This window comes from Camelina sativa, chromosome 7 (genome assembly GCF_030686135.1).
Source record: "Camelina sativa cultivar CO46 ecotype springtype chromosome 7, ASM3068613v1".
In the NCBI taxonomy this organism is placed as follows: domain Eukaryota; kingdom Viridiplantae; phylum Streptophyta; class Magnoliopsida; order Brassicales; family Brassicaceae; genus Camelina; species Camelina sativa.
In genome coordinates this window covers 20,428,678-20,567,812 of record NC_141886.1, presented here as the reverse complement: position 1 = coordinate 20,567,812, position 139,135 = coordinate 20,428,678, and the positions used below count along the sequence as shown (strand labels likewise).

General features: G+C 36.4%; 17 protein-coding genes, 1 non-coding gene and 6 pseudogenes across 30 annotated transcripts; 12 read left to right on the top strand and 12 right to left on the bottom strand.

Moving 5' to 3' along the window:
• Nucleotides 1–1,092: 1,092 nt before the first annotated feature.
• LOC147941503 (small nucleolar RNA R71) lies at nt 1,093–1,199 on the bottom strand. The gene has a single exon (XR_015562938.1). It is a non-coding gene; the product is annotated as a small nucleolar RNA R71 (small nucleolar RNA).
• An 18,176-nt stretch (nt 1,200–19,375) lies between these two features.
• LOC147941502 (microtubule-associated protein 70-1-like) lies at nt 19,376–20,821 on the bottom strand (annotated as a pseudogene).
• A 777-nt stretch (nt 20,822–21,598) lies between these two features.
• LOC104704726 (E3 ubiquitin protein ligase RIE1) lies at nt 21,599–23,533 on the bottom strand. The gene is made up of 5 exons (XM_087458975.1): nt 22,900–23,533; nt 22,537–22,653; nt 22,309–22,441; nt 22,061–22,219; nt 21,599–21,964 (listed from the first exon to the last, which is right to left on the bottom strand). Exons 1-5 carry the CDS (start codon nt 23,376–23,378, stop codon nt 21,803–21,805), a joined length of 1,050 nt encoding a protein of 349 aa, XP_087315101.1. The 5' UTR covers nt 23,379–23,533; the 3' UTR covers nt 21,599–21,802.
• A 635-nt stretch (nt 23,534–24,168) lies between these two features.
• Nucleotides 24,169–26,226, top strand: LOC104701419 (uncharacterized). Of its 5 annotated transcripts, none has more exons than XR_015562166.1 (8): nt 24,169–24,316; nt 24,441–24,567; nt 24,680–24,755; nt 24,852–24,924; nt 25,009–25,104; nt 25,188–25,238; nt 25,322–25,668; nt 25,770–26,226. XR_015562166.1 is itself a non-coding variant. In XM_087458973.1 (8 exons), the coding sequence occupies exons 1-8, from the start codon at nt 24,254–24,256 to the stop codon at nt 26,088–26,090; spliced, it is 1,161 nt and encodes a 386-aa protein (XP_087315099.1). In that variant the 5' UTR covers nt 24,169–24,253; the 3' UTR covers nt 26,091–26,226. The 5 variants fall into 5 exon arrangements, 3 of the variants coding, with proteins under 3 accessions (XP_087315099.1, XP_087315098.1, XP_087315100.1); XM_087458973.1 differs by having other exon boundaries at nt 25,315–25,668; XR_015562165.1 differs by having other exon boundaries at nt 24,171–24,316; nt 24,438–24,567.
• Nucleotides 26,169–27,937, bottom strand: LOC147941501 (annexin D5). Its single transcript, XM_087458976.1, has 6 exons — nt 27,556–27,937; nt 27,318–27,463; nt 27,016–27,234; nt 26,728–26,943; nt 26,559–26,648; nt 26,169–26,489 (listed from the first exon to the last, which is right to left on the bottom strand). Exons 1-6 carry the CDS (start codon nt 27,629–27,631, stop codon nt 26,286–26,288), a joined length of 951 nt encoding a protein of 316 aa, XP_087315102.1. The 5' UTR covers nt 27,632–27,937; the 3' UTR covers nt 26,169–26,285.
• A 71-nt stretch (nt 27,938–28,008) lies between these two features.
• Nucleotides 28,009–30,847, top strand: LOC104701418 (IAA-alanine resistance protein 1). 2 transcript variants are annotated; one of them, XM_010417106.3, is made up of 11 exons: nt 28,009–28,590; nt 28,687–28,770; nt 28,894–28,943; nt 29,129–29,180; nt 29,273–29,395; nt 29,485–29,714; nt 29,796–29,915; nt 30,016–30,123; nt 30,206–30,307; nt 30,400–30,444; nt 30,546–30,847. In XM_010417106.3, exons 1-11 carry the CDS (start codon nt 28,296–28,298, stop codon nt 30,699–30,701), a joined length of 1,365 nt encoding a protein of 454 aa, XP_010415408.2. In that variant the 5' UTR covers nt 28,009–28,295; the 3' UTR covers nt 30,702–30,847. The 2 variants fall into 2 exon arrangements, 1 of the variants encoding a protein (XP_010415408.2); XR_015562164.1 differs by having other exon boundaries at nt 28,019–28,590; nt 29,796–29,919.
• Nucleotides 30,848–31,256: 409 nt separating this feature from the next.
• On the top strand, nt 31,257–32,156 carry LOC104704725 (E3 ubiquitin-protein ligase SINA-like 2 pseudogene; annotated as a pseudogene).
• An 11,327-nt stretch (nt 32,157–43,483) lies between these two features.
• On the top strand, nt 43,484–44,829 carry LOC104704724 (putative clathrin assembly protein At1g68110 pseudogene; annotated as a pseudogene). The gene has a single exon (XR_015562815.1). The product of XR_015562815.1 is annotated as a putative clathrin assembly protein At1g68110 pseudogene (transcript).
• On the bottom strand, nt 44,804–46,218 carry LOC104701417 (protein BASIC PENTACYSTEINE3 pseudogene; annotated as a pseudogene). The gene is made up of 2 exons (XR_015562816.1): nt 46,173–46,218; nt 44,804–45,799 (listed from the first exon to the last, which is right to left on the bottom strand). The product of XR_015562816.1 is annotated as a protein BASIC PENTACYSTEINE3 pseudogene (transcript).
• Nucleotides 46,219–54,159: 7,941 nt separating this feature from the next.
• On the top strand, nt 54,160–56,805 carry LOC104701416 (protein indeterminate-domain 14). 2 transcript variants are annotated; one of them, XM_010417103.3, is made up of 4 exons: nt 54,160–54,268; nt 54,623–54,850; nt 54,944–55,346; nt 55,825–56,805. In XM_010417103.3, exons 2-4 carry the CDS (start codon nt 54,700–54,702, stop codon nt 56,537–56,539), a joined length of 1,269 nt encoding a protein of 422 aa, XP_010415405.1. In that variant the 5' UTR covers nt 54,160–54,268; nt 54,623–54,699; the 3' UTR covers nt 56,540–56,805. The 2 variants fall into 2 exon arrangements, with proteins under 2 accessions (XP_010415405.1, XP_010415404.1); XM_010417102.3 differs by lacking the exon at nt 54,160–54,268 and having other exon boundaries at nt 54,427–54,850.
• A 4,786-nt stretch (nt 56,806–61,591) lies between these two features.
• LOC104701415 (uncharacterized) lies at nt 61,592–64,468 on the bottom strand. 2 transcript variants are annotated; one of them, XM_010417099.3, is made up of 2 exons: nt 64,221–64,468; nt 61,592–63,023 (listed from the first exon to the last, which is right to left on the bottom strand). In XM_010417099.3, the coding sequence occupies exon 2, from the start codon at nt 63,005–63,007 to the stop codon at nt 62,003–62,005; it is 1,005 nt and encodes a 334-aa protein (XP_010415401.1). In that variant the 5' UTR covers nt 63,008–63,023; nt 64,221–64,468; the 3' UTR covers nt 61,592–62,002. The 2 variants fall into 2 exon arrangements, with proteins under 2 accessions (XP_010415401.1, XP_087315096.1); XM_087458970.1 differs by having other exon boundaries at nt 63,524–64,338.
• Nucleotides 64,469–69,350: 4,882 nt separating this feature from the next.
• Nucleotides 69,351–71,181, top strand: LOC104701414 (putative WRKY transcription factor 9). The gene is made up of 5 exons (XM_019227691.2): nt 69,351–69,702; nt 69,791–69,925; nt 70,014–70,301; nt 70,380–70,493; nt 70,715–71,181. Exons 1-5 carry the CDS (start codon nt 69,496–69,498, stop codon nt 71,024–71,026), a joined length of 1,056 nt encoding a protein of 351 aa, XP_019083236.1. The 5' UTR covers nt 69,351–69,495; the 3' UTR covers nt 71,027–71,181.
• A 122-nt stretch (nt 71,182–71,303) lies between these two features.
• On the bottom strand, nt 71,304–74,665 carry LOC104701413 (uncharacterized). The gene is made up of 8 exons (XM_087458959.1): nt 73,529–74,665; nt 73,313–73,412; nt 72,884–72,940; nt 72,631–72,748; nt 72,291–72,373; nt 72,145–72,206; nt 72,015–72,072; nt 71,304–71,670 (listed from the first exon to the last, which is right to left on the bottom strand). Exons 1-8 carry the CDS (start codon nt 73,789–73,791, stop codon nt 71,608–71,610), a joined length of 804 nt encoding a protein of 267 aa, XP_087315085.1. The 5' UTR covers nt 73,792–74,665; the 3' UTR covers nt 71,304–71,607.
• Nucleotides 74,666–79,767: 5,102 nt separating this feature from the next.
• LOC104701411 (conserved oligomeric Golgi complex subunit 5) lies at nt 79,768–83,673 on the top strand. The gene is made up of 3 exons (XM_087458957.1): nt 79,768–81,351; nt 81,671–82,144; nt 82,486–83,673. Exons 1-3 carry the CDS (start codon nt 80,257–80,259, stop codon nt 83,404–83,406), a joined length of 2,490 nt encoding a protein of 829 aa, XP_087315083.1. The 5' UTR covers nt 79,768–80,256; the 3' UTR covers nt 83,407–83,673.
• Nucleotides 83,674–83,908: 235 nt separating this feature from the next.
• On the bottom strand, nt 83,909–84,426 carry LOC109133128 (uncharacterized). The gene has a single exon (XM_087458958.1). It carries the CDS (start codon nt 84,282–84,284, stop codon nt 84,081–84,083), a length of 204 nt encoding a protein of 67 aa, XP_087315084.1. The 5' UTR covers nt 84,285–84,426; the 3' UTR covers nt 83,909–84,080.
• A 1,643-nt stretch (nt 84,427–86,069) lies between these two features.
• Nucleotides 86,070–87,975, top strand: LOC104701410 (uncharacterized). The gene is made up of 2 exons (XM_087458969.1): nt 86,070–86,228; nt 87,595–87,975. Exon 2 carries the CDS (start codon nt 87,608–87,610, stop codon nt 87,866–87,868), a length of 261 nt encoding a protein of 86 aa, XP_087315095.1. The 5' UTR covers nt 86,070–86,228; nt 87,595–87,607; the 3' UTR covers nt 87,869–87,975.
• Nucleotides 87,976–89,553: 1,578 nt separating this feature from the next.
• On the bottom strand, nt 89,554–95,237 carry LOC104701409 (BTB/POZ domain-containing protein At1g67900). Of its 3 annotated transcripts, none has more exons than XM_087458966.1 (5): nt 94,882–95,237; nt 91,789–91,978; nt 91,634–91,703; nt 90,283–91,527; nt 89,554–90,198 (listed from the first exon to the last, which is right to left on the bottom strand). In XM_087458966.1, exons 2-5 carry the CDS (start codon nt 91,845–91,847, stop codon nt 89,680–89,682), a joined length of 1,893 nt encoding a protein of 630 aa, XP_087315092.1. In that variant the 5' UTR covers nt 91,848–91,978; nt 94,882–95,237; the 3' UTR covers nt 89,554–89,679. The 3 variants fall into 3 exon arrangements, with proteins under 3 accessions (XP_087315092.1, XP_087315093.1, XP_087315094.1); XM_087458967.1 differs by lacking the exon at nt 94,882–95,237 and adding an exon at nt 92,460–92,638; XM_087458968.1 differs by lacking the exon at nt 94,882–95,237 and adding an exon at nt 92,370–92,606.
• A 1,242-nt stretch (nt 95,238–96,479) lies between these two features.
• LOC104704722 (putative zinc finger protein At1g68190) lies at nt 96,480–98,598 on the top strand. Its single transcript, XM_087458542.1, has 6 exons — nt 96,480–96,550; nt 97,296–97,569; nt 97,737–98,003; nt 98,065–98,268; nt 98,352–98,434; nt 98,532–98,598. The coding sequence occupies exons 1-6, from the start codon at nt 96,480–96,482 to the stop codon at nt 98,596–98,598; spliced, it is 966 nt and encodes a 321-aa protein (XP_087314668.1).
• A 164-nt stretch (nt 98,599–98,762) lies between these two features.
• Nucleotides 98,763–100,568, bottom strand: LOC104704721 (agamous-like MADS-box protein AGL103 pseudogene; annotated as a pseudogene). Its single transcript, XR_015561995.1, has 2 exons — nt 100,421–100,568; nt 98,763–99,808 (listed from the first exon to the last, which is right to left on the bottom strand). The product of XR_015561995.1 is annotated as an agamous-like MADS-box protein AGL103 pseudogene (transcript).
• On the bottom strand, nt 100,243–106,136 carry LOC147941500 (uncharacterized). The gene is made up of 13 exons (XM_087458956.1): nt 105,477–106,136; nt 104,777–105,227; nt 104,070–104,688; nt 103,891–103,931; nt 103,697–103,765; nt 103,346–103,446; nt 103,159–103,237; nt 102,928–103,026; nt 102,395–102,460; nt 102,246–102,295; nt 102,067–102,148; nt 101,496–101,590; nt 100,243–100,722 (listed from the first exon to the last, which is right to left on the bottom strand). Exons 1-13 carry the CDS (start codon nt 105,866–105,868, stop codon nt 100,593–100,595), a joined length of 2,274 nt encoding a protein of 757 aa, XP_087315082.1. The 5' UTR covers nt 105,869–106,136; the 3' UTR covers nt 100,243–100,592.
• Nucleotides 106,137–108,859: 2,723 nt separating this feature from the next.
• LOC147941499 (uncharacterized) lies at nt 108,860–114,169 on the top strand (annotated as a pseudogene).
• Nucleotides 114,170–114,251: 82 nt separating this feature from the next.
• LOC104704720 (putative two-component response regulator ARR21) lies at nt 114,252–117,272 on the bottom strand. The gene is made up of 8 exons (XM_010420757.2): nt 117,090–117,272; nt 116,664–116,843; nt 116,106–116,564; nt 115,894–115,970; nt 115,028–115,642; nt 114,817–114,930; nt 114,653–114,703; nt 114,252–114,545 (listed from the first exon to the last, which is right to left on the bottom strand). The coding sequence occupies exons 1-8, from the start codon at nt 117,214–117,216 to the stop codon at nt 114,492–114,494; spliced, it is 1,677 nt and encodes a 558-aa protein (XP_010419059.1). The 5' UTR covers nt 117,217–117,272; the 3' UTR covers nt 114,252–114,491.
• Nucleotides 117,273–119,510: 2,238 nt separating this feature from the next.
• Nucleotides 119,511–122,396, top strand: LOC104701407 (uncharacterized). The gene is made up of 2 exons (XM_010417087.3): nt 119,511–120,262; nt 120,433–122,396. The coding sequence occupies exon 2, from the start codon at nt 120,544–120,546 to the stop codon at nt 121,387–121,389; it is 846 nt and encodes a 281-aa protein (XP_010415389.2). The 5' UTR covers nt 119,511–120,262; nt 120,433–120,543; the 3' UTR covers nt 121,390–122,396.
• A 733-nt stretch (nt 122,397–123,129) lies between these two features.
• Nucleotides 123,130–125,717, top strand: LOC147941498 (uncharacterized). The gene is made up of 3 exons (XM_087458541.1): nt 123,130–124,074; nt 124,639–124,843; nt 125,122–125,717. Exons 1-3 carry the CDS (start codon nt 123,130–123,132, stop codon nt 125,715–125,717), a joined length of 1,746 nt encoding a protein of 581 aa, XP_087314667.1.
• Nucleotides 125,718–139,135: the final 13,418 nt, after the last annotated feature.

Genomic DNA, 139,135 nt, shown 5'->3' with positions numbered 1-139,135 from the left:
AAGTGATGTTCATTGTTTAGGGATGGTTTGCTTGTGGCATGTTAAATACTCTATGGACTAGGATACTCCACCGACATCAATTACTCCCATCTTTAGGACCTATTTCTTTCTGATTTTTATTACATTCCTGAGACTGTTTCGTTTCTTTCTTTTTTAGTTCATGCTTAGACTCGTCTATGTTTTTATTCATTTTCGCTTCTTGTCATGCATTCTCGTTTCTAGTTTTGTGACTCATTATCGTTTTGTATTGTCATCATTCTAGGACTGTTAGACAAACACTCTCTTTGAATTGGCTTGACTTGTGATTTCTTGATTGCATCTTAATTGTTAGTAAAGTTTCCCAACTGGATTGACACCTTAAGTATTACAACTGCATAAGGTTAATTGAACCTGCTAGGATAGAGACACAAAAATCTTAGTATCAATTTGGCGCCGTTGCCATTTGGGAATCGTTTTGCTACATTTACGATTTCAAGTTTTGCAAGATTAAGTTCTTTTACACTCATCATTCTGAGTATTGATTTGTTTTGGTTGTCTGCTTGTTTGTTTTGCATCTGAGGAACCTGTTGATTGCAACCTTGCATGCACACCAGATCAAGAGGGCGCCAAAATCTTCTTCTTGTTATCGACGACATCAATCGGTTACAACGACCACAACAAGCTCGTCAACTCACTGATCATTTCGCACCAGTCACTATGGAACAACAGAATGAGCCAAATCCAAAACCGCGAAACATTGGTGTTGGGGATGCACCGAACACTCAGACTCTGCGTGCTGGAATCGTCCCTCCCGCTGAGCAGAACAATAACTTCTAGATCAAAAGCGGTCTGATCTTGATGATCCAAGGGAACAAGTTTCATGGGTTGCCTATGGAGGATCCGCTGGACCATTTGGACGAGTTCGACCGTTTGTGCAGTCTCACCAAGATCAACGGCGTGAGTGAGGACGGTTACAAGTTGCACCTCTTCCCATTCTCCCTGGGAGACAAAGCTCATTAATGGGAGAAAAACCTTCCCAAGGGATCAATCACCACTTGGGACGCCTGCAAGAAAGCCTTCTTGGCCAAGTTTTTCTCCAACTCCAGAACAACACGTCTCAGGAATGACATTTCTAGCTTTACTCAGAAAAGCTCCGAATCATTCTGTGAAGCCTGGGAGTGTTTCAAGGGTTACCACAGCCAGTGTCCACACCATGGTTTCAGCAACGAGTCACTGCTCAGCACTCTATACCGTGGTGTACTTCCAAAAATTTGCATGCTGCTTGACACTGCTTCTAACGGTAATTTTCTCAACAAAGATGTTGATGAAGGATGGCAACTGGTTGAGAATCTCGCCCAGTCTGATGGTAACTACAAGGAGTTCCAGACGTCACTAAGGACAGCGAGGAATTAGATGGGGAGGATTTTGTTCAAGATGAAGCTCAGATCAAGGATCCGGTCGAAACTGTCAAAGACCCAATCGAGCTAGTGAAGCAGTCCGAACCTAAAGCAGTTAAGGAACCTGTTGTTTCTGATGACAAACCTGCGAGGTTCATACCTCCACCATACAAGCCTCCTCTACCATTTCCAGTGAGGTTCAAAAAGCAGCTTACTGAGAAGTACAAATCCTTGTTCGAAAAACAAGTCAAGGAGATTGAGTTAAGGATGCCATTGTTGGATGCATTCGCACTTGTTCCTCACTACCAGAAATTCCTCAAGGACTTAGTGACGGAGAGATCAAAAGAAGTTCAAGGCATGGTGGTACTAAGTCTTGAGTGTTGTGCAATCATCCAGAAGAAGATTGTACCCAAGAAGCTTAAAGATCCTGGATCATTCACTCTACCTTGCTCCCTTGGACCTATGTCTTTTGACAGGTGCCTATGTGATCCTTGCGCTTCAGTTAATCTGATGCCACTCTCTGTTGCTACGAGGTTGGGTTTTACAAGTTTCAAGGGTTGTGACATCTCTCTCATCCTTGCAGACAGATCAGTGAGACTTCCAAATGGTATTTTAGAAGACTTACCCGTCAGGATCAGAGACGTGGAAGTGCCAACCGACTTTGTGGTCCTGGAGATGGATGAAGAATCAAAAGATCCGCTGATCTTAGGAAGACCGTTCCTGGCGACTGTTGGAGCCATCATTGATGTCAGAAATGGCAAGATTGATCTTAATCTGGGCGACGACTTCATCATGAAGTTTGACATCAAGGATACTTTGAAGAAGCCGACAATAGGAGGACAAGTCTTCTACATTGAAGAGATGGATAAGTTGGCTGATGAGTTGTTGGAGGAACTAGCTAAGGAGGATAATCTCAAAACTGCTCTAACCAAGGATGGAGAAGAAGGGTTCCTGCATGAGGAGACCACTTGTTACAAGAATCTGCTAGAATCCCAAAGAGAAACGGATGGACCAGAGGAATTCGAGTAGCTATCTAACACAGAGGAGGTATGTGCAGTTGAGACAGAGAGTTCAGAACGTGATATCTCCGACTCGACCAACGTCAAGACCCGACTCGAGACACCGATGTCCCGCTCGATCGAGCCGCACCCCTCCCACTCGACTGTGATCACTCCAGACTCTCATGCTGACGACTGGTCGGAACCGAAAGCTCCAAAGGTAGAACTCAAAACTCTCCCTTCCGGACTCAGGTACGTTTTTATGGGAACCAATTCTACTTATCCTGTCATAGTGAATGCTAGGTTGAGTGATGATGAATGGAATTTGCTTGTAACTGAGCTTAAGAAGTATAGAAGAGCCATAGGTTATTTTTTAGATGATATCAAGGGAATCTCACCTAGTCTTTGCACACATAGGATCAATCTTGAAAATGAGTCTTATACTAGTATTGAACCCCAAAGGAGATTGAATCCTAACCTGAAGGAAGTAGTGAAGAAAGAAATCTTAAAACTGCTTGATGCTGGAGTTATCTATCCTATCTATGATAGTACTTGGGTATCTCCAGTGCACTGTGTACCTAAGAAGGGAGGCATAACTGTGATCAAAAATGAAAAAAATGAGTTAATCCCAACTAGAACCATCACAGGACATAGGATGTGCATTGATTATAGGAAGTTGAATGCCGTTTCTAGGAAGGATCATTTTCCTCTGCCCTTCATTGATCAAATATTGGAGAGATTAGCCAGTCATCCCTACTACTGTTTCCTTGATGGGTATAGTGGATTCTTCCAAATCCCTATCCACCCAAATGATCAGGAAAAGACAACATTTACTTGTCCTTATGGCACTTTTGCCTACAGACGTATGCCATTTGGTTTGTGTAATGCTCCTGCTACCTTTCAAAGGTGCATGACATCGATTTTCTCGGATTTGATTAAGGAGTTAGTGGAAGTGTTTATGGACGATTTCTCTGTATACGGTTCCACATTCTCCTCCTGTTTGTTAAATCTGAGCAGGGTATTGACGCGATGTGAGGAGACGAACCTGGTGCTGAACTGGGAAAAGTGCCACTTCATGGTTGAAGAAGGGATCGTTCTGGGACACAAGATTTCTGAGAAAGGAATTGAGGTTGACAAAGCTAAGATTGAGGTCATGGTTCAGCTTCAACCGCCTAAGCCAGTGAAGGACATCAGAAGCTTTCTGGGACATGCTGGGTTTTACAAGAGGTTCATTAAGGACTTCTCAAAAATTGCAAGACCTTTGACAAGGTTGCTGTGCAAGGAGATTGAGTTCGAATTTGATGCAGCATGCTTGGAAGCTTTCAGCAAGATCAAGGAGGCCTTGGTTTCGGCACCCATAGTACAAGCTCCGAATTGGGATCATCCGTTTGAGATTATGTGTGATACTTCAGACTTCGCAGTTGGAGCAGTTCTGGGACAGCGTATTGACAAGAAGCTCCATGTCATCTACTACTCAAGTCGCACCTTAGACGAGACCCAAGGAAGGTATGCAACCACAGAGAAGGAACTCCTAGCAGTTGTGTGTGCATTCGAAAAATTTAGGATTTATCTTGTGGGTTCGAAGGTCATTGTGTATACCGATCATGCTGCTCTGAGACACATATACTCGAAGAAGGATACCAAGCCAAGACTGTTGAGATGGATTCTGCTTCTTCAGGAGTTTGACATGGAGATAGTTGACAAGAAAGGCATAGAAAACGGAGTAACAGATCATTTGTCAAGAATGAGGATTGAAGATGCTGTTCTCATAGATGATTCGATGCCTGAAGAACAACTTCTTGTCGCCCAGACTTGTGAGCAGATGCATGACTCACGGGTTGAGAACCTCAGAATCATATGCATGGCGATCACTTCTGAGACAGCACCATGGTATGTAGATGTCATGAATTACAAGGTTTGTGGAGAAATTCCTGATGACATGGATCCCTACAGGAAGAAAAAGTTTTTCAGGGAGGTTAACCACTACTTCTGGGATGAGCCCTACCTGTACAAAAGAGGTTCTGACGGTATGTTCAGGAGATGCATAGGGGAAGTGCAGGGAGATACTTCGCCACATTCAAGACAGCTCAGAAGGTTCTTCAAGCAGGTCTCTGGTGGCCAACCTTGTTCAAGGACGCTCACAGTTTCATCACCAAGTGTGATGCTTGTCAGAGGATGGGCAACATCACAAGGAGGAACGAGATGCCCCAGAATCCGATCCTAGAAGTGGGGATATTTGATGTTTGGGGTATAGACTTCATGGGACCTTTCAACACTCCATCAAATGGTAATGTCTATATTCTAGTGGCAGTTGATTATGTATCTAAGTGGGTCGAAGCCATTGCCAGTCCTACCAATGATCACAAGGTTGTTCTGAAGCTGTTCAAAAGTATAATTTTTCCAAGGTATGGGATACCCAGAGCGGTGATCAGCAATGTTCAAGAAAGCGCTAGGCGGTAACCTAGCGCCTAGCGCCTAGAACGCCTAGTCGGGGTTTAAGCGTTTTTAGGCGGTTTGGACGTTTACAATATGAAACATTATATATATGATATTATATATAAAATTATGTAAGAATATATGTTAGAAGAAATAAATAATAATAAATTATAAACTAAACTTAGAACAAATACATTTATTTAATTTAGATTAATAATATATGAACATTTATAAATATGTATATGAATATAATACTTAAAATTTTAAATATATGCAGTTAAAAATAAAATATATATACTAAAATAATATTATGTGATTTGAGGGGATCTAAGCGGTCGTCTAGGCGTCTGCAGAGCGCCTAGACAGCGCCTAGGCGGCCGCCTAGACCGCTTTCTTGAACACTGCTGATCAGTGATGATGGAACTCACTTCATCAACAAGGTGTTTGAGAGTATGCTGAGAAAGTATGGGGTCAAGTACAAGGTGTCTACTGTGTATCACCCTCAGACCAGCGGACAAGTTGAAGTCTCGAATAAGCAGATCAAGGGTATCCTATCAAGGATTGTTAGAGTTTCGAAGAAAGATTGGTCTGTCAAGTTGGATGAGACTCTCTGGGCGTACAGAACAGCATTCAAGACGCTAATAGGCAGAACACCATTTCAGTTGGTATATGGTAAAACATGTCATTTCCCTGTAGAGGTTGAGTACAAGGCGCTTTGGGCTATCAATTTGCTGAACTTAGATATTGATACAGCTCAGGCTAAGAGGACTCTTGATCTACATGAGTTGGAAGAAATCAGACTTGATGCCTATGAGAGCTCAAAGATCTATAAAGAAAGAACCAAGAATTTTCATGATAAGAAAATTGCTGTTAAGGAGCTCAAGGCTGGAGATCAGGTTTTGCTTTTCAACTCCAAACTTAAGTTATTTCCTGGAAAACTTAAGTCTAAGTGGTCTCGACCTTTTGACGTTAAGGAAGTTCTGCCATTCGGAGCCATAACTCTTCTGAACAAGGATGGTAGTGAGTTCACTATAAATGGTCAGAGAGTCAAGAAATATTTAGCTGATCAAGTCCGCCCAGAGGGGTCTTCTGTGCTCCTCTATGAACCCCCAAAAGCCTAAAAAGCTGAAAAGTCAAGCTAGGGACTTTAAACAAGCTCACTTGGGAGGAAGTCCCAAAGGTATCACTGTAAATATTTTTTTTTAGGATCCTTGTGTTTTTAATTTTTGTTTTTGGTTTTCTTGTGTTCAGGAATCTACAGAAGGGAGTCTAAGCAACAGAAAAAAAATGCAGTTAAAAGAGTGAGTTCAGAGTAAAAACTGAGTATGGTGGTTTCTACAGAAGAGATAGACGATAAAAAGAAATTAATAGAATGAGTCAGAGTGTGTTGGTTTTAAGTGGGAATAAAAAGAAATATAGGAGAGGGAATCTTCATTATTGTTTTTTCACCCTACTCCCACGTGATATCTCTCCCATCACCTCACCCTCTCCCCTCCTTGCTCCCTCTGACCAGACACATCACCTTTGTGTCCTATCTTCCCACATCTCCCCACTTTCACTCTCTCTTTCTTCCCCCACTTGCACGACATCTTCACCATCCCTATTATTTAATCAACACTCTCCTCACTCTTTACTTCCACCAACCAAACACAATTCTCTCTCATTTAAACAACCCTTCACACCAACACCTCACCCTCTATATCTTTGTTTAATTTTCAAGACATCCTCACGAAAAGCAAAGGCATTGCGTCTGCACCCATAGAGTTCAACCACCGCCGTCCTCACAGTCCCAACCGACGACTCGACCGGCGAAGCTGCGTCCCTCGAGCCAACATCCTCTCACTCGACCACCACCGCAGCATCACGCTCGCTTCAACACTGCCATTCGTCTCTCCGTTCATCACCGCCGTCTCACCTCGCACTTCCGAACTCGTCAATCGAGCCCTTACTCGAGCCCTCAATCGAGCGGTGTGATCCCGCTGCTTGCCGTGAGAGAGTGTGAGATCAAGCAGACCTGCCAATCCGCTCACTAAGAGCAAAAGTCGCGGGAAGAGACCGACACAAACTTCTAACTCAAGAGAGGAAGGCAGTGATTACGAACAGGAGGAACATGAGTTGCGCTCATAACAAGCTCCCAGGAAATCTGTAAGACGGAGATCTACCAAAACGAAGTTGACTCCCAAGGAGTATTACAAGCTGTTCCAACAGTGTGAATTTAGTGGAACGAGATATCTGCATCCTGAGACGATGGAGCTATTAGGGATTGGGGAGGATGTTCAGTACCTATATAGGCGATTCCATTTGGAGCGACTCATGAACACCCCTAAGAATGGATACAAAGAGGAGACTATCCAGTTCCTCTCTACTTTGGAGATGCACTTATACGCGGATGAGTCAGGCATGATGTCTGATGGAGGGCTGGGTACATTACATTCCGTGTACATGATCAGTTCTACACCCTTACTTTCAGAATCATCGAAGAGATCTGTGGATTTCCCGGCGGAACGGGGACTACGCCGCATTTTGACAGGAACGAAATATCAGCTTTCTGGGCGACGAATGAAAGCACGCCTACATTCACTTCATCGAAAACGAAAGAGATGAACCTAAGAAGCCCAGTGTTGCGTTACTTCCAGAAGGCAGTGGCCAATGCATTCTACGCCAAGGAGATTAAGGGATACATCACGAACGGCGAGCTCGAGATGATTGATCCAGCACTCAAGGGACTCTCATTCACGGCAATGGATGGAACCGAGCTGCAAGGTGACACGTCCAACACTTCCGTCTTGCTCTACCTCTTCAACTACAGGATGTCAAACAAGACTTGGGTCTCGAGACTCAACAACAACAACTCTCCCGGAGTGATGTGTATGGGCGGCGAAGCGACTTGGTTTCTTGAGGCAGCTGGCGTTCCATTACTATCCGAGCCACACTCACCACGCTGGATCGACGCGAACAACCTGCGGCTGTTGCGCACTCTAGAGCGGGGTTTGAGGCAGGGACGGTTGATTTACAAGTTTGTGCATCCGGAGGTCGGTCCCTCGAGATTACTCCTGCCTTGCGTCAAACTGACTACTATCTTGAGGGGTGAACATGTAGAGTTCATACCTCCCACGGACACTCTGTACGAATCTGGGGATGAGCTGCAGCGAGTAGAGATTGCAGAAGCAAGAGCAGACCCAATGGAGGAGGACGAAGTTGAGTACCGCCCAGAGCAGTTTCACTTTGAAGAGTACTCAGACCCGAGAATGGCTAAGGGAGTCAGAGCAGCTCATGAACGCCTCAACAAGCTTCAGCGATGGGGGAAAACTAGAGACAAGGCGTTCAGCAGCTTCACCAAGACAATGAAAAACTTCATGCGTAAGTTTAACTGCTCGACTTCCACTACCGCCGTCCCTAGGTCAATCCCCGAGGACACCAGACCCATGCCGGGACGCGCCTCCATGACACTCGAGCCAATTTGTCAGAGAACACTCTCTCCAGTTCCCTCCCCAGCAAGTCAATCTTCATATGTGCTTCGGGAGCGTCAACCCTCACCCGCTCCTTCTCGCCACTCGTCACACGAGTCTAGGGAGAGACAGAGATGCGGTTCGCGAGGTTCTAGAGCGTCTTCTAGTCGTTGATCTGCGCGTCGTTCTGCAGCTCGAGATGAGCATGAGGTTGAGGTTGAGCAACCGATCGAACATCAAGGTGATTATCAGCCTACGGAAGTTGTTGTGTTGGTATCGGACCATGGTGAGTCAAGAGTCGATGTCATGCAGTGTGACGAGCAGCCGAACATGTATCAGAACACGCAAGCGTCGACCAACCAGCTGAGGACAGAGCCAGTATCACGCACCAACTCCTTGGGCGAGCTCCGACTCCTTCTTCTACTATTGAGGTACTCCTACCTTCCCTTTTATATACCATTTCATTCCTGCATTGTTTCTGTTGTGATTCTTAAATCCTCCTGCAAATTTTTCTTACACAGGAGACTGTGTAATTTAAGTTTGGGGGAGGGTTTCAGATGATGTATCTGATGTTGTTTTTTGTGATTCTTATTTCAAATTTTTGCATCATATCTTCTTTGAGTCTGCATCATAACAGGATAAAAATTTGAAAAACAATTTTGAAAATTTCCACAAAAACAGAGTGTTCATGTAGTTGGCACTTGCATATTAGGATTGAGTCTAGTGTCATTTATATAGGGTTGTTGCACTTAGCATAGGGGTTGATGATGATTCTAACCTTGTTAGTATGTTGGATTCAATAGGATAGGATCAAGGCCCTTGTTATTAGTTCTTTGATGCTTGTTGATTGAACTTGAAATTGTAAGATTGAAGCATGTTTCGAATTGATATCATTTCCTATCTACATGAACCTAATTTTGACTTGCAATTACCCTGTTATGCATTGAAATTGAACTCATGGATACCACATACATACTTGGATTATATTTCTCCTTTTTACCACCCTTGTTAATCCAAGTAGTCGATTCCCATCTTTGGAACAGTTCCCCGCACCTTTAACCAACCCTTCTTTCAAGCCAATTGTATTCTTGAGTGTCAGGTCTTTTTCCGAGTTAAGCTTGTTAGAAAGTGTTAGGTTCTAACCGACAAGAGTAGGATCTTGTGTAGTTCTAGTTCGCGTTATTCGGACTAGTAGGACTAGGTGAGAACTCGATTTTGGGCATTGGGTATGGATTTGTGCAGAAAAGTGAAGAGTAAAAAGAAAGTAAAAGGTAGAAAGTCTTTAAGAGGGGGATGTGTTTTCAAAGTTTACAAGTCTAGTAAAGGATTTGGGTTAAGCAAAATAATGAGTTAATGGTTCTTGGCATAAAATGAAAAGATTAGACCCAAAAAAAAAAAAAAAAAAAAGTAAAATGTTTAAGATGTCTAGAGTCCTTAGAAGAAAAGAAAAAAAGAACCTTACTGATAATAAAGATTTTCCAATCCGCTAGAATGATAAGAAGTGAACTCCTCCTAAGACCAAGTCTAAAGAATGAAAGAATGGGTTTGAGATGAAGTTTCTGATGAAGGATAGAGATAGGACCAACTTCGGTTTGGAATGTTCTTTAGGTAGACAGGGCGCTGCTCTTGTATGTATCAGTTGGTTTCAATCTTTAGCCTTCTCTTAAGCTCAACTCCTTTTCGTGAGAGAACCTTGTTCTGTATTGATAAAACAACTTGAGAAGGAGACCATCTATGTCTCTGACCTTTTACCCTAACCAAATGAGTTCAATGACATTTCTTGGCTTGATTCACGGTTCTCTGTTAATAAATGTTAAAAGGAATGATTGATAGGATTGCATGTGTAGATTAAAGAAATAAAATTCTTTCACCATGCATCGTAGAACTAAAAACAAGGACCTTGATTCTAACTACTCTATTCAGCATATTTTAGGTTCTGAGACCCCATCTTCACACCTCTCTTTCATACTCTGTTCTTGATTTTTTGCTTGAGGGCAAGCAAAGAATAAGTTTAGGGGAGTTGATATGTCTATATTTTGCATCTCCTTAGCATGCATTTGTCATACATTTAGCTAGGATAACTAGTCGTTTTGCATCATTTTAGAACCTCTTTTATACACTTTGCATGTTTAGGAAGTTTTTGTATTATCCTGGCATCCATTGTGCATTTCGGAGTATTTCAGGTGTCTAGGAGACGTCGGAAACGCGGAAGATCAAGCACGCAATCGAGCCACTCTCCGCCAAGCAATTGAGCCACTCTCTGCCAAGCAATCGAGCCACTCTCCGCCAAGCAATCGAGCCACTCTTAGCCACGCAATTGAGCCACCTTCACTTACTCAATCGAGCCACTGTCGCCCACTCCGACTCGATGCACATGTCAGGAAGACGTTCCGTCTTACACGCTTCAGGAGATTCCCAAACCGACGCTTCACCTTGTCGTTTTAAGTTTTAGGGATTTACATGTTTTTACTATAAATAAGTTTTGGTAAGTCTTGGCTGGGGACATCTTATCTTTTATCTCGTTTTCTTTTCTAAGTTTAACCAAGCCACAAAATACGTTCTGAGACTTTGTATTCCGATTTCGTTGAGATTATTCAGTTTTTGCATTGGATTCCTTCTACAAAGTTGTTCATCTTATTTTTATCTACCTAAGAATGCTCGTTTCAATGTTTTCTATGTTTGCATCCTTGATGATGATTTTCGGATCTGAGTAGTGTGGTAGTTCTTGAGGATGGGATAGATTAGGTGGAGGATCTTAGGATGTAGAGTGTTTAAGCTTTGATTTGTATGATTCCCTTCTGGACTAAAGTTAGAAATACTTGTTTCTCTCTAATCAATTGGAACTAGGTTTTAGACATTTCCGCACCCAAAAGGTGTTCGATGAAATGTCTGACCAACTAGTGCCAGAGACTTACGTTCCTAGCCTAAGAGATTAGTTGTCTAGGATGTTTGTTGACGTGAATAAACTTGTTTTTTCATGTCATGCTTGATCATGTTTCTCTTGCTAGAGCTAGGTTTCGAAGTGGTTGAGTTTGAGTAGCTTATGTCAAGAGATTGGATTAGCTAAGAAGTGATGTTCATTGTTTAGGGATGGTTTGCTTGTGGCATGTTAAATACTCTATCGACTAGGATACTCCACCGACATCAATTACTCCCATCTTTAGGACCTATTTCTTTCTGATTTTTATTACATTCCTGAGACTGTTTCGTTTCTTTTTTTTTTAGTTCATGCTTAGACTCGTCTATGTTTTTATTCATTTTCGCTTCTTGTCATGCATTCTCGTTTCTAGTTTTGTGACTCATTATCGTTTTGTATTGTCATCATTCTAGGACTGTTAGACAAACACTCTCTTTGAATTGGCTTGACTTGTGATTTCTTGATTGCATCTTAATTGTTAGTAAAGTTTCCCAACTGGATTGACACCTTAAGTATTACAACTTCATAAGGTTAATTGAACCTACTAGGATAGAGACACAAAAATCTTAGTATCAACGTTCTCCGGGATCCCCTCTGATTCCCGCACTCTCTGCACACTCCGGCGTAATGAAGCTATGAGAAGCTCTATAATCAAACATAACATGGGACTTAAACCCGCCCACCAACAAGGTCCCTACACAAGCCTCATGTGTTGAGAACCTAACACTTTATCACATGAAAACATAAAATCTGAACCTACTGAAAATCACAAAGTTTAAGTACCAGAAATTACTTGTGATTGCTCCGACATTGGTTCCACCAGGCTCGACCGTCGTGTACACCCGTGGCGCCTGCTCAATCCACGGCACCTGCTGCACTCCAGGCTACACCACATGTTGCACCGCTGCCACTTCCATCTGCTGCAACTTAGGAAACCTGGGCCTGATGTGCCTGGGCTCCCTACAATGATAGCATACACGAACCGCTGCCGTCGGAGCACTCCTCTAGGGACAGCTAGCTACCTTGTGATCCATGCTCCCACAACCAAAGCACCCTGCACCTCTCCGTCTATGCATAGCCTCCCACTTCCTCTTGGTTCCCTATGCAGGCTTGCCACCCTTGCCAGAACCTCCCTGATGATGAGCCTTCCTAGGCTGCACCGCTGGACTAACTGACACTGTCTGTGCCTGAATATCCTCCTCAATCTTCGCTGTAGTCTCAACCAGCTCTGCACGCGTAGCATAACTCCGTCCTCTACAATGGACCCACAAGTTATCACGAAGAGCCCTCATAATCCTCCTGATCTGGGCCTCCTCAGACTCCATAGCCCGACCCCCATAACATAGAAGTCGACTGAACTCCAAGTCCAGCTCCCGCACTGACTGCGTCCCTTGAGATAACTGAAGGAACTGCACCTCCAACCGGTCCAATGCCTCCCTTAGAAAGTACTTGCGGTTGAACTCCTCCACGAAGTCAGCCCAAGTCATCTCCCTCTGCACTCTCCTAGCAGCCACTGATCTCCACCACACTTGAGCATCACCAATCAAATTGTGGACCCCAATATCCACCCAAAACTCCTCAGGACATCTCAGAGTATGGAAGTTACGTTCCACACTCGTCCTACACGCATCTGCAGCAGTAGGATCTATACCACCCGAACACCGTGCAGTCTCAATACTACCCATCTCCTTGAGCATGGACAAATAACGACCATGTGTTTCCACATACGCAGCCACTAGCTGCCGCTCTTCCGACACCACTGGTGGCACTACCTGAGCCTGAGCCGGTACCATTGCTGGCAACCGCTCCAAAACCTGTGCTAGCAAAGCCGCAAAATCAACCCCAAGGACTCCACCTGCTGGAACTCTCACACTTGGAACCCTAGCATCACCGGCCACTCGAGCACTAACACCGCCCCCTTCGACCACACATGAAATCCTCCTGGACACCCTGCGACTCGCCAACACCCTCAGCTGTCACACTCTGGTCCACAGTATCACTAACTGTTGGGCCTCTGCCCCTACCACGACCACGTCTGCGTCCACGACCACGTCCGCGTTCACGACCATGACCAGCAACAGCATCACCTCTAGCCATCTTCACTACCATGAACAGAAGACTAAGCAAACAACTGTACAAAACACAGAAACAACATAACTCACTGTGGAATCACACAGTAGCCTCGAAGAGGATGTTCTAGGACTCCATGCCACACACAACTGACTAACTCACATAATCAATCAAAGCATGCAAATCCCAAACATCTACAGCACAAAGCCTAGTGAACCCAAACCTAGAACCGTAAAGGCTCTGATACCAAACTAAAACGACCCGACCCATTTTTTTTTTTAATAAATAATAAATATAAATAGTAATAATCTAAGCTAGTGCTCCCATACCCACTAGCCCTAACCACAACCACACCAAACAGCGGAAATAAATAATACCAATAAATAACCAATAACCAATATCAAACAACAGTATTAATTTCAAAACCATAAAACTAGTGATCCAATCAACGTAAAGCAGCAAACCAGAAATCCTAACAACATTCTAGGACTCAACTCTAGCAACCTAACAGAATCCAGACAACAACCAATCGAGCCACTAGAACATCCTCCTCTTTATCGCCTTGATTCCACGATCACACTTTGTCTTTACCTGCACCACAAATACAAATTGCAATGCATGAGTATTTTATAAACACTCAGTAAGGCAATCTTCCCATCTACTGGGCTATACAAACAAGCAATAGAGACATCTCTAACCATCAACCAACAATCAACATTCAACAATAACAAACCAGGACTCTGCATCGACCGACACCAAGCAAGCATCGACCGACACTAGTTGGGGTTGCATCGACCGACACAAGCTTGCATCGACCGACATGCACACTGCATCGACTGACGCATGCTCGACATAGCACGAAAACCCTAGGTTTTACGCGCCGTCCTCGCCCTTGCATCGACCAACACACAAAGTGCATCGACCGATGCACATGCTGAGCATCGTTTTTCCCCGAAGCTTCTCGCCGGATCTTTGTTCCTACAACCACAAAACTCGACCCCAAGTCACAAGAAAGCTTCCTAACGTCCCAAATAACATTCTAACAAGCCAAACAACACATAAACAAGTAGATCAGAGAAATCTCCAGCTTAGATAAGCCATGGTCATGCACTTACCTTTGCCAAGACGAATCTGAACCTCAAACAAGCAAGAAAACACTTTCAGGAAGCTCCTACAACGATCCCAACTACAGATCTCCACAGGAACAGCCACAAACTCCCAAAATCTCACCAAGAACACTTAGAACTCTTTTCCTCTCTTCTTTTCTCTCAGAAACGGCTAAACTCGTTGAATGAGACAAAACACTCGAGTTAAGGGTTTTTCCTAACCCAAAACGCAGCGTTGAACTTAAACTCGTCCGCACTAAACCGGTTTTGCATCGACCGATGCAATCCCTAAACCGGGATTTTGGTTCGCGGATGTTACACTACCATCCCACATCTGAGATCGCTGGTAGTTCTGTCGCCCAAAACATCGCCTCCCCGCTCTTGGCTGAGGCTTCTGCTCTCCTTCTCGCAATCCACTAGGCCCTAGAGATTGGCATCACGAGAATCACTTTTGCTTCAAATTCACATCAGTTGATCAAAGCACTTCACTCAGAGTTTTCCTCGAAGGAACTCTACGGGATTCAACACGACATCCTTCAGTTATCTCTCAAATTTGATCTTTGTTCTTTTACTTTTATTCGAAGAGAGTTTAATCAAAAAGCCGATAGGATAGCTAAATCGGCATTGATTTCCTCTACCCACTGTACCGATATTTAATTAATGATACTGGTTTGGGTTTTGACAAAAAGAAATAATAAATAAATAAATAAGGACATTCTCCAATGCTGCAAAAGGATAGATAAGATAGATCTATATAAATTTCATGAGAGCTTTGAAGCAACTTGACACATATGAGACCACGGTTAATCGAAAGATCATCGTCGAAGAAATCAAAGACAAAAAGGTGGTCACAATCAAAAGATTTTGCGACAATGATGAAAGATCCAAAGCTAGAATTTTCGTTGGTGTGAAAATAACTACACAAAATAGTGTAGTAGCTGAGATTCTTAAGCAAGTCTAGATATAATTGACGCACATAATATAATGGATATGTCTCATGACCAGCGTATAGAAAAACATTTCCCCATAAATCTGATTAACAAAGTCGCGCAAACTATATTCACGAGGATATGGCGCCACGATCATGCCAGCAATGGGAGACGCCGTATTTGGGTTAGAGTTCTTCGAAAACCTCAAATTGTCTGATCTGTTCAATCTCCCTGGTGAAAATTTCCTGATAAATCCGGAAATTTATAGCTGCGTTTGTGAAGGGAACAAAGAATGTCTGGAAAAGAAAAGTTGTTGAGAAGTCATGGTGCATTATATCTGAATTTCCATGCCTTTTATTGGATCCAAACTCCGATGATCAGCTTCCCCTTCATGTGGCAGCTCATGTCGTTCTCAAGGACAGATATGGATATAATCCTTTGCACTTGGCCATTGAAGGACAAAATATACTGACGGCTAGCTATCTTATAAACGCTGACTATGGTGCTTGTTTTCTTGAAAATAATGAGGGAGTATCTTCCTTGTTTATGACGGTAGAGGCTGGACACAGGGGCGGAGCCAGTAAGATAGGAGTGGGGTCAGCGGACCCCATTAAAAAAAAATTTGGTATATTTTTACTAAAATGACTTCCACAAATTTTGTATTTTGACCTTATTAAATTTAAAACTTTCATCTTAACCCCAACAAATTTTACATTTTGACCCTATTAAAATAAAATTTATACTTTGATCCTTCAAAAAATTTGCATTTTTACCCTAAAAAAAATAAAATTTTATTTTGACCTTATAAATTTCACATTTTTATCTTACTAAGAAAAAAAAAATTTCTTCTGACCCCTCTCAACTTTTGGTCTGGCTCTGCCACTGGCTGGACATGTACAACTTATACATATGAATCTAATTGAAGTAAATAATAAAATACACCAAATTCAATTATTTATCGGTGAAAATTTATGTAATGCATTGTAAAATGATATTCAAATTACTGTAGCTTTAATTTATACATATATCTTTATTTTTTGTTTATACATATTTTTATTATCTTACAAAAACTACTATTTTTAGAAATATATACTTTATTCTAATGAGAAGTAATTATCTTTTTAAAAAACTAAATTATTGAAGAAAAAAATCTGATTACATTTAATTATTCATGAAATCCAACTTAATTAACACGAATGTTTTGAGGAGAAACCATAGGCCAATACCCACCAAAACAAAAATCACCATGGCGGCTAGGACAAGAACTCTTTTTCTACCCACCCCTATCACCATACATAGTCAAATCCAATGGAATGAATTAGGAAATGAATGTAATGGTGTCCTTAGTGTTGAAGGGGTCCAAATTCTAGATTTTCATTCATTCCATAATAACTCTTTTTATTTGTTTCTTGTTATGGAAAATGAATTATAGAATGAATGAAAGATAAAACTTATTATTTATATATATATTTCTAAGATTTTATATAATTTATCTTTTGCAAATGGTAGTCTCAAATTTTAGAATAAATATATATACTAAAACTTCTAAAATCATTTATATTATTAGTTCTTAAGAATATTTCTTTTATTTATTTTGGTCATAAATATAAAAAAGTTAAAGATTAAAAAGACTACTTTGCAAATAAAATAGTTTAACTCTATTTATAGAGTTTCTCTATATATAGAGAAAAATATAACAATATCTAGTATAAAGGTGGAAATAGATGTAGATTGGAGAAAAATTCACTCCATAATAGAGTTTAGAGGCAAAAATATAGGTGAATTGGAGATGCTCGTATACTAATCACGTTAAAGCACATGCACTACAAAAACAACATTTATATTGTTTTGCTTAATTAGCAAGATTTTGTATCATTTTTCATTCTGAACTTCAATTTTGGATTACCAAAATTTACGTGACAAATAAAAAACATCTAAATTTTTGGTGTAAAATACAGCAATATTACCAAAATATATTCAAAATATTAAAAGGATTATTTTCATAACTCTATCTTATAAATAACTTGAAAATTTTATAAATAGATGGATCGAATTTCCAAATTAATATTTATCATTTAAAAATATCTCATAAAATTTACCCAACTTTTCAGATTTAAAGAATATTTCTGAAAATAAACAGTTGAAGTATTTTTAGAAAATAAAAACAAACAAAAAAAAGTATTTTTCATAAATTTTCATAGTTTTGTAGTAACAGAAATGTCTATATATACATATATTTTTGATGGTATTAAAACCGTATAGAATATATATCTTTGTTCTTCCAATTCTGATCAATTCTTGCTCCAAATTTTATATTTGGTGTAAAACCATCTCCAATGATATTCTATATCTTGCTTCAAATATAGAGAAATGAATTACTGTTCATTTTTCTATTTGTGGAGCAAATCTTTTTTATTTACAAAATACTCCTCAATTTTGATATTTTATCATTTTATACATTAAATAATTATCTAAATTTTTTTATACTGATGATGGTGTTTAAATAAATATGTATTAATCATTGTATCTTTTATTTATGTTTTGTAATGAAATTTTATTTTTAATAATATCATAGTTTTATTAGATATGAATTTAGAATAAACTAAATGGGTTGGTTTTGTAAGTTTTAAAATTAGAAGACTATAGTAGAAGTAAAAATAAAATATTTAATCAAATATAGTCAAACATTTATATTCTCGTCCCTCCTTCATTTCATTGTTTACTCCTCGTTAACCCACTTCGGGCTGCAGCTCTGCAGAAAATTCAGAAAAATCAAGCTTAATGTGATTGCAAAAATGCAACTTGATCATAAATGCACTAGATATTCGACATTGCTAGATACCTTGCTGCAAGAATCTGGGCGGTGTTAGATGAGGGCTTGGTGTTTGAAGACCTTTTAGCTCTGTTATCCCGATCTTTATCAACACGCATTTACAACAATCTCTTTGATGAGCTCAAATTGTAATACCTTACATAGAACGTGGGAGTCGAATCCACGGAGACTCTAGACTCACACAAAAGATTGTATCATTATTTAATTACACTAACCAGAATTGTTTGTATTTAAATACTAAATGCAAAAATAACTTAAAGTTTTGTAAACACGATTAATTAATTAAATAGGATTCAATAATTAAAACTGTTCTTGATCTCTAAACATGATTGTAAAATAAATCAGTTCTCACTGCATATATTATCTAAGTTTAAAACCAGAAATCCAAATCTCTTTGTAAAATCCAATAATTAAACCAGATTTGAAGTCAAGTTTAGTTTGTTCACAAAATTTCAAAATCAAATCTTTTTGTAAAAAATAATTTTGCTCATCAAAAAGTTTTGTCAGGAAATCAATCAAACTCTCGTTTTAAATTAATTATCATAAGATATTAATTATAAGTGATCAATCAAGAATTAATGTAAGAACAACCTAAAATGAAAAAACAACAAGATAAAGAATCTAAATCAATAATCAATTTAACAAGCCATGAAATCCCTAAGAAAATTGGTTAGAAATATCCTTTTTCAAAAATCTCATTTTTTGTACATTTTCAGTTTTACTCTCTTTTACACAATTACAGTATGTTAAATTCATTTTTAGAATTTTTTTTAGGTTTGGGTTCTCTATTTTACATTTATGATACAGTTTTGAAGGGGTAGGGTTTAGTATTATGAGCTTAGGGCTTAGAATTTAGTCATTTTATACATAGAAAATGGGTATTTCTGAAAATGAACAACATGAAAATGTATTTTTGAAAATCCTCCAATCCCTAATGAGTATTCCTAAACCTAACAAGAGATTCTAAGACATCATTGTAGGAACACAAATCATAATAGATTAATAAAGGAGTTTGAAATCTTCTCTCTACAAAGGTGGCAGCAAAATAAAGCATCTCATGTTTCTAAAACCTAAAAGATAATTAAATATCTCTAATACATGTTAGGGACTAATATTGCAATAAAGGAGAACTTGGGGCAGCTTTGTAAAACTTCAGACTTGAGAAACTCGCCCCTCTTCGTTCGTGGACATCGGTGTTGATCAAAACCAATACTGAGCCTTGACTCCAGCTTGATCGCCTTGGCTTTATTTGCTCCTAAAATCTCCCAAATGCTTCATTATGCTCTCATCCATGCCAAATGTTTTCTAGTCTTACAAAGACTGAAAAAGACCCTAAAAAGCAAATTCAAAGATTCTAAAAGCATACTTTATCATGGTTAAAAACCGTAAAAACTATGATATATCACTCTTTCTCCATTGCAACACTTCCCTTCTCATGTTTTTCTTCAACCTCCATTGCCTTTGTTAAAAGTTTCAACTTTTTTTGCTAACAACTACACGAAAATATCAATAGTTCCATTACAAACACGTCATTTAGCAATATTTATAAATGGCACATTCGGAAGTTTACCTTTATGGCGTCATCCTTATCTTTAAGGCTTTGATCTTTTTCATGTGATCTACTACTTCTTTATGAAGTAAATCATACAAAACACCTGGGACATTGTCTTCAGTATTTGGTGTGTGGTGGCTTCTCCTTTGAATCTTCATTCCAGGTAGTAGGTGATTATGCTTCTTTGGATTCGTCACAAGCCTTGTTGAATGAATAAATCTCAAGTCCATTTAAGAGTGCTTTACCTCTATCTAATTATCCTGTGCCTCCATCAAATGACTTAGATGTTTCTTTAGCATTCTTCAATACCGAGGTGGAATTAAAGGAATTTCCCATCAGTGTTTTCTTTGACAAAAAAGCCATTTGATGCAAATTTTTGTAAATTATCTGATCCACCAAGTGACTGCCTATGAGAGGGTCCATTACTCATGCTTCTTCCCTCGGGTTTGTTCCTAAAACTGCTACTTGAGGTGCCTTGCAGCGTCTCTTCAAGCACTTTCAGTCGTAGTTGAAACTCGTCCTTGAAATCATACAAAGAAATAATTTTACTTTAGCTCAGTTAAACAAGAACCAATAGAAGATGCCTAATGCATGAAGAAAATGAATATTTTTAGTTGTGCTTCAGATTTAGTAGCTTGATCTGAAATGGCAAGTTTATCACGAAGTTGCTGCATTTCTCCTTGCAAGAAGAGAGTTAAAGAGTTGAGAATGTAGGGTTGTGCATTTACCAGTGCAAAGAATCTTCAATCCTAGAATTTAGGAGAAAGACAATCATATCAAAGTGAACCTATAGAAACCTTCTTTCTTCAAGCCATTACTTCACAGACTTCACTTTATAATTACCATCTTTTCATTCATTTGCAACCATCGTCGCAACTCTGTTTGTTGTAACCTTTGCACGTGCAAGTTCACGGTCAAGAGTTTTTCGTTCTTCCTGGAAAGAGGAGCAAGAAATATTCCTTAATCAGTTAGGTTAATATTCAATTCTTTTTTTCCGGTCATCGTACGAAGTGTATTTACTAACGTTCATCTCTTAGAACTTTCGCTTGTAATCCCTCACGACATTTGCAGCAGCGCCACCAGCAAGAACAACCTCTTCCAGCTCCCGTACAATCTGAGTAAGCTTTTCCACTCAGCAACCTTTTGCCTGTGCATGCGGTCTAGAATTTTTTTTTTTCTTCCTAAAGCACCAAATAGATAATAGATAGTTAACAAACTATGAGTGATAAGTAGAAGATAAACACAAGCATCAGAAGAAGATCTTAGCATCCTTCCCAAGTACAGGTTTCAGAGGATGATAGAGATTATACCACTCAGATTGATTGTAACCTAGAGAGAGAAAGAGGAGGGAAAAAATTAGGAAATTATAGAAATTAGTGATTATTATAGAGATTTTAGGTGGATAGTTAATTATTCTGGTTAGTAGTAATGATATGATTAGTGATAAAAGGTGTGATTAGTCAAAGAGATGCTTTCCGCGTGAGAAGAGGGAACGTCTAATATGTCCTTCTTTGTTTAGTTTTTGCTGTTTAATTAAATACGTGTACAAATGTCCAATGAGTTGAGATCTCTTTGTTTTCCTTTTTTTTTGGATTGACAATCAATAATGTGTGTGTGTTTTTTTTTTTTTTTTTTTTTAAATCAAATCAAGTCTTATTCAAAAACAAAAAAAGAATAAGAATTTGCATATATGGTGGAAGCAATTTTAATATTGGTATGCAATTTTGGGTACCAATTACAAACGTGACACGCAACGTCGTTTTTTGAAGTGGTCGATGAAAACTATCCCGATCTCCCGAACAACCGTCAAAACCAAACCGCTGCTTGTGTTTGTCTTTGTTGGACAGTTAGACCTATGCAATTTTTTAATCATGGACCAAAACCGTCAAAGATCCTCGGATCTTGGGTCTTGATTTGTTTCAAAGATATATCTACATTATACGAAAACTTTTATTAAAAATAAAGGGAATGACAACAAATTATTTTGTCTTATGACTTACAAAACGATACAAATCATTTTCATTTTCCTTTTTTTTCTCTTCCTCTAATCTCTCTCTATACAACAAGAAGAAGAACATAACATAAAAAAAAAAAAAAAAAAAAGATGAAATGTTTCCCTCTATATATTTAATTACTTCATTCCTGTTCATTACCTTTGAGAATATTGAACTTGCAAAGTGGACATGTCGCATTCATTTTCAGCCATTTCGCGATGCAAGTCGAATGAAAGTGGTGGTTGCAAGGAAGTGACACCAGCTCTGCTCCATCTTCATATGAACTCAGACATATACAGCAGTCCTACACACAAAAAAAAAAAAAAAAAAAAAAAAAATCTCTGAATCTCAATTCCATCTCAAATATCTTATACAAACATCCACCAAAATCACCACTTACAGCATCTTCAGAAAGAAGCACACGTTCGTTTCCCAAATTCTCACTGCCTGCCTCAACGGGTATCATTTTCCCACCACCGTCACTTTCCTTTTCATCATTATTCATCCTCTGAAACCTGTACTTGGGAAGGATGCTGAGATCTGCTTCTGATGCACCCTCCTGAACACATCACAAACGGTGTTTATTGCTTTCATTTCTTCCAAAGGTAAGTCTGATATTCAAAAGGGTTGCTGTTTCTAAGCTCATACCTGTCCAGCAACTGCGTAAAGAAGAGCAATAATACAAGGAAGGCAGCAACAGAGTGCGATTCCGATAAGACAAGCCAGCACAACACAAAAGATGGCAAAGAACACATCAAATGCCAGGAAAACAAAGGTTAACCTGCAAGCATTCAATGTCATTACCATTCAGCTTGAAAAGAAAAAGAAACAATAGAGTTTTTAGGTAACAAAAGATTCAGCCAGATCAACCCTTACCAGTACAAATGGGATGCATTTTCAAGAAGTATCTCACCACCAGATACAAGCCAGTAGAAGCCAACGATCCACCAGACAAATGATATAATGGTGTTCATTGATTCACAAGTCTTAGTACTGAAAAAAAAGAATTGATTTCTGAAATAATTAGTAACTTTCTCCCCACTAGTATAGCTTCCTTGATCACACACATTCTATAGTTCCATCATTGATGATACAAAGTTCAGAATTTGAATCTGCCTTTTTCGAATTACGCAGAGATTAATAGCAAGTAAACGATTCTAAGACCAAGAGAACACAAGAACGCAATCAAAACCCTCAATCACAACTTCAAGAAATCAAGAAATCAAGAACCAAACTAACCTCAGGATGCTCTCATCGCTATCCTCATCCTCACTATCCTGATTCGTATCTTGTTGAGCAGCAGCAGCTTCCAAATCCCCAGGTCGGCTTCGAGCGTTCCTCTTCCTAAACTCAAGCCAAACAAGGACAACATGAACAAGACACTGAATCGCGTACCCACAGATCCAAATCCTAATCGGCACATTCGGCTTCTCGTCTTTAAAAACCAAAAGCATCGCGACAGCAACAACGACGAAAGCAGTGTTCCAAAGCATATCCAAAGCAACAACAGGCTTCGAGTAACCCCAATCAGCTCGTCGCTCCTCAAGCTCCTGAGCAGCCGTCTCTCTAACAACCATCGAAGCTCCACCTCGTCTCCCTGAAGCTCGGCCTAACAGAACCGCGATTACAGGCTGACGCCGTGGTGATGAAGATTGCCGTGAACGGAGAAGCGGTGTGGATGAGCCGGAACCGGTGGGTGAGTGAGGTGAAGAAGACATCGTTGATTTGATGATTCCTCCGTTGAAAGAAAAGTGAGGTTAAAATCTAGGGTTTGTGTTTCTCTGGTACCTACCTACCAGTATTTAGATTAGAGAGTTCTCAAAATATAAAGTCAAAATAGACAAGAGAGAGTTAAAGTACTTACTAGTACTTTGGTCTTGGTGTTATCGGTGTGATCATTAATGTGCTGATTTTTCAAAAAAAAATAATTGCCTATTTAATTAAAAAAATAATAATAATTGGTGTTTGGAATTGGATCAACTGAGTTAGTGGAACATTTGATTTAGTCAATAATTTGGACTAGTTGGTAAGGAAGTTAGATCCGCCTGAACGTTTCGGATAATTTGGTTTAGTTCTGGATAAATAAGTTTCGAGAATTTATTCAGATATTCAGTTTAGTTTTTTTTTTTTTGACAACAATAGAACAGCTCATGAGAGCCAATTGGAAGACAAACAAAGATGTGAAAATATACGCGGCTTCTCGTATGCCAAAAATTTTGCACTTATATTAATATTTCTTGAAATTAAAGATAATATAAAAGAAAAAAACTTCTCTCTAACTATTTTAATATCGTCTAGATATGTCTTGAAGGCTAGTCAGTCCTAACTATCTTAATATCGTCCAGGTATGTTTTAAAAGCTGGTCACTCCTAAAAAAAGACACTATTTTCACAACTCTAAATAATTTGTATAAAAATTTTAAATATGACAAAAATCTACATTTAAAGTATATTAATTAATAATAACTGAAATCTTAAAAATTGTAATTTTGGGTAATTGGTGAGAATTCCTAAACCGGTGGTAAATTCCCAAAGTAAGAAAGTGATCAATTAGAAAAACCCTAAACAAACCAATTCGAATAGAGAGGAAAGAGATGTCGGAAGGAGAGCATCCGAGGCTGATTCTACACAATTTCTTGTCGCCGGCAGAGTGCAAGGTAAGGTTGTCCCTCTTTTTTTTTTTTTTTTTTTTGCTTAAATTTTGTGTCTTTAAGATTTGGGCTAATCATGTGGTTTGGTTACAATTTGCCGTTAATAAAAAAAAAAAAAAAAAAAAAGCAGGAGCTTGAGTTCATACACAAGAGTTGCAGTACAATTGGGTACAGACCAAATGTCTTCTCCACTACTCTTTCTCACCTCATTGCCACCAATTCACCTCACCTCATCATCCCTTTCGTCTCCATTCGAGGTCAGCCGCCTATCTTTCTTTACAACTCCCAAGATTCATTCTTTTAATCTCTCTCTCTCTCTGTTTTTAGCTTTAAAGTGATGATCTTTTGTTTGTGTTTTATGAGTAACAGAAAGGTTGAAAGAGAAGATAGAGGAAACATTTCGTTGTGAGTTTGAGCTTTTTATTGAATTCACTGGTTTGATCAGGTTAGTCAGCTTTTTTTTCTCTCTCTCTCTCTCCCTACAGAACAAGCCAGGAACAAAGAAATGATTCCTTTATGTTCTCTTTGGTATTTGAATCAGTTGGTGCAGAGGAGCGAGTATTGGTTGGCATAGTGATGATAACAGACCGTATCTGAAACAAAGGGATTTCGCGGTTCGTAGTGCAGTCTTCTATAGACGTTATTGTTGATATGAGGTTTATGTGTTTATATGACTTTGGTTTTTAGTTGGTTTGAAGGCAGTTTGTTACTTGAATAGTTACGGGAAAGACTTCAAAGGCGGGCTTTTTCATTTTCAGAGTGGCGAACCAGCAACTGTTGCTCCCTCTGCTGGAGTATGTATTGTTCTTTTTTCAGTTGGTTCAACAGTTACTACTCAAAATTTAATAATAATGTGTTTGTGTCTTGTCTTGACCAGGATGTTATCTTCTACACAGCTGATGACCGGAATATTCATTCGGTTGATGAGGTTCGCCTCATTTATATAGCCTCTTAGTTTGTTTGTTTGTATGCCCCTTAGTAAGTTACTAATGGAAACTTAACAGGTAACAGATGGAGAAAGATTGACTCTTGCACTTTGGTTTAGCCGGGACTCATCCCATGACGAAGATTCTAAGCTTCTTTCCCGTATTTCCCAATGCACATTACATAGATTTTGCCTCCCTTTGCCTGCATCCACTAACATGTACTGGTTCTGTCCTCATCAAGATGCTTCGAATCAAAACATTGGTTTCGATATCTGCTTTGCGAGGTTGCACCTTCTTGGTTTCGGTTTACATAGCTTACAAGGTGAAGATCATTCTACGGATGCCTCAGAACAACTCATGGGAACACTACAAATAGCTAAAGGAGGAGAGTTACTCTCCCGAAAATTTGCCAACGTTCTTCATGCTCTTCAGGTACTTTCTCTTAGACCTTAAGGCTTTGAGTGATTAGTTTCGCTGGACCTCAGTTTCAATCATTTAACTGGCTCTTTTTGTTTCCATTTTCTGGATAATAGGTTGTTCAGTTCTACAATTGGAAAGCTTCTGAACTCAAAACTTCTAATGTCGAAAATGACACGGTAGAAGCTATGTCCCAGCCTCAGTTGGAAACTGTCAACGCTCTGAAATCAGTTTTCCTACCAGATGAGAAGCTTGTAACCACAACTTTTGGATATTCAGGCTCTAATGAGGATCTGAAGGAATCACTCGACTTAACGGGTGTATCTCTTGCGGTTACCTTTTGGGAAGAATATACCTCAAAGTTACTCAAGGTGCTATTACTATCCTTGCCTCAGTGGAAAACTTTTCAAACTATACACAAAGTCGAATTTGATTAGATATTATATTATGTGTTGATGATGAATTTTAAGTAGCTTCTCAGTTTCTCTCTTTTGCCAGTTTGAATTGCTCCCTTATTTGTTTAGACTTACATATAAACATATTTTAATATCCCTTCAAGATTGTTGCAAGAAATGTTGTAAGATACAGAGACTGAAAAGTGAAATGTTGGAGTGGATAGATATAGAAAGAGATCAAACGTTAGGGCCTAAAAGTGAGAGGAGAAAAGTTCTGTAATGACCAGTTGTATCAGAATGAACAGCGTTGTGTAAAGTCTTCTTGTATCTCTTTCGGTATTCCGAGATGATGAACTGCATATCCACCTCTGCTCTTGTCACTATCACTCTTATCAACGCTGTGTCATCTGTTCCCAACCCTTTCATCGACTTTCTCAGCGCCTGCGCTTTTCAGTTTTTTTTTTGTTTGTAAACTTTGTGATATAAGAAAAACATCAAAGTTACGTTTACCTTTGCGAAATAGAAACAAGAGTTTTCAGCACATTGTAGGATCGTCAGAAGGACATGCTCAAAGTTCCCGCGGGTCTCATCTCTTATGGCCTATCAAGATTGGAAAAAGAGAAGTTGAAGATTTTTCTGAAAACTCTTTCGAGTCAAGTTTCTGATTTCTTGATCTTACCTTTCCAAGCTCTTTGCCGAACATGGAACGGTAAGTAGATCTAACAGCGACCAGATGAGTCCTGCTTCGGTCTGTGAATATCTGAATCAGCGTCTGGTCATCAGATTTATGCTTCCTCGCAACCGCACTCTTGAGAGTCCTAGCGTCGTTTTCGACACTCGCATTATCAATCTCTGGTCCTTCATATCGTGTAGTGTTCAAATATGCGAGCAAAACCTGTTACATATTACATATATTGTGTCAATCTTTATTAGTTATTACCATTTGAATCAAATAGAGATGACATACTCTTTTGTGATTGCCAGAAGCTTCGGATTCGATGTCCTCTTCAAGTTTCACACCGAAAGTGTTGTTGTAAACCTGTTTGATCTGACGAAGCTGAGAGCCAGATCGTGTACATATAATCTCAGCAACTGCTTTGTGATCAGTCACGGCTCCTCTCAAGGAACGTTTCAGTATTGAAGCGTCTCGCTCCACTGCTTCAGGCATCCACAGAAGAACGGCTTTCTAAAATAAAAGAAAAAAACTTTTGTTGTGTTAAAATCATGCATGAATATAAACATTTCTTGGTAAGGCCTAGATTAATGTACCTTGAGATGACCATGAAGCTCGGAATGGAGACGTTTTCGAAGGTCATCTGAGAATTTGGTTTCGTATTCTTGTTCGATGAGAGCTCTTTGCGTTGCATTGCGATGAGCTAAGATGTTGATGATCACCGAAGTATCACAACCTCTTCCTGAAATGTTTCACAAAAGATTAAAATTGAAAATGTAACAAAAACCAGTTGTTATAAAACTTACATAAGAAGCGATCGAAGCGAAGACATACCTTTAAAGGCCTTAAAGAGCTGGTCAGCATCGACACGAGGAGAAGGTACCGTCATTGGTATTTTCATTGTTGCCATTGTTTCTTTCTTTCCTCCTCTAAAGATTCAAAAGAAGATATCACACAAACTTTCTTCTTGACTTTGTTTTTTGGTTTTCTTTCTTTTTCGTTTGTTGGTGTGGGGTGTGTTTTGTGGCGATTGTGTTTTGGGAAATGGACATTAGACCTTGATTTTAGGAACTGAATCCTCTGTTTCCTTCGTGTGACGATAGATGCTTTGATGAATATAATTTCAACAGATAACAGTTGTCAGGTCTAATCTCTCTATGTTTCACATTGCAATATCATCATATATATATACATTTTTGTCGCATTTTGTTTGATCTTTCGAAAGCCTGCGGAAGTTACAAATAAATCTAATATATTATATATATACACAGTATTCTAAAAAAACCATTTAATAGATGTAAAACAAATTCATTTTCACAAAACCAAGATTGGATCTTGAACTTCTAACTTGACATCTTCCATGCAGTAAAAGGGGTTTTTCTAGTTAATTTTCGAAACAGAGGGCCAAATTTACAAATTATAAAAAGATACGATTTTGTTAATTATATTACACAAAAAAAAATGGATGTTGTCACATTCGGAATCATAATCGGAATTATCATTCTCTTCTTCTGCATCGTCTGCTTCATCACCATTGAAGCCACTTGCAGTAACCGTCGCTCTTCTTAGCTCTGATGTCGTTCTCGCTGAGAAACGTCTTGGTTCCGATTCTGTTTCTGGTCCTGTTTCTGGATCTATGCGTAGAAACCGGATTCTCTCAGTCAACGCCGGCGCGTGACGATCACGGTGGTGGGTGTAGTCATTCTCATGACCACGATCATCATCATGTGAAGAAGACGACGGCGAAGGTGGAGATGAAGTTGCCGGAGGAGCTTGCTGAAGAGGAGGATATGAGGTTGTGTGGGTTTGGTCCTTGTCTTCATGATCATGATCACGATCACGAATCAAGCTCTAGTCTTACTGGGTTTGGTAAATTTGGTTCCTTTAAGCTACACTGGCTTTTACAAATTAGTGGGAGGACTTATGAATACCTCTACTTATTGTTCTTGTTTTTTTTATTTGCAGCTTTGTGGCTCAATGCATTGGGATGCTCTCTTTTGGTTAGCTTGGCCTCACTCATCTGCCTTGTTTTGCTTCCCATTATGTTTGGTTAGTAAGCAATTTATTTGTATCTCTATGAACCAAAAAGCAAAAAGTCTCTGTCTCTCTCCTGAGATTGACTGTTTCAAGTCTTTTGTTGTAAGTTGTAACCTGTTCTGTTTCAATTTACAGTTGAAGGGAAGCCATCAAAATGGTTTGTTGATGCGTTGGCTCTGTTTGGGGTAAGTCATTTTTTTTTTTTTTTTACTACATTAGGTTTTCTTTGGTGGTGGTGGAGTGGTTCTGAGAATTTGTCAAAATACTTGATTTAGCAATCTCTATACATCATAACTTTTGGAAATGTGTCTGTATGATCTGTTGTTACTTCAAATAGTCTTTTATTGATTCAATCTATTTTGTATACCAGGCAGGAGCTATGTTGGGGGATGCTTTTCTTCACCAATTGCCCCATGCTTTTGGTATATTAATGGACACATTTATCTGATTCTCATTTTAGTATCTGCGTTGTTCCATCAATTGACTTTAAAAGCCTTCTCATTTCGTTTGGCAGGTGGTGGTCACTCTCACTCTAATGATCACCATGAGGACCATGCCCATCATGATCATTCTCATTCGGATTCGCCATCACACTCGCATTCTATACAAGATTTGTCTGTTGGATTGTCTGTACTCGGTAAGTATCAGAACACTTCCCTTTTGTGTTTATTGAACAATATAGTTTGACGAAATTGACACTTTCAAACCTCATTCTTGATTGTCCAGCTGGGATTGTGGTCTTCCTTCTTGTGGAGAAGTTGGTGCGATATGTTGAAGAAAACTCATCTGGTTCCAATACCTGGGGTCACCATCACCACCACCACCAACATGCAGGCAGTAAGAAACTTAAGGATGAAGCTGATCATAATATTGTGGACCAACAATCTTCCTCTGATGCAATTGTAAATTCATCAGAGAAAGTCTCTAGCGGCTCTACAGATGGATCTCTCCGTAAGGTGAGTTACAACAGTTTTAGCATACTTCATTTACGGGCTATTTGGGCAACCGCCATATTATGACTTGTATGTTCATTGCAGAGAAAGACTTCTGCTAGTGACGCTGCTGCTACTTCTGATGGAAAATTAGACAAACCAGAAGAGGAGGAGACGCATTCAAGCCTAGTCTTTGGTTACCTCAACTTGTTTTCTGATGGTGTTGTAAGTACGTGCTCCTTTTCATTCGTTAAAAGCTTTGATAAGGCTGATGAAAGATTGTACAAAGATGAGAATTTTTTCTTTGGGCTCATTTGTTGTGCAGCACAATTTTACTGATGGAATGGCATTAGGAAGCGCATTTCTCATCTATGGATCAGTTGGTGGATGGTCCAGAACTATGTTCTTACTTGCCCACGAGCTACCTCAAGAGGTCCCCTACTCTATATTTCCTAAACAAACTTGAAAACGTGCATCGCAACAAGTATGATTCCTTAAAAAGATTCCCCTTGCAGATAGGTGATTTTGGGATTCTCGTGAGGTCAGGTTTCACTGTAACGAAAGCACTCTTCTTCAACTTTCTCTCTGCACTCGCCGCACTTGCAGGAACTGCATTGGCAAGTCTTTTATATCTTCAACACAGCTTAACAGTATTCTAGAATATTCTAACTGAACGAACTCTGGTGATGTTTTTTGTCACGGTCCATAGGTTTTGGTATGGGGAAATGAACCAGGACAGTCATCGTTGATTGAGGTAGTAAATATGATATTGCATCGCTTTGATAGTGTAACTAACATAACACATCTAAAATGTTAATGAATATATATTTGGTTGGTGAATTGAAATCTTTGCAGGGATTCACAGCAGGAGGATTCATATACATAGCTGTTGCTGGTGTTCTTGCAGAGATGAACAACTCTGGCAAATCCACACTTAAAACCAGCGCATGCCATTTGATATCTTTGATTCTTGGCATGAGTGTTGCTCTTTGCATCTCTCTTATAGAATGATCTCATAACAATTGTCTTCTTTTAACAGATGTAGAAGTCCCAAAGCTCGGGTATTGTTGTTTTGACTACAGGAAAAATACTCAACTTTTGAATTGAAATTAGACATGAGCATTTAAAAATCAATGCTGTATGAGAACGTTTCAAAACGGGGTAACGATTTTTTCCAATTATGGTTATTGGTGTGATCATTAATGTGATGAATTTTTAAAAATTTCATTCAATAATTTTATTTAATAGAATAGAACTAAACTGAATATCTGAAATCTGAAATCTGAATTAAACCAAATTATCCGAAACCTTCAAGCGGCTCTAACTTCCTTACCAACTAGTCCAAATTATTGACTAAACCAAATGTTCTACTCTAATAAAACTCAGTGATACAACTCTTAACACCAAACACATGTGTTTAAACCTCAGATTATCCGAAATTCAGAATTAAACCAAATTATCCGAAACGTTCAGGCGGATCTAACTTCCTTACCAACTAGTCCAAATTATTGACTATGCCAAATGTTCCACTCTAATAAAAGTATAAAACTCAGTGATCCAATTCTTAACACCAAACACATCTGTTTAAGAAGGCATTTAAATAAAAAAAAATATCAGACCAAGTACTACTTGGCAAGTAGCCATGGATGGAGGAGAAGTTGAAGCAGTCATTGTTCCATGCCCATACGTCAACTTTGGTTGCACTGAGAAGTTCACTTATGGCGAAGAATTAGTCCATGAGAGAAAATGCAGGTTCGCTGTGTGCCGCTGTCCTGCACCATGCTGTCGTTACAGCGGCGTGTACAAGGATCTCTATAGTCACTTCTATGCTAACCACAACGACGAGGACTACTATGCTTAATTCGTGTGTGGCAGTTTCACCGGCGCACGGCTGTCCATTTATGAGAAGATTTTAGTCCTTCAGGAATCTGCAGATGGTCATGGTCCCTTGGTTGCGGTTCAGTGTTTCGTGGTGGAAGAAGGGTTTTACGTGATTGTGAACTGTATAGCACCTTCTTCTCCAGGAGTTGGGGAATTCTCCTATCATCTCTCGTACACGACACAGGTGGGAGGTCGCAAACGCACTGTGACGTTTAAACAATCCGAGATGAATAGAATTCAGAGATTGAGCTCCGAAACTCCTGAAAAGGATTTCATGTTCGTCCCTTACGATTTCGTTGGTGACGGAGATTCAATGAAGATGGAAATTTGCATCAACCGGAGATGAAAGAGGAGGAATCTCTCAATAAGATGAATACTAATTAGAGGAGTGATATTTTCTTTATCATATATATCCTTTGTTTTGTTATTTAATTATTTACTATGTAGGTGCGGGGTTAATTTCAAAAACTAAATTTGTTATTACTTATCACGTTTATAATATATTACGTATGTGTGGGATTGTATTTGTAAAAGTATTTTTTAGGTGTGTTAACAGTCATAATCCAAACTCATACCAGTTTAGTATTCGATTTGTTTTTTTATTCGGCCACAACAAAAAGAATTATCCAATTTGTTTTTATTATATATAAAGATAATTATGTTAAAACAATAGTAAGAGAAATATGGTATGTCTATTTCCTAACAAAAATAGTAAGAAAAAAGTGGTACATGGTACGGTAATTTATCACGATAGTTTTAAATAATAATGAATTATCCGTTTCTGTCTCTTATCTATTTACTTGTCATGATATTTGACATAAATAGGTCATTAAAAAATTTTGAATATATAACCAACCCGTCCTATCTTATGTATATTTCTCAAATCTTCTGAAGTTATTATATTTCATATGAATAAATTTTTTAATTTATTATGTCTTTGTGACTGTGTGTTTTATATTTAATGGATTATATAGGTTAGACCATTAGTATTTCTTTAGCTTTTAAAATTTCTAAATGGTAAGGATCGTAAAATAAGTTAGTTGCATTGTGTTAAATTTTTGTAGGATAATCGGCAAATTAAGAAATTGTTACTTATGCATTGACTTTGCTGAATTCGATTTTAAAAACTCCATGGTGAGAGATATCAAATTGTGAGTGCCATCTTCAACTAAATTATTTGATCGAGCAAAACTTCTGAAATATAATACTTTGATTGATTTTTTTTTAAATATAATACTTTGACCGACCATCAGTGATGACCTAAACTTTGGTGTCTCGCATGTTTTCCTCGAAGCTTCAGTTTGTGATATGTGGCTATGTCATATGTGTTGAATATGATAGACTCTTCCTTCCTGCGGTTGTTCTTTGGGTGATTTGGCTTGTTCTTGTATGGGCTTTGGCCTTTATTTTTATTTTATATTTTGTCGATAATTTTCATTTTGTTATTTGTATTGTCCTTTCTATTTTAATAAAATGAGATTAAAAAAAAGAAAAAAATAACTAAAACCCCAAAAATAAAGAAACTGTAAACGACATCTTGGTTAATCTCTTGTCGGCTACACAACCTTCTGTGTTTTGAATCTATTTTTTTTTTATATGCAAAATTCTTAACAAAAAATGAGGAAGCGCACTTGACTCATCTTCACGGGAAGCCCCACCTCACAAAGTTACAATCGAAGCCTTTTGGGCGATTTTGGAATCTCCAAATTCAGTATCAATTACAATAAACTCTCTTTTGAATTCAGTAATGAGGTAATCCTATTCTGCATGTTTTAGTTCTATGTATGAATTGTTATTTTCATTTTCGTTTATTTGCATATCTTCTTGGTTTTCAATCCCCTCTGTAAATATTGAGAAAGATGTGAATTTGGATTTTTGATTTGAGAGATAGATGATTACTCAAATTGTTTTTTGGGCATCGAATTTAACTCCGGTTTGGTTACTATGTTTACATCAATTTTCATCTCCTATTACCATTTGGTATTTGATTTGGATTCTGATTTCTTTTATTCATCTGATAATTTGCAGATATATAACCACTTTCGATTACAGGGGTAAGAAATATAGTTCTGTTTAACTTTTTGATTAAATTTAAACTTTTTAGAATTCAGGACAACAATAAAATAATTTAGAACCTAGAAAAAAATCTATATTTTCAACTAAAATCATAGTATTAAGAAAAAAGACATCTCTTTTTTTTAAGGTGGGTTCTTCACGAAACTGGATGGATTGATATGAAGTGAAGCAGATGGTATGTTTTACATATTAATCAAATGCTGTTTGGACCAAGAACAACAAGGTTAGTTCTCAACAAAGCCATATTTTAATACAATGACTATTCTCATATTTTACTTAAATTGTTTAAGTAATAATTCTTGAACTTTATGAAGACTAACGAAAAAAAGTTTATACAGATTGGTAATTTTCTAATATAATTAAGAAAATACAAACAATTAAAGAATGGAAAACTAAGATAAGATTTTAGATCTTCTTTTTAAAGAAGTACCATATCATTCGTCTAACAGACTTCTAAACATGCTTCATTGTATGTCTTGTAGACAAATCTTCGTAAGTCCTTAAATCTTCACCCCATGTTGAACCTTTCAGAAAAGGAATAGAAGTTTCAAATGTGATTCTTGTTCTTTGCCTTCTTTGATTGTTGTGTTGCCCTCTTTGTGTTTTTTCCTTTGATTCCATGTAAAATCTGTTTTCGTTTTGTTATAAAGGTTAGTAATAAGTTGTTGTAACTTTTATGCTAGATAAAATGCAGATAAATACTTGTTCAGCAATGAAATAGTTAGATACATTGAAATATTCCAATAAACAGGAAATACATTAGAAAAATTCAGTTGATGTTTGATTTAAGATTATCATGGTTTTAAAAAACACTTTACCTCAATCATCTCAACGACTCCTTTGATTTGCTTCGTGGGGAACTGGAGATAGAAATCCTGCTTCTGTTTGCTTTCAAGTATTGATGAGTTATTAGAAAGTTTTACAAATAATAATATTTAACCGGCGAGACATGCTATGATTGTACATGTAATAAGATTTGTGACTTTGTGAGTATATGAATATGATGTTTTAAAAACAATAATCACTTTATAGACTCATCTCACCATGCTTGTTGGTTATGATTTTCAGGTATGCGCTTCAACTCACCATGTTGGGTATCACACTCTGAAGAATGCATCATTGCTAGATATTGAGTGATACTATCATTGGCGGCCATCTATACTATTAAGGTGACTTTCTGGTTTGTTACTTTAGGTTTGATGTGTTTGGTTGTGTATGCCATCTTCTTTGGTTATATAGTAGTAATGGAGCTGATTTCTTGCGATGATAGGAATGAAATAGATCATCGTTTGTGTTAAGATTAATTAGTCGAATATTCTATGTAATCAACTAAAGATTTTCAGTTAATGTTTTGTAATTTGTTTTCGTTTGATATGTTATTATAGAGGATGTTTAGGGATTTCATTACTATATTTTTAAAAAGTTTTGAATGTTGATTGTGGAGATGATAGCGTCCGATTTTGTTAGTTTTGGAAAGGAGTAAGTTTCGGAGTATAATATTTTTGATTTGGTTATTGGAGTTTAAATGTCGAAAAGATTTGATATGGCAAGTACTTAATATCGGTAATACACAATTTATTTATGATTAATTTGAATATTTTTTCTCCCTAATTATCCTTTCAAATTACTTACAGGTGTCGTGAGAAGTCACTGATTGGAAACTCTGATAATCTTCCACGATCCGAATAATGTTAGCTCGGGTCATGTGAGGTCCGCGTCCTTTTACGCGATCAGATTACCATTTTGCCCTCGATTTAGTTTTTTCCTTCTTCTTCTGATTTTTGGATGTGAGGGCATTGTATGGCATACTTGTTTTATTTTTTTCTTATCCCTAATTGTGCTTCCCAATTAATAGTATAGATATCAATGGCCTTGCTACCTATGTAATTCTCATCTTTTTGTTAGCTACTTTTTATCCATTATGCACTCTCAACTCTACTCTTATGTTTTTCCTTTTATGTAATCTCGGATTTAGATTCCTCTGCATAAATTATGGATTTAATTTCTTATACTTTTACTTGGTAGATTACGGATTAATTTGTCTGTTCTCTAGTGATTGATTGTTAAATTTGACGGCTAATTCTCCATGATTAAGATGTCCGAATCTTAACAACAATTGCTTTTGCAAGATTTCATCATATTGCTATCTTTCTTGATGCACTGTTAACTAATGGTGATTTAGGCCCGGATTGGTAGCATGCTACTTTAAAAATATTTAAAGTTTTGATAGTCACTTTTTTGTCAATCAAACTTTTTTTGCTTTAATTTTTTTTAAGTTTTGAAAGCCACTTTTTTTTCTCTTCCTTGTTTACCCATTTTTTTAAAGCTTCAAAACTCATGCTTTAAAAATTAAACAATTTTAAAAGCATTCTTTTTTTTCTCTTTTATATTTAAAAGCTCTCCAAAAGTATACATATATTTTTTATATATTTTATTTTTATAAATTAATTATTCTCATTTTTTTCTTTCTTTTAAGATCTATTTCAATAATAATTTTTTTCATCATCATCACTAATAATACTGTAAAAAAGTTTATGAAATTCATCATTAATAATAAAATAACATTCAAACAATGCATTGAATAGTGGTTAATGGATTTTTGACTCGTCATATAACTAATCAATAGAAAAAAACATTCAAAACAATTAAAAAACACTATTGATATTATTTGTCAGAATAATCAATCAAGAATCAACCACCAAAAAAAAAACAAAAATCAGAATACTATTAGCGAATTTTGATTTATCATTAATTTTAAAACAAAATCACATATTTGATTGACTTATATTTTTCAGAATTTTAATTTATCATTAATAAAATTAAATTTTTCATTAAAGTGCTATATGAATTAATTTCTGACATAATATATATTTATTATTATTATTTAATAATAAATAAAAAAAAATAACAGCTACAACTTTAAAAATTGTTGCTAAACAATCAGATTTTAACAGTTAAAGTTTCTACAGTCAAAGCATCTACAACCAAATTCTCCACAGCTAAAATTTTAAAATCAAAGTCCATGCAGCCACAAGTAACAGCCGTTACCAATCGGGCCTTAATGCCTAGCTTTACAACACAGTGGCTCCTAACTCTTATGGTTTAATATGTTTTCACGTCTCGAGTCTTACGAGGATAAAGTGATATCGTCTCTTTCAGGGTGCTCGATAATTAACTGGATCATATACGTTTCTCGAAAGTTGCATCAAACCATTTTCCCTGATCAAGTGATCATGTCATACATATCTTCGTGTTGTGTTGGTTAGGTGACCAGCTTAATGATGCCGATAACATATGCGAAGGAGTTCCTGGTTTCAAAGGTATGGAAATTGGACTCACAATGCTTCTGAATTCTGATCATGTGTGAGAACGTAGTTGCTTAAAGCAGAACACACACATTCAATTTACAAAGACGAGATTCTATGTTTGTATTCCTCTCGCTCCCTGCAGATTCTGTGTTTTATTTTGGACTGGTTAGTTTAGTCCTCGGTTTTTTTCTTCTGTCAACATAGAGCAACTTTGATGGTCTCTGTTGTTTTGTTACAAACTCAAGAATTAACTTATATATAGAAATTGCAGGACGTAGAATCAAATTGTATTAAAACATGTTGATGTATTCTTAACTGAGTTTTACAACATGATAAAAAGAAAAAGAAAACGACATTTATGAAAGGCAAAGATGAAGATAAAGATGTTGATGTAGTGTTGTATTAGTTCAGAGTACTACAGTACTACATGAAGTAGGGAAAATACTTAGGTTCACTCCTAGGGTGAACATTGTTGTTCACTTCCTCATTTTCAACCAATCAGAATCCTCTATACGTTATTTCATTTTAATAAATAAATCAAAACTAAATTAAAAAAGCAAAACAAATTAAGGAAACAAATTTTGTATACTTTTAATTAAGAAAAGTTAAATATAGACTTGATTTAGATTTTACAATTAGAACAAAATGATGTGTCGGTTTGGGTTTACAAATAAGATGATTAGGTTTAGATTGAACAATTAAAACGAAATTATATGTTGGTTTGGATTTACAAATGAAGTGGTTAGGGTTTAGATTTTATAATTAAAATGAAATTATATGTCGGTTTAGGTTTACAAATGAAGTGGCTAGGGTTTAAATTTTATAATTAAAGCGAAATTATATGTCGGTTTGGGGTTACAAATGCAGTGGTTAAGGTTTAGATTTTATAATTGGAATGAAATAATATGTCGGTTTGGGTTTATAAAAGAGCGGTTTGAGTTTTTAATTTTATAATAATGTATACAGATTTTGTTTCTTTATTTTATAAAGAAGTGAATGAATAGGTTATTAAATGTATTATGACATGTCATATTCTTATTCGTTAAAATAAGGAGAAGTGAAAAAAAGAGTTCACTTTAGGGGTGAACCCAAGAATTGTTCATGAAGTAGTTCAATAAGACAGATAACGTCGAGCTGAAAAAAAGGAAATCAGCTAAGGCGGCTAATATTCAAACCATGAAAGTTATGAAGACTAGAAGCTTAGAGAAGAGCCTAGAAGCATGAAGAGTTTCCTTTTTGGTAGAAAAAAAAACATGAAGAAGATTTCCTATTCCATAAAAGAAAATGAAATTTGCAAAGAGATTTGACAATTCCTATTAGGATTAGAATAGGAATTTAGGCTTGTATACCTATTGTGTATAAATAAGGGTGCTAAGACTTTGTAGACATTAGCACAAAAGAGCAATAGAATTCTTAGACATTAAGGTTATGTGGTTTCTTGTAGGAAAACATAACGCTTAAGGGAACTAAGAGCATGGTCATTGGTCATATACCAATGAATGTCAAGACAATAAAAACAAAACAAAAAATAAAAAGTTGGAGAGAGAAAGAGATCCAAGGTCTCTGCCGAAACTTTTATAGATACTCTAAGACCTTCTTTATATATTATGTATTCATTTGATTGGTTGATTTTTTAAAACAAACAAAATATAAATTGAATAATATTATTACATTAAAATATAATTTGAAAGCTCATTTTCAGAGTATTATCGATGGTAATGCTCTAAAGGGTTTGTCTTGAGAGGTTCTTGGATTGTGTATAGATCCATGAACATGAGAGATTAGATAATTGATTGAGTGAAACTTGTAATTTTACTAAACAGATTGTCTAATAATGAAGTTTTATTTTGAAGAACCTCTATTCTAGTTTGTAACTCAGTTTGTGTCTCAGTTTCCATACATATCAATCGCTCTTGCGTTTTCCGAACATATAGTAAACTAGGGGCCATCCCATGCTAGATTTTATTTTCACTTTTTTTTTTTGTTATTTCAATTATTGTATATTAATTTTGGTGTTTTTTGCTCCATTCTTATTGTATTTTTTGGTTAACTTGAAACCTTATTGGATTTCTTTCTATGTGATTATATTAGATAAGGACCCGCCCGATGTGTGGGTTTAAAGTTTTATAAATAATGTTATTTATAAGTTTTATTTTTGCTATAATATATTGTTTTATATTTATTTACAGATCTTTTATGTATGTTACCATTAAAAGCGTATTATACGTCTTTTTACTTTCACTTTTGCATAGTTTTTTTAATTACTAAAATTCTTGACTCAAAAAACATTTCGAATAAAAATATATATTACATAGTATACTAATCAATTATGTAACATCACAATAGTGTATGACCAACCATAGAAAACCTTGCGTCCAACCTCCACCACCATGGAGAGAACCTTGGCTCTACTTTCCTCCCTTTGGGAGATAACCTTGCGTTCAACCTCCTCCACCTTCCTCCATTGGGAAGATAACCGTGTTTCCAACCTCCTCCACCTTCCTCCATTGGGAAGATAACCTTGTGTTCAACCTCCTCCACCATAGAGAGCACCTCGGCTCTACCCTCTTCATGTGTAGAGAGAACATGTTCATGTCTTTTAGCTATCTCAAAATGACTTGTTCTGACAATCAATGAAACTAAATACCATTTTCTAACATCATAAAATCTTTTGATAGCAACTAATGTTAAATTTTCTAATGTATTTGTGGAAGTGTCTTTGACACACCATGATGTAGTCTTTGTCTCTGGAACGCCCCGACTGTCACCTTGCTTAGTGAGCCCCATGTCCACTCCCAATCCATGAGCCCACCTTACGTCTGAGAGGCTTTAAATACTTACCTCTATAAATCACCATATGATCTTTTCCTTTGTCCTCACTCGCACAGTTCCGACAATCACTTTCCGAAATGTCACCCATCCTGAACCTACTCTAGCTCAAGCACGCTTAACTCTGGTGTTCTCTCAGGACCCTTGATCGAAAAGATAAATTCAATTTGGTGACATAGGTGGCCAAATAAATTCTTACAAACCTATCCGCAAACCAGGGTGTCACAGTCTCTGAACTCCTATTGATCTATCAACAACAATTTATGTTTTTTCAATCTATCTATCTATTTTTGTTGTAAGCTTGTGTTTGATTAACTAATTTTATCTAACCATTAGGTTGATGAGCTTCTACTCTTTATCTCCCTTTGGGTTTGAATGAATGGTAACAATTATGGTTGTACAAAAAGGGTCACGAAGCTTCCCACAAAATCTCGTACCGATCAGGTAACATACGAACTCACGGTCGTACTTATGATCTATGTTGGTCTCAGTTCGCGTATGAAACGAAGCACCTCACAAAACTGTAGTTAACTCTTCGATTATCAACTCAAATACAAATCCGTAAAAATGAGCATCTAGACAAAAAGGCTTATGTATAACTCCACCAAATTCAATTACCTTTGGCTACGATTTGCTATGTCGAAATCTTTTCTTACCAAACCCTAACGATTATGATTTCTCTTTAATCTCTTTTACACCATGTCAAACTCCTCTCTCTTGCTCTCTCTTTACTTTATTCACAGCGCAAGCAGGAAATCAACAACAACAGCAAAAAGTAGAAGGTGTCGAGACTTATAAAACACTTGTTAGGGTTTTTCCAAAACCAACACTAAACTCGCAAACTCAAACCAAACCGGTGAATTTAAACCAAACCGACCAATTTCTAAAATTAGGAAACCAAAATGTTACAGTAACACCCGTGAACTGAAAAGTAGGTTTTGGAGTGAGTGTCGAGCGACACCATAGGGGTGGTGGTCGACACCAACAATTTTCCTAGTTCGGCGGTTAGTTTTAATCAAGGCTGATCCAGTATTATTTGGTGCCTTACATACAGCCCCGCTTCCAGGCCTTAGAGTAATAAAAAAGGGCAATATTGTTTGATAACTATGATCTGAAAAAGAATAGAGAAACTAACGTTTGTGCAGAAAAATTGGATAAATAACGTTTTTTACGGATGTGAAAATTCAATTTGTCTTCAAGTAAAAGACAAAATATACATCAGTATATTGTAATTTTGGAAAAAAAAACATGCAACGGACAATAAATAACATGTAATATAAGAAAAATAGATCTTCAGTGACACGTGTAATTCGAAGAAGTAACATGTTAGAAAAGAAACTGAAGGACGTGTTTTATGTGATTTTGGAAATAGCATGTTACAATAAAAAATGATTTTTGAAAAAATATGTAATACATAATAAATAATATATAATATAAGAAAATTAACGTGTTAAAAAGGTAGATCATATGTGACATATGTAATTCCAAAAAGTAACATGTTAGAAAAGAAAGTGAAAGACGTGTTTTCTGTAATTTTGGAAATAGTATGTTACAATAAAAAATGATCGACGTTAAAAGCAACATAATAATAGAAATTTCAAAAGAGATTAAGTGTTTTGAGCGATTTTGTAAAATAAATGTAATATATAGAATAGGTATAAAAGTAATCTGTAATTGAAGAGAGAGATGAGTAATCTGATACCATGGCTATTTACTTTATTCTTTTCCAATCTATGGTTATCAACTATAAATACTCAAAAAAATAACCCTTTACATTATAAAAAAATTACGAATTCTTTTAGTAGATTTACACTAAAAGTTAAAAAAAATTTTGACACAAATTCATACTAAAATCTAATTCTTGGAATAAAATATTTTGTTTTTTTGCAAATAATTGGATAATTTTTCTACAAAATTGGGTATTTTTCTACAGTTTACATCATTTATTCTTAGATATTTTTTTTTTAAGTTATTGTGAACCGCAATCGACCGCTTGGATCGCTTTTCCTCCGGGCTGACACTGATTATACTTGTCGGTTTGATGCGGTTTAGGTTTGGAAAACCCTAGGGGTCGAGTATATAAGTGATATCTCGACGTTCTTGCTATGGGGGAGTCGTTTCCTACATTAGAGAATGAGAGAATGTTGTGGTGGTCTCGATTGGAAAGGAGGAGAAAAGAGATGGTTTCGGGGGTGGACGTTGAAGGAAAGAGGTCGAGCTGGATCTTGGGAGAAGGAGAGATCGAGCTGTGGGATTGAGGGGAGCTTCTTTTTCGTCGTGCATCAAGGATATTGGAAGAAGAGATCATGTGCTTGGCGCATAAGAGGAGGAGATGAGAGATCCATCTTATTCATGTGTGTGGAGAAGGTTGTGAATGTTTGGTGGTGGATTGGGAGAGGCAAGGAGGCTCTCCCATGGTTGTTGTCAAGGTAAGTTGTGTATTTTTTATGTATAATTGATTAGAGAATCAATGGTTGTGAAGAATTAGGGTTTTGTGCGAAAAGGAGCTTAAATGGACGCTTTGGTCATGGTTTCTGGCTTGGTGTCGTTCGACACCAACACCTACAGATGGACTGGGGGTGGTTGGTTGTGCGGCTATGTACCAAGATGAGATGGTGTTTGATTAAGTGAAGCTTGTTCCATGAATTGGAGACAAGTGGCTTGTTTGTTTGAATGTCAAAGGAGTCTAATGTGGGGTAATCGAAGTCTAAAAATGTAGGTGCTTGTGGAGCTGAAGTACGTTCGGATGAATGTGTTTTGTGGATAGAGAGTATGGGTTAGTTAGACCTAACGTGTATTTGTGGTAATTTTTATAAAGAGCAATTTCTACGTCGGTTGTCTTGTGTGAGGATTGAGAATTCGGGTACGGTTATCTCAGTTTGGTATCATAGTGTATACGATTTTAGGACAGGTTATTGAATGGAAATAGACTTGTCTAGGCAGTTGAAACGTAGTAAATATTAAAGATGAGCACGAAAGTGTTGTAAGAATAATTGACTCGAGAGTGGTAAGTAGGAAACTGTTCAAATCATGTGATCTAAGAATGGAGTTCCAAACATCTAAGTTAAAGACTTACTTTGTCGGAGTGACTTTGCACGAAAGTGTTGTGAGAGTGGTTAAGTAGGAAACTGTTCGGATCATGTGATCCAAAAATGGAGTTTCAAGAATCTAAATCAGAGAACACTGATAAATAATAAATCAGCTGTTGTTGGACAAATAAATTCCTATCCTTTGCTTTATTTGACCGAATAAACTGAACGGTAGTCGTCAAACTTAGCACCGGTAATAGATTAATATGTCAAATAAAGAAAGAAAGGAAAAAGATAAAGTTTGACTTACATTAACTGTAATACACAATTTGTTTTACGATTGACTTTAAACAATTACAAACAATAAAAACTTTCTTTGCCATTTAAAATAATAATTTAGGAAATACGGGAAAATGGTTAATTAATATCCGTTTCGGTTTAACTACAATATTAATGTATTCTCGTCGCTTCTCATATAATTTCTTCGAATTCGATTTGGTTTAGAGTCTTCACACTATGTAAACCGAATCTACCCACACACGTGTATTAGATCGCACGTGTAAACTTTATTTTTTGACTAAAAAAAATCAAAAAAGTATTTGAAAAACAAAGCGGTTACGACGGTTGTAACGGATGGTAAAGGAAATAAGAAGCTCAAAATAGAGAGAAGACATTTTTACAGAGATGACTTTTTGATTCTCAAGGTAGAAGAAGAGAGGTTTCACATAGAGCAAAAAAGAGATAGGAGGGAGGGGGCTTAAATGATGAAGCTGTGGAAACGAGCTGCCGCCGCAATCAAAGACCGGAAAAGCTTACTAGCCGTTGGATTCTCACGGCGAAGCAGCAGCTCATACCGGAACGCGGATCTCGAAGCAGCTATCATCAAAGCCACCTCCCACGACGATACATCCGTCGACTACTCTAACGCTCACCGCGTCTACAAATGGATACGTTCTTCTCCTCTCAACCTCAAGACTCTAATCAATGCGCTCTCAACCCGCGTCAACCACACCCGGAGCTGGATCGTTGCGCTCAAATCTTTAATGCTTCTTCATGGTGTTCTCTGTACTAAAGTCCCTTCCGTTGTCGGAGAGATCCGTCGTCTTCCTTTCGATCTCTCTGGTTTCTCCGATGGTCATTCCTGTCTCAGCAAGACTTGGGGGTTCAACATCTTTGTTCGGACATACTTCGCTTTCCTTCATAACTACTCTTCCTTCTTGTCCGATCAGATTCACCGCTTCCGTAATAACAGAACTAAATCCTCTGAGAAAGGCGAAAACGTGATCCAAGACCTCGAAAAGATACAGAAACTTCAGTCTCTCCTCGACATGGTTCTTCAGATTAAGCCAATTGCTGACAATATGAAGAAGACGTTGATCTTAGAAGCTATGGATTGTCTCGTGATCGAGAGTATCAACATCTTCGGTAGAATTCGAAGCGGCATCATCAAAATCCTTCCATTGGCTGGCAAAACAGAAGCTGCAACGGTTTTGAAGATTGTCCAAAAGGCCATCTCTCAGGGAGAGGATCTCACCATCTACTTCGACTTCTGCAAAGGTTTTGGTGTCCCTAACGCGCGAGAGACCCCTCAGTTCGTTAGTATACCCGAGGAGGAAGTAGAAGCAATCGAGGAAATGATCGAGAAGCCGAAGCCGAAGCCGAAGCCGGAGAAAGAAGAAGTAGAGGATGAGAAGGCTATGGTAGTGTTGGAGGAACCGGGGAAGCTGCAGACGATCATCACAGACAAATGGGAGATTTTCGAAGACGACTATCGTTGTTTCAACAGGAAAGAAGACGAGTATCATCAAAATCATCTGCCTCTTATAGTAACGAACCAACCAGTTTATATCAATTACACAATGCCAGATTTGATTACTTTCTAGTGAGTGAGACATTACATTACAAACAATCTGGATAAGATTGACATTTTTTTTATTGGTTCTGTACATAAACACACAATTTTTTACGCTGTTATCTGATTAAATTTCAAAAAAGAGGTACAACATTTTGATGATACATTGCCGAGTTTGATTCCAAGTTCTGATCATAGAGGACACACAAAAAAAAAATGAATCAAGATCTAAGGTGCAGGACACAACCCACAACAACAACAAAAAAAAACAGAGGTTAGACTTTTCATCTGATAGTGACAAACTTATTGGTTCCATGTTTTGCCCAATGAGACTTCAAATCAATAGGGATTGAAAAATCGAAACCATCAGCAGAGAGTTTCTCAAGAACCTTTCTAAAGGCACCTTGGCTCATTTTCCTTCCAGCAATCCTCGCACCGCGGCGTTTCGCGCTTATCGGCAAAGGGTACATCGAAACATTAGTGGTACAACACGCAGACTGCCATCCCCCGCAACCCCATCTGTAACACTGTTGAGGCATACCGGTACACGAGCAGACCGGAACTGGTAAACATCCAATATCCATAGAAACCCCGTTAATCACCATCTCTATACTCTTCCTAAACAACGGACTTCTCTCTCTTTGAACTCTCAGCATATTGTTATCCTTCAGTTTCTTCTCTTTATTCGCCTTAGGAGCACCTCTCTGATGCTTTCTCTTGAGAGATTCATCCTTGACCTCAGGCTGCAAAAGCTGCATCGGTTGAGTCATCCTAGAAGTCTCGGGAACAAGAAGGGTATGATTAGAAGGATTATTAGGTACATTGCTAAAGAACTTGCTATCTCTATGCTGGTTCAACCAACTATAACTCATGAAAGGTGCATCAGAGGCAGTGTAATCACGCGGAAACGACATAAGGCTACTACTGCTACCACCACCACGATACAACACACTAGGAGTGATAAAGTTTTGGTTTTGATTCTGAGGGGAGACAACAAATGGCTTCTCGTTTTTTTCTATGCTACTTGGAATGAGTTGAAACCCTAGATTTGGCCTGAACTGAGACGGTTCGTAATATCCCCAGTTTCGATTGCTCAATCCATCTTCATCCATCATAATCAAAAAACACACTACACTGCAAAGAAACAGACAAATAAAGATCATTCCTTTTCATATCTGTGTATCAATCTCTGTTCTGTTCTACTCACATTCGAAAATTCTAAGACCAATCCTCGAAAGAACACAACTTTATAAAAGGGTTTATGTTAATTTTGCCTAATTGAAATCTAGGAGTCAATGTAAGAGAAACCAAACAAAGTTCGTCAGATTCGTTTATTAGGGTTTTCAGAATCTGACATTTTTCCAGGTAAACAACAAAGTATATGATGAACAGAGAGGGTTAATGTGACTGTGGAGATAATACGTCATCAATGGAGATAAAGAGAGGAGGAGGAAGGTGAAGAGTACAAATACTAAATATTTTATGAAATTGGAGAGAGGAAACTTACCGAGGATGGTGAATTCGATTGCTTTTTTTTTTTTTGGCCTTTTGAGAGAGAGATAAAGGGTGGGGGGGGGGGGGGGGACGGTAGGAGATGAAGGTAGAAACTAGAAAAGATGAGAAAGATACTATTTTAGTATTTTAATCAAATATATAAATTAATATTATAGAAAACAAAGGAAACAAATTATGAAAAGTATTTAAAATAGTTATAAAAAAATTTGAACCAGTCTGAAAAAAAAAGAAATTACTATAATTCTACAATATCAAGAAACAATTAGTTATGATGAATTTTTTTTGTTGTAGCAACAATTTTTTTTTTACATTTATAATTTTTGAAAAAAATCGTTGACTGGAAAAAAAAAACAGTTGAAAATGATACTACTCCTTTTGTTTTTTATTAATTATCGTTTTAGAGTTAAAATTTTGTGTCATAATACTTGTCGTTTTAGATTTCCAATGCAAATGTTTCCTATTTCTTTAGCAAACCAAACCAGATCTAACCGAATCGGAGACAAGACACCAAAACTAAAGACAAACGAGAAAGGGACCCTCTCACGGCACCAACGAGGAGCGCCGGCTACTAGAGAGGGTAGGCAGAGATCAGATTTCGGCTTTCTTGGTGCCTAGGGCTAACTCACGTCTAGAGAGAGAAAAAGTGTATGAAATTTTCCCGACCTTAAATGTTGCTATTTAGTATTAAAAAAAATAACAGATGTTTATTTTAACTATTTTGTGGTCTTATAATATGATATTGCGAACCTTAGTGCAAAACTAAATTAATAATGTGTGTTTTGGCATTGATCTTTAATTTGATTCCTAAGTAAAGTCATAAGCTCTTTATGTGAGACTCTTAAGATTATTTTTGTAGAAGGCTTACTATTTTCTTAAGCATTATTACCTCTTGGATTTGTTTGATGAGCAATGAGTGGGTAGTAAACTCTTCTAAAAAAGACTATCTCTCACGCACTACTATGGAGACCTCAACTTCGCCAACCTCTTCCGATAGGTAAAACTTTTGCTCGCTAGCGTCGGGATCCTTTTCCAATCGTTCTACTCTCGTTAAAAACTTTTTTCTAGTTTTTCTTTAACTTTTTCTCCATTTCTCTTTTCGCTACGAATCCCCCCTCAACCCTCAGATTCCGGTGAGATATCAATAGCCAGAGCTAGAGGACACAAATTGTTTCCGGTGAACCCCTTCCCCTTTCCTCTGAATGCTTCAGCTGGTGTACCGAATCCACAAAAAAACGACATGCATACCCTCCGATCTGGATTTCTACTCACCCCTGAGAAAGCTTCTACTAAGGCACCAAGAGAAACTGGTGAGCTCTCTTTTGGACCACCGCTACATCTCACTCGGTGGAGACGTCGACGCACACGGCACCTCCTTTTTCAGGCGAAGTTCTCATCCTTCCAAATATGAAACGTCTTTGTGGTTCCCCGTTCCAGCCTCTTACCTCCTATTTGGCTGGTTGTTGCTGGAACCTTGCCTGTCGGAGAGGCATACTACCTTGCAAATCTATTCCCCTTCTCTGAGCCGCCGCCGTCGTACGACCACTCCAAATAGGTCAACCAACAAGAATAGTGGACTTCTTTTGGTGGGCCTTGTCTTTTTCGGCCCGTTAACATTCCAAGAAGCAAAGCCCAGAGGGAAAAAGCTCAAGTTTCACTAATCTGAATATTTACTAAGGCCTATTGTATCGATCTCTCATTTTGATAATAAGGGCATGAGACACCCTCTACATCTCATCTCGATAGCTCCGATTTGGGTCCGTGAATGCCATCTCCAATCCTTGGTTCAAAGTAATCCCTTGATGACCACTCTTTATCTAAGATCTAGGCTCTTAGGAACTTTCCTTCTGGTTTCTAACAATTTCTATGGAGTGAGGAAGAACAGCATTATGACCATGCCTCCACATAGCGCTGGTTACCGAAGCTTCCTCACTCCTCTGCCTCCATATCCCGTGATCACCGAACTTGTTCATGCTCAATCTATCAATCTCCGGGAAAAAGTTCATGCAATGGTGGCTTCAATCCTAAAGCTATTTCAATCTAGATACGCTAATTTACATCTTGTATTGACGAAAACCTTTAGCCAGTGGTGTGATCAAGATTACTTTCTCTATGGTTCCCATCTGAGAAGTAATTCATCATTGTTTCTTACTTGCTTTGGCGTCACTCGCTCCTCCTGAGAATCCTGGTAATAGTAACCTATTTGGCCCTGACCTTTGAACCCTATCGATTGAGTGTCTATGGTATTTGGATAACTGGATCCAAAACTCAAGTTGTCCGAGAGCTGTCTTTGGGTTTGGTTTACCAAGACCATTTTACATTTTTTGGCAACTTCACTAATTATAATCATCTTCAAGCGACAGAGCATTCCAAACCTTGCTCGAATTTGTGTCAAGCTCCTACTTCGTGTAGACCTTCTCAAACCGGTGAGAAGCTCAGCCTTTAACCCTTTCTCTAATGCCATCGCGTCTTATGATAATGGCTACCTCTCGTCCATTGATTTGTTCATGGAAGAGTTTGTTCGACAATCTTGATCTCACATGTACCAAGTTTCTTCCAAGATTCTGGCTCAAAGCTCTCAAGAACCTATTGCCAACTATCTTTATATTTGCCTTGTTTCTTTGTTGTTGTGGCATTAGAGAATGCCTTGTTTTTTGTTTTATAAATTTTGCTTGTATGAAGTAATGAATGCAAGTGTTTTGACAAAAACATGATTTTTTTTATGAGAATCATAGTCCACATTGTAGGAAAATTATCATCAGCTTTGTGTATATTTGCTTATATCTACTAGACTTTATTAACGGTTAAGCGTAACTATGTGAGTGATTCTTCATTTCTTCATTATGTAATGAGGCGAGAGACTTGGTTGAAAATGCTAGATTACAATTTCTAGTCAATAAATCTCAAAATGTCATATCTGCATAAGGACCATTTCGGTTTATATAAATGACTAACATTCAATGTATTAAGCTCTTCGCTAGTTAGACTTTCAAATTAGTTAAATTTATGAGCATATGATCGTTACAAATGTATTCTTAGTCTTTTTGTGTTGTGTTTGTATTCTTAGTTAGTCTTTTTATTGATGTTTCTCGAAACATATATACGTCTGTTGACTTTTTTTGACATGAAATGTTTGTAACGGAAGCAATAAGGCCGATGGGAAATCACTATCAATCATAAAATTGGTATGGCCAAAGCAAAGACTTTAAGGATGTACCATAAGTTTCGAACTTTTTAGAGACTACTACTACTTTCTCATAATACTCTCCTGCCCATATATACCAATTATTAAGCAAAACAAAAGAAATATTACCATTTTTATAATATATATATTGATAACAAAAGTATTTTAAACATATTATATTCCACAATATTGTACAACCAGTGATCATATAACATTTTTTTAATTACTTGTTAAAACCATCTCCAATGTATTCTTCTATTTTTATCTCTAAAATAAAAGAACTTTATAATAGAGGTGAGTTTTATTCCAATTCATCTATATTTTTATTTAAAAAATAGAGATTAATATTTTTTTCTTTATATAGAAAAAAATAGTTTTTTATATATATAAAAAAATATAGTAATCTCTAATTAGATGTGACAATAGAGGTGGTTTGGAGCAAATTTGACTCTAAAATATAAATTGTTATATTTTTCTCTATATATAAAAGTAAATATAGATATGGGTTGAAGATGCTCTAATGCTTGAAAATAGAAAACAAAACACGATTAATTATAGTTACACTATTCACCATATTAACTTTTGTGTGTTTATTTAAATAAAGGAAATTTGATCATGACGAATTGTATTTTATAGCCTTTACAAAATAAAAATGCTAAACTTATTCTCGTATTTGAAAAACTATGATGACTATTCAACTATATTTAAAATTTTTAATTGAATAAATTATCACAATAATAATAAAAGTAAATTACAGACCACAAATAATTTAAACTTATTCACATATTTAACTTTTTGAAACACAAAACTTATTCTCCAGTTAAAAAAAATCTGATAACTATTCAAGTATTAATTATCACAATATAATCTTAAAAATAAATAATATTTCGCAAACAATTTTAAATCTATTCACCAATTTAAATTTTTGAAAAACAAAAACTTTGTCTCCTGTTTAAAATTTTCAATGACCATTTAAATATATGACCACACAAATTGAAAGGCACCTTGATCAAATATTTCATGCGTGAAATGTATTTTTACACATAATAAACGCAAATTAGAATAAACGAAAAAATAAACTTTACTTAGAAAGTTTTTTTTACACAAACGAATCTTAAATCTCGTAATAATATTATTTATAATATTTTATTTGAATCGGTTTATCTGGTTGGTATCTAGTTTGTATCATGCACACAAATAGAATAATGGACTTTTTGTTAGGAAGTTGATATTTCCTGAAACATGCCAACATATTACGAAAAAAAACTCTCCAATCTCCATCAAATACAATACTTTTTGCGAGAATTAACTATCAAACAAAAAAAAAACTTTTTTATCATCTCAAGAAAAATCTCGAGCCAGTGAACTAGAGACCAGCCCCTTTTGTACCAATTGATTGTCGTAACTGGTAACCAGTTGCAACTTAACATCACAAAGGCATTCTAATTTCTAGACAAGAAAGGCAAATAAAAAGTAGGGGTCATGTTCATCCGTGAGCATTAATAGGCTCAGCCTATATTATGAGCATATGAACCACCCATAATGATGACAATTGAAACAAAAGTTACATTACTAGTATAAGATGTAATAATGATGAAAATGCAAAGGCAATAGATGAGAGAGTAGCGAGTAGGGTAAAGGGCTTACACCGTCATGTGGCCATAAGATTTGGCAATGCTTTCTATGAAGATTATGACATAGAGACAAAGTCACTTTTTTCTCTATATAATTATTATACAAAAAAATAATAATTTGTAACTCTATATTTTAATTAATCTTTATGCGTTGTCAATATAAGTTTTCACCGATACATCATTACTGCTGGGAAAGCAAAAAGCCAAAAAGGGTCCAACTCCCATGTTGTCATCACTCATCACTATTCTCCTATCCCCCTTAATTAAACCTAATTAATTAATACACTTTTCTTTGTTTGTTTTCTTGTACTCCTCTCCTTTATTCGTACTTCTCTTTTTATAAAACGAATCTCGCATCTAATCTTACCCCCTAAATCTTGCTTTTCTATTATCATGTCCATATCACTCAAATCTCGCGGAATACCTCTAGTTCGATCTTATTAAAATATCTTATATAATGACAACTTTTGTTTGCATCAGTGTCGATTCATAGGCTAATTGGCTAAATAAGTTAATGGGTAATGTAGGTATACAATTATAGTTTTAAATTTGTAGTAAGAGAAAAATGTGATGTATAAAGTGATCACAAAAAAAATATCAGACAGATAAGCATCTGCTTACTATTAATTTGTTGGTTATAGACAATAATAGACTATTTTTTTTTTTGTCATCTGGTTAATATATATTGAGTGTAAAAGGTGAAATACAGGATTACAAACCCACCAAAATAGACCAACATAACAATGCTGTCCCTCCTTCCTATACTAAGTCATTTGAGTTAACATGACCTATACAAAAGTAAATATACTTATATATACACAAAAACAAATAAATTATTAAAATGTAAATTAAGGCATAACATATTTCGACTACATAAAAAAATAATCAAACTAACGATTTAAATCATATATATATTACGAAACACAATGCGGATGCCAATCCCCTGTATAATAAAACGGAAGTACACAACATTGTTTTTGTAGACTTTATTATTTTTATAAGTTGGTTACAAATATGTTATAAATAGGTTATTAATTAAATGTTATATTTATTGGTTACACATATTTTGTTGTTAATGACACCTATTTTGTTAATCTAGAATCATTAACAATATAAAACTTACAAAATATGTGTCTTTTTTCAAGGCATCATATTTAACATATGATTTTATTACATAATGTTTTATCCAAAAAAACTTTTAAAAATAATCATATAAATTATATTTTATATAAAAATTACAATATAAATAAAATGAATTTCAACCCGTGCGATCTTAATCTAGTTTATCAATTAAAACGGTTTTGAAGTTTGGTTCAAGAACAAACGATGTCGCTTTGTTGCGTAGGCATATGTTTCACATCGACATATTATGTTTGAATGGTCGAAACAATAATTATATGTTAATGGTATATTTTGGTGATAACTTAATTGGTTGAATCTTTCATTTTCAAGAGTAGAATTTTGAGTCAACGTCAAATTTCTACGATGTTTTTTTTTTCTTTTTCAATTTCTAATTTTCTATGTTTCTTTTATCTTAACCTCAAAAAAAAATTGTAAAGTTTCCCCCAGTTATGCAGATTTTGTAGACTATCCAATATCTTGCGTGAGTAAAAGATTTTAAGAACACAATCATTGAAACCAGTTAAAGTTTGAGCGTTTGGGAAATTTTAAGCCTTCGTATAGCTACGGGTAACATGTACTCGTACTATACTACTTTTTACAGTATATGTAATTTCTGCAAAAGGCTACATAAAGTCATTACTCTCCGTTTTGGGTTTCAGTGAAATCTAAAAAATGTCAATTTTACTTTTCAAGTTGCAACTTTCAGATAGCAACAAGAGCGAACGAGACAAATGCCTCAGGTTTCAGTGCACAGCTCCACTAAAGGTTTTTTTTTTCCGGTGTTATTGTTTGTTTTATTTATATAAATACTAGCTTCTGTATTACCAAAAAAAAAAGACAAAAAAAGTTATATGTATGATAATGCTAAATCTAAAGACCGAGGTTAATTCAAGGTAAGTACAAGTGAACAACTGATTATAAGGGTGAATTGAGTTTTCTTTCCAAATATAGGATTATTTAGTGCATATATTCCTTAAATAAAGGAAAGAAAAGTGATTATTATATACTAATATCTTAAGTAACCAAGAATGGTGGTGATTGTGAAGGATTGATATATCAAACTTTGCAAAAAGAGCATTGCATGTGATGAGAATCCATCTCCCCCATCCTCCCACCCATTCTTTCCAACTCAACCCTCTCTTTCTCTTCCTATTAATAAAGTATCATCTTCTTTTTGTTTCAACTTTTTATTTTTAAATGCAAAAAAAGCTAAAACTTTTTTCAAATTTGTATTTACTTCTATTTTCTTACAGTTCCACTTGGTTAGACAAAATGCCCTTTAATGAGAGATGGTGGACTTTATCTATATGTTAAACGCACAACACACACTTACACTTTTATAGACGACATAATTTATTTTTTTTTGGTTTTTTAAAAAGAAAATTCTTTCGAACATATTCGAGATCTACATTTTTTTTTTCTTTTGTTTGTGATGTAAAATTGGTCTCAGCTGACACTCCAAAACCAAATCTGACTCTAGGGTTTGTGTTTGTTTTTTGTTTTTCTTGTAAGAAAGACTATCTTGCAAATTTTCTGATTCGTCTCACTTGTGGGCACAGTTTTCATATTTGATTAAAACATATTTCTTATATAAAAAGGTATGAGATGATGGCACCACATTGTATATTTGTTTACATACGGAAAAACATGAAATTGGGTATATGCATGTGTCTTATTTCCAAAACAAATATTCTCATGTCCCTTCCCTTATATTTACACCAGCCCTAAAGGCTACACATACATTTGTCACCATTAAAAAACATGTACTCTTTAACAATCAATTTTTCAAGATTCCATTTGAATTTTCACCAATCCTTTCTTTATTTATCTTTGAACAAAAAAAAAAATTTACTCAGTCCGATCGAATATTGTAATGTATGATATGAAATAATAATGACTTGTAATTGTTTTGTAGTGAAAGGGGATGTTTTTTTGTTTCTTGTCCTGATGCTAATGTGGGCTCCAAGCTCCTTGTCCCACTCTCTTTATGTGTATAAACATCTCTCTTTCTCTCTTCATATATATGTTTTGTGTTTGTAAACAAACAGTGTACAGATAGAAAGGAGAGAGAGAGATAAAGAGAGAGGTTCATAACTACTCTGAAAGAAGATTGAAGCACCAAAGACCATACAATGCATTTCTCCATCTAAGGTAAGAGGTCAATGAAACAATTAACAAAAAGTTGAAAGTTTCATCTTTCTTTTTTTCTTTCTTTTCCAAGAAAATTATAAAAAGATGGATAGTACTAAAAGGGGAATAGAAAAGCTTTTCTTCCCTTTATATGAGAAAAAATAAATAAAGATGATTTCAGAAAACAAAGCTCCCTTTGATTCTCTCTCTCTCAACTCATCTTACTTTCTTCTTCTATTAGTAAAGATAGATGAGTACTGATCACTCTCTACCAAATAAATAAGGAAACATAAAAATAAAAAAGAAACAATCTCTCCTTTCTTTCTTTACATGAAAAACAAAAGATTCCTCAATTTTGTTCTTATTTTTCATTAGTCACAGTTCCCCTTCTCACTATAAACCACACTGTCTTTGAGATAAAAAACAAAAAGAGAGATTAAAAACCTCATCCGATGATAGACTACGAGAGAAGCAATAACACCAAGAACCTCAACAACCATCATCGCAACCCTCCTCCGTCTTCATCTTCCTCCGATCTTCTTCCCGACGGTAATGGAACCGCCGTGACTCAGAAGAGGAAACGGAGACCCGCCGGGACACCAGGTATATCAGCAATTCCGTTCAAGTTTTTTTCCCTTATTAGATTAAACACCTAGTAAACTTTGGTTATAAGTTTTTTTTTTTTTGCGGTGGCAGATCCGGAGGCGGAGGTGGTGTCTTTATCACCAAGAACGTTACTAGAATCGGATCGGTACGTGTGTGAGATCTGTAACCAAGGGTTTCAAAGGGACCAGAATCTACAGATGCACAGGAGACGGCATAAAGTTCCATGGAAGCTTCTTAAAAGAGAGACCAACGAGGAAGTGAGGAAGAGAGTCTACGTCTGTCCGGAACCGACATGTCTCCACCACAACCCTTGCCACGCGCTCGGAGATCTCGTGGGAATCAAGAAACACTTTAGGAGAAAACACAGCAACCATAAGCAATGGATCTGCGAGCGATGCTCGAAAGGCTACGCTGTTCAATCTGATTACAAAGCTCATCTCAAGACTTGTGGCACTCGTGGCCACTCCTGTGACTGCGGCCGTGTTTTTTCCAGGTTCCATATCTCTTAGTCATAAACCCTAGCTTTTTGATTATTATTTTTACTATTTATATGTGTATACGAATCCTTAAAATAAATCAAAAGAATGTTTTTTCTAGTACGGCGTGTACATGTTTTGATTTTAGATAACGCATACAGATCTTAAACAACGTTACTAATGGAATCTGATGATGTTTTGTTTGGACTGTTGTCTGAAAACACTTTCATTAATTTATTAATTAGGAACTATGTTTTTTGATTACTTACGTTGACCCCATATCACAGATTTCATTATCTCAATTTGTTAATTATATACCATACCAAACCTCGAAGTCTTGCATCTCATACTCATATATATATATATATATATATATAATCCAAAAGATACCTAACTCCACTAACTTAATTATTTATAATTATTTGCTACGAAACACAAATATTCCTTTGTGGTTTCCATTTTAGTTAACTTATGTAATACACTCTTGTTTATCAGAGTGGAGAGTTTCATAGAGCACCAAGACAATTGCACCGTTCGACGATCCCAACCCTCCAACCACCGTTTACCACAGCAACAACATACCACGAACGGTACACAGAGTACTTCAACCGCTGATAACAGCGAAAACGCTGACCTCTCCATTGGTCCTATATTGCCTGGACATCCTTTACAAAGAAGACAATCCCCACCGTCCGATCAACAACCATCCTCTTTGCTCTATCCTTTCGGTTCCTCGTGCGCTACTAATGGTAGCATCGAGCTTCAGCTACTTCCGTCGAGGTATAGTACTGATGAGACCAGCCTTAGTCTGTCTATAGGGACGTTGGATCAGACGACTATGTCAGAAGTTAAGAGGAAGAGCTACGAGAAGGGAGAGACGAGCCTAGAAAGAGAGGAGGCTAGAAGAGAAGTGAAAAGGCAGATCGAAATCGCGGAATTGGAGTTTGCTGAAGCCAAGAGAATAAGGCAACATGCGAGAGCTGAGCTTCACAAGGCTCAGCTTTTTAGAGAAGAAGCAAGCAGAAGGATTAGTGCAACGATGATGCTAATCACTTGCCATAATTGCAAGCAACACTTCCAAGCCCCGGCTGCTTCGGTTCCTCCTCCTTCCCAGCCGCATTGTACTGATGAGAGCACCTCTCTCGCGGTGAGCTACGTGTCTTCGGCAACTACCGAAGGAGAAAAGGCAAGTGATAGAGCATCGTCATAGACCTTGAAGAGAGAACACAAATGATAAAGAAAATATTCTTCTTCTTCTTTTTTTTTTTTTTTTTTTTTTTTTTTTGTTTCTTTGATTGGAATTGGAGATCTTTTCATATTCGTTGGTTTTTTTTTTAATATATCTCTTGGTTTGTGGGTAACCAGGGTTGGGTATTCACTTGGGTTTGATTTTTTTTTGTTTCTCAAACAAAACCAAAGAAGAGAAGAGTTTAATTTGCTGTATGAATGAATGTGTTGGGTATGTTGGTTGCTGGATATTGTAACTTGGTTAATGTAACAAACGGGTAACTCAAACATACGTTTATTAGTTAGAGATAACTAATCTTACTTTCAGTTTGGTAAGGATGTTTTGGTTTTTTACAAATCCCCACAAATATTTGCATTTTCAACAGACAAAATATATTTGCATTAAATGCAAGGCATAATGATTAGGTCAAATAAGTAATATTTTCAGGTAGAAACTATTCTCTCCACATCTCACGCCCGTGTAGAGTAGACCGTAGTTTGTAAACGTCTGTTGAATTGGATGGTAAACTTTAATTTGATTAATATTATCTGAATTTTGTGGGTTTTTGGTCTCAATGTGACCAAAAAAGAAATCATATATTTTCACTTAAAGACACAATCTAATGAGACATCTTTTGACCCTTATAAGTTGATGGCCCTATATTGAAACACAACTTAATTATTTTTACTCGTAAAAAAAAACCTCGATTAAACTTTTGGTTTGTAGAAAAAAAAACAGTTTTGATCTCCATGCATTTTCATTTTGAACTTTGGTTTTCTTATTTCTCTAAAATAAACAAAACTGATTAATCTAATATTTATAAAACTTTAGGAAACTGATTAAATCTGAAAGAAAAAAATTTGTAAAACAAACCTTTCTTCATATCTAATATTTTATAAAGCTTTAATTTTATGTTTCAACAGTTTCCTGAACTTATAGTAACAATTAGGCTTTAATTTTTTTAAATATATATAACATTATCAAAAAAATCAGCAAGGACAAATTTTAAATTCCAGAACCAAGATTTTTTTTTGCTTTATATAATATAGATTTACTAAATTTTCTACTACTATGTAGAATTATCAGTTTTTCTTGTCAATAGATCATGCAACTTTATTAATATTATGTCATATATATTCCAAGTTGATTCTACAAAAAGTATCATCTAAACTCTCTTAAATTAAACAGTATAATAAAGTAAAGGTTATTATCAATTAACATAATTAAACAAAATATATACTCCCTTCGTTTTATATTATTTGTCATTATAGACAATTTCACACATATTAAGAAAACAATTAAATTTTCTGTTTTACCTCTCATTAATATAAGTAACTAATAAACTAAAAATTAGGGACAAAACTGAAAATTTGATCATAAAGTTGCATCTTAAATAAAAAAAGATAAATACTACTCTCTCTGGTTTTTGTAGTTGTTATTCTAGAGTAAAATTTTTGTTTTTCAATACTTGTCATTTTAGGTTTCCAATTCATATGTTTGGTAAAAATACCAACTTTATCCCAACTATTTTAATGTTTTGACCAATAAAAAAATAGAAAATGTATTAAAGAAGGGATATAATAGAACATTGATCTATTTTTTTAATTTGTGTGTAAAACTCTAAAACGACAAATAAAAAAAACCGGAGGGAATACTAGAAAACAAAAAAATAATTCTAGAACGACGACTAAAAATGAACGGAGGGAGTAATATCTTACAATCAATCATTATTAGAATCAAAAACTTTTAGAAAAAAAAACTAGAAGAACCATGGCGAAAGACGAGATGTTTATTTGGTGCGAGTCATAACTACAAATTAAACGCTTGCATGGTTGCCATGTGGGTCTCTTGAATACTCTAACAAATCATTTCCTCCAAGGTTATAATTATGCCTCACTATCTATGGTATTTAAATGTACTATTATATGAAATACATTGTAAACGTCGTTTCTAACAAAAAGCTTATAATCATTATCAGGCGAACAAAATCTGTAATCAAGTGGTGGTTTGTATTGGTATAGTTAGTGTATCACTATTCGGATTAGAATAATTCTAGTTGACAAAAGAATTTTTTTTTTTCACTGACTAATTAGCAATATACACATAAATAGGTAATGTCCATTACCATTTTACGCGTTACATAGTATATTTGATTATATTATTAAAAATTAATCTAAAACTTTTACAGAACAACTAGAAAAAGTTTGACATATACTACCTATATTTTAAATCAAGAGAGTGTACACCTCCATATTCACCAAACTGTTATTTTGTTCTTGTCACCAAATATAATAAGCTTTATTTAACTTTAAATTTACTAATAATATCTATAAAAGGGAGTACTTTGAAAGGAGCTTAGTTAGTTTTGAATGTTGTAATGGCTAATTGACTAATGAAACCTAGAAAACGAGGGTTGGTGAAAGAATAATTTGACAATTGGATAGGATGGTGTGTGTATGAGTGTTCATAATTATTATTATTATTTTATTTTTTAGTGAACAAAAAAGGAGTACATTAAATAAGAAGAAAGAAGGGTATTCAACTTCAAGTGTGCATGTATGTCGGAGAGTAATACAGAAGGAAAAGGACTGCTCCTGGTGAAGCATTACTACTGCTTGACACATGCATGTGTGGTTCAGTTCAGATTCAACTAAAGCCAATCCCTTTACTTCCCTTTCCTTTCTTAAATACTATAATTGACTGTTTTATAGCTTTCGTATTCTATACTATATCGTACTAGCAAGATATATATATATATATATATTTGTTTTACACTATGCACCTCCTTTTTTGTCAACGAATTTAAAAGAATCGGTGTATATGGTAAAACAAGTACGTAGTACATATTCCACACAAATTTATTTCCACACAAATTTATTTCCACACAAATTTATAAATGTATTAACCATTAATATGACATATATATGGAAACTCAAATCCAGCCTAATTGTATTATAAGACTATGTTTAGTTGTACAATCTGATCTGAGTTACACGATATTTTTCAAAAAGTATACTTCAAATAAATGATTTTAGACGTACCTAATCAGTTTCTAATATTAGCCGCGACCCAAAATGGACAATCTTGATGATACAAACGATGGAACCGGTGAAATTTTAGAACTACACTTTTTATTTAACATCTGAAAGGAAGGACCATGTGCTATAATTTGGGAGGAACAAACTAAAAAAAGCTCAACTGCCTATTCATGCAAAAGTGAAACCAATGTGAGATATACATTTATATGTAAAATTAGAAGAGAAGAGGGAAGTCGTTTTCAGAATAGAAGAAGTGGGTGTCGTTTCATTTACACGAAAAATAATCAAAAAACTGAAATAAGAGAAGAAAAAAACGCCATGGATTTCAGTGCCAATGCTAGAAATGGTTAGGAGTCAGTCATCAGTCTCTCTCACTAGACCCCTCTTTCTTCACTCACTTCCATGATTTCCTTCTTCTCCTTCTTTATGCGGTCATGTCACATCGTGACGACATAAAACTTTTAATACTACTATATTACTTGCTAGTTTATATATTAATTTTTTTTTATTACAAGAAATATTTATAGCATTGTCATTGGCCCTATCTATATTTCGTTTCTTTCCTTCTTTCAGCCTTTTATTTCTTTACCAAGTTTTTGATATATTGTTGATAAGACAAGATTTGAATCATGACATAGAATTGATAGCTATATAGGAAAAAAAGAAAAAAAAAAGAGTGCTACAAAAAGTTTTAACTATACATAAACAATTTTTGTTATAACTAAAAACATTATGTCTTGGTGTATTTTTACTTGTATATAAGATCGTCTATCACCAAGCTTCAAGCAAATAAACATTCGAACTGTAATTTAAAACATATCCTTATTATATTCACCTATATTAAACAAACCATTTATGTTATCCAATTTCAAAGTAAAGTGTGATCTATCTTTTTGTAGTAATAGTATCTTTAGCGGTGTCAATCTCATGGATTGGTTCGTTTAGATGTCACATGATGCAACATAACAAAAAGTACAAAAGCTGCATGTTATCATCATTTTCCTCATGCATGCATATCTGCATCGCCAATATTCCTATACATCTGTTTTCCAAGAAGAACTTAACGTACGTATATGAAACAAAATGATTGAAAACACACACACACACAGACTTCTGTTACTACTAGTATTTATCAATAATGCTAAATTATGTAAACGAAAAAGAGAAAAAAAAAAAAAGACAATAATGCTAAATTTTCTCAAAGATACCGACACCTATAAAAGTAAAACTTTATTTTACCTCAAACTTTTAAAAAGCTAAAACATTTTTTCCTCCTTTTTTTTTTTTTTTTTTTTGTCTCCGTCTTCTCGATAGCGCTTTCGGCTGATGAGATCTTAAGATTCCCAAATGCATAGGTGAATGAAGTAAGATTATAATTTTGTTTGAATATCCATCAATATGGTGTAGCTAGGGAGCTTTGAGGAACATGGAGATAAGGTTTATATTGATCCAAATGGACTGATATATTAGACATTATCTTCCATAGACCATTTGTTTATCTTTTGGCTTTTATGGTGGATGCCACTTTTCGCTCAATTCCAAACCCAAATGTCTTTATATTTTCTTTCTTTTGCCAATTTGTTCACAATTACAGTCACCCTCCTCCTTCCATTTATTGGTTCTGTAATTTGCCCAAAGAATGGGGACACGACAAACCTCGATAGCGACCAGTAAAAAATTCAGAGAACGATAGAGTGAAGACATAGTAAGAGTGATGCCCCCACCATTTTGTTTATTGACATTTTCCGCTTCGCCATTTGCTTCTCTCCCACCAAAATAAAAACCAAACGGAGTGAAGATTCCTCAAATCCTAACCCGACCCAAACTCTAGTATCAAGCGGACTAAAGCAGCCGAAATAGTTAAAACTTAAATCACACACTAGCACCAAGATTAAGATCATGTTATAAAGAGAAAGAATGAGAAACCAAACACATGTTTAGTTGGTAGTCTTAAAACTTACACCAACGATACAAGGTAAGTCTCGAAACCAACAAACAAAGGCAACCAGATTTCATTCAACTAAGGGTACATGAAACTTATAAACAGAAAGGAAACATCCACCATTCCATAATTCGTGAACAGACCACATAGGTCATCATCACTAGTTATGCTTATTCACAAGGATAGATATATGTGAAATTTTTCTACCCAGAAAGTTACATCAGAATACAGTAAAAAACATGGGATTGCAAGCCTGCTTCTCTGGCCATTAAAAGAGCACATGAAAACAAATTCGAGTCAAATTCCCAAATTCTCCAATGGTGAAAGCAGAAAGGCCAAAAGCCTTTTTTTTTGTGTGTTTGTTTTGAACTTACGGAAACTACATTTGTACCTAACAATACCATATAACTTACCTGAAACCCAGAATGAGACAAAGGGTTTTGTTTTGAAGTAGTGTAATCTCTCTCATCTAGGAGGAAGACCTGTGTTCTGATTAGCTTCTCTATCTCTACGTCTTCTACCTGAACGTCCCAGCAGAATGCGTCCTTGTCGCCTCATTCGACTTGCCAAAGAGTTACTGTTACTATGCCTCTCTTCTTCCCCCTCTTCCTCCTCTTCTCCGGAGAAGTTCAGCTCACTTGTTCCGTGGTTGATTGTCGTCGAGTCATTCGAATCTGAAGCAGAGCGCCTTAACTGATTCCCTGGTGCCCCAAAAGCATGCAACAAAAGGAAAACATTCACAAGATTCCTACCAATTCCAGCATCAATCCCACCATGATCATCACCCTCATCTGAATCTGAACCGTCAGCATTGTTCCTTTCTATCACGTAATCCTCAAACACCATCGAACCAGGCATGGTCGACCTAATCGTGCTCATAACATCACCTCTGTCATGCTCAATCTCAAGTCTTCTCCAATTCTGCTCCACATCAGGATCCACTTCACGCGGCTTCGCAGTAGGGTGGTCCATTTTCATGTGTTTCCTCAGCTCTTTGAAGGTTCCAGCAAACACACAGTTCTCCTGCATACAGATCCTCTTCTTAAGATTCAAAAAGTCACGAGCAGGCTGCACAATTGTCCAACCTTTCACCTGGCCTCTACAAAGTGGGCATGTGAGATTCCCAAGCTCAGATTTATTGATCTGATGGTGACTCGATGACTTCAGCTTAGCTGACGCTTTCTTGTACTGATCTAAGCAATTGGAATACCGGAAACTGGTTCCACACATGTAAGGACGACATCCCTTGTCATGCGATGAGCAGAGGAGAAGAACAGCGTTGTGCGGACACTCCATGCAAACCGAGCATATAACATTCTCCCAGTCCCTCTTCTCTAGACACTTTGAACAATCTTCTGCAAACATGTTCCTTCCCACAAGCCGATTAGAAGATGGAAGTTTGTATGGCCTTGCTCTAGCCCTGAAGCGTCGGAAAGGAAGCCTGCGTCTTGTCCTCCTAGCTTTGGCCATAATCTCAAAATCAAACCTGTACAAATACAGAAAAAAAAAGATTAGGAAAAAAATATATGGATACAAAAGTTTGTAACAGTACAAGGAGATATCTCTTTATGAAATATCTAGCACTCTGATTTAGGAATTATGTAACAATGATGCTTCTTGAATATAGCCAGCTACATATGCATTTATAACAGATATTTCACAATCTCGCATCAATGGCAAAGAGAACCCATAAATTTTACAGAATCACAACGAATCAACAGGCATTGATGTTGACAGCAGTAACAATATCAGCCTATTCCTCGGAATAAATGTATTCAGTATATAGTCACTCAAACAAAGATGGCTAGATGACATTTATTGAATTCATATACCACTGGATTTGCATTATGAACAAATCATCTATGGGAATACAAATGCAATGCAATCTAATGAAACTGGGATCAAAGTATGGTAATTCAAATAGATCAAGATAACACAACGACTAGACTAAAACGACAAAGAGATCAAATAATCGAAGCAATATACCTCACTACTCCCAAGATAACACAATGACTAGACTCTCAGCAACAAATTCCAAAACTCATGGAAAAAAAAAGCAGATGAAGAGACGAAGTCGCATCTCATCAAATACAAGTTAATAAGATCACATAAAGTGCAATATAAAAATAACAAAAGAAAAAAAAGATGTGCCTACATGTTACAAGACAACCAAAAGGAACATGCTTCACCGAACAACTCACGCGACATGACAGTGAATCAATAATTAAACAAAGGAGAAACCTTAGAATCTAATCTAATCTAATCTAATCCACATGGAGCAATGACCTTTGACACATCTCAGATCCAGAGAAATTTATAAGCAGGGTTAAAACAAAAAATATAGAAATGTTCTCATAACACCGATCCTTATTTCCCAAGAAATCAAAAAAAATTGAAATACCCAAATGGATCCTGACAAGTTCTATTATACAATTCCAACGAATTTTCAACGACCCCATGAACCAAATCCGAAATCGGAAAAGTCATAGCTATACAAAATCCGAAATTTCCAGCAACCCTCCTTAAGTTCGAATTCGAAATTTCCAAAATTTACATAACATCTCGATAATCTAACACGAACCCACCAAAATCCGTCGAGAGAAACACCAACCCAGATCGCTAATTAGACGAAAAGAGTAGAAACGAAGACAAGGAATACAAACACACGCAACAAAGACTTCACCTTTTATTAGAGATTAGGGTTTCGAAACACAGCGTAAGAAGACGAAGAGGCTTGAATCGATCGACCGAGAGATGTAAGGTAAGGTAAGGTAAGGGTAAACGAAGAGGTAGAGAGGGACGAGGAAGACGAGTGGGAGTGCGAGATTCGCGTGGAAGCGTCTCCACAGGCTCTCCACCAAAGCTCTCGAATCGGAGTTTCTCTTTCCTCACGTCACGTGTAGTGGAGTTAAAGTATCCACGCGTCCTTAAAGTGCGTAAGACTGACGCGCGCACCCAAGGTTTTAAAAAGGCCGTTAGAAGGCCCTTGACAATTGGGCCTAACATCGAATCATACAAATTCACAACTTTTATCTATACTTTTAAAGTTGATGGATCACCTCTTTCAAGTTTCATCAATACTTTTGAATACATTTCCATTTCAATTTAAACAAACGCCATATCTTATGTTTTAGATTTCGGTATTGCTGGTAGCTCCCCTAATACGAGATACGTTTTGTGAAAGTGATGATTTATGTTTGAGAGTAAAGTTCCATTATATAAATTATAGATGAGTAAGTGGTAGTATCTTATTGAGTTATAAATTTGATTATATAAATAGAGTTGTGAGACATTTTTCATTTCATGTTAGTTTTTTATTTTCTTTTGAATAAACAGAAAAAAACTATGATTTAAAAAGAAATCTATAGTAATATATAATAAGCAAAACCAACCTTGAATTTTTTGGCCCCCATGGAGTCTCAACCCCTTGAACTGATGATGCACAACTACCATAATTGAATCACTAAACTAAAAAGATTCGAAGAAATGTGGCCGCAAACAAAATGATATTATTAGCCGTTGCAAGCTTATACTTCACCAACTTAGACCAAGGCTGACTCCATGTCAATTTATGAAATTCAAAATCACATAATTATAATCTAAGTTATTGACCTAAGTAAAATTTATTATCAGCTTTAAAGCGGGATTTGGTTTGGTATTGGCTGATAAAAATATAGTTTAGGAAGTAAAGAGAAACATATATCGATTCAATTCTGTATATTCAATCTCAATGGAGTCGATTACATATATAGAGTGAAGCTAAAACAGAAATCCAAAATCTAGGAGATTCTCTAACTCTTTACAACGATCCAACCTCTGTTTCGAAGAAGATAACACATTATTCTCTGAATATATTGTACTAAGTGAACCGAACATTAACCGGATATTATTCTACACTAACCGATAACCCACATACTCCAATAGGAAGAGCATATTTTAGAGTGTTTGAAAAAAATCTGTAGTAACAAGGGTTGACGTACGTTACGGGTTAGCCGAGACACTTGACAAGAGTAAATTTTTTAGATTAATATTATTACATAAGTTTTTAAGTATGCCCCTGCTAAAATATTCTTTATTGCTCCCATTAACTCTATTTTCATCTTACGTTTGTGTGTTGTGTATAATATTAAAATATCATAAAAATACATTAGAAAAACTTAATGTTGTTTATATTTCATTTGTTAACAAACCCATATTCTATTAATAAAACAAAATTTTATTATTTATGTTAAATTGACAAAATTAATCAAATGTTTTAACTGACATAATTCAAAAAAAAAAAAAATTAATATTATTACCCTGGATTAAACTTTTTTTTGGATCCGCCGCTATGTAGTAATATATAATAGATTTATTGAGTTTGATGTGAAGTTCAGGAAACTAAGTTCATATTGGTCTATCAAATCTCCATTAATAAATGAGTATGGCTATTATTATCTACCACGTTCTAAATAATACAGCTTTTCAAATGGTTGTACTTTTAGATGAAAAAACTGGATGAAAAATAGATTCATCTCAAATAAGAAATTGTAAACTCAATTACTCATCTCTTTCATCTACAATGAGATGAATAAAAAAAAGAAAATAGGAAAAGTGTTTCTCAACTGAACAAAAGATAAACAAGATAGACTATTTGTTTCTATCTTTTTCATCAATTTGTTTCTATCTCATCCCTTTGAGAGTTTACGTACTATTTGCAGTAAAAAACAATGGATTTAACAACTTCTACATTTCAATTCGGGGATGAATAAATAAAGAATTCGTTGTAACATCATTAGAATGCAGCAAGAAAAGAAAAAAAGAGAGGAGATTACGGTATTGGTGTAAAGAATCTAAAGCTATGGGACTTCAATTAAAAGTTGACTTAGGGACAGAAAGACAGATGTACAATGAGGAGAAGAAAACTTACAAAGGGACGAAGCGAGAGACATGCATTTGACCTTTTTTCTTGTTTGTAAAATATAAAATTTGAACGGGCGATATGGCTGCGGCGCCGCTTGCTCTCCTAATTTGTCCCACGCCTCCTCTGCCAAAATTCTATTTCTTTACAGCTATATGACATTTTCTTCTATATTATCAACAAAAAGGTTCTTTTGGCAAGATAAGTAACGTAAACATATCCATGTTGCACAGAAGAGAATCAAAAGTATGCTTAGTTTTTTGACACATGCATAACTAACTGACTTCTAGCAATATTATATGTTAATATTATTTAAGATATACATTTTTAATATAGGACTAAAAACTAATATATAGATTAGATGATTTAAAACAGTCATCTAAGATATAATGGAGGTCCAGAGCATGTAATTCAAGAAAATCGAGATATGTATTAATATTTAATATATCCGAACAGAACTAGAAAAGATTATCATATGTACACAGTATATAGATGATATGCCTAAGTTAATATTTATGTAAAAAATTAAGATTATAATGAAAAATACTTTTTGTATTCACCCCTTCCCTTTCAACCAATCAGAATGTTCCATCTAATATTTTATGTAAAAAATAAATCAAAACTAAATTAAAAAAGTAAAACAAATTAAGGAAATAAATTTTGTATACTTTTATTTAAAAAAAGTTAAATATTGTTTTGGTTTAGATTTTACAATTAAACGAGGTTATATATCGGTTTGGGTTTATAAATGAGAATTAGAGTTTAGATTTTATAATTAAAATGAAATTATATGTCGGTTTGGATTTACAAATGAGGTGATTAGGGTTTAGATTTTACAATTAGAACAAAATTATATGTCGGTTTGGGTTTACAAATGAGATGGTTAGGGTTTAGATTTTACAATTAGAACAAAATTATATGTCGGTTTGGGTTTACAAATGAGATAATTAGGGTTTAGATTTTACAATTAGAACAAAATTATATGTCGGTTTGGGTTTACAAATGAGATGGTTAGAGTTTAGATTTTACAATTAGAACGAAAGTATATGTCGGTTTGGTTTACAAATGAGATGATTAGAGTTTAGATTTTATAATTACAACGAAATTATACATCGGTTTGGGTTTATAAATGAGATGGTTAGAGTTTAGACTTTACAATTACAACGAAATTATATATCGGTTTGGATTTATAAAATATTGATTTAAATTTTTAATTTTATAATAAATGTGTACAGATTTTATTTCTTTATTTTATAAAGGGATGAATGAAGAGGTTTACCCTAAGTATTACTCTATTATAATAGTCACGAGTTCGATTATAATCTTTTTACCCAATATATAGGCTAAAACTTTTGTTAAGAAAAAGAAAAAAAAAAACTGATTATAAAATGAACGTGTGAGTATGAAAATAATTAAAGTTGTAAGTCTTCTAGTTGACTATTTTAAGGTCGGATCCCAAGGCAAGTATCTTGTTCTCCTGGGTTTTTTCGTACGAATTTAAAAATTAATAATTTGAATTTCACGTTAAGATAAAAATAAAAAATAAAAAATAAACATGTCACATAGAGAGACCTCTTCTTAAACGCACTTAACTAATGACATGGCTTTCTTATTCTTTGTATACTATAGTTTCCGACGTTCTCGCCATCAAATTATGGACTAAAAGAATCTATCAAACTTCATCAAAAGAAAAAATCGATCGAAAACAATAGAAATGAATGAATATATTAGGTCAGCTAGTACTAGTAGGATAAATAAAATTAGGTCAGGTATCCCAAGACGAATTGTTGACATATCTACTGGCCGGGGACGGTTAAAATATGTGGGATTGTTCAATCTAACCTTTGACGTATAGATTTTTCACCAAAACTAATTAAACCTACTATGCTAATATACTATACAGAACATTACGACTTACATTACACTATACTGAACATTTTTCGCCAAACATAAGCTCTTAGGTTTAGCATGGGGCAACTATTACCAAACTAACCTAAATCCAATAAATTTGCGCAACACCATTTATTAAATTTATAAAACCTATATGAATTTCTACGTAGATCTGCCACTGACTGTATATTATTCTAAATGGTTTCTCATCAAAAGTTCGAACAATTCGTTATTAGTTTTCCTAGCGTGGATATGTAGCAGCTGGGAGGGCTGCGCTCGCTTATGTAATTAAACTTTGGCGGATACACAACGTCATGGTATTTATTTCGTCAATTACTACAATAAGCTTTTTTTTGTTCTTTTTAACTTTCAATCTCATCACAACACCAATTTGACTTTAAGAAGATATCTATTGAAAATTTCAAAACAACTTCACCAAAAAAATTCAAGGTACAGTAGAAAGAATGCATATTATATAATAAGCTATGAGCTATCTCGTTATAAAGATTTTGGATGCTTAGATTGTTTTTTTTTTTTACTGGTATTTCATCTTTAGATAACTCTAATTCGCAGAGATTATATATTTCATCTAGTAAGTAACAAAAACATCAATATTAAAAATACACAGGTCGATGGTCTTCTGTATTTCACATGTTACCATCCATGTGACGGGAAATTTCGTGGACCCTAATGCCCAATATAATGAAATTACAAAACAAAAAAATGCTATGAATTGTTAAAAACTGGATCTAATTATCTTAATATTCTTATGATCACTTAATAAACAAACTATATAAGAGAAGGCCAGGGAGAAATATATATATATATATATATATATATATATATATATATATATATATATGTATACACTTTTCTATGACTACTAGGATGGTAACTAAAGTCATGATTCCATCGTAACTCCGGTTTAAGTGCTTTAAAGACCAAAATCAATCCTTTTATGAAGTAACATGGATTAGTTTCTTCTTAAAGATAAAAACTGATTATTTAAAGAAAGTCAAAGCGAGCTTTAGAGATGCGTACTATAGTGAATAATACAAATAGTAAACGATATATTCTGATGAGAAAATGGGATTTGACTTTAGCAAATCAAAATCCAAAGCTAGCTAACAGACAAATTAAGAGTTTAGATTAATTTGCATCTCCACTGATGGGCATCGATCTTTCTCTCAAGTTCGAGGCCGAGGAAAAGGACAAAGATGAAGAAGGATCAAAACATAGCTGCAGTGAGAATAAAGAAGACGAAGAACATGATGCTAGTAGCGGTGATGAAGATGAACAAATGGTGAAAGAAGACGAAGAAGAAGATTCTTGTTTAGGTTCAAGAACCCGGGAAGAAGAGAACGAACGTGAAGAGGTACGTACGTACCTATACGTATGTATCTTATATATCCATCAGAATTTTTTTGTGTGCAAATATCTTAACATCCATGGATGGAGATCAGATCTTGCAGCTACAGATCCAGATGGAAAGTGTGAAAGAAGAGAATACTAGGCTGAGGAAGCTTGTGGAGCAGACTCTTGAAGATTATCGTCATCTGGAGATGAAATTCCCGGTCATCGATCAAACCAAGAAGATGGTGAGAGAATCTTACGTCTCATACACGTTACATAGTGGTAATAAATTGATAATTAACATGAATAATTTGATTGGTTTCTTTAACCTAGGGTCTTGAAACGTTCCTTGGAGCAAAAGGCAAATGGTGTGTGGATATAACAAGTAAGGCTCGGAAAAGAGGAGCTGAGATATCTCCATCCGTGGAAAGAGAATTAGGGCTTTCGCTATCTCTACAGAAAAAGCAGAAACAAGAAGAGAGCAAAGAAGCTGTTCAGTCTCATCATCAGCAAAGATACAACAATAGCAGCTTAGATATGAACGCGCCACGTATCATATCATCTTCTCAGGGGAATAGAAAAGCCAGGGTGTCTGTGAGGGCGAGATGTGAGACGGCAACGGTTCGTGTCATCATCTCTTATCTTGGTCTCAATTTAGATATTGGTAACATGATCTTTTAATAAGATAGATGTGTGTAGATGAATGATGGATGCCAATGGAGAAAGTACGGTCAGAAAACCGCAAAAGGGAATCCATGTCCACGAGCTTATTACCGATGTACCGTGGCTCCAGGATGTCCCGTTAGGAAACAGGTACGAATACGATGTGTGAAAAGTGCAATTGCACATACCCTCAAAGATACATTCTATATTCTTTTGTTGGGAGACCATTTTAGATCAAGTTATTATTGATAATGTGGTACTTTATATATTACTTTATGTCCAATGTAAAATTCATAACATGTCATAAGTACATTTAAATGAAATGATGAAAAATATGTATATAGTTAATTATGACTTGTTGCATTATAAAGGTGCAAAGGTGTTTAGAAGACATGTCAATACTGATAACAACCTACGAAGGAACACATAACCATCCACTTCCGGTGGGAGCAACAGCCATGGCATCTACTGCCTCCACTTCTCCATTCTTGTTACTCGATTCCAGCGACAACCTCTCTCATCCTTCCTATTATCAAACTCCTCCAATCATAGACTCATCTTTGATCACATACCCACAAAATAGCACCACCAACAACCGAACCATACGAAGCTTGAACTTTGATGGTCCATCTAGAGGAGATCATGTTTCATCTCCCCAAAACCAATTAAATTGGATGATGTAGAGTTCCCATGTCTCTCAATCGTCAACTATGCTTATTCATTCCTTTGGTTCCATTATTTTACTATTAAGTCAAGTCATCATGGATTCTTTGCCTATTTCTTGTTCTTGTTTCTTAACATTTGTGTTTGGTACATAGAAAATTGAAAGTTTGAGACTGTTTTAATTCTTTCTAATGTTAGTAACGGTGATTGAGCATGTTAAAAGAAACGTGCACCAAAATAACACACCAAAAAGATCAAAAGACTACAGAAGCAAACCTCAACACGCTCTTCTCTATCTTTGCAATAGAATCCTTTTTATACATATGGTTTAGAAATCGTCCAAGACATTAATTGAACCAAATTGATCTAATAGAAACCTAGTTAAAGAGGGTTTTTAGTTTGGCACCTAATTGAACCCATCCATTCTTTATATTTATGTCCTGTTTCAACATCCGACGCAGCATTAATAAAGATCGTTGATGTTACGAAAGAATAACATTTCTACAAACTTCCCAACATGTGATGAGCTTTTTTTGTGTCTCCTCCAGCTTCTTCAAGATAATTTACAGATAATTAAGGGAAACCAGATGATTTCCTTATGTCACCCCAAAGGCTCCTGCTTCGAGTGGAAGCCATCACTTTGCATTGAGTTGAATGACAACACCTGATACAAATCAAGGAAACAAAAGTCAAGGTCAGGTAAAACTAACAGCACGGGTACACGAACCTAACCAAAACCCATTGAAAAAATGACATGAAAATGACTAAACCTACTCAACTATTATAGGCTCTATGTACTCTTAATAGACTAATCTCTTCAAACAAAAACATTGAAAAAAGTGGTCTTAAGACACTCAGCTAATTAGGAGCACAATAATTCTATACTTTGAGCCCTTAGACCAGAGATCTGGGGTTAGAAGTCGAACTACAGTAAGGTCAAAAGTAAACAAGCAAAAGGGTGATGCAAAAGTGAGCAGCCTATTAACTTATCAAAGTTGAATTACTCACCGAGAGATCATCATTGATTGTGGGCAATGGTGCCATCAAGCAAGGCATATTTTTCATGCTGCCAAATCAAAGATATCAGTACACCAAGCTCCACCCAAGTTACAGAAAATGTTAAAAAATATCAACTTACTCATCTTGGATGGTGATAAGGTTGTTCCTTGCCTGACGAAAGAGATCTAGGTTATCCTCTACCTGTGTGCAATTATCAGGACAGAGCGGTAGCAAGAAGCCAATAACACATTTGCATTCCTTTGAACAATGTAATCTAGAACTTACATTATACGAGGAGAGATTAGCTCTAATTTGACTAAAAGCTCGAACATTCTGGTCTAAGAGATTTCTTGCATAACCACTTAAATCTGAGACAGAAAAATGAAAGAATCAGTAAGGAAAAATAGGCAAGACTAAAGTTTACTGCCACTTCAACCAAAATCCATATGCAAGAGAGCTTAAAGGAATCATCTTTACAAGGTAAGAGGATCAGAGAGAGGACTTCAATAGAGTGTCACGATGTAAACATACAGAGGCATTATACTCCTTTACTAGATGTATGTCATAAAGACCTGGAGTATGCAAATTCGGATGGAAATCTCTCAGATAAAAGATAGAAGTTAACCTTCACATGTAATTTGTTTACTGGAGCTTGTAGAGGGCATTGAGAAAGGGTACGAAGCCATGTTATGAGGCAAAACAGAGGGTATGCTCGACTTAGAAGACGATTCCACCTGCTTGTCCTGAAGAAATATAAATCTTTTTAGAAAGCACCTTAGGACTAAAAACCTCAACTTATCAAAAGATATCAAAGTCGCTTTCAATTGTTGTTCAACTCACTCATCAAATTGAGCAAATGGCAAGAATCAACAACATACCTTGCTAGAACTTGTTCTTCTTCCACAATTAAATTCTTCTGATTTTCTTCTCTTTCTCTGTGGCAAAAAAAAAAAAAAATACATTCAGTATATCAAAACTCCAACTTCAAAGACTGTTATCTCCCATAATCTCATCCCAAGAACTCAAGTAATACAACTCAAACGACAACCCAAAATTCCATCCTACGGGAAAACCATTTCATTCTGTCTAGTTTAGTTTAAGTTTAGGAATCTATGTATGCTCTATTATATGTATGAAATGGAACATATAGAAACTGTTCCCCGAGTATCATTTTTCTTTGATACACACATATAGCATGGTATAAGCTTAGAACTACATGACTGCAGCAAAATGGTCACAACAAAGCTACAAAAACCGTGGAACGAAAAAATTAAAAATGGCAGATATGTGAACAAAGAGATGCTTACTGTCATCCATCTACACCGCAAAGCCACATCTCGAACGCTTTTGTTAGGCAAAGTACTAGCAATCTTAATATACTTCATGATATTTGGCTTATCCTTGTACCTGCAATAAACAGAATCAACCCTTCAGGTCATATCAAAAATTCAACAACAACAAAAATATCTCAGCTTCCCTCACAGGACATAAAAAGCCAAAAAAAAAAAAAAAAAGAGGCTCACTTCTCAAGGCCATCCTCCAATTTGTATTGTTCTTCAGTTGACCATTCACTAACCATGGAAGTATCAAGCTTGGGACCAGAAACTAAATCAAGAGGATTCGAAGAACTTCCAGGAGAAGTAGCAGCATTGATCATACTCATCCCCAAGTAAGGACCCATAGGAATCATCTCAGAAGAGTTGTTAGTTTGGAAATTAAAAGCGTGACGGCTCATCATAGAATTCAAAGACTCGAACCCAGAATTAGATCGAGTAGCCATCCACATAATCAAACACACAAACCCTATAAACCCCTTCACACCATCTAAACCCAAATTTCACAACTAAAAAAAAAAGATTGAAACTTTAACAATCAGAAAGCAAACCCTTCAAATCCAAAAGCAAAACCCGAAACCCTCCTTTGATCAGATGTTAAAAAAGATACAAACTTTGAGGAAGTGAATCATCTTACGCCATGGAAGAGAGCTAAAAAAAAAAGCTTGAAACTTCTTCACCTTCTCAATCCCAAGTCTTTTATTTTGTTTGTTTGTTAATTTCAAACGAAGAAACCAAAAAATTGATCTTTTGTTTACCAAATCACAACTTTTTTTTTTTTTTTTTTTTTTTTTTTAGTTTGTGGAATTGCTTTTGGGTTTTTTTTTGTTTTTCTCTTCTCCTCTCTGTATTTGACAGCAGCCTTCTCAGCTTCTATGCCAATGGAGGATGTTTTTTTTAGACATATAATGGGAAAAAAAAAAAAACTTTATGACTTTTCACCAAAATTTCATGGAGAAAAATACTATAAACTACTTATAAAAGATAAACTCAAATTAAAATCTACAGGATTTACTATTTTCCAACACTAAAGGAATGAAATTGTATGTAAAATGAGAAAAACAAAAGAGGATTTTTTTTTTTTTTTTTTTTTGACTGTAATGCAAAAATGGGAATACAAATAAAGATTCTCTTCCTAATTGAAGGGAGATAAGACTTAAAGAACATATTCATATTTTTTTCAATTGTTTGGAATTTATTACAAAATTAGAAGAAAAAAAAAATGAGAAGTAAATAAAAATAAGAGATGGTTGGCAGATCGTGGAATTTAGTAAACAGTGCGAATCCCAATAATAAAGCATTTGATGCCTTTTCTTCTCATACCTCACCTTTTTTATTCCCCAAAGTTTTTTTTTAAGTATCAAGTAGACATGATTTTTTTTTTTTTTTTTGTATTGATGGGTTATTAATAATGGCAATGTATGTCCTCGTTGTCAAAAGCACAAAATATTGAATTTGATTCATGTTTTTTAAGTTTTTTTTTTGTTTATAATGCAAAATTAATCTTAGGATCCCAATAATTGTGGGATAAACTGATCCGTTCGTACAATGCTTATACAATTATATGCGACTATACAAAATAATTGGAGTGTATGTGTAATCGGAGTGTTGCAATTTTAATAAATTAAAGTAAAATGTTTTAAAAAAAAATGGAGTCAATATGTTTTGTCCGTATTTAAAGCCAGTGGAGTGTTCGGGTCGAGTCTGTTCGAAACTTCGGTTTAAGAATTATTAATTTTGTGCATAGGTAACCAAAGTTTTGCCTGAAAAAACTATAGTTTTTTTTTTTAAAAAGCCTAGAAAATAAAAGCATATAAATTTCTAGTAATTTATCTTTAATTTCAAATATATACTGTATGTTCATTTTTTTTGCCGCTGTGAATTTTTATATGATCTCAAATTTGAATGTTTGCGAACAAAATTCATTTATCAAACGAAATAGTGATTACCACTAATTAAATAAGACATAAAACCATATAAACGATCAAATACATGGAGTAATAAAAGTTTATAACTATGTTTATAGGTCATGTCAAATAAATTTTCACAACATCATCAAATTAACACGATTTATATATTGTTTGAAGTCGCATGAAACGGAAAACCGTTTTCGTTCATATCATCCCGTTAGCTAGGGACCGATTGGGCGGCAGAGACATCACACTATAGAGAACCGGCGAAGAAGCTAGAATTGAAGTGCATTGATTACAAGATTCCACCCAAAAGAAAGCTCTTTGTATGATGATTTTGGTAGAGATGATCGTATTATCCGAGATCCCGATGGTAAGACCATCATTAACAGGAGCAACCTTAGACAGTTGCTTTTTTAAAAAAATTATTATTTTAATTATATTTATATATTTATTATTTTTTATTAATATTAACCATTAATTAAATGACACATATTAGTATTTTCTGAAAAACGGTTCCTCCTTCAGCAATCAGAGTATGAGTTCCTCTCTTCTCTTCTTCTCTCTCTTTCTTCTCTGTATTAATTTTTTATTGAAGAGTATTTGGATGAGCACTCCCTAGTGGAAATGCCCTAAGGGATGGGAATATATGAAGAAAATCTATCTACAAGGAAAAAACGTGAAGCTTGACTTAAACGTTAACACTCGCTTGTGTGATTTCACCATTAAAAGGAGATTTTAGAGAGGACGTTTCCTAGTTTACTGGTGTTACCTAGAGAGATAGCATAGAGAAAGAACCTATCGACTGTATAGAAAGTGATAAAGACGTTATAACAAGAATATAACCAAAACCATTAAAATAAAATAAAATAAAAAGAACAATTTTGAACCATTAAGGGCTATATTAATTCTAGGGTTTTGTAGTTTCGTTGGAATTTAGGTCTTATTAAGTAATCGGGATATGACAAAATTAACAAAAACTCGATTCTTAGGTTTCTGGATTAAGGGATATATTTTGTTACTGGGCTTTGTTGGGATCTCGGAAGAAAGTGATGCAACATGATTATAATAACTTGTTCAGATTATATCACTCACGATTGATTTAGCCGTAAACTCAACTCTCCAACATAATTAGAATTGGAAACAGAGAACGTTTTGATCATTATAGCCAAGCAATCATAGTATACCTACTGCCTTAACCTTTTGATTCCTTGTAGATACGGATGTGGCTCTGAAGAGGATCAAGATAATGAAGAAGCAGAGGTATACATATATATCACTTCCTTATGTCCTATTTTTGCAACACAATTTATCATCAAAATGGTATAGTTTATATCTATGTTCTTGGTTGCTTGCAGTTGCGGGAGGAAGTCATGAGATTACGAAACCTGCTCAGGTATGTATGCCTCGTCTCGTTTACTACATTTCAGAATCATTCAGGGTTACATGTGTATGAACTTTGACATTTCTTCATTCATATTACTCTCAGGAGAATGAGTGGTAGAGACGAAGATGTGAGTTTCACTGAGCTGCGAGCATTTGAAAGTTGTCTAAAGGATGTCTGGGTCATTGTGGTGGACAAAAAGGTGAGGAAACTTGTTCATTTAGGGAAGAATGAATATAACTTCCTTCTCCTCCTGTTATTGTAAAATGCTCAAAAAACATCTTGTTTGACTATGTATTCCAGAATAAGGCAAAGCTAATTGAAGATGAAAGGCTGCTCAAACAGGTCAAAAAGTTTTTAACTCGTAAAAGTTACCTAGTGTCGTTTCTTATTCAATTTCCCTATAACATTCTTGGTTTGTGAATCTTTGAGGAGCCGATCAGTTTTGTTTACCCTTTCCAGACTAAAGTTAAAATGTAGGAGTAAGACAGTCAATGTTGAGTGTTTTTTTCTTGTTCTAAATAGATAGACTCCATGTTGTTCATTCAACGTTCGAACCTTTCTTACATCTTTTCGCAGTTTTTTTCTTTTTTTTTTTCTTCTTCTTGGCTTCTTAGCTTCCCCCCTGCATTTAGATACTTGACATAAATCGCAAACCCTATGGTTTCTTGCAGAAGAAGGAAACAGAGGATGAGAATGATGGTCCAAGGAGAAGGGTTTCTAGGAGATGGCCCAGAGGGGTTTCAGCTCCCTCTACGAGCAGGTAATAATATCTTGAATCCTTTTATCTCTCAGACTCTGTGAGAGATGATTCTCTTTTTACTGTCTTACGTTATGACATCTTGCTTAAACCAATCGTACGTGTAAATGTACAGCTCTGAAGAAAAAATACGGGAGGAGAAACAAGATGAAGGAAAAAGACAGAAGGAGGAAAAACAAGTGCGTCTATTATTATACTCTCTTTCAAGTCCTCTCTCTTCTTCTTGCCACAGAGACAGAGATTGCATATTTAAAATGGATGCTCATGTTTTTTTTTGCACCTGAGAATGGAGAGCAGATTCGAGAGACTAAAGTCTGAATCCATGCAGAGCAAATATGAGAGATTGTGGCTTTTCAACGAGTAATAATTAACTCATTACCATATTTCCCATCTTATTGCTCTCTATACTTTTTCGTTTTGGGGTTTCATTTTCTTTGTTCATCCTCACAGGCAAATGAATGGTAGAGAGATCGAGAAATCCTACGTCGACTTGTGCTCACTTAAAACTCAGATACTACGTGCTTTGATTGATTTATCAATATCAACCTCCCAATCCTTGAGTAACAGATTCCATTTCCGCCTTAGACCGATCGATCAAACTCATTGCACGCACTCTATCTAGACTCTTGCAACTGATTCCTTGTTTAGATTCTTGTTTTATAAATTTGCAAGTCGGATCTAAATGATCAAATGGCTCTTTTTTGCTCTCACACACAAGAGGACACTTGACTTAAAAGAAGCATAACATTTCATTCTTCCATTAGGCTGTGGAAGAGAAGATGAAGCCGCAGAGGAGGCGAAGAAATGTGACGAAGCAACAAGTGAGAGTGCTCTGCAATTTCTGCGGATCACCCAGCAGCAATAGGTAGTTCTCACAATAACATAACATTTTGAAGAACAACGGTTCTGTTTCCTAGGGTTTTCTTGTGTAGAATTACTTCTTCTTTCGTGCATTGTGATCTCTTTCTAGATATGAACAGTGTCCACACAAACAAGAAGTTGAATCACTGGTTCGTTTTCAAAGTCATGAACCTTATTCTTATATATTTCTCTGGTTTTTTTTTGTTTTTGCTCACATCATTGTTCTTCTTACACCTAGTCTTTGTAGAGCGAACTCAAGAGATTACGGCTTCTGACCAGGTATACATACACAATCTTGCCCATTATGCTGACTTGCTTTTTTGGATCACTAAACCAATTGTGCCTTGTTCTGGGTATATGGTGGGATATATATATATATATATATATATATATATATATATATATATTCGCTTGCGGGATCATGTATCTTATCTTGCATTTCATTGTTGTTAAATTTGGGCTTATTTTGGGCTTCTAACTAAAAACTAATTCGCAATTAGTAGATTGACCCTAACCCTTTATATATTAATGATAGTCCATTCAAACTTTAGATGTGGGACTTAGATTGTATCCCAACAATCTCCTCTTCAAACCAAAGACCACATGTGGGATATTAACACGCCTCCTCGAGATGATAATTCCATCTCGAACCGATCCCACTTGGACCGATAGTAAACCCCTTCTTGGGCCCCCATTACTCGGGTTAACAAGAAGCATGTCCGTATCCACTTTTCTAGGTCCACCATAATTTTAACTTTGGGCTCTGATACCATGTTAAATTTGGGCTTATCTTGAGCTTCTAACTAAAAACCAATTGACAATTAGTAAATTGACTCTAACCTTTTATATATTAATAATAGTCCCTTCAAACTTTAGATGTGGGACTTGGATTGTATCCCAACAATTGTATCTTTACAAATGCTTTTGTTACTGCAGTCGCGATGGGAGATAGAATACGAGAAACGAAGAGCTGAATCCATGCAGAGCGAGTTCGAGAGATTATGGCTGTTGAAGGAGTAATAAAACTTGTCACTTTTGGTTGCTCATGTTTATTTCCACTTTTTGGTTGCTCATGCTTTTCCTTGAATTCTCACCGGAGAATGAGTGGAAGAGAGCTGGACAATATGACTTCCTCGGAGCTGTGTCTGATTTCCAGTCAAATGCACGTAGGATCGGATGAGGATTTCAGGACTTTTCATCCCTCTTTTCACTATTTATAGTTTTACATAATTTTGTTATTTATTGGCGTATCCCTTGTTTTGGACTCGACGAGTCTCCTTAGTTTTGAATAAGTAACCATTGTTTTCCTTCCAAAATCTTATATATGCTTTAGTCGATCGTGGGGATGACATGTTAACATTTTACTTATATAATCTTATTATGCATAGTTAAAGTATGAATCGTATAATGTCAATAAAACTGGTCCATCGTTTTTGCGGTTCAACAAAACAACCAACACCGAACAAAATGTAATAAGCATGGGGAAAGAAAATATGCTTCTTCCTCCTATCGTGGGAAAGACATGTTATTAACATTTTTCTCATAGAGCTTGGTTGTAGCTTTGGAATCTTTCAACAGCCATATATTGGTCGACATTTCTACATCAATCATGTTTTGGCTTTTCTTTTTTTTACTCACAGCCAAAAGATTTTTTTCTTAATTAATTTTTGTAACTGTAGAAATCTTTTTTCTATAAACACACATTATTTTTAAGCTTTTCAAAGTCTTAACTTCTAAAGCCAAAAAAATACTACAGGCTACAGCAATAAAATCTACTATATCAAAGTTATTGATGGGTCTGGGTTCGGGCCTACATCATCCGAAATAATAATGGTTCGTCGATAACCAACAAAATTCACAGACAAACCGGTTCTTCTTCTTTCAGAGTGTTTTTTTGTGTTTCAGAGAATTAACGTTGAAAAAATGAGAGTATCGTCGTCGCTTTGATCTGCAACTAAAATCGCCATTTGCAAAATTCAAAACCTGTAGAAGAGATTCAAAAATGGCACTACCTCCTTCGTCTCCTTCATCTTCTCCATCTCTTCAACGTCTCTCCACCTTCAAAAACCCTCCTCCTTCTTCACTCTCCTCCGGCGCACCACCGCCGCAACAACCACCGTCTTCTTCGCCGCTCGATTCTTTCGCCACCGATCGAATCCTTTCCCCGTTTCTCTCCTCTTCCTTCTCCTCCGCATCTTTCTCCTCCAAAGCTCTCGCTTCTGGATCTCCCGCTTCCACCGCCGAGCGTCTCCACCGAGCCATCGCCCTCCTCGATGCTCAGCTCCGTAATGACGTCATCTCTCGTCACCCTGAATTGCTCGCTCAGCTCTCTTCTCTTTCCCACGCCGATATCTCTCTCTCTTCTCTCCGATCCTCTGTCTCTTCACTCCAATCTTCAATTCGCCGTGTTAGATCCGATCTATCTGAACCGGTCCGGTCGATCCGATCCAAATCCGTTCAGCTATCTAATCTTCACTCCGCTGCTGAGTTGCTCTCTCACTCCGTTCGCACGCTTCGTCTCTCCAAGAAGCTGCGAGATCTAACGGATTCTCCCGATCCAGATAAGATCGATCTCACCAAAGCTGCGCAGCTTCATTTCGAGATCTTAACCATGTGTAAAGAGTACGATCTCTTCGGCATTGATGTTATTGATGAGGAAATCAAGTTTGTTACTGAGATTGGGGAGAAATTGAGGTCTGAAGCTATGAAGGGGTTGGAGAGAGGCATGGAAGGGTTGAATCAAGCTGAGGTTGGGACTGGTCTGCAAGTTTTCTATAACCTTGGAGAGCTCAAGCCTACGGTGGATCAACTGGTGAATAAGTATAAGGGAATGGCTGTGAAGAGTGTGAGCGTTGCTATGGACATGAAGGCTATTTCTTCTGGCTCAGGTGGTGGGTACGGGCCTGGTGGGATTAGGTCTAGCGGAGCACCGCACATTGGTGGCGGTGCTAAAGTTAGGGAGGCGTTGTGGCAGAGGATGGCTAGTTGTATGGAACAGTTGTATTCACTTGTAGTTGCCGTGTGGCACTTGCAGCGTGTACTGTCCAAGAAGAGGGATCCATTTACTCATGTCCTTCTTCTTGACGAAGTCATCAAGGTTCGGAATTTTACTGATTATTTAGTCCCCCATTGTTGATTCCTTAGTTTATAGTGTTGATCTCTCGAGGGTCAAGCTGCATTAGATAATTGAGATAAAGAGAGAGTGTTCTTGGATGAGTTTATACTGTCACCTGTTAAGTTCCGTCTCTAAGATTCTATCAATGCCCTGAGGTGCAAGCTGCATTAGATCATTACATGTTTTTTGCATTAAAAAGAAACTTGGCAATGTGTTTATGTGATGTCAGGGATGTTGATTAAATTAGATTCCTGCCTGATTTTCTTGTTTTATTGCTGACATGAAGTGTTTATATGCACAGGAAGGTGATTCTATGTTAACCGACAGAGTCTGGGATGCACTTGTGAAGGCGTTTACTAGTCAAATGAAGTCTGCATACACAGCTTCGAGCTTTGTAAAAGAAATATTCACAATGGGATATCCAAAGCTCGTTTCTATGATAGAAAACCTTCTTGAAAGGATTTCTTTCAACACGGATGTGAAGGGAGTGTTACCTGCTATTAATTTAGAAAGGAAAGAACAAATGGTTGCATGCATTGCAATATTCCAGACTGCTTTCTTATCCCTATGCTTTGGCCGCTTGTCAGACCTTGTGAACTCCATATTCCCTATGTCGAGCCGTGGGAGTTTACCTTCAAAAGATCAGATCTCACAGGTATTATCACACATTCAAGATGAGATTGAGGCTGTTCATCCAGATGCTCGTTTGACTCTTCTAGTTTTGCGTGAGATAGGAAAGGCCCTTAGTAACCTAGCTCAACGAGCTGAGTGCCAGGTATGATAAACTTCTTTTCTCTTATGTTTTTCTTCTCACTTGCCAAATTATTAGTACCCATTGTCCTTTTGAGTATGGATTTCATAAACTCCCGAAAGTATGGTCTCAATTTCTGCTTGTATACGATGTATATCATATAGGAAGTTAAGTTACATGCAGATGTATAAGGTAGAATGAGTACAAAGTAATAATTCATGCGGCAATTATAATTTCATCGAGACAGAAATTAAGAGAAATAGAGCTACATCTTCCTCTGAGATAATTGGGGCTAAGCAGTGTAAAGAAGTTAGACATGTATGCTTTTATGTCTGACATGTAACACAGCTACACTTATATTGCAGATTTCTACAGGCCCTGAGACGCGCCAGATATCAGGTCCTGCAACTTCAACACAGATCAGGAACTTCACATTATGTCAGCATTTGCAAGGAATCCACACACATATCTCATCCATGGTAGCGGACCTTCCTAGCATTGCTGCTGATGTATTGTCTCCTAATCTGGCTGCAATCTATGATGCGGCATGTGAGCCAGTTACACCTTTATTTAAAGCTATGCGAGACCAGCTCGAGTCATGCATTCTTCAAATCCATGATCAAAACTTTGGTGTTGATGATGCTGCCATGGACAACAACGCTTCCTCATACATGGAGGAGTTGCAGAGATCGATTCTTCACTTCCGCAGTGAGTTCCTTTCCAGACTATTGCCTTCCGCAGCGACCGCTAACACTGCAGGGACAGAATCGATCTGCACTAGACTAGCAAGACAAATGGCTTCAAGGGTTTTGATCTTCTACATCAGACATGCTTCCCTTGTGCGACCACTTTCAGAATGGGGAAAACTCAGGATGGCCAAAGACATGGCGGAGCTGGAACTAGCAGTGGGACAGAATTTGTTTCCCGTAGAACAACTCGGAGCACCGTACAGAGCTCTTAGAGCGTTTAGGCCATTAATTTTCCTGGAAACATCACAAATGGGATCGTCTCCTCTCATCCAGGATCTACCGCCAAGTATCGTCCTACATCATCTCTATACGAGAGGCCCAGACGAGTTAGAATCACCAATGCAAAAGAACAGACTGAGTCCTAAGCAGTACTCACTGTGGCTTGATAACCAAAGAGAGGATCAGATCTGGAAGGGTGTTAAAGCCACTTTGGATGATTATGCAGTGAAGATCAGGTCGAGAGGGGACAAAGAGTTCAGTCCAGTTTATCCTCTAATGCTTCAAATTGGATCGTCTTTGACACAAGAAAACTTGTAAGCTCCATGTGCTTTTTGCTACCGAGAACCAATAATCTTCTATTGCGGGTCTTTTTCGTCTCACGGAATTTTTCTTTAGTTGTAGTTACAATATCTCTCACATACATGTCATGTAAATCGAGATTCATATGTCATACCGTGGTTGGTGTCTTCAATGACTTCCATAATTTGTTTGAAGAGAAGCTCTTTGCTTTTTGTTTGTTTATGTCGGAGATCGAACCCTCTTCGGCTAGTTTCTAATGTTTAATTGTTGAAGCAAGATTAAGTATAGAGTAGTTTTCTTTATCTTCTTTTCGATGTTTGATAACAAAGTTCCGGGCCAAAGTTCATAAAATGTCTTATCGGACCAGAGAAATGTAGTCTTCTTCTCTGGCTTGTGTTCAAACTTCAAACTCAAGACCTGGTTTCCTAAAGACCTGGTCCAACTTCCCCAAAGTCTGACTTTGGCTTCAACCGGTTAAACACCCGGAAACTAAAACCAGAGCAAGGTAGATCGAAAGAAAAGTTAAACAGAGTTTTACTATGCAAAGAGGGGAGACGTATCCATCATATACATACCAAAGAGTATTTTACATAGCAAAATATATACAACAAAACCTGTCAACTATTTTAGGAACCACCTCTACCTGTTGTTTTTTTTTACATCTCTCTCTCGATTACAAAGTCAAACATGGATCAATTCCCAACGGAAATAGACCTCTCCCCTAAACCGAGAGGAGAACGTGAACGTTGACGCCTTTTGATCTCGCTAAGAACCCTCCTCATCTTCGGCTGCTGCAGGGACGGTTGCCTTATCTTCTCAAACTCTTTCTTTATCTTCACCACTTGGCTATGTATTATTGGACCGTCCTCGTTTCCATTATTGGTCTTGTTCTCCATCGCTACTCAAACCCGAGACTAAAGAAACAGAAACAAAAGAGAACCTCTTTATAAACTACGTTCTTCTGTGTACAAGACAGGACGACACGAGTTTTGTGTGAAGTAGAAGCGAAGTTAGGTTTGGTGGGCAACGCCAGATTAGTCTCAACTCCAGAATATAAAAACAAAGTAAGGGTTTTGTGATTTCAGAGAGACGACTCTTTCTATCTTTACCTATCTCTTGTTTTATAAACAAAACGTGAAGGACGGTGTTCGGTGAACTCTGGTTACGTGTCGGTAACGTTGAAACATTTGTGAAGAGTCTCCTAACGTATATCTTTAAATTTGACCTTTGTTTTAATAAGATTTGTTATTGGAAATTGGATAAATGAAAGAGTCGGGTTTTAAACGTTGAGAGACTAAAAAGGCTGCCATGTGGACGGACTCAAGTCGTTGGTCAATTAGAAGATTCTAGTGGATATCCCTTTTGAGACGTTTCTTTTGATCACTCGTTAATAGTTTATGCAAACGCATTACACTCGTGTGTTCCTTTTTTTTTTTTGGCCTTAAAGCTTACACGTTTCGATTACCATTATTTTTCCTCGGCTTTGGTCCATATCATCAAATTGTCCACTTTGACATTCATGGAATTGCCCCATACAAGGTGCTAAGTTCCAGTGTCTTAGACTTATCTTCTCAATAAGACAATAAGCCACGACGATTTTTTTTACTTTTAATCACAATAACCACTAGGGAAATAAAATTGCTAATTTTAGCAAATCTTTTGTATTTCATAACTACGGCCGGAGAGAGTCCATGAGATATATTAATTGTCTAGACTACAAGATGGACTGGAGCTATAATTTAGTTTGGTATCAGTCTCAAGTTTCTCTCTCGGGATATGACACAAATGATTAGATGTGATCTAGACTGTAAGCTCCAGTCAACTAAAACCATTTGCTTTAGCGGATAAACTCTTGCGAAGGTGATCAATCATTAAAAGTATTTTTTTTTGTATTGTGTCGTGTACAATGTTCTTTCTTTTATATTTTGACCAACAGAACATGAAGATTCGTATTATCCAAAGATGTCGATGTGGCAAATATAGGTTTTACAAAAAACAAATATGATATCTCTTCTGACCAACTAGATTCCAGTATCTTGGTTGGTAAATTGGTTGTAAAAAATTTCTATGCGTTTTAGGGACTTTTAAAAAAACATTTAGTCGTTTTAGTTATCATGTCTTTTTCAAACATTATTAGGTTCAACTACTTTCGGGTTTTAGTTTTTAAAATAATATAAAAATGAAAGCATGAATTAATGTGTTGAAAATGTGATCATATTAATATTCTGATGTTCAAATTTTTTTTTGTAGTTAAATAACGATAAAGTAGAGTTTCATTTATGATTAAATTTATCCGAAAATATCAAATAAATATTTTAAAGAAATGGAAATTATTTATTTGACATAGAAAATCGAAAATTTTATGTTATTTTAAGAATATTTTCTTTTGATATCTTCAAATGTAAATATCATTTTTTGTAGTTTTAGTTTATGAAAGAAAAATATTCAAGTTTGTGTTTATTATACAAACTCAGTTATTTTTTTTTAACACGATTCATGATCTGATCGGACCCGTCCCCTACCACCGGATAAATCTCGGGTTTAGACACGCCGCTAAAGACAATAAAGGAGCGGGACCACTCAATCACAATGATCAATGATGGGCTTTTGGGATAAGAATGGTTGAAACATTATGGGAAAAAAATATTAAAAGTGTACAGTTGGGTTTTGATGTTGTAGTGCATCATCATTCCCGTGGTGACCCAAATTAAAAACACAAAGGAAGAAGAAGAGAATATAAATTTGGAAGAAGAACGATTCAGAAAAACGAATAAAAACTCCTTTTGGATTGTTTCCGCTTCAGCTTCAACTTTGATCATCCACACAGATCACAGAGGTAGGTATGTCGATCCATTACTGTTAATGATCCCACTGATACGTATTATATATTCTTTGTTCAACTTATTATTACTTAGTTAGATCTCCATATTTCTTCTTCAATGATTTGGTTTGTTGTCTTGAGATGTGTAACCACCAGTTTTGCAATTAGGTTCAAGCATTGCATCCATAATATCAATCAAACCGCGTATACAAAAACTCTTGTGATTTTTCTTTTAATACATCCAATCTCTGTGCTATCCTTGTTTAAGTCATAATTTAGACGTTAGTCTTAAGACTTTAGTTACGAGACCAATTGATTACGTTAAATAATCAGAACTATAATACCAAAACTGTCAGTTTTTCTTTGTAAATACAAAACCAAAAACTAATTAAGCTCAAACATTGTTTCACACTTTCGCTTCTCGCTTGGGTAAATCTCATTTTTATTGTACTAAAACGTAACGTAAAAGCAATATACTATAAGCAAAATATGTTTTTCTGATCTCTTTAATAAGTGGTCTAGTAAATCATTTTCACTACATGGTTTGATGATTATACCGCATTAAGGAAAACATTGTTTTAGTGAAACGCACTGGCGGATCCAGACAAATATTTTCACTGGGGCACAAAACATATATTTTTAGAATATTAAAACTATATAGTAAAACATATTTAAAAATATCTTTTTGATAACTTGAATTTGCATCTTTAATGAGCCAAAGTTTTAAAAGTATATTTTTCTATTGGTATAGAAATATATTTAAAAAATGTTAATTAGAAAATACACAATTACAAACTTACAATTCAGTATAAAATAGACATTTAGATTTTATCTAACCATATCACACAAACTTAAACCCTAAAAAATAATAAATTATTTATAAACTAATAATAGTTTTAATGTTACTAATTTGCTAGTTTTAGTATTATTTTATTAATTAAGTATAGTACAGTAAAAAATAATTTATTCAAAAATTAAAATAGAAATAGAAAAATTAAACAAAACTAAAATATAAATTTACTAAAGAAAAATAAAATTAAATAGAATAAAGAAAACGCAAAATACATCTAGTAGGCAAAAAAGGAATTAAAAGGAAATGACTAACAAAGACATAGAACAAGTATAAAATTGTAACCCCAAAAAAGAGAAAAATAAAATAGAACAAAGAGGCAAAAAGGGTTGAAACTCCCAACCGCATGATTCTCATGGGTGCCTATTTGCCAAATGAGCTGAAGGACATAACTACAGATAACCATTAGCTAATTTTTAAAAAATAGTATAGGGCACGTGCCCCACCTGCTTATTGTCTAGATCTGCCCATGGTGAAACGCCTTGGTAAATGGTTTCTAGTAGATTAACTCTTTATATCGCTCATGACTCGTTAGCGAAAGTCAGGAAATGGGAAACGACAAAAGAACTATGAAGGTTGAAATTCCTGCTGATGGCAATTCTGCGGCAGAAGCAGGTGGCTCCGGCGGGCTAACCCGTCAGACAAGTATGAATAAGACCAATTGCCTTTGCTCGCCAACCACTCACCCTGGTTCTTTCCGGTGTAGGATGCACCGAAGTCTTTCACTGCCACGTACCAAGAGTATCGAGGCTGCATCTCTATCGGATCTTTCATCCAAGCCAGTGGATTACCCTGGAGCCGCTAAATAGATTCATCCATGATACATGGATCAAGGGCATTGCAATTGCTTGTTGTAACTTGTAATTTAATCAATATGTGGAGCATTAGGTTTTTTTCAACAATATGCATTGTAACCTTGAGCTGGTCTTTTCTAAAAAAGATGAATAAAACTCAAGTTCCATTCTCTTTGGGAAGAGATTAAAAAATGTTCACAAGAGAAACTTGGATGCAACTTTCAGGGAGCTGATCGTATTAGAAATTTAGAAGTAATTAGCGTACTCATATATATAAATAGTACATATCCGAGGGTTAGTGAGTAGAGACTGAAGTCGAACCTTATTTGTAACTTTATATGATTAATACAATGAAATATCTATATACAAGAAGGTCCCAATCTTGTAGTGTATTGACTATATATATTTTGGTCTCTTAAGTCATCTCAAAGGGCAGATAATCAAATAATGAGAGACAGTTACAAAACAGACATGGCTTGGTGCTAGATTGGCAAATCAATCAAAGTACTACTCATGAGTCATGACTCATCTTTCAAAAGACTACAAAGCCATGACAACTTTGAGAAATGCTTGTAAATTTATTTTCTTCCAAAAAGTGAAAAAAGTGAAAAGAAAAAAAAAATCTGTTGATTGAAAGAGAAACATTGATGGATGTGTCATAAAATGTGGAAGAGGAAATGAATACGAATAATGCTTGTTGGTTTAATTTTGAAACAGTCGAAATCGTTTTATCACGAAGAGCCCATGTTGTCTCTTTAATTTGGGCGGTGCTATGTTTTTCACTTTTTTGTTTGGTATGGAATGTGAAAACACCATAGTGTATAATGAAGTAGATTTGTAAAGAATTTTCCCATATTGGTAGATAGCTAGTATAAAGTATAAACACTATTTATTTCAGATGCCAAATCCGATCTAATACTTTCTCATACTCAAATAAGTTTTGGATCCAACCAACACTCTCTTTATGTTTTACCAAAGACAACCACAATTTTATATTTATCTAAGTTTTTTGTCAGTAACATACTGCAAATTTGTTTTTTTGATGGTGATATAGCGACGACACAAATAGGAACTACTAGATTACATGTCTCAGTCAAATAAATCATTTTTTTCCATAATTTTTCTTTCTGATAACAGATTATAAATGAATTAAGTTTCAAAAAGGTGAAAACATCAACTGATTAGGTGAGATCCGTAAATGGAAGTTGTTGTTGAACAAGAATGATTTGAAATCAAGAATTCTTGTTAGAAATAGTTGGAGGTTAGTACAAAAACTTGGAAACTTGTTTAGTGAGAGAGAGCCATGTGATAGGTGACATTATTATAGAAAGTAAATCGTGATATGTAAACTTAATGCATATCAAATCCAAGTTTGTTAAGATATCCTGTCTAAACAAATAAGTGCAAATTATTATTCAAAAAATGTAAAATATTTTGAAACCTAAAACTTTTTCCTAGTGAATTATGAACATGATCTTTTTATTTTTGGGTGTAATGAATACGACAACAAGGAATAAATTGGAGATATGTACTAATCATAACCAGTAGCAGCCAACAGAGACAGAAGAGGAAGATTTTTGACTTTTACTCTTTCACAAATTTTAGAATAATCAAAGTTCAAAACCAAAAAATATCCTCAGGTCATTTTCTTTGACCTTTCTTCGAACCTAAACATGTGTCTCATAAGAATCCAACTATGATTTTTAATTTCTTATAACAATATTATTTATCATCTTGGAGATTTCAATGAAGTTACAAAGAGTGAAGCGAGGTTTTAACATTTTCTTTCTTTTACTCTAAGATACCTAAATAACAGTTTTGTAAATTTAGTTTTTGACGTTGGAGTTTCTGTTGATGGACAAAAACTTGCTGAACATCTTCTTGGGACGGCCAGGGATTGCACAAAAGGCCTTAAACCGAGACGGAGTTCTTCCTCCGTCTTGGTTCATGAACCTCTCGTCTACCTCTTCATCTTCAGCTAGCTTGCTTCTTAGTGTCCCTGAGAGCTTTGATTTAGGTGATTTGAGACCCGAGACGCTCCATTGATCGTCCGGTGCTGCCATGCTTGTTGTCGTGCTGAAAGCGGCTGCATTTGGGTTAGAAGGGTCGATGTTGTGTGCAGCTAGGAGTGCTTTGATGTTGCTTGGCAATTCGGTCATCTTGCCTTCACCGTTGTTCGTTGCTGCAGCGGCTCGTGCCTGCTCGTAGAAGAGGACTTGGACCACTACTCTCAATGGAAGCATCTCGTTCTGCGCCGCGTGCATACACGCTTCCATTGACAGTTTCTTGCAGTCCAATACTCTACAAACTCTCTTCCTTTCTGATTTATTCAAATTCTTGTGAGCCTGCAAACAACAGTGACACACATCAATTAGATAAAAATCGCAAGATCATTCGTTTAGTATATGGTACAAGGATAAGAACTGAACCTTGAGATATATGTCAATGGCTCTGTAGAGATCATCATGATCAAGTCTTGAGAACTCAGGGACACTCTCAGCTAACGTAACAAACTTCGAGAGCGGTAGATTCACGTCTCTAGCAATCTGTTGGAGATATCCATCCACAAGCTTAGCTACCTTAAGCTTTGAGCTATGAGAGGCAGAGGATGATCTCCTACTCTCTTGGAACTCAAGATCAATATTCTCAGCCGAACGAGATCTTCTTCTTCTATCCATCATTCCCTTTTTACCTCTTATAGGGCTTGTTGGTGGACTAGCCTGTCCTTGGACCATAAACTGTTCCAAGATAGTCGCGACAATGTCCACATCGTATAACATTTCTGATTTGTATGACATCGGAGGTATTAACAAATCGCTAACCGTTGCTTCTTCTAGCTGAAGAGCTACTCTTCTCGCTAGTTCCATTTTGGAAGAAGTTGATGCGTTTAAGATATTTGCTGCTTTCAAGAGTTTAAGCAAGAAACTGCAAGAAACCGCGCCTTTCTCAGCAGGAAGCAAGCTAATAATGGATTCCAACAACAACCTATTCTTCGATGAAGTATCCGTATCCGAATCTGAGTCAGAATCCGTTTTCTTACCGACTAGTTTCCTGTTTCTTTGTAAAGTAGGAAGCCATTTAGAAGCGTAAACTCTAAGGGCATCACCTATAAGACTTGCCTTTACCTTGCCACCAGATTTAATAGCAATCATAGTCCTCCAATAAAGATCTATCCCTAACTCCGCGATATCTTCAGCCCACCATCCTCTGCTCAAAACAGCGGCTCTGTTAGAGGACATGTCATCATCCCTAACCCTCCTTGAATGACTATGTGAGAGAGACACTTTGGATGGATGAGACAAGACCTTAGAGGCTATAGCTTCAATGCACCTACTGGTGATGGCTAGATCTTCAGACCACAGAGGAAATGCCTTTGTGGTCTGAAGTGTGACTATGGAGTCTCTCCATCCATTAAGGGTACAAGAGTTCAAGAAGACTTCAAGCTTGTACACCAAGTTACCTTTCTCCACTTCCTCTGACATCTGAAGATACTCTGCTGCACATCTCGCTGCTACGATGTTGTAAGCACTGATCGTTATCGTTATTCCGTAGCAGAACTTGGCACAGAGCTCAAAAGCCTCCACTCCTCCTGGGAACTCTGGAAGTTGGATGATGGATTCTGGAGATTCAGAGCACATTCTCTGAAGCCTTAAGCATTTGGAGAGTAGTGGAAACTGTAGACAAGGAGAAGAATATTGAAATAACTATCTCCAAGAACAAGAACAAGAACAAGAACAAGAACAAGAACAAGAACAAGAACAAGAAAGGTTTAGTTATTACCTTGTGAAGAAGATATCTGCTTCCTGACACTTCAATTGTAAAATCACTGGAAACTTCAGAAGACACACATCTGCAAGTAACAAAGCAACAAATTTTCAGCTTTTTACTTAACATATATAACCAAAAGATTTTACTAATTTTTGTTACTATTTTACCTTAAATCCTCTGAAGTGTAGAAAGTGTCAGGACGAGATCCAAGTTTCATAAACTTCATAGCTGATTTACGATAGTAATTAGCTTGAAATCTTCAGAAATTGTTATGCATAATGGAGAAGCTCCAAAAAGGGTTTCTTTTGCTAAGACACAAAACCTTGAAGAAGAACAGGTCCGACAAATCTCTCCTGTCTGCAAGTTCAGACAAAAAACAGATCAAAATGTTGTCTGAGAGTTTTGTTTCTTGGAGGAAAAAAAAGTCAGATTTTTTTTTTTTTATTCTAAAGAGATTGTGTCATTGTCGTGAGTGGTTTTAGTTAGATATATAGAAAAAAGGGAAAAAAAGAAGAAAAAAAATATAAACCCAGAAAAAAACTGAGGCCACCAAAACTAAAGTTCATGTCCATTCAATCAAATTCCTTATACCCAATCTGATATGGACATACAAACAAAAAGAATCAAAATCAATGCAATATAAGAAAAAAAGAGAGATAAAGAAGATAGAAACTTAGATAATCCTACACATCACAACCCACCCAAAGTTCCATCAATCACAAAAAGATAACAAACGAAACTCACACACCATAACAAGCATGTTCGTCAATTCCCATGCATAAACCAGAAGGGAAAAAAAAAAAGAAAATATTCACTTGGATATGAACCAAACACTCACTTAAGATATCTTTGTGTATGTTTTCTCTAGCTAGTAGTAGCTAAGGCAAATTTCCCAGAAAACCCTCTTCACCAATCATTCAAAGATTAAAAGAGAGTAACAAAAGAAAGCAGAGTGATCTACTTTACAACTTTTCTTTGTTTTTCTTGTTTTATGTTAAGTTCTTTCTTCTTTAATATATATTTTATATTCTAGGTAGGGATTTTGTTGATACAAAAATATTATTATTAATTTTGCTGATGTTTTTCTTTGTTTTTTTTTTGTAATTTGTATTTTGGGGTAAAAAATGGTGCTAAGGGCTATTCGCCAGCGTGCAAAGCGAATCACCAACCCCACGTGCTTCTGCTCATTCCCCACCTTCTCTCTTCCTCATCATTTTTATTTTTTTTCACTCTTCTTCACACTTACATTTGTATAAAAATATCTCTAGTATTTAAACTGCTATAGTGATATATTGATATGTTAGAATTTACATGTACCATGTATGGTGGTGATACAAAACTTTTCTTTGCGAAAAGAAAATTCCAACTTGATGTAGCGACGTCTCGATTTTGCAAAATAACTTACTTTTTGCAAAAAAAAAAGATAAAAATACTAATAATCATTGTTTTTTTAGGTTTAACGTACGAGAAACATATAATTTGCATGCTAATAGACACGATAATGAATGTTTTGCATACCTAGACGAATAGTAGAAAAACTTATGATTATTTGATAGTAGTATATCGTGGACTATTGTTAGGTTAGAATTTATGATTTAATAATGTTGAATTGGCTCCAGATAAAAAGTATATGTAACACAGCTTTCTTACATTACATCTATTGGGCTCTTGAATTTATTGTTCTTATATTGTAACTGGATTGTTTTTCATAATTAAAATATATACCAAGTATATATAGTGCCAAGTAGTGTTTAATGTGAACAGTACTGATCAGTGTATATCAATGGGATATGTAAATATATAACCAATTAAACAGAAAAACGTGATATATGTATTTAATTGCTTGGTGATATATAACATGTATATTTATGAAAATGACATGACACGAGCGAGAGTGTGAATACTAAATTGATATCAATAATATTATTGTTCTATAATGAAATTGGTCCACATCGGTTTTACGTCCAAGTCAAATAAGGCACTATAATTTGCCATTTACGTTCTCCTCCTAATTTACATTTTTTGTCATCGTTCTTACCTCTTAAAATACATTTGACATTTCATGTAATTTACTTTTTGTTTTTATTTATTTTTATTATAAAAATAAAATTAAAAATCATTAAACCATTATAAAAAGATTGGATTTTAAGCAGCCATATAGTCCATACACCTCATCTTATCAAAGAGGTTATAATATCAAAGTGCGACAATGAAATCGACAATAACCTCTTTTTTCGTCTAGTCTTTAATGAGTGTACACACTTTATGAAGAAAGTAGAGAAAAATATATAGTATATGCATTTATAAATATCATAAGCAAATAAAGATGTATGTGAATGAAAGGTGATGGATGAATAACAAATGTCGCATTGTCTTTCTCACATCTTTCCTTTTTAGATATGAATATATAAAACATAGAGGAAAATGGCGAATTTACCCATGTATGCTATAGTATTATCAAGACTAAAGTGTAGGCATGCTCATAGCAAATCATTGAGAGTAGGTTACTTTTGAAAGAAAGACAAAATGTTAGTAAACTTGATCATCTCTCTGCAAATAATTACTTTTGACTGAAATAATGCAGATTGCATTCTACCCTTTCTTTTGAAGTTTACAAAAAGAACAAATATATCTGCATAATATAAGATTGATTCGTGTGAATTCTGGTCAAGACTAAAAGTTAGGGAGCCTAACATTAACTATACGGTCTAGAGAAATAGGTCCTATATTTGATGGGTTGACACTTTTAACAGTTCAAGTGGAGTTCACTTATATATTAATATATCATCTTTCCGTTTCATTTGATTCTTGTCATCGAGGTTTCTATTTCATCATATGTCTAAATTTAAGGGGGAAAAATTATAGAGTTTGATCGGTAACGTAGTCAAAGCTGTAAGTTTTTACGGAATAGTGCAAAGCTGCAAGAAAGAGCTGTATAAAAAAGCTGAGACTAAAACTTTTAATAAGATTTTTGGTAAAGTTTTTGTGATTGGTAAAAATTCAAAATGTACAACTTGTAATACTTTGTTTGTGTTACCAATCACTGCCATAATATACATGATCTCAATCTTAGTAGAAATCATAGGTTTAAAGAAAGATATATATCCTTTTCTCGATTAAGCTTCCCCAACACATAACATTTATTGGATGATAAAGATCAAAAGCATTCCACTTTTGATGCAATGCTTCAAAATATCATCACAAACCAAAAAATTCAAAAAGAAAAAAAATCAGTTTTCAAAAACGTTAAGGAAACTTACAATGGCCAATCGTATGTAGCTATATTTGTTGTTGTTTCCTTCCCAGAAAGGTTTTGTTGTACAAACTATGGTTCAAAACTTAAAATTCGTTCAGTGAAAAGATGTATGGACTTTGGTATAGAATCTCTCGATTTAACGGAAAAAAAAAACTTATATTGTGGAGAGAGATGATGATGCAGAAGAAAGTTGATCTTTGTTTTTATTACCAAATGAGGAGAAGTGTGCGTTGAAATGAAGCTTAACAAAAGATATAAATATATATATAAATATATATATAAATTTTGTCTTTGATAGAGCCAAAGATGATATATATGGCTTAAGTTAGAAAGCACAAGACTTATGATACAAACAACAATGTCTCATGACTTGTCAGAGTCGGTTCGTTTAAACTCCCAAACTAGCACCGGTGGTTGAGGGAACACAAATATAAAACCCGTCACGGCTTAGGACCGGTATTGTCGACCTATGAGTGTGACGAGAGACTGTCTTGGATCAATCAGTGGCCACTTAAGGACGAGGGCTAGAGGGGGCCAATGGCATTGTGGATATTAACGTGGTACAAACAAGGGTGTTTTGGGGATTGCATCAAAGGTTACTGTCGTGATGTCAACTCTACGTGTGAAAGAAGACGAAGAGATTTTGTGTGATTTTTGATTTTATTTGATTAAATGTTAATGTAACCCGAGTGGGTGTCTTTGGCCGACAGTGCCTGCTTTGGGTGGTCCCTTTGTGGCTGTGGGATCCAGTATGTCCCAATTAGAGATCCTCCACGATTGGAGCTGAGCTGGATTTTGTACTCCTCCTTGTATAGATGATAGATCTCGTATTTTATTTATTTAGTTTTGGCCAAATTTGCTGTCTTACCTGTGAAGGAGATAAAATGGATATATGATGATTTAAGTTGTTTGGAAGCATTTAGAAGATGAATTTTTAATTTGGTTATTACTTCAAAAAAAAATGTTTGATAAATAAGCTTAACAATATATCTTACCACAAAATGAGTTTGCACGCAACATTTAGTTGCCCCAAGAATATGAAGTCACTGAAACTAGCTCAAACAACATCATGCTCCTCTCGTGGAGCCCGTTCTCGCAAACTCGTGAAGTGAAGGATAGGAGAGGAGAAACGATTTTGGCTAAAACTTATGCTTGGACGAATCATTTAGGGACATGTATAAAATTGTTTGGGTGAATCACTATGACGTGTAACTACTTAATTAGGTGAACCTGTTATGGAAACACTTTATTTATTTATAATTTCTCAAACTAATACGAGAGATGATTGATTTGACCATATCTTGTAGCGATTCGAACTACTAGATGGATAAGATTATTTTCGGCATGTGTTACCGGGATGCCTAGTTACATGGCCAATTGATACAAATAGAAAATATCGTTGATGACACGGCCTTCATGTCATATAACCCAAAATCTTTTTAAGTTGCTAATCATAGTTTGGAAATAGTTAAATCACTCTTACCCTTAAGGGTGGTCTAAGGGCATCATTACTGGAGTGACGGCTGAACGTAAAATAATTTTTTTTTTTTTTTACAAATTATTATTATTTATTTATTTATTAATTTTTATTCTACTGAACAAATGACACATGTCTTGTTTGATCTGAGAATCGTTTCTCAAGTGACTGTGGAAAGAATCTTCCAATGGAAATGGTCTAAGGGTTTCTCTAAAGAAACAAGACACCTTAGAAAATTTAGACTAATTCATCTTAATTATGTAAACCTTATCTTCTTCTTACGTATTAGGAGATCAAATCTGTGATTGATTCGTCGTTCTCAAAAAGATAGATAAACATAGCGCAAACAAATGTTCATTCTGCCAATATGCATGTGTAAGAGACATAAACAACAGTAAAACTAAAAATACGTGACAATACCCGAGTGTCTCATGTTCATGCAATCTATCTCTTAACTTAATATGCTAGTCCGAGCCAAGTTGTTTTTATACGTTTTATACGTATTAAAATGTGCGGCCTATACAGAGTTTTTTTAATGTACAAAATACTTTATATGATTGGTGTCAAATGTATGCAATTGCAACAGTTCGAAGACGTAACAACATGCATATGCAAAATCAAATCAAGCAACAAATATTATAATTACGAATTCTTAATAATCTGTAATAAACTTCGAGAAAGATGTTAGATCATCTCCAATGGTGGGATCCAACTATATTTATAACTGAAAAATGCAAATCTCAAAATTTAGATACTTAAGAATATCCATTAATTTTTCTATACTTTAATGGTAGAACACCTAATTGAAGATCTAAAAATTTAAATTTGAAAAAACTTGTGTATGACTAAAAAGAAGAATACTTGTTAGACACTCTAAACAAAAGACATTTTACCAGTCAATGTTAAAACCATTCCATCAACGAGTTCTGCAAATGATCGAGCGGTTTATGTGATTCTTGTAAGGACCAGCCTTGTGTTGTTCGATGTTTTGACCATAGAATGTTTCTTTGCCATGGATGTAACGATAAGTTCCATGTTGGTGGTGGTGTCTCTTCTGAGCATCATAGAAGGGATGATGTGGCGTACTACACCGGGTGTCCTCGTACTAGATATTTCGCGGTTGTGTGGGGTTTTCGAGTTATGGATGATGATGATTTTTCGTTAGAGGAATCTTTACGAATGGTTAAACCTAAGGGACGATCCGAGATGAACAAGGTGTGAATCTTGTTTTGTATATAGATTCGTTACTACATGACAGTAGACCAAGAGGGAACCACAACGATCTTGATTTATAGGAAGAGTCCTCAACCCACTCGATAAAACCACTAGGCCATATGCTCTTGGTTGTTTTGTATATATGTTTAAGCTTTGTAGATGAATAGATCTCGCCGTGTAGAGAAGCTAGTTTTGTCTTGGAACAGATTCTTGAATTGGAGAAACTTCAGCTCAAGGAAGAGAATAATGGTTTGTCTTTAATAGAACGAGCTGATCCATCTCCATTGGAGCTTCCAATGAAATCTAAAGAGCGGTTAAAGGATCTTCCACAGACCGGAAAAGAGCTGATTGTTGATTTTTCACACTTTTCCTCGTCTTCTACACTTGGTGAGTCCTTTTGGGAATACAAAAGTCCATATAATAAGAACATTCAGGTTTATTTTATATTATACATTACATAGTCTCATTGTGGAACCATTAGTTACATGAGCTTAGCTCTGTTTCTTGCGGTTGTGGCATCAAAATCTACAAGACATTGGAGTTTGTGAAGAGACCGTTTGCGAATATGATGACTTCCATTTACCTGACATTGATCTCACTTTCAGAAACTTTGATGAAGAGCAATTTGGAGCTCATCCAGAGCCGATTGCAGACAGTAACAACATGTTCTTTGTTTCTTCCTTAGACAAGTCAAGCAAGGTTTGAAATCTCTTCTAATACTAAATCGGTATTGCACTTTCATTTCATAACCTAAGGTCTCTTTACCTTTTGATGTGTTTCAGATGAAGACTTATTCTGGATTATTTAATTTCCTTGAGCAAAAAGAGTTGTCTACTGATGCAGCACGAGCTAGCTGCTTGGAACTGTATAGCTTACTTTCTTTGAAGCTCTTTTACGGCTTAGTATCGATACCTTTATTTTTGTGTGTGTGTAAAGTATCTGAAACTTTTTATTTCCATCAGTGACTACTGCAGATCTTCAACCCTGCTTGATGAGCTTGTCATTCATCAAAGACTTCCGATTGTTTAGAGACACAACCTCATTCATCATCAGTTACCTTGTTTGGAACAACCAACCTTGTTATATATTTCAAAAGGACTTGGATCAGTGATAATTGTGTGCGTCTCCGATCGGTCAAAAGTGATGATTCAAAGGACTCATATATAGTTGCAGGTAACTAGAAACAAGATGAATTAGCTCGAGATTAGATTAAATCGATTGATTAAAAATAAGCCAGTAAGGCTTTACAAGTATAGACTGCAGTAGAGAGAGTACAGATTGCAGCAAGTCACCAAACAAATAATGAATCATATTACAACACACTAGACAGACAGACATAATCCAACAAAAAAAATCATAATTACAACACACTAGACAGACAGACATAATCCAAAAAAAAAATCATATTAGACACTAGATAATTTGCACTAATCAAAATCAAATCAAGAAAAGAGGGGTTGTGAGAGATCATAAAGAGGATGACCAAAAGCTTCAAGTGAGCCCGAGTTGTCGTTTCCCAGTAGTACAGGCGGAATCATCGGCAGAGATTGCCCTTGGTTCATCAAACCTAATGGGATTTGCGAGACATTCCCATTCTCATGGTTAAGCAGAAACATGGAAAACTGGTTGTTTGGTTGTTGTGGAAGCAGATATTGATTGATCGTATTCCTAGTACTACTACTACTCGCTCCTTGATTCATCTTCCTCTGTTCCTGAACTTCAACGAGAGCACGAAACCTATCTTGTAATCTGGTTACGTTACGTTCCAAGGACTGAACCACTCCGGTGACTTGCTCACCCGAGTAATTATCAAACCTAGGGTCCCAAACTGGAAACTTGGATACACGTCTCGGTCTCACCAGTTTCTTCTTGTTGGATTTTGCGAGAAACTCGTTAAGATCGACGCTTTTTTTGCGTCGTTTCGTCTTGCTCAATGCAGCGTACCTTAGAGCGATGGCTTCGACCTTCTCCCTCTCTTCTGGATATGTCTTAAGCGTTCCATCGGCTCCGTAACAGATCACGCAGAGTTCGATTGCACAGAGCACAGAAAGCTCGCGAGCTTTCTTAAACAAAGTAGCTTGTCTTAAGATTGTAGAAGAAGAAGAAGAAGAATTAGCAGAATTAGGTTTCCTTGTTTTCATCGTCTTCATCTTGTTCGGTAATCGGTGGTGTTGATGACTGATGAGAAGAATTAGCAGAATTACAAGAATTAGGTTTTCGTTGTTTCCTTTCTTTAAGACTTTGGATATAACAACATATATAGATCATATTAATAAAGCCTCGGCCCAATATGTAGGCCCAAAGTTAAGATTAGAAAAACAAAAAAAAAAACCATGATGATGTGTTCGTAACCACACGCGCGTTTATCGAATCTGACATCTGGTTCATCTCCAACCACACTCTATTTTAAAGTCAAAACTCTATTATAGAGTAACATTTGTTCTAACTCTACTTTATATTTTACTTTAAAATAGAGAAAATGATTGGATTGCTCTATATAAAGCAACTCTATTTTCACCTATATTTTTTACACTAACTCTATTTTCAATTCTAAAATAAAGTAATACATTAGAGGAAAAAAATACTCTATTTTAGAGGAAAAAATAGAGTAACACATTTTGAGACGGTCTTATAAACCAAACCTACTCCAAACTTTCTAACAATAGCGATGCATGATCCAAATAAATGTGACACTATTTACTAAAAATTAGGCTTACAAATCTTGTTTTTTACTCGTTTTGTCACCTGTACAGACTATTCTTAAGAACTGGGTCTGCCTCTCAACATGAATTACATAAATAGATAGGCACGATTATATATATGTATACCCTCTGTGGCTCTCATCGCAAACACATGACTGATTTCGAATTGAACTTCCATATAAAGAATTGAATATCAAAGTCTTTCTTCAGCTGCTTCTCTTCATTGCAACTTCCACCAAACTTCTTCTTTTGTACCATAAGCTTCTTCTTTTCTCTTGCCTTGAATGCGAAATGCATATTCAGATTCTCTGTTCTTCCAGTTTATTTTTCCTTGAGCAAAGAGTTGTCTACTGATGCAGCACGAGCTGCTTGGAACTGTATAGCGTACTTCCTTTGAAGCTCTCTTAGTTTGTCCATCAATTCTTGGAACGACGGTCTACACTGCGGTTCACTGCACAGATATCTCAACTCACATAAGCTGCTGCTACATTTACTCTATAACATATTTATCAAACGCAACTGTGAATGACTTTAGTAGCGTGTATCAGCTAACAGTTTGGGTAAATCTGTAAAAGCGAATCACTATTTCTTGATGATCAATGTTCAGATCTACAACTTTTAGTCACCAACTAACTGCCTACAGTGGTGTCGGTTGAATGAAAAACTATACAAGATCTAAAATGACACCAAGACTCACACCAATCATTGTACCAAACTATAGCCTTCCTATGGGGCCATAAAAATCTGGAAAATTTCAACACAAAAAAGCATAAACCTTGAAGTCTTTACACTCGCTAATAAAGCCTTGAACAGGCTAACTACATCACTATATGTGTTTGAGACCCATGGAATTCGAAGGATCGAACTGCGGAGTAAATATCTTATCAAACTTTTGTTTACTCAAGAATTCCTAAACAGTAATCAATTATTCCAAAGTTTTACTTTTACCTAATAAGAATCCAAACTCGATTAATTCCAAATTCAAGGGTTTGCAACATTCCTACATTCGTAGTTTTCCTAATTTCTATGTTCATTCATGATGCAAAAATGAGGTTTAGTTCAGTTACTGCAGAAAAGCAGAGCGTGACATATTACAGATTTTTTGTTTTTATGAATACCAGGATTTGGTGCCTCCTATATGCAACCACTATTGAAGACCGAAGCATAAGTGAGGCTACTTGTGTCTAGCAAGGTATTCATAATGTTAAAACATATTAGTTGTACCTATGCCAGCAGCTTTCCATTAAAGAAATCCACTGAGGGTCAACGTCCTTTGGAACTTCCAGCCTCTGGTTCATGAACCCCACTGCTCCAATCACCTGCAAGTTTCTCAATAGACTTCTCTTCATATTTGTTTTACTGTGGGAGTGTAATATATACAAGAACAAAGAGGAGACAGTAAAAAGCAAGCTTTCTTCAGCAGAACTCATGTTTAGCATGTTGCAAAACAACCTTTGAGTTGACCAGAAATATCATCAACTCACTTAACTTGCACATTTTATAGGTAGTTTTACTATAGTAAGATAATTTACTCTACTGTTTTCCATTGGTACTAAAATAGCCAAAATGGGTAGTCAACTTACTTAAACTATGTACATCTTTCTTTCTATGGTTGATGGAAACTAAATGCATATTAGAAACCAATTTAGCTGTAGTATTTTGTGACGTTAAAATTCTTCTTACTAATATGGCCTTGTATATCTTCTGAGTACGATATGGCTAAGTTTTGGATTTCCCTAATCTAATTTTCATTCGGAGACGATGTTGACATATTTCCTTCAAGTGGAAACTATACCTGCATAGCATTTAGATTTTCCCATGGGATCTTCTCTGTTACAAGCTCCCATAGTACTACTCCAAAGCTATAAACATCGGACCTGCCATTTACAGAGTAGGAAGAGCATCGTTAGAGTTGAAAGCTAGATCAAACAACAAGCAAAGGAAGTTAATCAAGCAAGGAAAAAGAGATTATACTTTTCATCAGCAGCCTCATTCCGAAGAACTTCTGGTGCCATCCATTGCGGCTGCAGAACAGATAAAAAACAATGAAATTCATTGTGAGAAATTGATTTCATAGAAAGAATAAAATGGGAATCAGTTCAGTAAGAGCCTATGAAAAGTACCGTTCCCCTTCCGTTTGTAGTGAGATACGTCTCATGCTTGATGCGAGAAAGACCAAAGTCAGCAACCTGTTAGAGCTGCGCGTTAAGTTAACTATGACAAACACGCTTTTTACCCTAAACCTATTTTCTGGTTTATTCACAAAGGCGAAGCATTATCAAAAGCTTCATTTCAGAGTATAGTTGTATGATTTTACATTTTACTTTAAAGTCTATTTATCAGACGACTGTTTACATACAAGATACAACTCAAGTTCTGACTTCTGACACAGGGGAATTATCAACCCTAATTATTGACCTAGACTACTATATCAACTCATCTCACGAAGAAAATTAATCAAACAATTTGTTTTAATTGGGGACATTCAAATCCAGTTCACCCACCAAACTCATGTCACCTGCTAAACCTGGTGGGAGTGGACAGTATTTTGTTTTTCTTGTTTTTAGCTCCATCAGAAGTACTATAGGTATAAGTATAAAGTTACTGATTGCCCCTATTAAGGGAAACTATATGACTTCAATAATGGAAACAATACCTTCACGGTCCAGTTTCGATCAACCAGTAGGTTTGACGACTTCAGGTCACGGTGAATGATGGGTGGACTACAGTGGTGAAGATAATTCATGCCACGAGCCTGTGGGAAAGACACAATCAAAGAGCGAAAAAGAAAGATATGCAAGGCAAATGCAATAAAGAACCAAAAATAGAGCAGCCTATACTTAGAAAACCGTGGAGACAACTGGAAAATCATGTGTATAATACTTACAATGTCTGCGGCCATATGGATACGTCGCCTCAAATCCAGTTTTGACTTGTTCCTCGGCAGCAAACGAAAGAGACTTCCACTGCAAATAATTTCGAAAGATTTAGAATCTAGAGTGAGTCAGTGTTTTGGCCCCGGCGTCCAAAATCCGTAGTGATATGTAATATTCGCTAAAGAGAAGGGGTCAGACCGTGGAAGAAACTCTGTCACTATACAAAGACGCTGAGGTGATGCCACAGCTCCCATAAACAGCAGAACGTTTGGATGTCTAAGTCTTTTCATCAACGATACCTTCAAGATAAAAATAAGTCCAGCATAAGAAAGATTACATAGGCTAATAATCTCTGAAATGATATAATTTTTCCGGGAAGACGCAATTTTGGAAGAAAAATTCGTACAGAAAAACTGTGGTAGTTTGGGAACGATTTTGGTGTATGTAAATATGAAAGACAGAAGGCAGGTATTACTCGCTTAAACCAAGTAAAATCTTAATGGTCTTTTACCAAACATGCTTTAAAAAAGCGAGAGGAAATAATAATACCTCTTGTCTAAAAGATGTAATGATCTCTTCAGAATATTCTTGTTTGGAAAACACCTTTACAGCCACATCCTGCATTGACATTAGCAACTCTCAGTAATTTACTTTTTTTTTAAAAGTTTAGTGAATATTTCATGGAGGCTTGTGAAAATCAATGATGCATATTTCTACAACGTCAACAGATGACAAGAACGTACAGATCCAAACCACAGACCATGATAGACAGTTCCACATGAACCTGTATGTATAAAGAAGGAAATTATAACGAGCACGTTAGCAGACCAGAAAGAAGAAATCCACAAAAATATGTATGATGTCTTGAAGGATTGATATGTCTTTCACAATAGAGATCATCTTTGTCAAATGAGTACATCACCTTGCCCGATTTGTTCTCCAATTGTCAAATCCTCCCATAAGATTTCATAGTCCAAACAGTCGCTATCCGTATCAACCTTGTTCATAACACCGCTGCTGGTACTTCCACAGCTGCTAGCGCTGTTCACACTAATAGAACCCACAGCCTCGTTATTGGCAGGCTTATTACTTTCACATGTCTTGCTTTCAGACTTACTATGATGAGCTTCTTCGTGTGGTTGTACATTCTGCACCCACGGCCACACAGAATGAGCACGCCTTCTTTCCAAATCTTCCTGTTGATTCCCTTTCCATGGCCATGAGAACCCTTTCTTTACCATCCATTCTTCAGTTTTTGAGGTAAGTGTCTTAGGGACAACAGAGTTTCCAACATTTTCATCACTGGAATCTCTGGAGGGTTTCGAAGAAGACTTCTCTTCGTTACATAAGAACACACCAAAAGGGGGTTGGATCAAATTCCCTCTAGGTGTGCTAGGGCCACTTGTAGCTGCATCCTCAGCAGCATCGAAGAAACCCTGATCAGACTGATGACTGTCCACATCCCCACCCTCGCGGTGTGCAGCGTTATAATTATCACCTGCTCGCATTTTTGACTTGACCTTGTTGCCCACCTTGGATGCCTGAAAGTTACACTAGAGTAGTCAAAAGATGCAACGGGGTAGAAGAAGAAAAAGGTGAAGAATTTGCAAAACCTAGAGCTGCACTAACCAAATCTGAAATCTTAGATGCTATAGCGACTTGTATAGGCTGCTGAGAATCAAGGCCAAGTTTCGATACAACAGCATCTTTGGAGTCAAGACCAAACCTAGACGCAACACCATTGGTCCCCCGGGTAAAGCTCGTCTCCCCTTCTTGCCACCTTGTTTTAGCTGGAGGAACTTTCGGTCGTTGAAAAAGTGCCGAATCGTTCGTGATACATATGATCCCGATAAGAGAACCATCATCATCATAGAAAGGAGAAATCGTAGTCACAACAGAAAATCTCTCTCCTGATTTGTTCTTGACAGGAAACTCTCCAGTCCAACTCTCTCCACTACTGCAACGCTGAAATATATTTTGCGCAACAGCAGCGTCCTGACCATCTACAAGTATATTAATCGAGTCCTTCCCTAGTGCTTCTGCAGCTGAGAAGCCATATAGCTTTTCCGCCATCGAGTTCCTAAAAACAAACCATACCAACACGAATTTGAGAAACTATACTAAAAACGATACCAACACTCTCTTATCTATCAAAATTCTGAATCTGAACAACATATCAGGTAACTAGAGTCTACACTAATCTCAAATCTATCAATTCTAAATAATCAAACTCAAAGCTCCTGAAACTATATGAATCCAATTCACAATCCTAGCAATTGAAAACTCAATCTCGATTCCACAAAAAAAAAAAAAAAAACCACCTACTCACCAAAAGATAATTTGGCCATTAAGATCGAAGACATGAACAGCTTGAGCCATAGACTGCAAAATATTCAAATACTGTTTATCGTTGAACTTGCCTGCCGATGGTCCTCCTCCTCCTCCCTCGCCGCAACCACCAGAAGAAGAAGCTGGGGCTTTCGTGTGACTCTCCTTGCGTAACGGAGAAGCGTGACGGAACGATGCGGCGCCAGTATTTCTCCATAAGGGAGTTCCGTCTCCAGTGTTGCGCCTCGAAGGACGTTTAGGAGAAGAAGAATGCGAACGACGCTTGATCTCAGCTGAGACTTTGAGCTTAGACATCTCTCGTTTTAGATCCTCTTGGCTTTCTTCTAGCTCTCGTATCTTCTTCAACAGCTTATCTGCTGGTGGATTCTCCATTTCCAATTTGATCAAATCTGATAAAGCTCAGAGATATTCAGTTTGAAATCTGGGATTTTTTGAAGACTAAAGGGGAGTCAACAATTTTTGGAAACCCTTTTTTTTTTTTTTTTTTTAAGCTTTATCTTTTGTTTTTGCTTCTTTTTGAATCCCTAATTTTCTGTTTTTGTTGTTCTTACAATTTTTTTTTCAAAAAAAAAATTCTCATTTTTTCTTTCATTTTCTTTGTTTTATTTATTTTTTCTGTCAAGTTGTTTAAAAAGAAAATAAAAATGGTTTTTCGATAACGCCTAAGTGATATATAAATTTATGGAATTGGCCAAATATATTTTCAAAATAAATATATGGAGAAAAAAAAATACAAGTGGTAGAGCAGTTTGTACAGTACTTTTTGAAATCCTATTTGGAGAGATTACTGTATAATGAATTTATAATATTTTATTATATAAATTTTAGTTTTCAAAATTAGTAATTCATATAATCGCGACATGTATTAAGTATATCAATATATTTTGATATATATAAATATAAAATTTATATAATAATTATAAGAAATTAAAAAATCTTAAAAATAAAAGGATTATAATTAATATTGTTGAAAGTATATAAAATCAAAAATAATCTATTATATCACTAATTCTAGTAGGAAAGTTTTAGATTAAATTACTAAATTCATTTGGTTTGCTCACCAACCTCTTAGAGCTTAAGGTTTTTAAAATTTATCCAAAATCCAACTTACTTCAAGTGGTGTTTGAAAGTTCTTATAAACCAAAATTTCAGTTGAGTGTTATTGTACTACGTTCTTGCAACTTGGAGAAGGTTCCTCAATTTCTCCTACACCAGACAGATTTGCGTCAAGTTGTTCTCTCCGAAAATAAAATTTCTGGCAAGTTTACTTCATCGTTGTTGGAGAAGAATAAGAAACTCGAGGTTTTGCTTCTATAGAATAATTCTCTTATGATATTTCACCTACCGAAATCTTTTCCTGAATGTGTCAGTTAATGAATTCAGTCATCTACTTCAAGAAAATATAATCAATATACTTCATACATGTCGCGATTATATGAATTACTCAAAACTAAGGTTTATATAATAAGATATCTATCCCGTTTAAAATCATTGTAATATTTCATCTTAAGAACATGTAATCCTATGTAGCACAAACACATGACAATTATCTATAACGCGAATAGAAATATGTAGTATTTTTATTCCATTTTTTTGCTAAAGTATTATTACAACATATTGAAAAGTTCTTAATATACAACCGTAGCTTGCTGAAAAGATATAATATTCCAACACGCCTTAGAAATATATTACATGTATTACTTCTACGATTTTTTTATAACATATATATTTGTTTAGAAATATATATTGCATATATTACATTACATATTGATAAGTTCTTAATATCTAACCCTAGCTTGCTTAAAAGACATAATATGTTAACACGCATTAGAAATATATATCATGTATTACTTCTACGATTTTTTTAATAACATATATATTTGTTTAGAAATATATATTACATATATTACATAAATTTTATATTTTATATTAATATGTTAGAAATATATTTTATAACATATATATTTGTTTAGAAATATATATTTGTTTAGAAATATATATTACATATATTTCTACGAAATCATATATAGCTAACATCTCTTAATATGTGAACAGCCCCGACTCTATACATGTGCCAGGGGTGCAAATGCACATGGTTTAGTCATTTTTTTTGTCTTTTTTTGGAAAAAAATAGGGTCCGAAATTTTTTGTTCCCATAAAAACACAGGAAAAAGGTCTATTTTCTTGTTTTGAGCTCAGGGACTTCAATATTCTTGAGCCGGGCCTGTATGTGAAATACCTCATTTACGTTCACAAAGGTACAATCACCGTCGTCTTCAAGAGATAATAACTGATTCAGTTCAGCCGAAAAAATGATGGGAGCTCAAATTTGTTGGAAGCCTTTTGTCTTTGTTGCTGCTGCATGCGCATACCAATTTTCAAACATACAATATCACACCAAGCACTTCATGTTTATGTACATAGATCATTGAAAAAATGGGGTGATGAAGACATATATATACCTTGTTGTGATCGAATTGAAAGTTGCTGATGTTGTAAGAAAGCTCATTAGTCTTGCCGAGATCATTGTGTACGTTGAGATTCTCCAGTTGAGGAAGTTCAAGATTTGGCTGTGTAGTTGCATTGGCATGTGGCTCAGGGTTATATGCAGTTTTCTCATTGTTTAATTTTAACACTTTTTTTTTAGCATCACTAATTTTAACACATTATATCTTCTTATACTTTAATCACTTTTCTGTATAAATTTCTTTTTACTATATGATTATTATAAATAATAATTACAATAAAATTGCAAATATTTTCCTTATTAATTGCACATATTTTCCTTATTAATTGCATATATTTTCTTATTAAAATTAGTAATTTAATATAAAACTTTCCTATTAGAATTAGTGATATAATAGATTACTTTTGGTTTTATATACTTTTAAAAAATATTAATTCTAATCCTTATATTTTTAGGTTTTTTTAATATTCCTAATAATTATTAAATAAAATTTCTTTTCACACATGTCAAAATATAGTCGATATACTTGACACATGTTGTGACTATATGAATTGCTAACTTTCAAAACTAAGGTTTATATAATAAGATATCTATCACGTTTAAAATCGTTGTAATATTTCATATTTAGAACATGTAATCGTATCATATCCGACTTAGCAAACCGCTGGACACTGAAAGGAAAAGCAGTGGGTTCAGACCTATGACGCGGAGTTTTCCAATTTAGGTTTGACTACGAAGAGGATATGCAGAAAGTCCTCGATAACAGATCTTATCACTTTGACCAGTGGATGGTCATTCTTCAAAAATGGGAACCTGTGATTTCTGAAACCTTACCGTCCAAGATCCCTTTCTGGATTGAGCTTCAAGGCCTCCTGAAACACTATTGGCAACCAGCTATGCTCCAAACTATAGGTGAAGAACTCGGAGAGATTGAAGATACAGAAATTACTAATTCATCAGCCAAGATTCGCCTTCAAGTGGATGGCCTTCGGCCTCTGGTGAAAGAAACCATCGTCGAATTCTCTGATGGAAGTGAAGCTGTAGTCTTTTTGGAGTATAAAAACCTGAAAAATCATTGTACTCACTGCCAAAGACTCACTCACGACATGAAATCCTGCCCGGGGCTGAACCTGGATAAAGACACTCCTGCTTTAGAAAAGCCATCCTTACCCCCTCCACCTCAGGGTGTGCGCAAGAACTACTATACACCAGAAAATAAATTTCGACCCCCAATAGAGCTCTCTGAACACTCTGTATCAAGACATCATTCCTCACCTGCTCAAAACCTCCACACTCATCGACTACAACCTGCAAATAGCAAAAATTATGGCATGTCAAATCGTAGTGATGTCAGTAGGAGGGTAGAGACCCCCAGAAGATATTCAGGAAGATCACATCCATATCAAAGAAGTTCCCAGAGCAGAGACTCTTACCGGCAACACCCATATTCACGAGAGGAGGGGCGCCTCCAGACCACGACGCCCTCCTCTAGAGCGCGATGCTGAAATTCCAGCTTCCAATACACCGCGTACAACTGCATATCCTTTAGTTAGTTTCACAGCTACCCCTTCCACTGCTAGAGGGCGCTTCCTCCAAAGATACAACCCTAATTCCTCCTCCTATTATCCCTACAAAAGATCAGGTCTTAACCGAATTACGGGAAGTTACAGTGCAATATATATCCTGTGCGGATCCTACGGAAAGTGCAGCTAGACGGCTTCGTGTTAATCAGGGAGAGACAAGAAACTTAACAGAGGAAACAGCTAACCAGATTATACAAGCAGCTAAAAAGATCCTTGTTCCTTCATGTCAGTCCTTGCCTGGTGATATTGAATGCTCTGAGAACTTGGTGATACTACTTGATGATGAAGGAGTCCAAAGTGAAAATCCGTCTCAAGCTGCGACCATGACCTCGAAAAGAGGGAGAGGCAGACCCCCACTTAGCAAAACCTCCAGCAAAACCTCCTCTAAACCTCCTGCTAAGCTAACTGGTGCAAAGAGCCAAAAACGAAATTTAATCCAGGGATCACCAAAGAAAAGCTCTACATCCAGAGGATCAAAGAAACAGAATTCCACTCAAGCTGGACCAAGTTCATCAAGAACTCACTTACCAGTTCAGAGTGATCAGTGAGGAAAAGTGCCCCCACCAGGCCAAACCCAAACTCCTACCTCCTCAGGTCCCCCAAAGATATCCTTGGTTCCAGCAGTGAAGAAGACGAAGATGGATTTTCAGAATCCATCACCTCCTCCTTAAGGATGGTGAGCTGGAATTGATGTGGGATGGGGAATCCCATGACAATCCAGCGCCTAAAGGAGATTCGTCGCAAGATCTATCCTGACATCTTATTCCTCATGGAGACAAAGAATCCATCTGAAACAGTTCTCAAATCCCTCCAATGGATTGATAACCCGTCTCACCACCTGGTGCCACCGTCCTCTCCTGCTTCAGGGGGTTTGGCCCTCTTCTGGAAACCAAATCTAGAAGTCGAAATCATATCTGCAAACCATCATTACATCGACACAAAAATTAAGTCAAAGGGCAGAAGCTTCTTCTCAACCTTTTTATATGGAGAACCAGACCGATCCAAAAGAATCCAAGTGTGGAATAGTCTCCAGGACATTGCGGCTTCAAGATCTGGCCCATGGTTTCTTACCGGAGACTTCAATGACATCATTAGCAGTGAGGAGAAAGTTGGTGGGCCACCTAGACCTGAAGGCTCCTTTTCTGATTTGAGACACCTAATGTCCTCGTGTGACTTATACGACTTAAAACATTGTGGAAATTTTCTGTCATGGAGAGGAAAAAGGAACAACTATGTTGTCCGATGCAGACTGGACCGTGCGATGGCAAATAGTGATTGGATACTTGCTTATCCTTCCGGCCGAAGTGAGTATCTACGCTTCGAGGGCTATGATCACCGTCCCCTGGTTACTTCTTTCAACCCTGAAAAGAAAAAAGACAAGGCTTATTCAGATATGATAGACGGTTGAAAGAAAAACCTGAAATTACTAAACTAGTTAAGGAAGCGTGGTTATCTAATCCAGATGCATCAGTGGAGAAACGACTGCACTTCTGTCGATTAGCTATCATTACTTGGAGCAGAACTCAGCTGCAGAACAGCCAAAAGGAAATATCATCTCTCAGAGAACAACTAGAGGAGGCTATGAGTACTGATGACTCCAGCCAAAGCTCTTCATAGATACAATCAATCAAAATCTGCAGAGAGCTTACAAGCAAGAGGAGGAGTTTTGGAAACAAAGAAGCCGTTAGCTGTGGCTTGCCCTAGGAGACAAAAACTCCGGTTATTTTCACTCAACACCATTTCGGTTATAGAAACTCCCACAGGCTCTCCAGTCTATGAGGAGAAAGATATCCTTAAGGTAATATCCACATACTTTCAAGATATCTTTACCTCTCAAGAACGAGATAGAAGAAGGGTGGTTGAGGAAGCCTTGAGCCCATGCATCACACCAGAAATGAATAATGCTCTGACTGCCATACCTTCACCTGTGGAGATCAAGGAGGCTTGTTTCTCGATTCACCCGGACAAAGCTCCTAGACCCGATGGCTTTTCCGCGAGCTTTTTTCAAACAAACTGGGAGACTCTAGCTGATGAGGCTGTTGCTGTGATTCAAACTTTCTTCATTAATGGGGCTCTATCTGCAAAAATAAACCATACACATGTGAGATTAATCCCGAAGATTACTGTACCACAAAAGGTTTCAGATTAGAGGCCAATAGCACTCTGCTCAGTATACTACAAGATCATATCTAAGCTACTTGCCAAGAGACTACAACATCTTCTAGATGCATGCATATCCCAAAACCAATCTACTTTTGTCCCACAAAGAGCGATATCAGACAATATTCTCATTACTCATGAAGCTCTGCACTACCTTAAAGCTTCTGAAGCAAAAAAACGATGTTTTATGGCAGTTAAAACTGACATGAGCAAGGCTTACGACCGACTTGAATGAGACTTCATTAAAGCAGCATTAGAGAGATTGGGTTTCGATAGAACCCTAGGCACTTGGATTATGCAATGTGTCACTACAGTCACCTACTCCTTTCTACTCAATGGACAAGCAAAAGGTCTAGTTATCCCTAAATGTGGCATTAGACAAGGCGACCCTCTATCTCCCTATCTATTCATTATATTTAGTGGGGTTTTATCTGGACTATGTACTAAAGCACATCGTCAAGGAAACCTACCAGGTCTTAGGTTAGCTAAAGGAAGCCCCAAGATAAATCACCTCCTTTTTTGCGGATGACACTATGTTCTTCTGCCGATCAGACTAACAAAGCTGCAGAACTTTGATGTCTATCCTGAAAAAGTATGAGAATGCCTCGGGGCAGATGATCAACCAATCTAAATCGTCAATCACTTTTTCAAGGAAAACACCACAAGAAATTCGAGATAGAGTTAAGAGGGATCTACTGATTCAACGAGAAGGTGGAAAAGGTAAATACCTTGGTCTCCCTAAGCTTTTTGGCAGAAGAAAGAAAGATCTTTTCACCGCCATTGTTGATCGTATCAAACAGAGAGCAGCGAGCTGGTCTTCACAATTCCTATCCACTGCTGGTAAACTCACCCTGCTCAAAGCTGTACTGGCGGCAATGCCCACGTACACCATGTCCTGCTTCAATTTGCCAAACTCCCTCTGCAAAAGAATTCAGTCAGCTCTCACCCGCTTTTGGTGGGACACTAACCCGGGAAAAAAGAAAATGAGTTGGATAGCTTGGAGAAAAATGACAAGACCTTACAACTCCGGAGGTCTGGGCTTCAGAGACATCAAAGCTTTTAATAAAGCCCTTCTAGCTAAGCTGTGTTGGTGATTACTCACTAAGCCTTCCACTCTCTTCGCCAAAGTTTTCTTAGGTAAATACTGCAAAGACACCAACCTACTCGATTGTATGGTCCCAAATTCAGCATCACACGGATGGAGGAGTATCTGTATGGGTAGGGATTTGCTTAAACCCCACCTTGGTAAGCTGATAGGCTCAGGAGAATCAACTCCAGTGTGGAGGACCCTGTGGTTGTCGTTGGAATCCCCACTAGCTCCTGTGGGACCTCCCACTGAAGCAGCTCAACACTTAGTGGTAGCGGACCTTCTCCTGCCAGATTCAAAAGAGTGGAATAAAGAACTTATTCGTAAGATCTTGCCAACCTATGAAGACCGAATTACTAATCTGAACCCAAGTTTGATGAATGCACCGGATGTATGGGCGTGGCTACCCTCGAATAAGGGTGTATATTCGACAAAATCTGGATACTTTGAAGCTGTGAAAGAGGACGACGACAAGGACATTGACCCCCCCCCCTCTGTGAACCTGGATTCTTTCAATTGGCGTAAACAGATTTGGTCAGTTAAGTGCTTACCAAAGATAAAACCTTGCAACTCGCTGTGTCAACGATTCTCTAAAGTGCCCTATTGTGATGCCGATGAAACAGTTCTGCATATCTTCTTCAAGTGCCCCTTTGCACGGTACATCTGGGAGCTAACACCTTTCCATGAAAAGTTAATGGTGGAAGAGATCGACTCGGTTAGAGCGGGCCTGGAAATAACTAATAAGCTACTCTGCTTACCTCCATCTGGAGTGGGATCTGGTCCCCTATCCCCTTGGATCCTCTGGATCTTATTGACCTCCCGGAATCAACTGATATTTAACAAAAAACACAACTCCGCCATAGAAGCTCTACACACAACCATAATTCGAGCTCGAGAATGGCAGGAAGCTCAACTCCAACATGCAAGCCCCCCATCAAGATCTCTTTCGTTTCAATTCCCCCAATCCCCTCCGAACTGCTTAATCTGTTGTATTGATGCTTCGTGGAAGGAAGATGGCCAAGCAGGGTTGGGATGGATCTGCAAAAACCAACAGGGCGAGACTGTCTTCGAGGGCTCTGCATCATTACCAGTGGCTGCATCTCCGCTGGTGTCCGAAGCCAAGGAAACTCTTACGGCGGTAAGAGTTGCAATCGCATCGAATTCCAGAGATGTTCTTTTTGCTTCTGACTCGCAAACCCTAGTCAAAGCTATTAATATGAAGATCCCTCATAAGGAGCTTCATGGGATTGTTGATGATATCTTGTCGGCTGTCGCTATCTCTCTCTTTCAATTCCTGTTCTTTTAGATTTATCACTCGATCGTACAATCAACAAGCCGATGCTTTGGCAAAAGGGGTTGTTCCCCTTCCTGTATGAGTTTTTATTTTAATGAAGCTTTTGTCTTTTGACCAAAAAGAAAAAAGAACATGTAATCGTATGTATCACAAACACATGACAATTATCTATAACGCGAATATAAATATATAGTAATTATATTACATTTTTTGCTAAAATTCTTAATATCTAACTCTAGCTTGTTGAAAAGACATAAAATTCCAACACGCGCACGCCTATATTACATGTATTACTTCTACTATTTTTTTTATAACAAATATATTTGTTTAGAAACCTACTAGACAGTTATGGCCGGTTTTGTTTCCTCACCTCGCTTTGAAAACATCTGCTTGGAGAACACTTTTCAATTCATGTCATTGTTGAACAGAGAGTTCATGAAGTCTTCATCAACCAAATCCTATATAAAAAAAATTATTAACCAAAAAAAAAAGTTTCTAAGACTCATAAACTTCAAATAATATACAAATAGTGTCTTTTAATTTTTGTCGAAGTTATTTTGTTTACCTGCAGATCCGAAAACAACCAATCGCTAATATCTGGATTAGCATCGTGTTCCTAATAAGTCGAGTCCATGTTGTAGAACAGAATTAAACAATCAGTTCGTTTATATTAAGTATGATCATAGTTACATGGAAATAGTTTAATTAGAATGATATAATTAGAGGTACCTGATTCTGATTAGGGTTCGTGTTGGAACTTGGAGGATTCATCTCCAGAGCGGCAAAAGTGTGATTCGTCGCAGGAGCAGCAAAAGTGTTGGCGATTTCTCCATTATAATTACCCTAATTCACAACGAAATCATATATAAGTGACCAGTAAGCTATACTATTTGTATTCACCATATGATTTTCAACATGTTCAAATTCGATTTCGTAATACCTTGTTGTGATCGAATTGAATGTTGCTGATATTGTAAGGAAGCTCATCAGTCTTGTGGAAATCACTGTGTACGCTGAGATCTTCCAGTTGAGGAAGTTCAAGATTTGGCTCAGGGTTATTGTTTAAGAACGATTGCATCCCATACGAGAAGTGGACAAGTCCTGGTTGATTTGGAGTAAAACTTCCAAAGCTACTCATCATGTTATTTTTGAAATTATTAATAGCTGACGGTCCAAGTTGTCCAAACCCATGAACTTGAGATGTTTGGCCGATTTTGTTCGCCATCACAGGTGGTTCAAAAAAGCTTCTTCTTTCCTCGTTTTGAGATGGTTGGTTGGCGAGACTGAGGTTGCTTTGGATGGGCAGCGTCAAGTTTGATCCAGATCCAACATGGTGCGTCTCGTATGTAGATGACCGGTTCATGTAGTTGTAAGGCATCTGGTTGAAACGGACGGGTGGCTCACGTGTGGTGGACAAAAGTCTCGACTGTCCAAAGCCTTGTCCGGGTTTGGAATAGAATGATCTATTGTTAAGACTTGTGTCGTACCAAGAAGTAGAGGGTGTGTATTGGTTGAAGTACAGCTCCGCCACTTTCCTCAAGAATATCCGATATTTCTGCGGTACCGTAGCAAACGATTTTAAGTTAACTAAAAGTACAGAATGATACACAATCTTATAGTTTTAAACCTTCGTTAAACAGTGGTAACGAGATCTTACTGTTGACTAAGGATAGGTTCTAATCGGCAAATAAACTCAAAACTTGTAGATTTTGGGCTTAATTAGAGAGGTAAAGTTTTTGTTTGATTCGAGTGAATATATTAGACATTTTCCATATTTTATAACATTTTTGAAAAGAGATATCAAACCTGTAAATGGCTGGCAACGTTCTCTCTAGTCAAGTACGATACGTTCATGAACGCTAAGATCTTTTTTGGCACAGCCTCTTTGGAAGATTAGTAAACAAAAATAAAAGATTAGTTAGCATGTGTATATAGATAACATAAACTAAACTGTAACAAAATAAATAGTGCATCATGATGTATCATCAAAAGTTTATAGAAAAAATCAAAACACTTACTATCAAGACCGATATGTTGGATAGCTTGTAGGAATAGGTCGTTGAGACCATCCGTCCACGAAACCTTAGGCTTCTTGGAGGGCTGCGACGGAGACGCACCATCCTCACTACCACCGTTAGGTTTTCTTTTCCGATTTTTTCTTGAACCATCGGTACTAATTAGACAACTTCCGTTTGTACTGTTCAAGGATCTTGAATCAGCTTTAGATGAGTACTTCTTCCTGGTCTTCAAGACATTAGCTTGTTCAGGAAGCATCTTGATTTGCTGGGGGACACTAACACCTGTGTCATTGGCCTTGTGGTTGGGCTCAGTCCCTAATGTTGACTTACCGTTCCTCTTGTAGGTTAAAGCAAGTTGGTAAATCTTTGGTAGGTCAGTTGCATGTATGGGTTTTGGAAGGAACCCCATCGCTCCACAAGATAAACTCTCCTGCTCCTTGTTGGCGTCCGCTGACACAACTTTTATTTTCAAAGAAATGTAAGGTTAAATATATCTTACAAAGTAGAACGAAAAAAATATTATTCTTTGATTGAAGTTGTAAAGAAAAATATATATACCAATGACAGGTAAATTTCCAATTTCCTCAGTGATTCGTCTTTTGAGTTGTAGACCGTTCATGCTAAGCATGTTATAATCTGTGATTATGAGATCGATATTGTTTCGTTGATGTTTTAGAATAGCCAATGCTTTCGTCGGGTCTTCTTCAGCTATAACTGTGATCTCTATAACCGATGGATCTTAAATCATTTAACCAAAATAAAATTTCATAAGCTAAAATATAATTTCAAAATTTTTAGATGTGTGCATGTAATTGGAATTCGAATCTGGATGATTTGTTTAACAAGAAAAGAAAAAAATCATTCTAGTTGTTTCTCGAAAAATATGTATATCATGCTAAAATGTAGTAGAAAGAAAAATCTAAATAAAACTACAAACAAAAACTCACTAAACATATCATATATGATATATAATAAGAATCTCACCTCTGTATCTTGAGTACTGTACAAGCATTTGTGAAATAGCACCACAGGAAAAAGGATCATCGTCCACAACCAGAACGTTGATTCTCAAGTCAGAGCTTTTGTTGGGGAGAGATTCAGCAAAAGTCATTCTACTAATCCTTGTTTTTCTCCTTTTTTTTTTTTTTTTTTCTTTTCTATCAAGTCTGTATGAACTATTTAGGTTACACAAAGCTCAATATATAAAGGCGTGTAAAGTAGACACAAAAATGCAACATTTGGCAAAAGTATACTGGTGTATATAAAAGTATTGTTTTTAGAAATAAATAATAATAATATATGATAAATCAAAACTTAATTTTATTTACTATTTTAATAATAATATTGAAAATTAAGAAAAGTTGAGAAAAAATAGAAAAGATAGATACAACAAAATATTACCGTGTGCTAATTAATGTAAAAAATCTAGGCTAAGTAAGAAAAAATTAATGCTATTAACCAATAAATTTATTATAGATACAATTTTTTTTTTATAAAAATGTATTCTGAATTTTAAATATTTCTCCAGATCTTTTGTTTCTTTTTTAGGATTGATTTTCATATAGATTTCGTACATCTTTGTTGGATTTGTGCTATAAAGGGAGGATATTAGAATATTGTATGTATAAATTCCAAAATGAAGTATAAAATTTTATTATGAGTTCAATATGAACTTTGATTTGTATAAAGTTAAGCCAATGAAAAATTGATGTAGTTGAAAACTGTGTAACCAAAAACTTATTTTACTACATAATGTAGAAGAGTACACAATTTTATTCGAAGTTTCTGTTTTGTATAAAAAATAGCATTTGGCATTCACAATTAAGATTTGGGGTACTTTGTTGCCCAATCTCACACCAAAACCCAAATTAGTCTCTATGTTTCTTGGAACAGTCAGATATTTTTACAATTTAGCTGTGTATTATGACTAACTATGATTAAAATCACATCAGAATGACTTGAACCTAATCCACTAATCTCGAAATAAATTTTACAATCACTAAACTATTTTTTCATAACTATATGTATTTGCTATTTTTGTATCCTATATTGTGTTTTTAAACAGAGATTGGTTATGTTTGTCAAAAACTATTTAAGATCAATTAAAGATTAAGTCTAGATACAAAATTCTCGGTATCGAAGTTAATTCTAAACTGTTGGAAGGTTTTTAACTTCACATTTTTAATCAAAAATAAGAATCCATAAAAATGTTACTGTCAGTGAATGTCGAATACAAAACATGATCTCAATTACTTATTACATTGAATTAGGGGGTGCACACATCAAATAAGTTTAATTATTTTACTAAAAGATTACATTTGCATTTTAATATTTACTTATTTGATAAAAAATTATGACCCTTACTTTATATTTTCTATTACTAACTTAGCAAATAATAAAATTATATATATGAAAATATTATGTAATATATATATATATATATTGGATATTTAAAATTTATCATATAATATGAAGATTACGCGTGTTAAAAACGTTGACTATACTTAAATATTATTAAATAATTTCAATCATTATGATTAATAAAAACGACAACATCATATCTGAACTTTTGTCACATTTGGGACACTTTAATTTATGTTGTGTTATTTGTAAATAGTTATTTATTTAGTATAAACGATATTTCGTCGATAGTATACCAAGTCAAACTTTAAAATATAAAAGATCGGTAATGCATCTGTTACATTTTAGCATTTTTCTACATTCAAATTATTAGTTTAGTTTTAACATAACAATTAAATTTCTAAAACAATATTTTTTGTTCGAAAGTGGGAATTATAGTTATCAAATACGCATATCCATAATATAATATTTTCAATTATACTCCCTCTGTCTCAAAAGATAGGATGTTTTAACTAAAAGCAAGCTGATTAATAAGAGTTTACTTTTAAAATGTTCAACCAATCAGAAACAATACTGCATAATATAAAATATTAAATTAATCTAAAAATTGCATAAAATTTGAAAACATCATATATTATAAAATAAAAATCTCCTCTAAAACATCTTATATTATGAAATGGAGGAAGTAATATTTAATAGTTTAACTTTTTCATATTTTAACATAATGGCAGTATTTGTTGAAAACAGGTTTTGAAATGATATTATTATAAAGATCATATAACTAGTTTCTTGTTAGAATTTATTGTATGTACAATGTATAAAATCACTGCTATCTTTTTATTCTCAAAACTCTTTTTTATATATAATATAAAGTGTGAAAATTTTGTAACTGATTCTTAGTTATTTTTTAGTGATGTCTGTTACATTTCCTTTGTAATCAAAATTCAAAAGTCAAATCTAATCAGCTGCTTTTTTTTAACGTCTGCTTGTCAAAAAAAAAAGTCGTCTGTTTAGTGTGAAAGGTGATTTGGAAAAATGTCAGTTAAGGAAACTAGTACAATAAAATAAGTGAAGAGAATCCAATTAATATGTATGTTACAGAAAGGTACGGTTGCATGCAAGACGATTGATTTTCTTTTAAATTGCTATTAATGATTTTGCCAATTGAATTAATGGGAATCTAAAGTGGTCTGTTATTAGAAGAAATTTTTGATTATGGAAAAATTAAAGTGTTTTCTAAAAAAAACTTAAAACGCTCTCGAGAAATATCTCTCTCTCTCGATGCAATGTTAGGGTTCTGATTTGGTCTCCGATTGCGGTAAGGACTAGTAATGGCGAATCTCACCTTGAGATTCTGGTTGGTTCTCTCTGGTTTATCCTTTCAGGATTCCCCTGATTTCGGTTTCTCGGTAACGAATCTGAGTTTCCCCGTGTTGGGGATCTTGGAATTTCGATGGGATTTTCTTGGTGTTCCGATGGAGAGGGAAAGAAGGGGAGCGAATCTTTGAACGCGGATCTTTCGTTTGGATTTCTTCCGGTGTTGATTACGGTTTGTCCCTATCGGATTTGTTTCGATTGATATGGAGGTTTTCGGCTGTGATTACGGAGGTTGGGGCTGAGTTGCTGGGGGATTCTTTGGTGTTACAAGTTTCCTTTATCTGGTTACGATTGGAGCTCGAGTTCAGATGGTCAATCACGAAATCATCGTTCGGGTAATTGCGGATTACTTTCGTGATCGTCGTTTTAAGGGTCGATACGATTGAGATGTTCGGAACTGGTTATAAAAGGGTTTCAAGGTTCGTATTTGGTTCTCACACACACTTCTTTGTGTATTCTTGTTCCTTTTCTCAAACTTTTCTGGTCTAACACTAAGTGGTCTCGGGGCTTTAGGATTTTCGATTCTCTCTGTCTTTATCCTTTGCTTCCCTTGGATATTATGGCTCAAAGCGGTTTATTGGCTTCTCAGGTGTCTTCTGAGAAGTTGTCGGGGTCTGGTGGTAAGCTCAAGATCAAGGTTCCACGGTTCGATAACTCTGCGCTAATCGAAGGGTATGCTAAGACCCTCATTGGTCGTTGTATGAATCCTGCGATGCAGGACATGAAGGCTCTGCTGTTCATGTTGCCAAAAATTTGGAAGATTGAAGAGAGGGTCGTGGGTGCGGATCTGGGAATGGGGCGTTTTCAGTTTGATTTTGATCAAGAAGAAGATATCCTGGAGGTTTTGAAAATGGAACCTCATCATTTTGATCATTGGATGCTTTCCCTGGTTAGGTGGGAGCCAGTGGTGGATCACAGGTATCCTTACCTCATTAAATTTTGGGTGCGTATTATGGGAGTGCCGCTTCATTTTTGGGCTGATGAGACTTTCCGTAGCATTGGTTCTGACTTGGGGGAGGTTGTGGAGGTTGATATTGATAATGGTCGGGTTCAGGTCTTGTTTGATGGTTTTAAACCATTGGTGTTTGAAGCTTCTGTCGAGTTTCATAGTGGTGAAGAAACGTCGGTGACTCTGAGGTATGAGAGGTTATATGGTTATTGTCGACGGTGCTCTAGTTTGTGCCATGATGTATCCCGTTGCCTTTTGTTTGGTAATACTGGGAAACAACTACAGGCTAGTGGACCTGATCCTCGTCCCGAGGATAAGCTTCAAAGCTATAAGGGAGCAGTTGCTAGTGGTTCTAATCCTGGTCCTGGTTCAGGTGCGCGTGGGGCTCGGTCGGGGGCTCCTCCTCAGGGCTCTGCTGCAGGAAGTGGACAGGGTGCAGGAGGTGTTCAGGCTGACATTTATCGTCACAAACAGGGGTTTGGGCACAAATCAAAAAGGGGACGTAGGGAATTTCACCCTAAGGAACAGGTCGCACAACAGGTTTCGATGGCTGGTTCTACTGTCCCGGTTGCTGGTGCGGGAGTTGGTCCATCTTAGGGTACTGATGGGGACGTGGGGATTCATCTTTCAGTTACAGAGCAAACGATGCTTGATGCTTTCTTGGGTTCTGCTACGGAGGAGATTGTCGCTCCACTTGCTCAGTCTATGGTTCAGGGTGCCCTTCCTTCGACTACAGAGGTTCTTTCTTTATCTGGTGAGGACAAACGGGTGTGTAAGAATCTTTTTCCTGCTTCTGAAAACCAGAATGTCACCACTCGTGGGGTCATGGTTCAGGACCAGCAGGAGGATCTCTTCTCTGCTGCTTTGAGTGATCTGCTGGATCAGGAGTTTCCTCTTCCTGATACACGAGAGTTAGGGGGTATGGCCCCTATTTTGGAGGAGCACGGGATCGTACCTGAGTTATCCTCTGAGGAAAACTCCTCCTTAGCTGAAGAGGAGGTGACTTTTGTAACCAAGGATTGTGGTTCAGGCGCTTCCCAAGTTCAAGATTTGCAAGGGGAAGCTGGTTCTGTTGCTGTGGAGGGTGACACTACGGATATTGTGCAGAGATTCGCAGCCAAGGATGGGGTTCTACCATCTCGGTCTAAGTTGGTCAAGAACAAAGGGATCTTACCTGGTGCAAGCACTAAAAAACGGAATCTGTACACCTTAGCCTCGCCGCGCAAGAAGTTTGGTACCTCGGTCTCAACTACGGGAGTGGGAATGCAAGGGAACGCAGGTCCCAACCAAGGAGGGAAGCCTCCAACTAATTTGGGTAGTTGATGTTAAGCGTCTGTACGAGCTGGCAAGGGGAGGTGGTTTCGGTTCATCTCACTCGTTTCTGGAGTTTATTCTGTAATAAGACTTTGTTCTGGTCCTTGTTGGTTTTTTTTAGTGTTTTTTCATTCTCTTGTATTGAATAACACCACAATGGGTGCTCCATTGGTCTGCTTTTGTTTCTTGCTGTTGATTCCCTTGTGTGGGTATTTTAGGTTTGGTTTGTTTTCTTACGGTTGTAACCTTTTTATAAGGACATTAATAAAACCTTGCTGGCTTCCTCTTTATTATTCTGCGGTTTATTCTTGTTGGCCACAGGTTTTGTTTCAGCATCGGTTTAGTTCATGTGGTTACTTGGTCCTTGTCTTTGGGTTGTTATGTCTTGTTATGACACGGGATTATTCGTATCTTGGGTGGTGTTACATTTTTGCAGACTTTTACAGCAGGTTTTCAGGCTACCGTTTGACTTTTGGTATAGTGGACTCACAATATTTGGACCAAGTTGGTGTTGTGGGTTTTGGTTTTTTTTACAGTCCTCGGTTTTTCTTGGTTACTCTCAGTTTTGGGCCGGATTTGTGGTTTTTTCTGAGTCCTTAAATCTGTTTACTCGTCCGTGGTTTGGGACGGGGCGGGTAGACTTATGTGGTTTTTACCACAAAAATTGGATTTTTATTTATGAATATTATTATTTGGAACTGTCAACGCCTGAATAATAAGGCAACCATTGGTAATCTTCGGGATTTATGGCATAAATATCGGTCTGATTTTTTATTCTTGATGGAAACAAAACAACCTCCTATTGTTTTGGAAAATTATGTAGGGCATTTTGGGTACAAAAATTTAACCACAATTGACCCTATTGGTTGTAGTGGCGGTTTGACACTTTTTTATAATCAGGAAGATTTTAATGTCTTTATTTTATTCAAGTCTAATCGATTAATTGATATTGAAGCGGTTTATAAAGGACGGATCATTTATTTAACGTTCGTTTATGGTGATCCTGTATCGAAGAACCGTGACATGGTGTGGGAGCGGTTACTGCGGATTGGTGTGTCTCGGTCATCACCTTGGTTTGCTGTAGGTGATTTCAATGAGCTAACTAGTAACCATGAAAAAAGAGGAGGCAAGCTTCGTCATGCCTCTTCGTTTCTTTCTTTTAATGGGATGATTCAAGATTGTGGTTTTTTGGAATTTCCCTATCTTGGAGATTGTTTGTCTTGGCGGGATAAAAAACCTATTCGTTGTCGGTTGGATAGGGCTCTTGGTAATGAGGATTGGCATGAATTATTTCCTGATACGGTTCTAGAATATTTACCTATGATTGCCTCTGATCACAAGCCCATTGTGATTAATATAAGGGCAAAAAGGCCGCGGGGAAAACGAAGCTTTTTGTTTGACCGCCGGTGGATTGGGAAGGACGGTCTGATGGAGGCGATCTCGGCGGGTTGGGATGGGGGACACACTCAGAGTTCACCCACTTTTTTAGATAAAATTGTAAATTGTCGACGGGCTATTTCTCGATGGCATAAAGAACAAGTTCCTTTTGGTCGAGATACAATTGAGGCTCTAAAGATCCAGCTGGCCGTGGCTCAGGCCGATGACACAACTCCACTTTCGGTAATCTCCGATTTAAATGCCCGATTGTGGGAAGCCTATAGAGATGAAGAGGTATATTGGTATTTGAAGAGTCGTAATAGATGGATGCGGGTGGGGGATCAGAACTCTAAGTATTTTCATGCCCTGACTAAGCAGCGACGGGCCTGCAATCGGATTACATGTCTTTTTGATAAGAACGAGGTTTGGTCTATGGAGGATGTTGATATCTGCAATACTGCAGTGTCATACTTTGCCGATTTGCTTACAACATTGCACCCGACAAATTTTGATGAGGTCTTATGTGAGGTACGCACAGTTATTACAGATGAGGTCAATACGCAGTTAACGGCCCCGGTTATAGAGACAGAGGTACGCGCAGGCTCTATTTATGATGCATCCGGATAAGGCTCCTGGCCCGGACGGGATGACCGCTTTGTTTTACCAAAAGGCGTGGCAGGTTGTTAAAGGAGACCTTGTCTCGCTGGTTAATGGTTTTTTCGAGGAGGGACTGTTTGATAGAGGCTTAAATACTACGCACATTTGTCTCATTCCGAAGGTGGCAAAGCCAACCCGAATGACGGAGCTGCGCCCAATTAGTTTGTGTAATGTGGGGTATAAAATTATTTCTAAGATCATGTGTCAACGGCTTAAGAAGATTTTATCAGGGCTTATTTCGGAAACTCAATCGGCTTTTGTTTCTGGCCGTCTCATTTCAGATAACATTCTGATTGCTCAGGAAATGTTCCACGGTTTACGGACTAATCCGTCAAGGTGGCGAATCAATGCCCGCCAATCACACATCTTTTATTTGCGGATGATAGTCTATTCTTTTGTAAGGTCGCCAAAGAAAAATGTGAGGTCATTTTGAGTATTTTACGGAAATATGAGGCTGCCTCGGGTCAGCAAATAAATTTTGCAAAATCTTCTATTTAGTTTGGTCATAAGGTTGCGGAAGATACAAAACTGGAGATCCAAGGGATTCTTGGCATAACAAATCTGGGTGGCATGGGCTCCTACCTAGGGTTGCTTGAGAGTTTAGGAGGGTCTAAAACGAAGGTCTTTTCGTTTGTCCGGGAAAGACTGCAGGGACGTACGACTGGTTGGTCGGCGAAACTGCTTTCTAAAGGGGGAAAAGGAGGTGATGATCAAATCTATCACTACTGCGGTCCCGACGTTTGTGATGTGTTGTTTTCGGCTACCAAAGACAATTACATCCAAACTCACCAGTGTTGTGGCGAATATTTGGTGGAGTCCGGATGGTAGGATTGGTGGTATGCATTGGTTAGCTTGGGAGAAACTATGTTGTAGCAAACAACTGGGCGGATTAGGATTTCAGAATGTTGATGATTTTAATTCGGCTTTGTTGGCAAAACAACTATGGAGGCTAATTGATTATCTTGATTCTTTGTTTGCCAGGGTTTTTTAAAGGTAGGTATTATAGGAATTCGGATCCCATGGAACCGATTCGTTCTTACTCTTCTTCTTACGGGTGGAGGAGTATTGTTTTAGCTCGCTCTCTGGTACATAAAGGACTTCTTAAAAGGGTTGGATCAGGAGAGTCCATTTCTATATGGACTGACCCCTGGATACCAGCTCAATCCCCGAGACCAGCTCTCAGTAAAGGCCCGTTTAAGGACCCTTCTCTTAAAATTTCACACTTAATTGATTGTCAAACAAATTCGTGGCGGATGGATGTCCTTTCTGAGCACTTTGATCCAGTTGATATTGCGTTGATAGGAGCTTTACCTTTAGGTAGTTGTCCAAAGGAGGATTCTCTTGGTTGGCATTTTACGAAGAATGGGAGGTATATGGTTAAATCTGGTTATCATGCGGCACGTATGACGATCTCCGGGCCTTTTAAGGCGCTTGGTGACGGGCCAGAGATAACCTCTCTCCTAGCTAGTGTTTGGAAGGTTCGTTGCCCACCAAAAACTCCACCACTTTATGTGGCAAGCATTGTCTGGGTGTATTCCGGTTTCACGAAACTTGCGGCGGCGTGGTATCGCGTGTGATTTGGGCTGTTCACGTTGTGGTGCGGAGGAGGAAACAGTTAATCATGTTCTGTTTCTTTGTCCACCAGCGCGTCAGGTGTGGGCTTTATCTCAGGTACCGGTAGGATCACATTGTTTTCCGGTGGAGTCTGTTTATGCTAATATGGATCATTTCTTGGATCCCAAAAGCCCGAGATCCCATGTGTCGGCTTCCCCGTGGATTTTGTGGTATTTATGGAAAGCGCGTAATGCAAAGGTTTTTGAAAATATCACGGAGCGGCCAGAGGAGGTCGTTCGGGTAGCTGAAGGTGAGGCTTTGTCCTGGCAGCAGGCTCAGGAGGAGGGTGAAGCTGTGGTTTCAACTGTCCAGCCAACGGTTGCAGACTCTCGTTTACGGGGGCAAAACACTTCCCTTTCCATGTTCTTTTCAGGCTATCGTTGTTTCGTTGATGGCTCTTGGAAGTCAGGAGATCTTTTCGCAGGAGCTGGATGGTTTTGTACCCAGTCTCAGGATCCGACGCCAAGTATGGGAGCTACTAACTTTCGACGAAGTCTTACCTCCTTACACGCTGAAGTCGAAACTTTCATTTGGGCGATGCGTTGCATGATCGGACATTATTACCGTGATGTGGCGTTCTACTCAGACTGCGCTGATTTGGTGAAGATGGTGTTTTTGCCACACGACTGGCCGGCGTTCTCGATGTATCTTGATAATATCAAGATGGACATGGAGGAGTTCTCTTCTTTTTTCTTATCTTTTATTCCTAGAAATGCAAATGTAAAAGCGGATCTTCTGGCACGCTGTGCACGCACATCTCCGCATAATGTTTTGTATGTAAATAATTTTCCTTCGCATTGGCTCATCTGAGCTAATCTATTGTTGACAAAAAAAAAATTAAAGTATGTATAGATGTGGTTTTGTAATTAGGCCAAAATAAAGTGAACATTAATTTTCTAAATTTTCTTTATTGGATTCTTGTTTCTAAAGGAAAAGAAAAATAAAATAATCCCATGAAAAAAAAGATAACTATTAGTATATTAGGCCATATTTATCGGGGCATCAAAAGGGGTGTTCTTAGGCCCTTTAAAAATGAAAAAAATTGAATAGTGGACTTAAGATCAGCCTTATTGATCTTATTCAAGATCTGTTTTTGGGCCTGATCTTGTGTGACGTGTCTCTCTCTGATTGGGAAGAATTATTTTCCAACCGAAGCTTCGTTTCATTTTTCATTTTGTTCAGTCTCGAAAGTTTTGTTTTTCTTCTTCTCTCGCAAACGGCGAAACGGCGAAACGGCGAGAGATTTGTGTTCTCATCACCGTCTTCACGGTTTCCGGTGTGTATTCCGGCCATTGAAACACCAAGTCAACCGATCTCCTCGTCTCCTCGTCTCCTCGTTTCCTCGTGTCCACTGATTCTCGTCGTCTCCTCTGTCTCGTGAAGTCAAGAGATCTCCTCTGTCTCGCTAAGCTCAAGATCTCGTCGTCTTCTCTGTCTCCTCTGTCTCGTCGGCTTTATAGACAAGGTAATCTCTGGCGATATAAACCTAATCTCATCTCTAAATTAGGTTTCGATTTAGGGTTTCGATTTTGGGGAAAATTGATTTAGGGTTTCGATTTAGGGTTTCGATTTTGGGGAAAAAATTGATTTAGGGTTTCGATTTTGGGAAAAATTTGATTTAGGGTTTGGATTAGGTTTCGATTTAGTGTTTCGATTAGGTTTCGATTTAGGGTTTCGGTTTCGATAGGCAACACTCATTCATTATAGGGTTTCGATTTTGTGTGTTATAAACCTAATCTCATTGCGTGTGGTGTATTGAAAATCAACATTAATCGATTTTGGTTTGTTTATGAGGCATGTAGGTGAGGTTAAGCAGGACAAATTAAATCGGACCACCATCAACAACATTCCTTACTCGAAAGTAAAAGGTAAGTCAAAGTCACTATATGTAATGCAATGTTCGACCATAGTCTAAACTCACTATATGTAATACTATAGTCTAATGGTTTGAATCACTTAAAGATAGATCGGTCTATTGTATAATATGTTTGAGTAGTTGCTTGTAAAGTATTGTTTTCTTGGTTATTGTGATGGTGTATGCGACGGTCTAGGTTGGTTTAACGCATGGTATTAACGAAACTGAACTTTAGTTGTGATGGTATGGGATGGTTGATTGGTTTGTCTATTGTATAATATGTTTGAGTGGTTTGTGTAGTTGTGTAGTAACTGGTTATTCACAGATTTTAAGTGATTGTAGTTGCTTTTAAAATGTTGTTTGCTTGGTTATTGTGATGGTGATTGCGATGGTATATGTTGGTTGTTTAGTTGTGATAGTGTAGACTATAGTTGTAAAGTGAGTTCTATGCTTTAACGAAACCAAACTTTTTTGGTTTGTTTATTATCTAAAACACTAAATGACCTTTATTTACTTCTGATTTGACTGAAGTAGGTAATGGTTATATAGAATTAAAATTCTCTACCAACACTAAACTTTGAATTTAATGATCTTCTTAACTTCTCTATATTAACCAATCTTATTTCCTTCTTTCTTACCAATCTCTAAGAACTTTCCAATAATCTCTCTTCCTCACCTTCTTCCGTTTTAAATCTTCTTGCTATGGAATCGAATAATACTCCTAATAGTCAGTCTCAAATCCCATCTTTTAGTTCACAAACTAGTTCACAGCCGAGTCAACCACCTAGTCAAACAGAAGAGACAGCAGAACAACGTAGGGAGAGAAGGATATGGTCTGGTTATGTTTTTAATGAATCGGGTTATGTTTATGTTTTAACTCTAGTTTATGTTATACTTATCTATGTGTTTTCGGATACTTAAATATATGTTTTGGTTTCAGGTTGAAGAAGACATGTTCTCTGAATATGACAATGGCATAAACAACCCATTAGACTATAGTTCCGATTCAGAAGAGGAGGCTGAGACCTGTTACTATCAACCACAACCATCAACCGAGATTGGACCACTACCTAGTCTGTCGAACCGTGAAGCTGAACCACTACCTAGTCTGTCGAACCGTGAAGCTGAACCACTACCTAGTCTGTCGAACCATGAAGCTGAACCCAACGACCAAGTGATCCAGCTCAAGCTTTTAGTGATCCAGCTCAAGGACCAAGTGATCCAGCTCAAGGACGAAGTGATCCAGCTAAAAAAAAAATTATTTAAAATGTTTTTTTTTCATAAAAATTTGGTATTGTATTTTGAATTTTAGTTAAAGTTTTTTGAGTTTGCGATTAAAATGTTATTTTCTAAATTATTATAATTGTAATATGTTTAAGAATATTATATTATTAAATTTACACATGTTCTCCCAATAACTAACTTCCTAACAAAAGTTCTTAATTACTGATCTTACATTATTTTTACAATATTTATACTCTAAGAACACCCTAAACTGATCTCCCTATAAACATGCCCTTAGAAGATTTTTCTTATTTTTTACAGATATTTATAAATGGTTTTATAGGATTGTCTTGTTAATAGTTTTAAAATATATAGTATGTTATGCATATATCTTATTCCAAATTATTAATTTTTTACATTAATTTAAAAAAAAAAAACAATTATGAAACTGAAGTTCAACAATTCATTACACAGCTTTTGATAGGTAAAAGTGAAATAAAAGAAATGTAACTATTTTCATATTTTAGTTTGAATCTCACATGTGTATTTCTTATCCTCACAAAGTTGATGGATGGTAAAGTTTGGAATTTTCACTATGAACGAATATCTTTTTAAACATTTAACCAAACAACATTACATTTAAAATAACTCATTGTGGAAAATATTTACAATGATGATTTATGAACATCTTATGAGTTGATTGAAATGTATATGTCAAAAAAAAATTGTTTGATAAACATATGTGATCGTAATTTTTTAAAATAAAAATATATGTTTACTGACTATGTCACTAAATCCCATATTATTAATTGAGAAGCACCATATGTATTATATAACCTTAAGACCTTAATGTTATGATGAATTGATACATGTTTGTAGATTATACATACATGTATAAGAAACTTCAATGAATCTTGCTAAAATCTCCTATACTATAATTAAATCATTTTCTACATTGTTTCTATATTATATATATAATTACTCATTTAGTTTAATTATAGCATGGGTCAACTTTACATTCAAATCTTTTTGTCTTTTTGGGCATTAGACCAGTATATATTGGGCCTAAAGTATGATTTAGGCTAGTAAGATAATCGAATAAACTCAATGTACTTTGTCTAACTATCCCACCCCTTTCGATTCTGAACGTCGCCATATAAAGGACTACTCCTATGATTTTGTCGCGCAATCCTGTAGGATAAGTCAACCTACACGATTTGAGTAAATTACGACACAAATATAATTTTATATATATTTAGTTTTTTTTTTTTAATTTTGAAAAGAAAAAGATTTTTTTTTTTAGTTTTTTTTATATAATCTGTATAATTCTGTAAACAGGAAAAACATATGTCGTATATGTAATATATCGTTAAAGCATCGACAGTTCGACGTATTAGTTGCTAATGGTTCGACTCAAACTCAGTCACTAATTTGAATTACGATGCATCATTTTGTTAGTGGTGTATATGCAAAACAAAACAAAACAAAAAAAGTGCATCGATGAATTATTTTCTTATTACTTTTTCAATTAGACAATGAAAACTCACCAGTTCAAAAAGTTAGTGTCGTCCATCATCAATATACGGTTGTCACGTTAAACATTTCTTTCCAACCAAAATTTGCGTTGGAATTTTGAGTCAACAGCAATTTCACCGATAAACCAAAAGTCAGCTGTTGGATTAGACGTCAATAGGAAAGAGTGAAAGACATATTGTGGACGACTACTAAATTTAGGGTTTAAAAATCCCTCAATAATGTCACTTTCCCTCTTAAAGTGACGCTATCTATTTGTCGAATCCGACATAACACGCTATAGTTCATTGGTAAGCACCAACACAGAACATGATATTATGTGTTAGAGATATGGACACTTTTGTAACGAAGTGCCTGAGTGGATCCCAAAGGGACTTGTAACTAGACTACTAGTAGAGTTAGTAGTGTTAGTGTATAAAATGAAGAAGTCAAGGCACTCCATCATTTTTATATACCATAAGTGCCTTGCCCTGTACAAACATTATCCAAATATCCAAATACATTTCAGTTGGGAATGTCCTGAAATCACTTGTACTTACTCTTGTATAGTCAAAGGTTTGAAAATCGTATAATATTAGACGATTATAACGTTTTGCTAGAAACCTCTTATAATCAATGATTTTAGAAGTTCATTATTAATATTATTCGATCTTACAGGGTCACACACCTAAGCAGACTGGATTAATGCAATATTGGGTTTGATATAATATATATATATATGTTATATGAGATATACATATATATATTTATATATGTGCAGTTATAAAATATGTTAATATAATACATATCTATATTTGATATATATATATGTATGTTTATAAACGTGCACGTAAGTGAGAATTGGGCTTGGCCCATTAGCAAACCTAAACGAGTTAGGTTAGCATCCATCAATATATATAATGACGTTTGCGTTTAATTAGATATGACTAAGATTCTCGCCGAAACCTAACCTAAGACAAAAGTGTTTGTCTCGATCGAGATTTGATCTCTACGGCACTAGCATCCCGTTCAATCCAGTTTGTGTGCGTGTGGATACCAGAAGAGGCACAACGGTTGAAGTGCTTTACAACCTTAGTTTATTTTAGTTCATCTTCCGCTGCGAATTTGATTCAATATTTACATGAATCCTGGCAATAGAATTTGTGACTAGTTTTATAAATCGTTATAAACCGGTACAATTTCCAACAATTTCCTCCTAAAGTTGTAAAACAAAATCTATTAATATTATATTTTTGTTGCGTAAAAAGGCAAATTGGCTTGTCCATTTTGGAAAAAAAGGAGTGGAGTGTGGCAGTGAGAAGATTGGATAAGGTTAATCTTTCCGGTATCTCAATATGCTTCACAATGCCAACCTTAATACAACTATTAATTAAATAGCGTATTTAATTGTTGATAAAACATATAAAATTTGCATCTTTGTATATTAAATACAAGATTTTTTTACGCTTTAAAAAGTCAAACAATGACGCAATGACTACAACTAAAACAAAAATGAACAAAATTATCAAGAAAATATATTATTACCAAAAAGAATATTTGTTTTATCTTGCTGATCAATTAGCTAAGATCGCTTCGTACATTTGTTCTTAACATATCGTAAAAAAGAGAAGATCAGTTACACTTACACCAGATGGAGAAGTTGCATGTGTTTGGGGTAGTACTGTTTGACAATTAGCAACACGAAGAGCACTAGGGACAGGACCCCATTGCGATCCAACATCTCTAACCATACTTCATCAAGACCAAGTTGGTGGTCTTCAAGATTTCGTCGACAACAAATGGAAATCTATCCCCCCTAACCCACATGCTTTCGTGGTGAACATAGGCGACACCTTCATGGTACTTATATAGTCTCCTTATGATGATCAATTGTAAAAATAGGAAACGCTATGTAGAAGAAAATTTTTCTCTCTCTTTCTTATTACTTAGGAATTAGCTAAGATCGCTCAAGTAAAACTAAATAATAAAATTATACAATTGTCTATTCTTCTACAAGTTATCTCAAATATGTTAATATGCAATATACACAGAATATATGGCCCAATACTCTCACTCAAGTTGGTGCATGCAAGTCACAAATGCCCAACTAGTGTTATTCATATAGGATTGTTGCATTTAGCATAAGGGTTGATGATGATTGTAACCTTGGTAGAATGCTGAATTCAATAGGATAGGATCAAGGCCCTTGTTATTAGTTATTTGATGCTTGTTGATTGAACTTGAAATTACATTTTAGTGCATGTTTTGAATTGACAGCATTCCCTATCTATCTGAACCTAATCATGACTTGCAATTATCTTGTTATGCATTGAAGTTGAACTCATGGATACCATATACATATTTGGATTGTCTTTCACATTTTTACCACCCTTGTCAATCCAAGTAGCTGATTCCCATTTTTGGAACAGTTCCCCGCACCCTTAATTAACCAACCGTTCTTTAAAGCCAATTGTATTCTTGAGTGTCAGGCCTTTTCCGAGTTGAGCTTGTTAGGAAGTGTTAGGTTCTAACCGACAAGAATAGGATCCTGTGTAGTTCTAGTTCGCGTTATCTGGACTAGTAAGACTAGGTGAGAACTTGATTTTGGGTATTGGGTATGGATTTGTGCAGAAAAGTAAAGGGTAGAAAGTCTTAAGGAGAGGGATGTGTTTTCAAAGTTTACAAGTCTAGTAAAGGATTTGGGTTGAGCAAAGTAAAAAGAGTAATTGGTTGTGGACATGAAATAAAAAAATTAGACAAAGAAAAGAAAGTAAAAATGCTTAAGGTGTCTAGAGTCCTTAGAAGAAAAGAAAAGGAACCATAGTGATATTAAAGTTTTCCCAATCCGCTAAAATGAAAATAAATGAACTCCTCCTATGACTAAGTGTAAAGAGTTTGAGATCTTGTTGCTGACGAAAGGTCGAGATAGGACCAACTTCTGGGTTAGAATGTTAGGAGTGAGTTTTCTTGTGGACCTTTGGGTAGACAGGGCACTGCTCTTGTATGTATCAGTTGGTTTTAACCTTTAGCCTTCTCTTAAGCTCAACTCTTTTCATGAGAGAACCTTTTTATGTATTGATGGAACCACTTGAGAAAGAGACCACATTTGTCTCTAACCTTTCACCCTAGCCAAATGAGTTCGATAACATTGTTTAGCTTGATTCACGGTTCTCTGTTAATGAATGTTAAAGGAAATGATTGATAGGATTGCATGTGTAGATTAAAGATCAGAATCGTTTCAACAAAATGTTTTTAAATAAAGTCCCTTCACCATGCATCATAGAACTAAGAACAAGGACTTTGATTTTAACTACTCTATTCAGCATGTTTTAGGTTCTGAGACCCCATCTTCACACCTCTCTTCCATACTTTGTTCTTGATGTTTTGCTTGAGGGCAAGCAAAGACTAAGTTTGGGAGAGTTGATATGTCTATATTTTGTATCTCCTTAGCATATATTTATCATGCATTTAGCTAGGATAACTCATTGTTTTGCATCATTTCCTAGTCCTTTCTATACACTTTGCATGTCTAGGTAGTTCTTGCATCATCCTTGCATACATTGTGTATTTTGGAGTATTTCAGGTATCTAGGAGACGTCGGGAATGCATCACTCGACCCATTCGCTGCACAACACTCCCAAAACCGTCTTTCGAGCCATTCTCACAACACTCCCAGAACCGTCGATCGAGCCACCCATTCGAGCCGTTCCACTCGAGTGGGATTTAGCTTTCGACGTCTTCATCAAAGTTGTAGATAATTGAGTCATCTTTCCAATGCTGTTTATTTCAAGCCAATGGTTGAAAATTTATCATCGTTTTAGTGGATGCGTATACACCCAGCTCGAGCCGCTGCCCGTCGACTCGACCCTCCAGCTCGAGCCGCTGCCCGTCGACTCGACCCTCCAGCTCGAGCCGCTGCCCGTCGACTCGACCCTCCAGCTTGAGCCGCTGCCTGTCGACTCGACCCTCCACCACTCGAGCCAACACCATAACCCACTCGAGCCACTACTCGTTCGCACATGTCAAGAAGACGTTCCGTCTTACACGCTTCAGGAGATTCCCAAACCGACTCTTCATCTTGTCATTTTAAGTTTTAGGAATTTACATGTTTTTACTATAAATACGTTTTGTTAAGTCTTTGCGGAGACATCTTATCTTTTATCTCATTTTGTTCTTAAGGTTTTACCTAGCCTCCAAAAAACGTTCTCAGACTTTGTATCCATATATCTTTTAATCCATTGAGTTTTTGCATTTGATTTCTTCTACAACTTTTTCATCTTATTTTTATCTATCTAATGCTTGTTTCAATGTTTTCTGGGTTTGCATCCTTGATGATGATTTTTGGATCTGAGTAGTGTGGTAGTTCTTGAGGATGGGATATATTAGGTGGAGGATCTTAGGATGTAGAGTGTTTAAGCTTTGATTTGTATGATCCCTTCTGGACTAGAGTTAGAAATACTAGTTTCTCTCTGATCAATTGGAGCTAGGTATTAGACATGTCTACACCCAAAGGTGTTCGATGAAATGTCTGACCAACTAGTGCCAGAGACTTACGTTCCTAGCCTAAGAGATTAGTTGTCTAGGATGTTTGTTGACGTGAATGAACTTGTTTTTCATGCCATGCTTGATCATGTTTCTCTAGCGAGAGCTAGGTTTGGAAGTGGTTGAGTTTGAGTAGCTTCTGTCAAGAGATTGGATTAGCTAAGAAGTGATGTTCGTTGTTTAGGGATAATTTGCTTGTGGCATGTTAAACATTCTATAGACTAGGATACTCCACCGACATCAATTACCCCCATCCTTAGGACTTCTTTCTTTCTGATATTTATTGCGTTCCTGAGACTGTTTCGATTCTTGTTGTTTAATTCTTGTTTAGACTCGTTTATGTTTCCATTCATTTTCGCTTCTTGTCACGCATTTTCGTTTCCAGTTTTGTATTCTGATCATTTTAGGATTTTTAGAAAAACACTCTTTTAGAATTGGCTTAACTTGTGATTTCTTGATTGCATCTCAATTGTTAGCAACATCCCAACTGGATTGACACCTTAAGTATTAAAACTGCATAAGGTTAATTGAACCTGCTAGGATAGACACACAAGAAATCTTAGTATCACCATATAATGATTTATTGAGTCGACATACCTTTTTAGGATCGGAATGACAAAAACTAACAGACAACTTCATGTAAACCTCTTCTTCAAGTTCACCATGGAAGAAAGCATTATGCACATCCATTTGATGAGCTTACCAATTATTTGCGGCAACTATGCGCAAAAGCCCACGAACAGTGGACATTTTTACAACCGGAGCAAAAGTTTCATTATAATCTTCCCCTTCAATCTGACGGTTACCACATGCGACCAAACGAGCTTTATTGCGTTCAATAGAACCATCTGCATGGAACTTAATTTTATAAACTCATTTGTTGTAGATAGCCACTTTTCCCGAAGGGAGATATACAACATCCCAAGAATCGAGTTATTCAAGAGAATCGACCTTCGTACCCATGGCATTAGTCCATTGTGGGTCTTGAATGGCTTGTTTATTTGAAGTGGGCTCAATAGCATCAACAACCTCAGCTAAAAATACTTGATGAGCAGAAGAGAAATGATCATCTGAAATATAATTCGTAAGAGGGTATGGTGTTTTACCTTGGACCGGTGTCGAGGGTGCCGTATCGGAGTCGGATGGAGCGTGATGAGGGTCTTCTAAACAACGAGCGTTGTAGGTAACGTAACCGTGTAACCGAACTGATGGAAACTTCACACGTTTACCGATGCCTAATTCTTCTTGTGGTTCGAGTACAGTCGAGGAACTAGCGGTATCGACAGCCAGTGGTGTTGTTAAATCCGCAACCGGAGACTGCTCCTCTGATGGTTCTGTTTCGACGATCTCCTCCGCAACCGACAGTGTCGTGTTTTCACTCACAACTACTTCATCTTCTTCGGGACGAATAGGTGGAGTATCAATGGCAGGACTCCCCCTTGCTATAGGCGTGGATTCCGGTGTAAGAACCCAATCTTCATCAAAATGGGTTGCATCATGCAACGTACGGTTTGTAGCATATGGGAAAACATCCTCATGGAAAATAACGTCCTGAGAAACTAAAAACTCATTACTTTCAAGATCATACACCTTCCATCCCTTCTTTCCAAAGGGATAACCCACAAAAATACATGAACAACTTTGATGACCAAATTTATCTTTGTCACGTGACTTTTGATGTGTTTAACAAGAAGAACCAAAAACTTTTAACTCATCATAAGACGGTTTCTTGTCAAAAAGCAACTCGTACGGTGTTTTGTCATGAAGAACTTTGGTGGGAGTTCGGTTGATGAGATAGGCTGCCGTTAAAATTGCTTCTCCCCTAAAAGTGGTTGGTAAGCTATCTTGAAAGAGGAGAGACTGTGTAACGTTTAAAATATGACGGTGTATCCTTTCCACACGTCCATTTTGCTGCGGAGTATCAACACAAGAAGTTTGATGTATAATTCCATTCTCTCGAAAATAAGTAGATAGGCATGTAAACTCGGTACCATTGTCACTGCGGACCATACGAACATCTTTACCAAACTGTTTCTTCGTATAAATGCAAAAATTCTGCAAAACTTGCCGAACTTCAGAATTTTCAAGTAAGAGGTATGTCCATACCGCTCTAGAAAAATCATCTACAATTGTGAAAAAATAGACTGCTCCACAGGAAGCTGGAGTGCGATAAGGACACACATCACATGGAGTGGAGCTAGCTGAGTTTTTAAAATTAGAAAACATAGGTAAACTAGAAATAACTATAGAAGACGGATGCCCGAGCCTTTGATGCCACAAAGTCGAATCACGCTCCAACAGAACCTTGTCAACCCGCACAACATCCTTGTCTTTAAGATAGTAGACCCCATCACGCTCTTCACCTTTTCCAATCAGCATCCTTGAAAAACGGTCCTGAAAACACACAAAAACTATCAGTAAACATTGCAACACACTTGCTTTGTTTAAGTAGCTTAGAAACAGATATAAGTGTGCAATCAAGGGCTGGAACATATAACACATGTTCGAGTGTTATGTTATCTGAAACATGGATCACGCCCATGCTACTTGACATTGTCGTACTTCCATCCGCGAACCCGATCGAACACGGTGGCATGGAACCAACATTTGTTAATAACGAAAGATTTACCGTCATATGGTGTGAAGCCCCTGTATCAAGAATCATATCATCATTGATCTTACCAGAAAGCTTATCAGATGTGTTGAACCGTTTTTCCTTTGCCAAATGTTCTAGTGCTTTCCACTGTTCAGGGGTGAGAGACGGATACGCGGAGGCATGAGGACTGGTGGTGTGAGCAACCGTCACATAACCACGACCTGCTGCTTGGAAGCTGGAACTTCGACCTCCTCGTCCTGAACCACGACCTCCACCTCTTCCGGAACGTTCGTTCCACCATTCTGGGTATCCGATCAACTCCCAACAATAATCCTTCTCATGACCCGTTCGTCCACAATGTGAGCAAAGACTCTGTTCTCTGTTCCTGTTATTCGTTTGGTTAAATTTTGCAGGAACAGATCTTGTTGCAAAGCTATATACTTCACTTGTCTCGTGACCAGTAAACGGAATAGGAAGCTCAGCTTCCGGAACGGGCCTCGTCGTAAAACCGACAGCTTCATGTTGTTGTTCTCTTCTCTTGCTCGCTGCAAGTCTTTGTTTTTCTCTTATTACTTTGGCATAAGCTTGTGCCAAGTCTGGCATCGGCTCTGCATCAATGATTTGGCAAATCACGTTTCCAAATCGAGACTCATCAAGCCCCATGACAAACTGATGAACTTTCTCATCTTCTCTCTCCTTTGCGATTTGTGTAGCGGCTCCGCAGGTACAAAGGGGAATCGAACAATAGCCTTGCAATTCATCCCACAATACAACAAGACGTCCGTAATAATGATTTACGGATTGACCTTCTTGACGACAAGAAGCCAGCTGACACACTATCTGATGGATGCGAATCTTGTTACCAACAGAGAATCGCTCCTTTAAATTCTCCTACAACTCAGCTGCATCAGAGACAAACGACACCGTGGAACGCACTCGGGGTGTGATCGAAGTTCTCAACCATCCGACAACCATCGAGTTGACACTGGGCCACGACTCCATCTCTGACCCTGCTGTCGTTGGCTTGGTGATGGATCCATCCACAAAACCAATCTTCCTTTTAGCTTTAAGGGCATTGAACATCTCCGTTGCCCACTCTGCATAATTCTCACATGTCAACTGAACAGAGGAAATCATCGACCCAAGGTTATTTCCAGAGGTCAAGGTGTAAGGAGAAACCTCCGTTGAATCAGAACCCTTAACTACGATCGCTTTCTTATCTTCACTTGATATTGTGCTTTCGATCTTAATCAAAGAACCTACTTAGAAAAAGAAGAAGATTATAAAACTAAAAGGATGAATAAGAAAGTTTATAAGAATATCAGACTTTTTGCTATGATACCATGTAAAAACAGGAAACGCTATGTAGAAGAAAAATTTTCTCTTTCTTTCTTATTACTTAGGAATCGATTACAATCGTCTATTTATACAAGACAAAGTAGGTTATCGCTCAAGTAAAACTAAATAATAAAATTATACAATTGCTTATTCTTCTACAAGTTATCTCAAATATGTTAATATGCAATATACTCATAATATACGGCCCAATATCAATACATGCAGTAGTAGACCAAATTAATTAATCATGACAAGAACCTTATAATAATTTTTTTTGCCTTTAGGCTCTAACGAACGGAAGATACAAAAGTTGA

Coding starts and splice junctions, on each gene's coding strand:
- LOC104704726 (XM_087458975.1), bottom strand. CDS start 23,378: ATGTCTTCTTCACCTCACTCACCCACCGGTTCCGGCTCATCCACACCG. Junction 22,654..22,899: donor AGCGATGAGAGCATCCTGAG/GTTAGTTTGGTT, acceptor CTTTTTTTTCAG/TACTAAGACTTGTGAATCAA. Junction 22,442..22,536: donor AATGCATCCCATTTGTACTG/GTAAGGGTTGAT, acceptor GAATGCTTGCAG/GTTAACCTTTGTTTTCCTGG.
- LOC104701419 (XM_087458972.1), top strand. CDS start 24,254: ATGTCGGAAGGAGAGCATCCGAGGCTGATTCTACACAATTTCTTGTCG. Junction 24,568..24,679: donor CCCTTTCGTCTCCATTCGAG/GTCAGCCGCCTA, acceptor TATGAGTAACAG/AAAGGTTGAAAGAGAAGATA. Junction 25,105..25,187: donor CTGTTGCTCCCTCTGCTGGA/GTATGTATTGTT, acceptor TGTCTTGACCAG/GATGTTATCTTCTACACAGC.
- LOC147941501 (XM_087458976.1), bottom strand. CDS start 27,631: ATGGCAACAATGAAAATACCAATGACGGTACCTTCTCCTCGTGTCGAT. Junction 27,235..27,317: donor AGCTTCATGGTCATCTCAAG/GTACATTAATCT, acceptor CTTTTATTTTAG/AAAGCCGTTCTTCTGTGGAT. Junction 26,490..26,558: donor CTTGTTTCTATTTCGCAAAG/GTAAACGTAACT, acceptor TGAAAAGCGCAG/GCGCTGAGAAAGTCGATGAA.
- LOC104701418 (XM_010417106.3), top strand. CDS start 28,296: ATGTCGTTCTCGCTGAGAAACGTCTTGGTTCCGATTCTGTTTCTGGTC. Junction 28,944..29,128: donor ATGCGTTGGCTCTGTTTGGG/GTAAGTCATTTT, acceptor TTTGTATACCAG/GCAGGAGCTATGTTGGGGGA. Junction 29,181..29,272: donor CCAATTGCCCCATGCTTTTG/GTATATTAATGG, acceptor TTCGTTTGGCAG/GTGGTGGTCACTCTCACTCT.
- LOC104701416 (XM_010417103.3), top strand. CDS start 54,700: ATGATAGACTACGAGAGAAGCAATAACACCAAGAACCTCAACAACCAT. Junction 54,851..54,943: donor GAGACCCGCCGGGACACCAG/GTATATCAGCAA, acceptor TTGCGGTGGCAG/ATCCGGAGGCGGAGGTGGTG. Junction 55,347..55,824: donor TGCGGCCGTGTTTTTTCCAG/GTTCCATATCTC, acceptor CTTGTTTATCAG/AGTGGAGAGTTTCATAGAGC.
- LOC104701415 (XM_010417099.3), bottom strand. CDS start 63,007: ATGGCCAAAGCTAGGAGGACAAGACGCAGGCTTCCTTTCCGACGCTTC.
- LOC104701414 (XM_019227691.2), top strand. CDS start 69,496: ATGGGCATCGATCTTTCTCTCAAGTTCGAGGCCGAGGAAAAGGACAAA. Junction 69,703..69,790: donor AAGAGAACGAACGTGAAGAG/GTACGTACGTAC, acceptor GATGGAGATCAG/ATCTTGCAGCTACAGATCCA. Junction 70,302..70,379: donor CGAGATGTGAGACGGCAACG/GTTCGTGTCATC, acceptor AGATGTGTGTAG/ATGAATGATGGATGCCAATG.
- LOC104701413 (XM_087458959.1), bottom strand. CDS start 73,791: ATGTGGATGGCTACTCGATCTAATTCTGGGTTCGAGTCTTTGAATTCT. Junction 73,413..73,528: donor TTGGAGGATGGCCTTGAGAA/GTGAGCCTCTTT, acceptor TGTTTATTGCAG/GTACAAGGATAAGCCAAATA. Junction 72,749..72,883: donor GAAGAACAAGTTCTAGCAAG/GTATGTTGTTGA, acceptor ATATTTCTTCAG/GACAAGCAGGTGGAATCGTC.
- LOC104701411 (XM_087458957.1), top strand. CDS start 80,257: ATGGCACTACCTCCTTCGTCTCCTTCATCTTCTCCATCTCTTCAACGT. Junction 81,352..81,670: donor TTCTTGACGAAGTCATCAAG/GTTCGGAATTTT, acceptor TTATATGCACAG/GAAGGTGATTCTATGTTAAC. Junction 82,145..82,485: donor CTCAACGAGCTGAGTGCCAG/GTATGATAAACT, acceptor CTTATATTGCAG/ATTTCTACAGGCCCTGAGAC.
- LOC109133128 (XM_087458958.1), bottom strand. CDS start 84,284: ATGGAGAACAAGACCAATAATGGAAACGAGGACGGTCCAATAATACAT.
- LOC104701410 (XM_087458969.1), top strand. CDS start 87,608: ATGGGAAACGACAAAAGAACTATGAAGGTTGAAATTCCTGCTGATGGC.
- LOC104701409 (XM_087458966.1), bottom strand. CDS start 91,847: ATGAAGTTTATGAAACTTGGATCTCGTCCTGACACTTTCTACACTTCA. Junction 91,528..91,633: donor GCAGATATCTTCTTCACAAG/GTAATAACTAAA, acceptor CCTTGTCTACAG/TTTCCACTACTCTCCAAATG. Junction 90,199..90,282: donor CCATTGACATATATCTCAAG/GTTCAGTTCTTA, acceptor TGTTGTTTGCAG/GCTCACAAGAATTTGAATAA.
- LOC104704722 (XM_087458542.1), top strand. CDS start 96,480: ATGACACATGTCTTGTTTGATCTGAGAATCGTTTCTCAAGTGACTGTG. Junction 96,551..97,295: donor AGAATCTTCCAATGGAAATG/GTCTAAGGGTTT, acceptor CAAATGATCGAG/CGGTTTATGTGATTCTTGTA. Junction 98,004..98,064: donor CATATAATAAGAACATTCAG/GTTTATTTTATA, acceptor ACATGAGCTTAG/CTCTGTTTCTTGCGGTTGTG.
- LOC147941500 (XM_087458956.1), bottom strand. CDS start 105,868: ATGGAGAATCCACCAGCAGATAAGCTGTTGAAGAAGATACGAGAGCTA. Junction 101,591..102,066: donor AAAATCTAAATGCTATGCAG/GTATAGTTTCCA, acceptor AGAAACTTGCAG/GTGATTGGAGCAGTGGGGTT. Junction 100,723..101,495: donor ATGGAAAGCTGCTGGCATAG/GTACAACTAATA, acceptor ATATCTGTGCAG/TGAACCGCAGTGTAGACCGT.
- LOC104704720 (XM_010420757.2), bottom strand. CDS start 117,216: ATGACTTTTGCTGAATCTCTCCCCAACAAAAGCTCTGACTTGAGAATC. Junction 116,844..117,089: donor ACAGTACTCAAGATACAGAG/GTGAGATTCTTA, acceptor AAATGATTTAAG/ATCCATCGGTTATAGAGATC. Junction 114,931..115,027: donor TTCAATTCGATCACAACAAG/GTATTACGAAAT, acceptor GTTGTGAATTAG/GGTAATTATAATGGAGAAAT.
- LOC104701407 (XM_010417087.3), top strand. CDS start 120,544: ATGAATCCTGCGATGCAGGACATGAAGGCTCTGCTGTTCATGTTGCCA.
- LOC147941498 (XM_087458541.1), top strand. CDS start 123,130: ATGGTGTGGGAGCGGTTACTGCGGATTGGTGTGTCTCGGTCATCACCT. Junction 124,075..124,638: donor CCCCGGTTATAGAGACAGAG/GTACGCGCAGGC, acceptor TCTTCTATTTAG/TTTGGTCATAAGGTTGCGGA. Junction 124,844..125,121: donor TTCTAAAGGGGGAAAAGGAG/GTGATGATCAAA, acceptor TTTGTTTGCCAG/GGTTTTTTAAAGGTAGGTAT.